General features: G+C 38.4%; 3 protein-coding genes and 1 long non-coding RNA gene across 4 annotated transcripts; 1 reads left to right on the top strand and 3 right to left on the bottom strand.

Annotated features, from left to right (window-relative positions):
• Positions 1 to 895: 895 nt before the first annotated feature.
• Positions 896 to 21,826, bottom strand: ppfibp2a (PPFIA binding protein 2a). Its single transcript, XM_040011643.1, is given in 25 exon segments — positions 896 to 2,421; positions 2,509 to 2,697; positions 2,810 to 2,935; positions 3,390 to 3,512; positions 3,694 to 3,782; positions 4,050 to 4,161; positions 4,350 to 4,500; positions 4,777 to 4,883; positions 4,885 to 4,906; positions 5,992 to 6,115; positions 7,038 to 7,176; positions 7,402 to 7,462; positions 7,545 to 7,612; positions 7,738 to 7,862; positions 8,014 to 8,092; positions 8,721 to 8,782; positions 10,125 to 10,157; positions 10,351 to 10,462; positions 11,658 to 11,750; positions 12,044 to 12,340; positions 13,928 to 14,059; positions 15,740 to 15,853; positions 16,891 to 16,977; positions 20,529 to 20,776; positions 21,713 to 21,826. Coding segments are annotated over 25 exon segments (2,979 nt in total). The 5' UTR covers positions 21,777 to 21,826; the 3' UTR covers positions 896 to 2,199.
• A 7,856-nt stretch (positions 21,827 to 29,682) lies between these two features.
• syt9a (synaptotagmin IXa) lies at positions 29,683 to 50,862 on the bottom strand. The gene is made up of 7 exons (XM_040011888.1): positions 49,917 to 50,862; positions 41,471 to 41,966; positions 40,261 to 40,816; positions 35,325 to 35,445; positions 35,058 to 35,229; positions 34,672 to 34,801; positions 29,683 to 30,637 (listed from the first exon to the last, which is right to left on the bottom strand). Exons 1-7 carry the CDS (start codon positions 50,062 to 50,064, stop codon positions 30,569 to 30,571), a joined length of 1,692 nt encoding a protein of 563 aa, XP_039867822.1. The 5' UTR covers positions 50,065 to 50,862; the 3' UTR covers positions 29,683 to 30,568.
• A 16,668-nt stretch (positions 50,863 to 67,530) lies between these two features.
• Positions 67,531 to 68,831, top strand: LOC120721206. Its single transcript, XR_005693130.1, has 3 exons — positions 67,531 to 67,784; positions 68,331 to 68,333; positions 68,819 to 68,831. It is a non-coding gene; the product is annotated as an uncharacterized LOC120721206 (long non-coding RNA).
• A 3,639-nt stretch (positions 68,832 to 72,470) lies between these two features.
• spon1a (spondin 1a) lies at positions 72,471 to 131,996 on the bottom strand. Its single transcript, XM_040011662.1, has 16 exons — positions 131,328 to 131,996; positions 130,268 to 130,374; positions 125,826 to 125,959; positions 116,363 to 116,436; positions 115,861 to 115,983; positions 112,068 to 112,216; positions 88,194 to 88,258; positions 80,916 to 81,117; positions 78,726 to 78,866; positions 77,719 to 77,794; positions 77,453 to 77,635; positions 75,875 to 76,045; positions 75,596 to 75,763; positions 74,077 to 74,241; positions 73,182 to 73,448; positions 72,471 to 73,097 (listed from the first exon to the last, which is right to left on the bottom strand). The coding sequence occupies exons 1-16, from the start codon at positions 131,557 to 131,559 to the stop codon at positions 72,934 to 72,936; spliced, it is 2,421 nt and encodes an 806-aa protein (XP_039867596.1). The 5' UTR covers positions 131,560 to 131,996; the 3' UTR covers positions 72,471 to 72,933.
• Positions 131,997 to 144,179: the final 12,183 nt, after the last annotated feature.

Here is a 144,179-nt window from a genome sequence, read left to right as displayed (position 1 = left end):
TAGCATAAAATGACTGACGTAAGCATTGGACAAAAACTCAGAGATTCTAACCTTCCGCAGGACACCAGGTCCGGTATTTGATTGATGATGTGATATCCTCTCATGTTATTTGGATAGGTATAACAACAGTGTTCCAATTCATACAACTTTACATGCCATTCCCAGTGTAGGGAAGTACAGACATACTATAGCTCATATAGTAAACTATCAGCTGAGGCAGTGTCACTGAATTAATAAAAACAATATCAACTTTGAGAAATCCCTATAGCTCAAAATGTGAAAACTGAATACAATTCTTTTTTTTCTATCTGAATCCTCTGTGCTGCACCTCACTGAGTCAACGTGAAGTTTCAGCGCTGCCAAGTTTGCCACTATGCAGCATGCACAGGCAACACTGACATCTGCTGGTTTAAAAAAAAAGCTCAAATAAAAACAAAAAACCCCTTTATTTCAACATTTTCTAAGCATGAATGCTAAAAAGCTTTATGTCATAAACATTAGATACCTAATATGCATCATTATGAAAAAAGGTTTCTTTATCACTTTAACTTTAAATCTGTAATACCTGCTTTCTGAGTCCTTACTCCTGCATCCCTCTAATTTCCATTTAACATGGATCAATTGAGTGGTGTTACACTCTTGTCAGCAGGATTAATTTATTTATGAACCTGTCATTTATAATCATTGATCAGGGTGTTCTCTGTTAGAGAACTAATGATATGCAAAGGTAAAAGATTCACTAATTATTGTGTTTGGTCTAATTGAGGCTGTGTGCTTCTGCAGGAAGGTTAAGAGGGAAACTGACTGCTGCCCTGACTGCCAGCTCCAGAAATGCTGGCAGAATCCTAGTGAATTCCCTAGCTCTGCAACCATGTGCAAACACACCAACACTGAGTCAGTTATTAAGACTTTATTTGGAACTCTGACCAGCACTGTCACTTTCTAGGTCTCATTTAGAAAAAAGACAGAATTAGATGAATTTAGGCAGTTACTCATCACCTGTGAGCTGCTATATCACCACAGCCTTAGTTTGGTTGAACCTACAGATGAAGGCATAAATGTTGTTTAGTCGTATAGCCATAGATGCATTCAATTCAATTTTATTGCATCAAAGTCAAACATTGTTAGCATCTTGATCTTCACGATTAATAGACAATGGATTTCCCTTTTCCTAAGGTATTATTACAATAGTTCTGGGATGGGTGGTTCGTGAATCGGGGCGGGTCAGAAATAGTTGCCATGGAAACTTTACAGAGTTTCCATTTTATTTTATTCTGACTTTACAATAAAGCCACACAACATTTATCTGCAGATAACAGTTACTTCACAATGACTGCATATATTTACCCCTATATATGCTTTAGAGGATGCTTTAGAAAAAATATTTTAACTGTGTGAAAACTATACAACTACTCCAATATAGAGAACATTAGTTCTTTGATGAATTTATTAAATCGTCAACAAAATCAAAACATGCACTATTGCACCATTATCAGCTCCATTAAAACAAATATTCAGACTTTCTCCTGATATCAATTCTTTGTTTCTTATTAAAGTTTGACTGTTACTGGGCAGTCTTTAGTCTCTTTAAGTCTTTAAGTATCAGATGGCATCACAAATTATTGGAAACTAGTGTTATGGATCATTTTTTTAAATTAAATATAATACAAGTTTTAATTACTGCAAATGAGGACAAAATTGAGGTTCTAGGTTCCCATAAACCAACAAGCCTTATTTGAAGCTGCAAAAAAATGTTTAATCAGATTTATACAGAGGCCTTAAAGGTAACTTTAAACATTTTGATCTGTTATTACACTGTACAAAAATCCACATGTGCAACAAGAAAAGGTCATCATTATTCTTACTAAGTCTAAAGAAGTCTACATACAAAATAGTTGATAAAATGCTTAAAAGCAAAATTGTAAGCCTTGGAATTCCACTGTATAAGGAATGCAGAGTAGCTTTATTAAAACAATTCAAACACTGTCATTAATCATCACCTTCTTAAGATGAATATTATCTAATTAGATAAACATTAACAACAATTAACAATTGCTAAATACTGCATCACAGCCCTTTCAGCAAATCACAACGCAGATGCATCATGGGTAAATGTCTGCATTAGAATTTCCGCTGGATTTATGAAGTCACTTAGATATATGTGGGGTGGACAGCATGGCGTTCCGTGCTTTATTTTAATTATTGTTTGGGGCCATTAGTTTGAGCTTTGATCCCCACTTGTTCCTCCCTCTCAGCCTGTCTGTCCAACCTGGGGCTGAGGCCCCTTTGTGCTGAAGATGGCAGGCGAGAAACTCCGTTTACTGTTAGTGCTCCACTGTCTATCGGGCAGATATAGTCCGCAGATTCATCAGGCTTCCTCTTTCTGAGGTGACTGAATTGAGTGAAGCCCAGCTTCTTCGGCTAAAAACACACAAAAGGCCAATGTATTAAGAAATAATGTTGATTATAGGCTGCATAGTATTTCACTGATTTAAATAGTGCTCTTACCTTTACTTTTGCGGTTGTAGTGAGGGGCACATGACCCGTAGCATTGCCATATTCTCGTTTCTCCTGCATGGCCTGAAGCCCGACCAGAGCAGAAAATGCAGTTGCGAGATGACGACGGAGCAAAGTCTTTTGCGGAGGAATATTTAAAAGCAGGGCCAAAGTCTCTGAGCTGAAGCGAGGCTCCAGAATCTATGTTTGCCAAAGATAAAGGCAACATAATGAACTCTCTGCTCCCATCTAGTATAAGCACATACAACTGGTACGATCGCAAAGAAACGAATCACAAATTTACATGACTTACAATCAGTCCACCGTGAACACCGCTGCCCCGTAGATTAGGAGCATACTCAGCTAGGTCAACTGCTCTCAGCCACTCCATCACACAATGGTTAGACCACTGCACTACTTCTGAAGGAGGAGGATGTTTCTAAAAGCAAAATTAAAAAAGAAATTAAAAAAAAAAAAACCCACCTTCTATTATACATGTACGTGTGTAAAACTCATTCTAAGCACATTAAAGAAATACATAAACAAATAGTCTTGAAGGCTTTTGAAAGCAGATATAAAATTAGATGCTTTATCTTGACAAATATTTGACAACTATTTGTCGCCATCTTGTGGGAAATGGATGCGATTACATCAGCCAGCGCATCACCTCCTAAATGTCTATAAAAGCTTGTTATATCTGAGCTTCAGCTGTTAAGGTTTCAATTGTTTTTTTGCAAAGAATACTGGATAACATGAAAAAGTAGAGTAATTGTTACATAAACTCAGGTGACAAAGGAAAGTGAAAAGAAAACAAAAAAACAAAACAACATAATGTGTTGATTCTACAGCGCTCGGAAACTCTATTTGAGGGACACAGCTTTCAAAAGTCCTACCTCCTCCTCTGGCCTACGTCGAAGACAGTTTGGGTTGAATTTATTGGCATGAAGCACATGAATTGCACACTTAATACTAAGATGGTGGAGTTGGCTGGTAACCTTTAGAGTCAAGAGATCATTCTGTCCGAACAGGAAAAGAAAAAACAAAAAAGAAATATCAGCATGAGCACAGTAGAAAATCTGTCAATTCATTATAATGCACTTTTTAGGGTTTTAAGTTATATTTTAAAGCCAGATGAATGCATTTGCAGGCCACAAATTACCGAAAATCTAAAGCAGTATGTGTAAGATTAATCCTTACCACTGTGAGATATTGTATCATCCGACCATCTATTCGAGCTTCATGGAACTGGTCTTTATACTGTGGCAATCCAATATCATCCAGCCAGCCTGAATTGGTGTGTAAAATTCAAAAAAAAGAATCCGTCAACTTCATTCGTTCACTTTAATGTTTCTTCACATGTTTAAAGCATGTCCACTGGAACTGCTTAGTTAGAAGACATTTAAGAGTTTAGAGGGCAGGTTAAAATTGCATTTACAGTTGTTTTCTTGTTTTCTTTGGTTTAATATTCTTGTTGGTATGGTATTTGTAGATCTGATTTACATGTGAACACATAAGCCTGAGAATTTGAAATAATTCCACACAAATAGGCTTACGGGTGACCCAGATGTGGTCCAGCTCTGAGGACTTCTCTATAACTTTAGTGGTGAATGCGCGCAGAGCGAGCTGCAACTTCTTCCTGTGCAGTGGATTCTTCATACCCATCTCCTGAGGTTACAAAGAACAGCTTGTCTTATCACACAAATACTGAGGTATTTTCATTTTCTCTACACGTGCAATTCTGATGAAGTCTAATATTTAGACATAAAAATAAATTTTAATTTTGTGTAACTTATTTCAAAATTTGAGATTTGGTTTGGTTATGTAAATAGCTTGTAAGGGGTTTATATTCCGACCTTCTCAAAATCCTGAGGTGTGGCAGACAGAAGTGTTTGTCCATTTTCAACCCACTGTCTGGAGAGACTAACGTACTGGCCCAATCCATAGTCCTCTAGCCAGCCACACACCTGCTCCTTGGTCCACTGGCTGAATGGAATATTCATATCACTGATAGGAAAGAAGTTTTAAAAATGAACGTTAAAAATTGTTATTTTATTAGGAGAAGGTTTTTTTAATTGCCATATTTTCAAGTATTTATGGTAATTTTATTAAACAACGAATTAGCCAATAGTCGTGTTTCATTGTAGCCATTTGGGAAATGGTGATGAAGAGGATGTGGCATGAAAACCACAGCAGAATATTTTAAAACAGCAAATTACAAGGGTCAATTCAGAGATACATAACCCTTAAAATATTGTATTACAAGATCAGATAGCGTTTTACCGTGCTGAGTCAAATGATTCAGGGGTTCGGGTCAGTCTGGGACCAGCAGTCGCACGCAGTCCCCCTCTTCTAAATTGCCCAGAATCTGGATCTGTAGCGGGAAGGGCCTCCAGACTGTGTTCTTCTAAGTCTGTGTGGAGAAGAGAAAATTATGTGACTGGAAACACTGCCAGTTATTAATTCTCAAAGTAATGTTTTTAAAATATACAGTTATGTTGAAAAGAAAGCTTTCAAGGTACTCTATGCAGTCCTATGAAAGAGTAAGTACACCTCAACTGCTTCCATAGAAACCAGTAACAGTAACCAGAGGGCCAGTAACAGCCAGATGCTGTTTATCAAATGGACTGGACTAGCTGCTCATAATAAAGTGTGAGCACATCTGTAAAAGGGAAAAGTTTAGGTAGTTTGCTGGTCTACAGCAGTCAAGTGCATTGATCACAAAATTATTTAACTCCTCTGTACTGTAGGTATTCTACAGACAAATGTAATGGCATCTGTCTGAGACCTAAAGCTAAACCAAAAGTGAGTCATGCAACAGGACAATGACCCAACCACAGCAGCAAATTTCCAACAAAATGGCTGGAAAAAGAACAATAAATCAAGTTGCTGCAGTGGCCCAGCCAAAGTGCAGACCTTAACCTGACTAAAATACTGTGGTAAGACCTTTAGAGAGCTGTGCCCACAGGACTCAATGAACTAAAGCAACATTGTAAAGAAGAATGTGCCAAAATTCCTCAACAACAATGTGAAGTTATTGTTTCTTGTTTCAAATAATATACCAAATCACAGGGTGTACTTAGTTTCACAGGACTGCGAGAGTTTGATAAATCTTTTTTATGTGACTGGAAACAGTTATCATGTATTTTTTTTAATCCAAAAAAGAAAACAGAATAGCAAAAACAGAATATATTGTAAATTTAATTTATCAATTCAGTAACATCTTTTTTCCAGTAACAGCTAAAAAAGTCTAAGTTTAAAAGTAAAGAAATAAGGCAGAGTGCATACAAGTATTTTTTATAAATATATGTACATTTAAGACATGCATCCTATAAACCATTGGGTACATGCCATGTTCACATAATTTAATGTGTTAATCAATCAATCAATCAAACTTATTTTGCATTTCTTAGTTGTTGGTTTTTTTCCAGCTATCTGGCAGTCATTTAGGTTAATGCACTGTGTATTTGATGTATTTATGTATGCTCCCAAACTCACTTTCCCCAGAGTCTCTTGAAGCTCCTGTTATTCTTCATGTATTCTGGTGAGCCCACAGCTCGCTGGCCAGAATGAACAGGGGAAGTGTCACTTGAGGTGCTGTCATCACCTTTCTCTGGCTTTCCTTTGGGAGGATACAAAAACCACAGTAAATGTTACTGTAAATTACAAAGTAAAAATATGATCCAAAGTGTCTTCTACATGGCCAGTTAAACGATAAAAAAAATTAAAGATACATTTGAAAATTTGAGTTTATTCCGATAATATAAGCAGACAAAGCTCCACTGTAGTCCTGCCAAATAAATCACGTTTGATTGATTGCCTCTATGGATGATTAAGCTGTTTCCTGTAATTTTGGCACGATCAGCGTTGAACTCCTGATGATGATGGTGGTGACTGAGTAAAAACCCATAAAAAGCTTTTTGTTTTTTTCCTACATTTTCATAGCAAAGAGGACATTAAGAGCAAAGTGGTGCATGCAGGGTGGCCGGCTGCTACACAGTGCTCTATTCAGTAGAGAGACTCAGGATACAGGCCATTGAGTTCAGCAAATAATTCATCAGTTAATGCCCCATGAAAAAGAAAGGGATTAGAGGCTAAATTTTACAAGGTCTGATCTTTATGGTAGAGGTAGAGGCTACAGACAGTCATCTCACTCCTGCAGACTGCAGCAAAGAGAAATCAGGGTGGGGCTCAAGTTAAAATTGGTCAGTCGTGCTGTGGATGGGTGGAGCTGGGACGAATGTGGTCAATCAGAGCAAGAGAGAGGGCGTGCTCAGTATGAAAGTCTATACCATGATCCATCTGCTCTGTCAGGAGGCTCTGCAATTAGCTATGATCAAAAGTAGCCTGGTCGACATAAAGTGGTTTCCACCAAATATGAATACCGCCTTTACTCATGGGAATTACAAGGCTATCGCCTTCTCCATAGAAATGGAGAACGGATTCTGCAGTACACCAAGGTTCATTACAGAACACTAGCCATTATATAATAAATAACCATAAGCAGCAGTCAGGAAAACTTGATTTAATATGCTGGGATTTACTTTGGCTTGAGTCTCCGTCTTCACTCCCAGCTGGAGACCTTTGACTCTGTATTTCACTGCTGCTGTCTCCGATCCCATTTTGTTCTGACAGAGAGGAATTCACAGGCAGCGTGTGACTTCTCATTTCACTCGGGCCAGTCTGGATGAACAGAGTAGATACAAACAGAAAAGACAGTGACTTTTCTAAATGATAAAAGAAATCTGTAAATATAAATACATCTGTAAATGTATAATTAATTGTGATTCTCTTATGCGTTCATCAGAAACAGTATAGCAGATCTTAAACTATAAAAGAACTAAGCAGGGAAGCATTGTGAGCTAAAACATTGTTCATATGAATTGTATCACATTTGAAGAAATATACCTTTTGCGCACTTCCATTTGTTATGTCATCCATGCTGCTTGATAAAGTCTGTACTTCTGATCTGTGAAGACAATCACAATCGATAAATTCAGTCCTCCTAAGAAATATTGAAATGACCCTTTAACGAAAAGCTGCTGCACTACCTGGAATCGCTGTCTTTCTGGACTGATGAAATCGATGTCTGCTGGGATGCAGAACTGTTTGTCGAAGCCTGTGGTTAATAAACATTTTAATATACAATTAAAATAATTAGGCTGTGCTTATATTGAAATATTTAAGGAACTAATCGATCAGCTCTTTTGAGACCAGCAGATTAATTTATTTTTTTGCACCCACTTCAGACTTCACATCCTCCGATTTTGCACTCGAGGTGTCACCATTCTTCATCAGACCCTGCTCTTCTTCCTCACTGCTGCTTGACAGGCTCCTGCCATTCGACAATGTGTGGACAGCAGATGGTGCTACAGTAACAAAGAGAAGGATCTTGTATTCCACTCAAGCAGTAGAATCCATTTCTCTTTAAAACAATAACGCATGATGGGCTTCATCACACTGAAACGTCATAATATAAGCACTGCAAGGGAATGATAAAGCACTGAGTAAACTGATTACCTTGCCTTGCGTTACTAGAGACCTCTCTGAACTGTCTGCACTGGTTCAGGAGCAGAGTGAGCTCTTCAATACGTCGGTCCTGCAGAAAACAAGGTAACAAGTGTCCAAAGTCCATAAAACACAATTAAGATGTTTATTTAAGGTTAGGAAACACCCATATGGACTACCTGCTTCATCCAGTTACTGACCGATATACTGCACAAATGTTTTTCCTCCACCATATGGCCTTTAGATCAAAGTAATGGATAGAGATTGTGGTAACCAGCTGCATGGAGTGTGTGTTTTTTTTGAAGTAGTGCCCATGCCCGGTTTTGCTATGGTTCTCTTAATGTAGCTCACTCCAAAATTAGGCTTGGCAGAATGAGGCCTGCTTAAGTGTGGCTTTTCCTGAAATGGCCTGCCTTAGGGTGTGGGTACGTGTGTGTCTTCGCTGGTGTGCCACATGTAAGTCAATGTCTGTGGGTCTTTAAAGTCGAAAATACACTTGGAGGGAGAATACAAAAGCCCCTCTGTGCTATAAATGGTTGAAGGGGGTGTTGCCTCTTCAAATGACACAGCCCAAAAACTGTTACACAGTTTTTATCACAGCTTCGAAGAAGCAGTGATACAGGCCAGTAGGACAGTAAACTGATGACAATACAGATGGTAGCTTTTACTCTATAACCACAGCTGGGAAAGGACAGGTTTACAGGTCACCAGTAACGTACCTTTTCATCATTGGCAGCTGCCAGTGATTTCATACCACTCCTAAGCTTCTGCAGTTCTTGATCTATAAGGAGAAACCCCAACACTGATTATAAATCTGTATAGGCTTCTGCTCGTGTCATATAAATTTTGATATGAATAGATCTTTTTAGTAGCATATAGTTATTTAGAAAACGAGGAAAGGCGCAAACACATAAATCAATGATTTATTCATCACGAGAGTTCTCCCAACCATTTATTTTTAAATTCATCGAAGACTTTTTTTAGCCATCAATCATAGTTTGAGTCTGTGACCACCTATTGTGAGAATATGATTAATACTGAGTTTTAGTGACATTCAGACTATCATTCATGTTTTTATTTCCTCTTGGATCTTTTTACTGTATTGGTCTTTTAACAGGTTTCAGTCAGAAAGCATTAAATAGACTTCAGATAGTGCAAAATGCAGCAGCCACACCTCTTGCAAGAACCCAGAAAACTGAACACATTGCATAAGTCTTAATGACTCCACACTACTGCCCAGTATTGATTTTAAGATTTTACTTATTAGCTTTAAAGCCCTTCATGGCCTGACCCCAGAATCTATACTCAAATTGCTCTTCCCATGCCGACCGGTGCGCAGCCTCAGATCCTCAGGCAGAACCTGTTTCCACCACACGCTCAAAGACAAAAAGCTATCAAGCGTGTCTTCTTTTAAATCACTTCTAAAGACTCATTTATAGCGTAAGGCTTTTTCATAAATTTTATCCCTTTCGGGTCCCGTTCAAGAAAGGCATCAAGTGTAAAAACTCTGCCAAATTAAAAACTGCAGAGCCCCCCATTGTGTCACCCACTTGTGAATAATGGAGAAATAAAGTAGCTTCTTCTTAGTATAGAGTTTATATTTTTTTGATAATCAGTGGTCAGCTGCATCTTATTCTTTCAACTTCTGTTTTTTTATGTTGCATTTGAAGTTATTTTTTTTTACACTGGAATCACACCATTTCCTATTCTTATTTTTGATGTTGCACATTAATAAGTAAATTGTTATTGATATATTTATTGTTGCTGTTGTTGTTATTATTAGTCACAGACACATCTGGGCACGCAAACACAGGCACTTTTGCTGCAGCGTTTGCAATCATATGGACCAAGCAAGTAGCCCAGAGAAGCAGTTATCTATGACAGACAAAAATATTATTTCTTCAGGAATCGATAAAGACAACAAAGAAGTGAAAGGGAGGAGAGATGCATCAAGTTATTGAGGAAACAAGCTGGTGATTGTCAAAACTGCCCCTCAGAGCAGAAGGAAATGAAAGATAATGAAACAGAGAAGCATGTCTGAAGAAGGGAAATAAATGAGAGATCAAAAGTAGACATGGCCAGTGGGTTTAGAACAATTTTCATTATGTACTGCTCAGGCTTACATTTGGTGTTTAGTCTCTTCCTGTACAACTCCTCTGAGAGAGAGAGAGACAGAAACTCATAAGACAGTTTACTTAGGGCTGAGACTGGCTTTTTCCATAGTTGTTACTTTAACTGAAAGTGCAAACAAGAGTCATTAACTGTGTCACCTATCAAGTTGGGTAACTTTGAGTGAGACGCTGTTGTTGGCAGGTCGGATGAGGGCTTGAGGCTGGCAGCTTTGCTTACCTCTCTCTGTGCTCTCTGTGGTTAAAGAGGGTCTGGCCAGCAGCTGAGAGTGCAAGCTCTCAATCTCAGCGTTCTTACTGTGCAGGAGCTGCTGAAGACTGCTGATCTCTGCCTGTGGGTAACACACAGCGAGAAATAAATGCCAGCAGATGACGTGTACTGTATGTGCTCTTTAAAGATTAACACCTAAAAACATTTCCACATTCATAAAAATAAGATGTATGTATGCATTTCAAGTTTAAGTGTCAGCACATGTCCTCGAGTGAAGCCCACAACTTTTTTCCACCATTGCTTATATATGAAAACCCACAAGAAGGCACGTAAATATCACTTCTCTGATGTTTAGAGTACCAAATGTTAGGTCATTGCTATCTGGAGTTTATAGGTTGTTTTGAAGCAAGTTACAGAAGGAACACACAGATGGCAATGAAATTGACTCAAGCTGATCTGTTTGCCTGTGTTTTCTATCAGCATGCGTGTGGAAGCAAATGAGCAGTGGAAAATAAACTTCATATCTCAAATACTGATCAGGACATTTGGCCCTGATGCTAGTAACCAAAGATTCCACCTGAGAACTGCAAGGAAAAATGTTTCTATAAAATGTAGCATTTATTCATTATGCTATTCGGCAGGTTGCAATATGTTTTTGAATAAGAGTATATTAAATTATAGAAAATTATTGTCAGCCTCCCTTGAGAAATAAATACCCTAAAGCCAGTCAAGGTGTAACTATACAGCTTGCCAATTACCATTTGCAGCAGCTTGTCTGTTGTGAACGAATAGATCTATAAGGGAATTAGCAGACGTGCCCTTTGAAACCAGATTTGTAAGGAGAGCAAACAAGTTGATACCATAACAAGGCATATTTAGCATTTAGACGTGTATAGTTATTGTACCACAAACATAGCAAAAAAAAAAACACAGGGACAGATGTAAAAATAATGGGAGTGGTAGAGATTTTATCATAATAGAGGACAAATGGTGAGAGCAAGTAAAAATGGGAAAAGTCTAAAAAGTTAACATCATTAAATCACTCCAAATTACAACAATAATGATTAAAGAGCTATTATTAGGTATATTTCTATCATGCTTTAACTTAGAAAGTAAAATAGCTTGCAGAGTTCCCAAATAAACATAGGTGTCTGAGAATGGGAGAACATGTGCAAAAAGGAATGACTCACTTAACTGGCAGGAACATCAGATTGGACAGCTTTTAGGAAAGCTGAGTGGACAGTTAGTGGTGGAATTTGGGCAGTGATGGTGTAGTGCAACGTCCACACAGCACATAAACCTGAACTTTCTTTTACCTTTGTTGCTTTGAGTTTCTTCTCGTACTGTAACTTCTGATCCTCCAGGTGTTCGACTTTGTCCTTGAGAATCCTGAGTTCCTTAAGCAAGCCCTGTAACAGAATGTGTGAGAAAATGAAAAAAAAAAATATTTTACTTTTAAAAAAGGATTTATTTATTTTTTGTTTGTTTGTTTTTTTCACACAAGACACAGCACACTAAATGCAGCTCTTAACCGTGTCAGGCACTTATTAGTTTTGCTGGTTTTTCTATAGCGACATAAATGCTGTTGAGGATGTTTGGTGAGCGGTTTCATTTGCATCTAAACCTAAGGATCCCACACACCAGAGTAAGACAACGCATGCTGTACGCAACAACAGAAGTCATGCAAGTAAGCTATGCCTACACTTTCTCCTCCACAGTAGTACTTTTGCTCTGCATCTGAACTGCCCTCTTCCAGGGTAGTTGTGTTTCCATCGGCCCCGTTTGGAGTGTCCTCCAGTTTGTTCATTATCCCCGAGGTTTTGTCACATGGCACCCCCAGGTTTGAATCCTGGCTTTCAGAAGACTCAGCGGGGCACTCCACAGGAAGCCTGCTGTCATTTGGGATCTCCAGGGCCTTTTTCTCCTGGATCTTGCTATTGATTTCCTTCTGAAACTGATATATTTGCTCCTGCAGCTCACTAATGAAATTCACTACAGTCTGCCAGATGCAGTGGGAGAGAAAAAGATTGAGAGAAATGTTTAGAAAGAAAGAAAAGATGAAACATTGTGGGGCAGGTATCTGTCTGTCTGAGTGTGAATATATATTAGTAGAAATTAACCTTTTCAACATTTTTTGATGTATTTCAGGTACATATGTAGTCTTCAATAAATACATGTTTAAACCTTTGAAAAACATACGTCATTGGTTGGTTTCCCAGTGTCAGTCTCTTTTCAAACGGGCATTGCTAAGCAGCTATTTATGTTGATCATAACTATATCGCCATTTTCAAAAACAAAATTGTTATTTGCAATGATACATTTCAGTAGGGGTGAATAATTCAGAGGTGATGCCTGTCAGTGTTCCTTCAGAAAGCAGCCAAGCAGCCGAGTTATGCTAGGACTGTGGACAGAGGAAGTCTCATTTGAGGTCCAGTACAGCGGATATGACAGATGATCCAGAGCGCCTTGATGGCTAAATTTAACTGTGAGCTTGCTGGCTCTACAGCAAGGAGGCATGTGTAGAAGCATGAATATGTGTGGGCATGTTTGTGTAGTAGAGGCAGCACGTGGGAGACCATTAAAGTACATTTATTTCTACTCTATTTATTCTAAGCAGCTGGGAAAGTTGGATTTAGAAAAGCAAGTGAGAATTAAAAACGTAACTGTAAATTAGTTAAAAACTGCAATCTGCTAAAACACATAGTGCTTTACTGTGGGGTTTTTTTTTCCTGCTTAGAAATAACAAACTTTACAAAATTCAAAAGTCTTCAAATGATCTTTTTTCCAATATGGGGAGAATGACCTACTCAACCAGTAGACACCACTAAGAATAAAATTCTCTGGGCCGAAGCCTACACACACTCATATTTGGCCTGTCATCCACCATGCCTGAAGTCTTCTAACCTGAGGACACAAAGAGTCTTTGACCAGGAGTGTTTTGACAGTAACTACATACATTACAGTATCCTGTCTAGTAACAGTCCTGCTTTCCCTGCTTTCTCTTTCTAAAGTCGACACTGAATGCTCAGAGGTCTATTGGTAACCTAACACAGTAGCCTTAAGCAAATACAGGATTCAGTTGAGACTGACAAAAAAAACATTAAACTCCTTGGATACTTTTTTTTTTCCTGTAGACCTTTCCCAGGAACAACAGAGCTGGGCTTTGGTTAAATGTTTCCTTTCATCTGTCCAGAATGTGTTTACGGTCTTCCATAAAATCAGCAGCAGACTTCAAGGCTAGATCCATCAGAACACAAAGCAGATTTTTGTGTTTACCTCGTCATACCAGGAAGAGTTCAAATTTCCAGGGACTGAAGTAAAGTAGAAGCTGATGAAGATTTTAGATAATCTAATTACTCCTGTCCCCACCATTTACAAGGTGAAATGATTGATAGCCTACCAATTAAATTGAACAAGTGAATCAACTTTTGGTCGTGCTTAATATGGCTGCTTTTTGCTTTTGGGTATATATTATCCAAGAGAAAATGACAAAGTTTTACATTGCTGACTTAAAAAAGTACATTTAATTGGAGTGTAAATATCTGGTGATAGGAATTGTCCTGTTTAATTTAGTGAGAAGCCATACCTCTGCTTTGTGCTGCCTTTCACCCCCATGGCCCTGTTTTCCTTCCATGTCTGCCAGCTTTAGTTTCAGGTAGGACACCTCCCCCATAAGACTCAGCTTCTGGTTCTCCAGTGACGCCCTATGCAGGAGTTCCTGTCATCAACAACATTCAGCAAGAGCATGAAGCAACACAAACAGACATACACAAATACATTATCCCCTTAATACTTACTGAACAAAGCCAACATTAAGCATGAGACACAGCGAACTACCAGCTCTGTAATGACAGTCCCTTCTGGTTTTAGAAGCTGTTTGAGAGGCTAAATATACACAACCCATGACCACTATTTATAATGCCCATTTCACAGCTCACTCAAAACACACAGCACTGGTGGAGAGAGTGTGTGAGAGAGAGAGGTGGCAAAAGCATGCCAAACATCCTTGAACAACATCAAAATAACTTAATATCTTCAACAGGTGCTTTTGTCCTGTAAACAGCTGCCTATCAAACCCAGTGCTAAGAGAGGCTGCCACTAAATGGTTCTGCGAAAGTCTGTGCTGAATGGCTGACAGGCTTGAGAGTCAAGCCAGACTATGCGGGCAGATGTATAACTAATTTGGTTGATGTCAAGCAGGTGCTAAATCACTTAAAGCCTAGAAATAATCATCGGAGGCAGGCAAACTGTACATATGGATACATCCATTTAAAAGGCTGACTTTGGAAAGTATCTGAAATTCTTCCAGAGTGCACATGGAAAATATTAGAGCTTTGTCACCAGAAAGAGATTTGCGGCTCAGGTCCAAAGCCTCATAATGACCATGTCTCCAAGAAACCATTCCCGGCTGCCCTTTGATACTCTGCACACTCGGGCAGCATGGCACAGACAAGTAGACATTGCAAATCAAATTCACAGCTAATCAGGTAGCTAACAAACACTTCTGGCACTCTTGAAATTTGTCAGAACTGACTGAAACAGTAGAATGGAGTTTGCACTGCATTAAAAGAATAAAACATACTACCTGGTTCATTTTCCAGTGACTGCATGAAGTAAAGGAAACCAAAGTGTATTTCTTTCATGGATGCTGTGGTTTCAGTAAATTTTCATACGTCTATTCCATTCAGCGTTCTCGCCACTGTTTAACAAAGTCCTTGAAAGTATACACACTTGTACACTTGTAACTCTTAAAGGAGCACCACCTCATTTTCTTTTTTCTCCAGCCCATCTCTCCACCTTTTTCAGCTGTTCCTCCTTCCTCATTTGTTCCTTTCTTCGTCCCTTCCACCCTCCCTCTGTTGTTGTTTTCTCTCTCTCTCTCTCTCTCTCTCTCTCTCTCTCTCTCTCTCTCTCTCTCTCTCTCTCTCTCTCGTCTCCTCTCCCTTTGTTTCTTTCTCTTTTAATGCCTGTTTGCAAGCAGTTCTGGTGGTTATAGATTAGGGGTGTGGCTACTCATGCTATGATCACCTGCCCAGCCAGACTAGTCTGGCCCTGCATGAAACAGACAGACATTCTGAGACGCTGTCCTGGAATGAGTCTGAGCGTCCTAAATATTTTGGTTGCTGGGGTAATCTGCAGCCAGATGCACTGGAATCTGAGCAAGGAATTTCTTTCCATGATACTGAACTCATCCCAAATAACATTCTGAAGTTTATGAGAAAAAATTAATTAAATGATAGAGGGACAGTCTGAGGCCCTGTCCCAGTTAATTATATAGGGGTAACAGTATTGAAATAATAACTTTTCATACCTTATTTTGTTCCAGCAATAAAAGTCAAGTATTTAGTACAGAGAAGGATTTGACAAAAATGAGCATGATTTAAGGTCAGTTGAATACCTGCTGTAACATTTCCTCTGTGGAGTTGAGTTTGTGCCGATGCTCCATCAAAGAACTCTCTAAATCGCTGATCTTCACCCCCTGCGCTTCCACCTGGTCTGTCAGTACACTCACCTGTGTGTTTTTGTGAAGGTGGATGGAAAGATATTAGACATGAGGATGTGTTTTCTAAGCAAAGGCTGGAGAATAAAATGGTTTTAACATCGCTTAGATGCGAACTTTATCACACAAATACAGCCTGGGCCTAGCATTCTTCAGGATTCAGATTTTCTCTTTTACTACAAAGTTTCTCACAGTGCACTATTTATTAATATCAGCTTTTCTCAGTTAATGACTGCTGCTCATTTTTGTTGACATTTCCACATCTGTGCCAGATCAAACTGTGTAAACATTTCCTTTTCAAAGAAATGAAGGTTTTTTTTGTGCCGGGGTAGGTGCTTGCCACACTTCAGTGACTCCAGCAATTTCAGCAGAAACCAGGTTAAATTTAAATCTGCAGAGAAACTATTAAGGCCACATAATAGCTAATCATATGCCAAAAAGCTGGCCCAACCAGCCAACTAGAACGGATTTTCCAAAGAAATGTTTCATGCGCGGGCTGAAGAAACAAACAGGGCATCTGACTTCTCTCACACACAGCTACAGCACACGAAGGTGCTAGCCTCAACCTGTCTAAGACACACTTGCCGAGCAGTCTTGAGTGCTAAACACACCTACACCTACACATACACTGACAAACAGATCACACAGAACAAGACATTCAAGTGTTGTAACAGCACCAAACCCACTTTGAAACTGTTACTTCACCCACAAGTTGAACAAAAACACAATTACGCAACATTTCCAACACAATACTGAGACCTACCTTTGTCCTTTCACCTTCCTTCTCTCACCTCTCTTCTCTAACACTGCTATCTGATACCGGCACTGATTAGATTTACTTCCTACTGAATGTGCGGTATCATGCGCCCATTTTCTTTTCTTTTTTTATGCAGAATCATACAGTGTGGAAGTGATTCAACTTTATTGTTAAATATGTTGCCAGTGCAACAACCTTTTCATAGGTCATATACATTTTATAAACAGAACCCAATGGAGATGTGTTCAAGATGCATGAAACAAGTGAAAAGCATCCAGAGAAATTTCTGTACCTGTAGAATTAGTGATTCTTTGTCTCCTTCCAGACGGGACAAACGCTCCTGGTAAGACTCACTGTTAGCGTTTGAATGGAGGTTTACCTTCAGAATACAGGGCAGCAGTTAGGCTCACTGGTTACACTGCTAAGTGAGAGTAGCAGCACAGTGGGTCAAATCTGTCTTCCAGCACACAACACACACACACACACACACTTTGTATTGTGTCTAATGTGTGTAATGTGTGCAAAGACTGTAATAGGTTTAAAAGTTCTTATCTAGCATTAACATTTGTGTAGAACATTTTTTACCAGCTGATTACTGGGGGGAAGTGTTGGCTGACGTCTGAGTTCTGTTTAGTCAGGGATAATTCAGAACCTTTAGTGTACAAGGGCGGTAAAAGAGCAAACAAATGAACTCAAATTTCTCAAAGATCAAGCCTTTCAACAATACTCATAGGGACATTATATACTCCAGTTTAAAAAGTCTGTACAAATAAACTCAAGCAGTTTGTGATAATTTATTTTTAAAAAAAAGTATAGTCTTTCAAATAGTCCACGCATCATATTTTTAGCAGTATAATATTCGAATGTATTTAAATGTATTTACAGACTTCTTTTTTCTTTACCTGCAAGGATAATATATCAAAATAACATGTTGCTTACAGTCTTCCTGCTTCCTGGCCTGATTAATTGTGTTAAGTTAAAACAATACAACCCTGACATTCAGGTCATTCTCCTAAAATATGTGTTGGGACAGGAACAAATTGTTAGGGTGCCTGGGTCGTCAACCCAGTGTTTTGTGTTTTTGGTTCTTTGATTTTTTTTTATTTCATTATAGTCTAGCTTTGTCTTATGGGTTATAGGATTATTTTTAGTTTAGGTTCTCTGTGTGGGTATTGTTAGAGTTTTAGTATTCTGGTTTTCTCTCTGTGATCCATAGTTGCTGTCTCCCCTTCTGCTGTATCCCGGTGTCAAGTCTGCATCTCTGTGTTATTTTTCCTGTTTTATTTTGAAAGTCTGCGTCTCGTGTTATTGTATCAGGTTTTGCTTCCTTGGTCTCGTTAGCCCTGATTTGCCCCAGCTGTGTTTCCCTCCTGTTTCCCATTCCCTGATTGCTCCCTCTGTGTATTTAAGCCTTGTGTTTCTCTGTGTCAGTGTTGTGATCTACCCACATTTCATGCTGTTTGTTCTAGTCATCTGTCTGCCAGTTCAGGTTATTGTTATTTTCAGTTTAGTATTTGTATTCTCAGTTTTGGCAGTTCTCTGTTTACCATCTAGCAATAAATCTGAGTTTGAGTTTGCTTTCTTCCTCCGAGTGTCTGCACATTGGATCCTCCTTGCCATAACTACTGCCTGCACACAGCCTCAACATGACACAAATAATGCCATGATAATGATATGAATGGTCTCCATGTTGTTTAGATCTATACACAGCGTTGAAACTTATCTCCAGGTGTTAAAAGTCCATATATGTTCTTTAAAAAATAGCATTACTGAAGCTATCTGAAGCTTCAAATCAGGATTATAGTTGATACATTCAGAAAAAAAAGACTTTTTGAGGCTATCTTGGGAGTAACTGGAAGAATAATAATTTCTTTTAACAGTGTTCAAAAGTGAGCAGTCATTTCTAGTTTTTGAATCTTTGTGTTTTCATAGTTTTGATACAAATGTTATGTTATGTTGTTTTTTATGCAAAAACAAGCTGAAAGTAACATTGCATTTTCACACAGTATTATGAACGTTAGTAATATCTATACAAACATTTTAAGATCACCAATTTTCCCCTTGCAGATTCTTAAAAAATACCAAACATATGATTAGCTTGTAGGATTGGCATGAAAAGGATTCCTATAAGAATTCAGTAAGAATTCACCAAATGGGGGCAGTGATAAGTAATGATTTTAATGGAAGCAAGATGGTATGTGCTATCTAAAGACTCTATAGGTTAAAGAGTCAGGAAACGATCTCACCCTGTTTGTCCATTTATTATTCTCAAACAGTTTAACATATGACGCAGAAGTAAGCTCACTAGTCAACCTCAGTTTGCTTCACTGTTAAAGATTCTGTAAAAGTGTTTTTTACCTTCTTAAAAACACTTTTTGCCACCAACTTTTTTTAAACGGAACATTGAAAAATTGGAAGATTTTCTAACTGTCACACTTAAACTAAATGGAAAACATTTTTCTAATCACATACCAGATAAAGACATTTGGTATTTTTAATGCTTCATAGTCATTGCCCCCTTGTCTGCTCCACAAGGGACCTGTATGTTTAAGACGGCATGTGTTCTGCAGCACACCTCCTTAGTTCAAAAACTAAACACATCTTCCCTCAAATTATCTACCATGGCAACGACAATTATACTGTAAAAGCAACAACACTGCAAGAAAATAAACAAACAAGACCCTGCAATTTTGGTTCAGTATGAAAGTAAGAAGAGTGGACATGCAAGTGGAAAACATCTTACCTTTCTGAGCCAGGCAAAATGTTTGTAGAAATCAATATCATACTCCATTCTGCAGGCCCATTACACTGCAGGTCTGACTTTTAATGTTAAAAACTGAAAGAATTCAGCCCCTGGTAGAAACCAGAACACAAAATCCATAGCGTTTTGAAAGAATGGCTCTTTACTGTGCTGCACTCTCTATCTCCTACTTTTATAGAGCCTCCACTTTGCAGTTGCAGAGTGTGCAGAGAGGATCTAGGTCCGTGTGGTTTGGAGTCTGGGCTGCCTGAGACTTTTAGAGCTGAGCTGAATAAGTCAAACTATGCCAGTTGGCTGTACTCCCTTTCTTTCTTCTTTTCCCTTTTTGTACTTCTTTTTAACTGCCCCTCTTTCTTTCTCCTGTTTCTCTAACACATGTACTCAAACTGCTACAGTGTTTACCACAACTCAGCATTTCTTCTGCATCTCATGTATGATCATTCATCTTTTTCTGCCCTGACTTCCTTTCTCTGGACTTCTCTCTGCTTGTCCCCAGTATTCTCTTGCACTGTCTTAAGTACCTTCCAGCCTAGCTAATTTTGTGGGGCTTCCTAAAGGGGAACAGGGGAGAGGAAACTTTTTGCCACACATGCTTGTCAGATGTGGTGGAGAGAAAGAAGTCAGTACAGGCAAAGCAGAAGGGGAGGGGGGCACTATAGGACACTGAAGGGGAACAAGAGCATAAAGTTTACAATATCGAACTTGAGCAGAAGCATAGTAAAAGAGGGCAAAAACTGTTGAAGGACAACTCAGACAACTACTGCAGAAAAGGAAATGAAGGAGATAAGGGAGAATTAAAAAAGAAAACAACAACCAAAAAACAGTGAGCAGCTGCTTGTGCTTTAACCAGTAGCTCTGGATCTCATTAACAGTGCCATTTGCTAAAGATCCTGCTTCCAGCTCACTACTTCTTCACAGACAGGAAAAAGCCCTCCAGGTACTGATGGCCAGGATCAAAGACAGCCAAATCATGCAGCTAATAAAATCCATGTTCTTTGTAGCGCTAGTCCATGTCAAAATATTAGTATATTTATCAATTCAGTTCTCTTGTTGTACTAGAATTAGACATTAGCTTGTAAATATTTCATACAGAGCTATGGATTTGCATGCTAGGTGAGGTGTTATGTAACTGTTATAGATGGGTGACAAACCTGGGAATCAGTACTCACCCCACCTCTTCCCAACCATTTTAATATAATATCTGCAGTATCATCAGATACTTGTTTCCTGAGAGCATCCTGTCCTTCCTCATTCCCCTGCCCCTCCAGCACTGCCCTGAGGGCCTCAGTCAGCTGAAGAGCCTTGAGGGCAGGATCCAAGGGTGGGGGAAGGGTCAACCGTTGACTGCATTCTGGAGACTGATAATCTTTGACATCTAACTGCATACGAGCACTGAACAGGCCTTCCCCCATTTTCCCTAGGGACACATGAAATCAATACTGTAACATTCACACACCTTAATTATTTAATCATCCTACTAACTTCTTGGGTATTTGTCTTAGTACACAACTGATTAAGTCAAAGTTTCTAGGAAGTGCAAGTAAGAATAGTTCCAGAAATGACCTCTTGAGGGCACTAATATGCTCTCATGCAGCTTGCTGAATGTAAATAGCATCATACTTTGACTGTGGCTTCTTAAGTCCACAAATTAGAGGTTCAGCATGTAGTAGCAGTTAGTGTAATCACCATGTCTAAACTGCAGAAAGTTGCTTTCCACATATAATATCTGAAGTTAAATTAAAGGGCAATAATACACTCAGGACATATGGCGGACGTGGCCAGATGTATACTTTGTAAATATTGGTTTCTGCTGACAGAGTGTGATTATTAGTTATTGCACGTGAAATGGTTTTTCGCTGAAGCATGATAATGATCGAGCCGCTACCTCTATTAATAGAGCCTTGTTTTTTGACCCTTTGCAACAGCACCACTATGGCTCTGACAAAGAGCAGCGACTCAAATGTATCACCTCTGCTAGAAAACACAGTTGGGAAGAAGCCAAAATGTAAGTCGTGGTGTTTGAATTTAGTATGCTGTGAGATTTTCAAACCGATGAGAAATATTAAAATTGCATAAGTATGAGAAAGAATTAGGAAGACAATTGCAAAAAGAGGCAAAGCTGTTATCTCATAAAAACTAAAACTGTTTTCACTTTCTCTAGACTTGTCTCTCATGCTCTACAAATGCTTTAAAACTCTTTTATCTTTATCTTTAACTTGTTTTTCTACTTACTATGCAGAGATGTGAAGAACTCACACTCAAATCATGTGAATATATCTGGTTTTACGCAAGCCTGCAATTACAAACTGGGCAGTCTTTTGAATTTCAGATAACATGAGCAGGGACCTCTTACCAGCAATAATGTCATCCATTTGCTCCAGGGCAGCCTCCAACATATGGCTGGCATTCGATGCCATGGCAACACGCCGTCTTATAAAGAAGCAGGAGATCCTCACTCACTGGTATGACTGGAATGACTGAGGGTGAGAGATGATCAGCAGTATGGCAGAATGCTGCAGACTACTCCTCTTCCTTGTTGCACTTAGATCTTTTTACAGCAAACAGCTGAGTGACTTCCAAGTAAATAACCTCCTGAATGTGGCTTTTGGGTTTAAACTTTCCTCTCATTTTGTGACCAGAGCCTTACCCATTGTCAGTTCTGTTATCCAGAAAAAGGCAGAGCTCATATTTAGAATAGTTTGTTGCTCTGTTTTCAGTGTTTGTTTGTGTATATTTTTGCTCTACAAAAGATATCTGTGAATTATTTAAATCGTGCTATAAAAAGTATAAAATCACCAATATTTGAATAAGTTCAAATTCAAACAGGTTTTTTTTTTTTTTTTTTTTTTTAGCCACAGCTGAGCACATCAGCAATTTGGATCATAGTGACTAGTTTTGATTGACATTAATAACAGACGATATGATTCAGAATTACACACATGGCCCAATGAAGCCAGTGAATCTGGAAAAAGCAGCAGCTGAGTGAGCAATTGCACCATTTGGAGTTTCAGTTTTGGTTATATTTCATTTAACTATTTGATGTCAGAGAGTTTTGACAGTCCCATGGGATATCTGACATTTAATATTATGATTTATTGCCGCTCTCATCTAGCAAACCAGCATCAACAGCACAAGCCTGTTAAAAATATGTGCTCATAAGCACATATATTATGATGAAGTGACAGGTTTTACTGGGGAAATGACCATCTCACACCCAAAGAAAACATGACTTTGTGCAGGAATGCTATTACATGCATGTGACCCGATTTCATATTTTAAAATAATGTTCCTTTGTTTCAGTTTTACTAAACTCCATGAATAACAATGTTAAAGTTAAGTGCGCTAAGTTATTTATGAGCCTCTTACAGCTGAATTACATTGATTACATATATTGCAGCGTTTATTTTATTATATTTTATTTGATATTGCCACAAATCATGTTGTTCTTCCTTAGCTTTTTTTCGTCTATGGTCGGTAACTACATCATTACCACCATAATTATATCTGATATAATCTAGCTTATTCAGATACTACGATTTACTCACTACCTGCCTTTCATATTTTATTTCTGTTTTTAAACTGTGCAATGTTATATACAAAATGGCCAACAGGGTGCATCACTAGGCAAGGAAAATATCTTTATATGGAGACATTCAGCACTTAAAAATGAAAAGAAAACGCTGAGATAACAAATCAAATTGAATTGGTTGAATTGAAGAGTTGTTGCACTGAATGTAACACAAATCCAGTCTCCTGTGGAACCAGCTCCCAGTCTGGGTTCAGGAGACAGACACTTTCTATACTTTTGAGAATATTTTCAAAGCTTACCCTGTGATGAAGCTTATTGTGATGTCTGGATTAGTTGACCCTGTTATGCTGCTATAGGCTTCTTGGGGAGTTTCTATAATGCACTGAGCATTTGTTTGCCACTCTTGTCTTTTCACTCTTGGTGCTTTTATATACCATAATTGCATGTCTTTGACTTTTGTGTCACTCCTGCAGTCTGTAGTCTGTTGTCCATGGTCTGTGTATGCTCGCTTCTTTTTCCATTCTCTCTCCAACAAAGCAGATGGCTACCCCTCCCTGAGCCTGGTTCTGCTGGAGTTCTTCTTTCCCACCATTGCAAAGTCTTTGCTCATGGGATCATTGGATCACTGGATTTCTTTCTTAAATATTGTTGGAGGTTTACTTTAAAATATAAAACAGATAGCTATTGTTGTGAACTGGTGCTGTATAAATAAAATTAAACTGATTGCAAGTATTCTGAAATTTGTGTATTTTATCATTTGCAATACAAAAATGCCCAATTCAGCTCACAGACAAACCTCTATTCGTCTTACCACCTAATTAATCTCTTCATCTATCTTGAGAAAACACATGCCCACTAAACAGTTGTTTTATCTCTTTTATTCACAGTGTAGGACTACATAGTTTCTAAGTTCCCAGACCTCAGGTAGATATTAGATGCTTGGAGATTTGAAAAACTTGCCTTAGGTTGCAAAACCTAACAAACCATGTTAATGCCCCTGGTCAAAAACACCATCCAAGTCCACAAAGAAATAAAGAAATAAGGAACAAATTGAAATTTAAGTTATTTTATTTTTTCACACAGATCTTAATGATTTCTACAATCACACTGTTATTTCTTATGAATCTGTTATGAAGGCAAAGACCTAAAAGTAATTTGTTTCATGATTTCGAATGGGCATCAAGACCTTGCCAAATAATAGAAAGCTTTCTTTTGGAGGACAAAGTAATCACTTGCTGAGCTTTGAAGTATTATCATGTAATTTCACAGCAAATTAAGTGAAAACTTCTCATTTCTAAACCTTCTAGTTTTCTGCATCTTAACTTTTTTTTGTAGGGTATGCAAACAGAATGTAAAGCTATAGCTAAGGTATGAAATTTTGTCCATTTTCTACAATGCATTTCTACAAATGATAGATCATTTTGTATTTTCTGTGTAGATTTAAAAACAATTAATTTCAGATTTCATTGATGATAAACGATTATTGGTTTCTATGTGCCTTAACAGGTCAGTTGTATAAGAAACCCTGGAATATACCGATTGTTTATTCCCAGCTTTGGTAACAAGAACACTGGAATGGGTTTTCAATAATTGCTTCACAGAAATTTGACTTGAGTCCAAATTTTATACTTAATTTGCCAGTTATTAGACAATAACAAAGAGATGCAGAGGAGCGGCAGTACTGAATTTGTGCTGTGGACTCACTTAACCAAGTGAAAAACACCAGTCAGGTTTCAGTTTCTCTTTCACAGCGCAGAGAATTGATTGCCTTAAAGATCAACTACAAAGCTGTAGTCAGCTTGTGGGGTTTCATTGAGCAGGTTTTAACCCAGGAGATGAGCACAATTATTGCACTGAGGAAGATGGGAAATTCACAGAATAAAAGCTTGTACTAGAGCTTTGTTTATACGTATCTATCCCAGTCTTAAAACACAAACAGAACACAAAACTAAAAATGTTTCCTGAGGGCGAGATCACGACATTTTCTCTCAGTAACCCAAACTTCTATCTTTCAGGTTTATTGTTTTATCATCTCTCTGTTCAGTTGTTCCATATTTCTCCCTTTATGTTAATTACTTACCAGCAATGCAGTTGTGATCAAAAAGGATTAAGGAGCAGAAACTATGATAACTTACTAGATGTAGGTTGCATATATGGCTGTGCTATTTTATAATGTTTTACCCCACTTTTGTTATCAATCCCAATATTTCTGCAGTATTTTGTCTGTCCTGTCTCTTTCTTATTTTTTCTCAGTGATTTAAAAATACAAATTATGTACATGTGATTTCAAATTAAAATGAAGTTTTAATCCTACAATCAATCCTGGACTCCAAGCATCCAGAATCAGGACAGACCTACTACTACTACTACTACTACTACTTTGGACCTACTGCTCCAAATCAGCTGTGGTGTGACTCTGAGGAAGAGGTTTCCAAACCTGGTGACAAATCTGTGCAAATTCAGCAGTGTGTAAGAAAGAGGGGAGGAAAGATGAGTCAGGAAGCACCAGATAAGAAATGTCAAGGAGAACAGCTGGAGAATAGATGGACTGTTCTGTCTTCTTAAGGGACTGGTAGGTTTAAAAGTTTCAAATAACTAGTTATCTATCCATAATCCATTTTTTAGTTATTTTTAAAGTAATGTCATGAAACTGATATTGTATCAGTTGCAGTGGTAGAATAAGCACTCGGGTCCTATTTAAAAGCTTCAAGTATAAAGGGCACTGAAAAGTTGTACATTTAAACTGGTGGAAAAGTGTGTAAATGTCATTAACAACATGCACTTGAAAAAAAAGTTGTCAAAAAAGTTATCATTCTGATCTTGTTAGTTGTTAAGTTTTTCTTGTCTTCCTATATTCACCATGCTTAGTCTGTGTTTCTGTGATGTCTCCTGCATTTAGTTAGTTTTGTCTTTGTGTTTACTTTGGCCTACCAAGCTCATGTATCGTAGCCTCTGTCTCAGTGCTAGTTTCCTGTCTTATTTTGATAGTCTCTTGTTCTGTGTGTGTTGTGTGTGCCTGTGCCTAAGTGTTTATCTTGTGTATTACCTGCTTAGATTACTTTTGAACCCTGCTTTTTTCAGTCAACTGAATTTGTGGCCTTATATAATATAGGTTTGTTCAAGTCTATTAAATCCTGTCCTGGAGTCTGAATTTTGGGTCCAGATTTCCCACAACTATGACAATACACTTAAAATTTCTTAATATGTGACAAAAGGCTGGTAATTTAAAGTTTTGTAAATTATATAATTTGACTTCGAATCTCTTTTTTCCTATCGTATGTTATTTCCTATGTATAAAAAAATCATAACCTTTTCATATATTTTAAAGTAAAATTTCTAAAAAAAAAACCTGCAACAATTAGAAACTAAAAAATATGTAATAACTTTGTTGCCTTTTATAAAACATGGGTTTTTATTTATGCCTTATCTTTGCCTCAAAGCTTTAGATCCCTTACCCATACTGTCAGTGATGTGAAACATCCGCTTGCCTCCTCTAAACTATTACCATATGCACAGCATTGTTATTCAACTATGTTCACAAAACAAGTTCAAATGACCTTTTATTCCACAAGCCATCAAATTTCTGAACGTGAGTGACACATACGTTGCCAAATTGGTGAAAATCCTCCCTAAGATCCAAGGAGAGTGAAAGTCTCTGCACATTGTGTGCCTGTCTTTTTATGTTGATGTGCTTGTTTTTATGTGGTTGTATGAATGTCAGGTGACTTCTCTTGCAAGCCAAATTCCCTACTGGGGACAAATAAATGTATCTGTCTTTCTGTACTCAAAAATACAGTGTATCCATATTCTGAATGCATTTCTATCTTCACCTTGAGATCTTATGGTAACACAGGTTTTTATTAAAGGGTTAATGTGTTTCCTTTGTCCTCAAACAAAATACACAGTTTAAATGTTTGAATTTACTTTTGTTCTTGGAAATTCACATAAAATCAGGAGTTTCTCAAGATTTTGATGTCTGAGTAGCAGTTTAGGGAGCCAGAATACGATTCAGGGTCACACAAGAAAAGTGCACACACTCAAGGCTTCCATTTAGCTCTTAATAAATTCTGTTCAGAAAGTGTCTGTATTTGTTGTCATTTTTGTGTTTAGAGTGTTTTAATCACTTGAGAGATCAGCTGTTACTTTTCTGTGGCTGTATTTTTTTTGTGTTAAAAATTTTTAGTCATTTGTGATTGCTTCATTCTATATCACCGATTCTCTACCATAGCATGACATGAACTGTGGATGAATGAGCTGCACAGTACTACATTCTTTCCCTTTCATGCTCAGAGACTGCATAAAATGTTATCAAAGGCTGCCACTGGACACAAGCGGTACTGAGCTAAGCTGCCTAGCTATAGAATAAAGATGGGAAAAAAGGCTGTGATTGTATGTAACAATCTTTTGAATATTTGTGGATTAGAATATGAAGGCTTTGAAGAGTCGAACCGCAGTAATTTAAATGTATATTTAAAAAGGCCAAAAATAAGCTGAAGTTTATTTTTGAATTTTGTTTTTAATTTGCTGTCCTCGCATCTTGAAAAAGAAACAATAACAATATATGTCTAATATGACAGCTTCAGTTGACCAGGTGCAGCCAGAACCTTTGGATTAACATTTATGAAAAATATCTTGTTGAAATATTTTGAATCTGCCCTGTTGATATGGTTATTGACAGTTTACCATGCCACACGCAAGTCTGTGATGTATGACTGTCTTTTTTTGTTTTTGAGATACTGTTCTCAGGGGCGCTACAAACCATCCATTTAATCCGGATGGGAAACATTATTATTATTAATACTCGATGCACAATTTTCCATGAATACAGTTTTGCATGTTTTGTAGTATTTTATTACTGCTTCTCCTAAGGGAATAGTTTGAGAAACTCTTTTCAAAAAACCACTCATGATTGTCAGCTAATAGTAAATACACAAAAACACTGTCATCTTCACCTCCTTCAGGTGACACACAATTTCAAAGATGGCCTTAAAGAGGAATTTCATTAAAGGAGAAAAAAGAAAAACATGCTCACTCTCTCACTCTCACATCTACCTACCAACCTACTTACCAAAAAATCCCCCCCCCCCCCCCCTTTTTTTTTTTTTTCTTTCTCATGTGGCTGTAATATTTTGATAAAATATTAATGTCCTTTCCTTCTGGCTGTTTTGAAATTAAAAATGCTTTGAGGATTATGCCTACCACTTTGATTTCTCTATTAAAACTGTGTTTTGCTCTATACAGCCTGAAGAATATATTCAGTGCATGTAATAATAAGGATACATAATAATAAAAGACAATAAAAGATTGTTTATTTGCTCTTAGAAATATTTCTTGTAATTTCTGTTGACTGGCAGAGCTAACCTTTTACCAGTGCGTGAAGTAAAGAAAATAACTGAAGCACTTTGGATACAGTGCCAGTCATAAGCCATTTAAGCAAATGAAATGAGAAAGGAGCTTAAGGGGACTGTCTGGAAACTGGTAATTATGTTTCATTTGATTTTCACGTTCCAGCTCACCGAGTGAGTCAGGCAACTTCCTGGATGCAGTTTACTGTTGTTTACTTCTCACCGATAAGTTATGGTACTAAATTGTGACAACACATCCGGTGAATATTGTAAAATTAAATCAGCTTTTCACTACAAAGGGAACAACATCAGATGTGCTTTGTGAAAAACATATTTTCAGTAGATTTCAGTAGATTCATAGTAGCTAGAAATCTGGCAAAGATTAACTACGAAACATGTCATTATTTATTTAATAAGAAATAAGACAAAATGCAGAAGCAGTGTGTGAAAAACTAAATACATGCTTTGTGCTTCCATAGGAATTAAGAAAAAAGTAGAAGTCAGGTGCACCTCTATATAGTTTTGACAGCTTTCTAGTCATCATCATGGGTGAAATCAGTGATCTTAAGAGCTACATCACTCCATTAGCATGGTAGCTTTTACATAGAGGAAAGCTATCTACAAAGAACATAGCATGGCTTAAGCTGCATCTGAACAAACTACAAGCGCTTTGGAACAATGTTCTTTGGACAGATGAGACCAAATTGGAGACAGCATATCAGCGCAAACACTGCATACCAGCTGTCAATAGGAAAAAACAGATTTCCAAAAGTACGAGGGAAGTGTTTCTGGGGAGACAATAAGCCGACGGACCAGTTGCAGGAACCAATATGCTAAGAATTGCGCTGGGAGACACTTAAAAGAAGTGGAGGATCTATCGGTTTTGTGAGGAAAGACAATATGAGAGGTAAGTGTGTTAGCCTAGCTACTAATAGATAAACACTGTAAAATTCAAGTTTTTTGTATATGTTTATGTACATGTATATGTATGTATGTTTAATGCCAACATTTTATGTTTAATGCCAACATTAAAACATTAATTAAGCCGAACATAAAAAATCAGAAAATATAGAAAATGATTACTTACTACAAGTTATTGCTGTTAAAGGTGGTTCCATATGCTTCTAATTCATGGAGTGAACTATGTTTTTTATGTGCTGCATCTTCATTTTGGCTTCATTTTTTTTATAAATGATGAATGATAATAAACAATCTAATTGATTGTTGGTTGCCTTTATCTACTATTAAGACCCGATCAGGACTAGATAATTGTTTATTATGTCCTGACATGTAAAACCTTAGAAATAAAATAATATGCAAAACTTTAATGTGTTTGCATTAGCTTTTTGTCTTATATTTAGTGCTCTAAAACACTAATTTTAAACAGTAATAAAAAAGATATTCTACAGATAATATATTTTACTGTATACTGTTTAACACAGTTTTGCTCTTAATTTCATCATTTTGTTGTTTAACATATTAACCAGATGTTTTTTTGTTTTGGTTTTTTAACCTTTTGTACTGTTTATATTGTCTATTTTGGTACTTAACGTTCTGTTTATTTTAACCTTCGTGTACAGCACTTTGTGACTGCCTGTCTCCGAAAAGCACTTAATAAATAAACTTTACTTACTTACTTACTTTATCTTGAAGAGCTAGTGTTGTGTACTATAGTTGCTAAAGTGATAGAAATCTAGCATATTATGAAATTCTAATTCACATTCAAATTAACTGAATTGAAACTGATAAACATTTTTCTATGGAATAATTTTTATTCGTAACATTTAACATACTTTTACTTACAGGTATTTTGCCTAAAAATGAACTGTCACTGCACATCAACTGACAGAACAATACATCCTATTCAAAAAATAGAAACAAAAACCAACAAACAAGTAGAAGATATCCCATCAAAACATGACCTCATGCACCAATTCACAACCAAAAAAAAGAGAACAGTATGGCAGTTCAACTGGTTGTAAGTACATTGTGCAATTACAGAGACTCATCTCATTAAAACAAGTAACAAGACTATTAAAAAAAGAGCAATGAGTTTATAAACTCAGGAACAGCTCAGACCTAAAATATCTGCCTGTGCTGGGTCTTTTTCTTATGGAACATCATAGAAAAAAAACATCCATCTTTGCAGTCATTCAACATGCAACTGATCCAAAAGAGCAGAGCTCAAGACAGTTTGTGTCTTTCTTTTCCATAGGTATTAATGCATGTGTTTATTTTTTTTATGCTAGGACCATATATGAGCAAAATTCTGTATCACATCTGCCCAAAGGTACATATAGCACAGCCTTCGGCTTATTTGAATTGTTGCTCATGGCTACGGAGAAGGAGGTGTCTTCAGAGAATTACAGGATCCTCCCTGGCTACTACCTGTGGTCCCCTGGTACTGCAAGAGAATAAAGCAGAAAGATTGCAATGATAGTTAGTGTAAAAGAAACAAACAAACAAAAAAAACCTCCATCTCTATTAGTCATATAAACAGATGTACGATGATATCAAATAAATCTAGAACCAATCCTACCTTTTTATCTTGGAACAAATGTACTCACCACCTACAGAGCGATGAATTGGGCAGTGAAACAAACACTGTATGTCTGCCATTTAATTTTTTGATTTTTGGGAGGTCAGTTTATTTATGCATTCACTAAATTTTATTAGCATAGACGTTTTTTCTATGGCACCTTTTTCTTGCCAAGTCCAAGTGAAAGGATAAAAGCTTTTATAGATAAAGTGGTTCATTTGGCATAGAAACACATAAACAGACCTGCATTTGAAACCTCACAGCATAAAAGTACAGTACTGTTTTGTGAGTAGCATGAGAATAAACTGACTCAAAATTTGGCAGGATAACTATGCTTTCTTTAGCATTCAGTGAATTTGGCATAGATACTTATTAGGTTGACCATCATTGTAAATGAACAAACTGAAGACCGATCATTAACTAAGAGCAATAAATTTTACATTGAAAGCAAAAAATAGAATTTTTGCCAGACACCATATTTCAGAAATCTGCTTATTGGCACTTGGGGAGATTCATCCATTGGGAAAACCAATCGTACTCCCCTTGCTGTTACCAACTAAGGGAATGCTGCAAATCAGACATTTAAATGCTGTTTATTAACTTTTTATAACCCTTTGATCTCAGCTACAATGTCTATCTCCTGTGGAGAGGGCACAGAGTGTCATTTGCATGGAGGTTGGCCAAAGATTCTCAGTTCAGGTATGTATTTGTAACCTGTAAAACACTGTTTTGTCAAAGCAGTATTACTATCTGAGAAAATATTGTCAGATAACCTCAACAACTACATCATATTCAGTTTATGAAAGGTAAACAGGTCTTACCACTGGGCTATTCAAGAAATAATGTGTATCCATAGAGAGAAGGTTCAGTGTGCAGAAAGTGATGGGTACATGAATACTTACCTTTGCTGCAGAAGAGGCAAAAGTGAAACGAAGAAGGAAAAATATAAAGCCTGGAGATATTTTTGTCAAAATTGAACCTACTGCCCCACAATGGCTCCTGCACATTTTCAAGAGGCTTGGAGACTTTCCAAGTAAAGGACTTGTATGTTGAGTGCATCCACAGATGATGACTAATGTCACTGAAAAGCCTGTGACTAAACTTAGGCTGCTATTGGAACTTGAAAATTCATAGGTCATCCCAATCATTCTGTAGATGTAGAGGAATACCTAAAATGTATAGTAAATTCTAGTCACTATTACACTGTGTAAATACTCTTAACTTCCATGGGTTAAAATGGTCACGTCTGTTAATTATTATGACTCGAACAAGGGTTCAGTAGGTGTTTTGATATTGCTGGATAGAGGAGCACTGAACTTGCAGTGTGAATGTATGTATGAATGTAGTGAACTATCTTGGTTTATGGATAAGTTCACATATAAGAAACTGAACACCCTTACCATTCACTCAATAGAAGTAGCTTAGACATTTCAAACTCACAGTAGTTTCACTCCACACTAGAATAAAGTACGGCAATTAGTGCATGAGTTTTATCAGTGGCTTTAACCTGAAGAATATCTATTTTGCCATTCACAAAACATGCTGTATTGTGTCAGTGCTTTGTCCACTATGTCTACCTTCCCTCTTCAACAGCTAAAAAAAAGATTTGGGATAAATATTAGGAATATCATAATCTCAGAGACAATGGTATAAGGCCAAGTCATACTGGTAAATTACAAAGATGACTACAAGTTCTAAACTAGCTTGTATTTGTAGAAAAATAAACAATTTTACAGAAGGCGCTACATTGCTATGGAAACTTTGGCAGCCAATTTGATCTCTGGTGGAGCAGGTTATATTTTAGCCATCACACACAGATATGCAATTTCACATAAAATAGCATCACCATCTGTGGACTTTTTGGAGAGAGCTGCTTTCTTTTTCACTGAAAATGATTAAATCAGATATATAATGTTTTTGAGCTTTCTAGGCTTCTTGTCAATTCTGGCAATAAAGTGATTTCCATGAAATGGCAGACATCCTCTCTTTTTTTTGCTTTGTTATAGCTTACAACCATATTCCCTTTACCACTGACCAAAAATCTTTTCACAGCCGCATTGTAACAACACACTTCAGTATCAGTGAATAGTAATGAGCTCAGTGTGCCTTAATAACTGGACAGTGATAAGCTTCCTACCCACTTACACTTTCTTTTTCTTTCATCTGTCAACTCTAACCTCAATTAATGATAAATGTTTTTTTATCATTATGTTTATGTTATAAATATTTTATACTGCTTAAACTTCAGGAAGATGGCCCAACCGACCTGAATACCTCAAGCACCAGAAACCCAAGAAAGAGGAGGAAGAGGAGGAACCATCAATGAAGGACAGGCCCCTGAATGGTATGTACCACTGGCACATAGATGAAGTGGCTGACATCCAGAAATCCTACCAATGGCTAGACAAAGCTGGACTGAAAGACAGCACAGAGGCAGTAATCATGGCAGCACAGGAACAGTCTTTAAGCACAAGATCCATAGAGGCTGGGGTCTACCACACCAGGCAAGACCCCAGGTGCAGGCTGTGTAAAGATGCCCCTCAAACAATCCAGCACATAACAGCAGGGTGCAAGATGGAGAAGTATCAAGGGCTCAGAGAAGAGGGTGAAGGTAACAGTGGTCCCAGTGGTAATCGGAGCACTAGGTGCAGTGAGTCCCAAGTAGGATCTCTGTCCAGAAGAAGGCAGTCCTAGGAACAGCTAAGATACTGCGCAGGACCCTCAAGCTCCCAGGCTTCTGGTACAGGACCCGAGCGTGAAGCATAGACCCCCCTCAGGGGCGAGAGGGGAAATCTACCTATCTATCTATCCATCCATCCATCCATCCATTAGGGGGGAAACAATACATGTATCCACATTGAACCGTTCGATACAGTGCTTTCGGTACGCATATGTATCGAACAATACAAAAATGTTTATCTATTTTATCAACTTTCCTTCTGACGATGCTGTCTGTGTTGAGCGCTCAGTGAATCTGCGTTCGACTTCTCCGCCTATGGCTGCACTGTCGAGCGCAGATCCACTGAGTGCAGCGCAAGCTAGCAAGACAGAAGCTAAGCTCATTGCAACATGGCAACTGCCTCAACGCTACCCGAAATTGAACCTCCCCCACCCTCATTCAGATCTGGCGTTTGGAACTATCTTGGTTTTCATGTGAAGCATGACCCTGACGGTAAGCGCGTCATGGACAAAAGTAAAACAGTGTGTCGGATGTGCCACACAATGCTCAATTGGTGGGAACTAGTGTGTTAGCGCAGTTAGCTCATTAACACGGGGTGATCCGCGGTAACTTGTTAACGGAGATTTGCCGCGTTATGGCGTTACTGTCATTTTAACGAGATTAACGCTGACAGCACTAGTGGGAACACAACGAATATGACTGCACGTTTACGCCGACATCATCCTAGTGCAAAGACAAGTGGAAGCAGACAAAAACAACAAGCATCCATGCTACAAACTTTACCCGAGTCATTTAGACAGCCGTTAGCACATGATTCTCCTTATGGGGACCTGATATGTTTAATATGCTGCTGAGAATATAGCCCAGAAGAAGCGTATAGTATAGCTTTTATTTTGGAAAGAGCCATTTCTCTGTAATAAACTCTCTTTTCCAAAGATGAGTGATTTCTCCATCAGATAGATTTATTTGTTTTTATTATTTTGTTGTTTCAGCAACATTAAATTTAAAAACTGTACTTTTGAGTTAAAATATATATTTATAATTTTAATAAATGAAAAATTAAAAAGGCATGAACATTTTTTTGTATCGATAAAATATCGAACCGAGACACCAAAGTATCGAACTGAACTGAACCGTAAATTTTGTGTATCGTTGCACCTCTAATATATGTGTGTGTGTGTGTGTGTGTGTGTGTGTGTGTCAACACATGCCATCTCACCTCAACGAGAGGATGCCAGTGGGCGACAGGTTTTCGGGGATATGTAAGCATTTCACTCCAGTGATCTCGACCGAGGCTGTCAGCATCATTGCCGACTCGACACACACCAATGACCTCATTATGGCCTACTCTGTAGACCCAGGAGGATAAGGGAGAAAGAAAAAATATTATAAGTCCTCCCATGCTTTCCAAAAATAATAATGTCTTACATATTGTGTGTGAAAAGCAAACCACCCAAGACAATATTTTACAGAGACAAAGAGTTTGAGGAAATATTTGCAAATGTTCTTTGAATATATTTTATCCGCTTTTGCCATGCAGCAAGTATAAATTAAACATTGACCCATGCAAAAGATGTAGAAACTACTCTATAGAAACTCTCGAACCGGTCATAATCCATCACAGCAATCAAAAGGCTGATCTGCTCTATGTTTTCTGGAGGGACATCAAACACAATGGCCTCATTATAGACTGGATTCAGAGTGTTCCTCTTTGTTGATGTCTTCCTCTTCTTCAATCTGCGACCGTCACACATCAGTGAAACTTTCACATATGGATCTATAAAAAATGACACAAACAAAAAAATTAACTTGATTTACATTTGGGATACCAGTGGGGTGCTGCAGTTACAGTCAGTATCAGATTTTAATTACCAGATGCACCAGTGATATCCATGGCCTTGAGGTTGCGAGCCTTTATCATGGTAATGGTCAGTCTGCCCGCAGTAGGCAAGTAACAAAGTGACAACATCAGATCCCCAAGGTCCACATTATCCTAAAAGACACAGAAATATTTACTCTAAAATGAGTTTGATTGTGTATTATTCTGGTCATTTATTTACAGTGTACAACTTTTCCACAAATACTATTTTCTGTCATATTGCTCCAATTAAAGCCTCCCATATTTCACCCGGCACAGAGGCTTCAGTTCAGCTGCTGCTCACTTATCACTAGTGCTTAAAATAACTCCACAAAAGAAGTGCGAACCAGGAAAGCACACAAATATGTGTGGTAAAGACACCTACAGTAGAATCTCTTGCTGATCTGCTGCTATGTTGGTGAGATTGTGCTGGTATTTCAAAGCACGTGTCATCAACTCATCATCATCATCTGATCATTTACAAAGGTAAGCTCAGTAAATTCAACTGAAGTGCAAAAACAACAACACTGAAAACTTAGGATCAACTGACTTTGCTGCTCCAGTAATACTCTCATACTAAAAGTAACAAAGACCAAGTAGGAATGTTTTTTGCAGCAGCAGGGCAATGAAAAAAACAACTCAAAACAACTCTTATGTATGCTAAGATGCCTTTTAAATTAAGATATTCAAAATAACTAATTTGGTATCCAAAGTATAATGTATGTTAAGTGCTAGTTTTAGAAGTATCTGTGAAAAGGGAGATGCAGAAATCTATCAAGAGGGACATCCATACAATTGGCAACAATTTCTATAGCATGTCTTAGGAATGTCACACACACTTGGACACTATTGAGTTATTATTATTATTTTTGGTTAAACTAGAGAAACTCTGTGATTTGGCATTTTGTGAGTGTGTATTTCTGTGTTGTTTTTTGTTTTTTTCTGAGAGAGAGAGATCACCCATGAATTGCACTTGTATATTTTGCTGCAATCATGATCAAGTACTCATCAAGGCTTTTAAATGTGAAGGATGAATTAACTCAAAAAACCCTCCAGAAAATGCATCCCACATCCCAGAACTATCTGTTTTACATGCTTCATGGTCTAATAATTGTGATACAGGTGGGAAACAGATTAGCACTGTGTTTTACGTGCTCCGCAAAACCTCTTAGGCATCAAATAGCGTGTAACATCTGCAGGTTGAATGTCATGCTCAGCGTTTCTGATAATCAGGCTGGTATGCCACAAGTATATTCTGTATTTAAAAGCTCAAACCATCAAATGTATTATACAGCTTTTGTTCATACTGAGACTGTCATTCCTAAATCCAGTAAAAATAACGCATGTTCTTCATTAATCTACAATCTGCTTCTATTGCAGAGCTAAACAAGCTAAAATCTGGCAATGATACATCAATATGGCCAGTCCCACTGGAAATCAAGACTTAATGATAATTCTTTATTTTCTATCAAATAAGCTCTGTGCACTGGTTACAGAATATCATGTCTATGTACTGGTGTCCAAAGATAATTAGCTCATTTATGAGGATATATGTGTGGGGCATCTGTGTCAATCTCTGAGAAGAAGCATTTGTACAAGTGTAAGAGTCTGTGTGTATCTGTGTTTTGTTTTGTTTTTTCTGTTTGTGTGCATTAGCTGAGTGCTGTGAAACTGACAAAAACTGAACAGTGTGAAAATGTGAGAATTCCAGATTCTGTTAATCACTGGTTCCCATCAACCAGACGTCACATACCATTCTGTTCCAACCAGGCAACATTGATTAGCAATCAGTTAAACAGGGCACAGGTGCACTGATCCAGTAAACATCCATATGTTGATGGATCAAAACAATCCCAATACTTTTTGTGAGCATTTTCCCCGAAGGCTCTATCTGGCATGCTCGTGTATCGTCATGCTGTTTTCTCGGCATGTCCTCCCCCCTCTTCATTTCTCACTTTTATGTTTTCCAGTATCTTCTGCCTCAAAAGCTGTTATTTTACTGTCTGTGAATATCTCAGCCATTCTGAGCACTCTATAGAACCCATTAGCACTACATTCAGAATGCGTATAATATGCATTCACATCTAATTACTTTTTCTGAGTAAGCTACTTCTTTTTTGTTTTACTTTAAACAATTTGTTTGCGTACTAAAAGTTGGACACAGCTGATGACTTCGTCACAGCTGGGTTAAAACAGGTGTGTCCGTGTCTGTTTATGCATTTGTGCATGTGATGAAGAAAGACCGAGACATGTTGAGGGAAAAAAAAGGCAGGCAGAGATAGATAAAGAGAGAGAGAGACAGAGTAAAGACAGAAAGAAGAGACAGATTCTGTCAGTATTTTTAGAGGCCATGAGTAGGAAGCCGTTAATGGTCTTTGGCACACTGTATGTGAGACTTTATGCACTAAAACCTTAGCTGCTATCAGTAGCCTGCAAATTAGACAGGCGTGGACTATGCCACAAATTTGAGCTCTGCGTTGTCATAATTTAAACTGACGCAGCAATAAAAAGCACAAAATAACACCACATATCTAAATTTCGATGAGGTGAAACAGATGAGATCAAAAAGGCAAAAGAAAACTGATTACTGTGCCTTTACCATAGACAATAAAATGCATGGATAAATGTGGCAGCTTTGATGAGAAGAATATAAAAGCATGCTAGCCATACAGAAAAGTGAACATTATAAAATACATTTAATCACTTTTTTGAAATAATACCATGGATTATAAGTATATATGCAGTAATACTCACTTAATTACATATTGCTGTTGTGAATAAACAATAAATATGTGTGATAATGCAATCTTAAGTTGCATGTAATGAAGTTCTAACAAAGAATGAGCATTAAAAAACAAACAAATAAAAACAACCACAACAAGTGCGTGGTGTTCGATTTAATATTTAGTTGATTCTCTCCCATCTGTATTACTGTTCTTAATCTGAATGAAAGTATAATTGTGAAATGAAAATCTAAATTCAGTGATGGAGCTCCTTATACTAGAGATGAAAGCATAACAATTTGTTTTACATTACTAATGGCCAGTGCATCAGGCACACAAACTCTGCTAACTAATGTGCTCTCCTTATTAAAAATGATATGGCTGCAGTGCAGACATTTGCAAAAGATGTAGCGATGTAGCAGACAAGCCTGGACGCCAACAGAGGCAGATGATGATTCGCTTATTAGATAAACAAGAGACAGACATATGCACAACATAGACATACAGCTGCTCAGTCAAATACTCCCATGCTTTTTTTTTTGTCTGCTGTTGAACTGGCTTCATGTTTTGCTCAAAAGTCAGTTCTTAAGATGAGAAGAATTAACTGAGATGAGATGAGTCTGTAAAACAGTTCATTCTTAAAGGTCGGCAGTGGTCAAAATATTGTTTTAACGAAAAGCGCAGTACATTCAGTTATAGCAACACTGTGCTTTCTGAAAGATTTCAGAAAGCTGCAGCACTGCTAAAGTAAGCCCAGTTGCAAAGACACTCCACATCTTATTAAAATCTTTTTGCTGAGAAGGTTAACTATGTTCCACAGTAAACATTTATTACAGTTTCCAGACTGACTCACCACGGCTGTTCCTGTTGGACTGTCTTATTGCTTATTAAGCAATGTTGCAATGTTTTAACTAAGATTTATGCCCTTACACAAGTAAAATCATAACTAACATAGTGACTGGGAATTGATCTCATCTAAATTCAACCAATAGTTTTCCTTTACACAGCTGTGCTTTACTGATCTTGTTTTATTGAGTTCTGTTGCCTAAACTGTTTCCTGCAATCAACTGCAAACAGAATATAGGGATCAGTTGCATGTTACAGCTGTTCAAGCTCAATAAATGAAATGCCTGTAAATAAAACAGGCCAACACATAAATACCAATGCTGTATTGTAGTGTCTGAGATCTTTCACCTCTAAAGGAGATGAGCAGGAACAGTGAAAAACATTATAAAGATCTTAAATAGCTAATAATCTAAGAAAGAAAGAAAGAAAGAAAGAAAGAAAGAAAAATGGTGCGTATGTCTTGTTCCCAAACCAGTTTTCTCAGTTTTTTTTTTTAAATATTTTTTTCTCCTGTTCTCCGTTTCTTTCTCTCTCACACACATTTGGTCTTATAAGGACCCGCATACACTGACAGACACTCTCTGTGCAACTGTATGCTCACTTTATAGGTCTAACAGAAACTGGTCCTAACAAAATGAGATTTACTAGCACGCAGTCAGTAAGGTAACATGGCAAGAGGCCTGTAATCCTGTTGACCTTAAAAAGTCTCAAAGGATTTAATTTACTCATGGTAAACAGGTCGTTCCAGCAGAGCAAACTGAATTTAGATAGGTGGGAGCAGATGCAGTAAAAGTAATTGCTAATAAAATGCCTCAGTCCTTCACTTGTGTCATCTATTTGGAATATGTGCAGCATTAAGGATTGTTAAAGAAAAAGGAAGGTATAGTATTAAACACTATTCTAAAAGCATATTTTTTAAATTAGTATTCCTTCCAAAAACCATATTTAATGAAAAATCTATTGCTAATCATTCTCCGGGCATGTAAAGGCAATTTTAAAAAGCATATAATATCTATACAGATGCCATAGATGTCTTGTGTAGTAAAATTTTGCGCTCGGGGTCACTACATCTGTTATTAAACAGATGCTTTTTTAAAGTCTTTTCATCTCGACAGCAGAGAGAGACAGCAAAGTAAAAGAAAACATCAGTTTTCAAACACAGGCCTGATCACCTTAACTAATTTTTGTCCTGTTTTTTCAGACCTGACAAGTGATAAAAGGAAAAAAAATTCAGTACTTTGTACTGCCAGTGGGAGACAGAGGGACAAATTTCGAACTCTCCACACAGCTGTCACACACAGCCTTTGTGGGGGAAAAGTTAAATATAACCTGGCAGCTCTAAGTAAATATGACATAGTTTTGAGTGAACGTTCAAACTCACCGAGGAGACATACTGGATGTCTCGACAGAGTTTTGTCTCCCTGGGGAAATCTGCCAGATCCAGGAAGTTGTCCACCACCACTTGACCAATAATGTCATGCCGTGAAAAGCGGTCGAAGTCATAGACACTGAAGTGTAGCTTTCGTGTAGGAAGCTCAGAGTATGCCACAGGAAACAGGAAGACCTCATCAAACACAGGGTTGAGTGTCTTGCGGTGCACCTTTGTCTGGTGCTTGGTCTTTCGATCGGGCAACAGGTAGATCTTAACATAAGGGTCAGAGGTACCGGAGAAGTCCTTGGCCGGGAGGTCCTCTGCTTTGTGGATCTTAACTATTAACTGTTCTATATCACAGTCATATTTGAGGATAAAATGGAGGCGCCCACAACCTCCGTCTCTTCGACTTCCTTCGTCCCCCTCAAGGGAGCGCTGTTTGTAGAGCTCGGGTTTGAGGCGGCCCAGGCCCAGGCCCATTCCGGTGAGGGAGTCCTGCCTTTGGAACTGGGCCACGTTGAAGTCTGGGTTAGAGAGGTTCATGTGTCTACGAATGGACCCTTGACTGTGCACAGAGGAAATCAACAGAAAACAAAATCATACAACATTAACACAATGAAAAGAAGGAATGTTAAAACATCAGCTGCATGTTTTTTGAAGCAACCTGCATAATGAATTGTTCTGCATATCATAATTTATATCTAGTGCCAATGCTGCTTTTCACTTCAAGAACATAGTGTACACGTAGTGTGCTGTATTATACATTTTATAGTCTAGCAGACAGAAATTGTTGTTTTGGTTTCATTATTGCCTTATAATGTGTCTGTTTTTTATACTCACATCTGCACATGACATTTAGTCATGTTTCAGACACCTACACTTAACAAAATCCTCATTTCAACCAAGCCTCTGAACTACCTAACCCTAATCATAAATAAGGTGTAAGTTGTTTTCCTTTACCAAAATCCTTAAATGTATTATAGTTGATGCACAAATAGAAAGTAAAAATGTGAAACATGTTGGCAGGAGTCATAACTAAAGTCAAGTCCAAGTCATTTTGTCTTTCATCTCTCTTGTCCTATTGGGAAAAGTAGCAGAAACAATTAATAGTTTGAATGTTAGCGTTTTTAACAGAGATCATAATTGTTAGGGGATTTTTAGAAAATAAGGCCAGCATGTCTTATGGGCGCACATAAATCAACAAATACCTCATACTGACCCTATTTCAGACATTGAGCATCCAGAAGGTGGGGGTTCAGTGGTCTGTCTCTGCATTCGGGGGTTAGTGTGAACTCCATTTTCCCTGCTTTTACTCTGGGCATCCAGTGGTATATCTGGAGATGTGTGGCTGATCTTCATAGCTGCCTCTGGTGTGGCCATGACCACAGGTGGTGGTGATACAGGAGTCACCGGAGCCTCCACTGAAACAACAGATGCCACGGGAGTAGGCTCTCTGGCCATGGAACAATGTGATGATTCACGGCGGTTGTGCATCGGGGGATCCACAGCTGTGTAAACTGGCTGCCTGGGTGCAGACTGTGATGGCAGAGGGCTCATAGTCGGGTTGAGGTGCCCATGGGCTTCCTTGGTGGTGGGGGAAAGCCCACGCTCCCTCCATGGTATCCAGCAGAGCTTCCATGAAACAAAGAGGGAGACCCCAAAGAGGGCCAAGCCACAGGCAGTCACTACCAATGACAGCAGACTCACAGATATGTCTGGAAAGAGAGAACAATATCTGACAGTGAATAAGTCTTCTTTTTGCTTTATTGCACTCTGATTTTTGATATCACCATCATATATAACCATTTCATGATTAAGTTACACAGTAAATGTTTTAAAAATACTGCATGATGGACATGTCAGGTACACAGCTATAGGTCCTGTTGGATTTATTTTTTTCTTTTCTAACAGATTCTCATAAAGAATGCTCAATAAAATCAAAATTATGTACAGTAGTAGTAGCAGTATTTAACTATCCAATGGAGGCTCATAACTGCACTCTAAGGGTAGTGCCCCCCCCCCATGTTTCGATTTCATTTCCTTTGCTGATAATTATGGTGAAAAAATGAAACTTTAAAAATGATTTTTCCACAAAAGAGGTGCAAATACAACAAAACCAAATATAGAAATGCAGCATTACAACCACAGATGACCACAGTTCTTGGTTTGTTGTTGTTTTCAGAAAATAAGTTAAAATATTTTTGTTTTAACATGACAATTCAGAAATTCTTTTCAAGCATGCACGTGGCATTTGACTTTTGCTTTGTGGTTTTTCTTGTGTGTATTTGCAAAGCAGCTATTGTCATACAGATGAAGATTATTTTTTTGAACTTGCTTGGATTTGTCTGTTTGTAGATGTTTATTTGAGTCTGGTGAGCTCTCCTGGCTTCCGTAGGAATAACCAATGAAGAACTTTGAAAAGAAATGGTAAATGGCCTGCATTTGTATAGCGCTTTACTCAGTCCCTAAGGACCCCAAAGCGCTTTACACTACATTCAGTCATTCACCCATTTACAATGGCAAGCTACATTGTAGCCACAGCTGCCCTGGGGCGCACTGGCAGAGGCGAGGCTGCCGGGCCCTCTGACCACCACCAGTAGGCAAACATGGGGTTAGTATCTTGCCCAAGGATATTTGGCCTGGGATCGAACCACCGACCTTCTGATTAGTGGCTGACCTGCTCTGCCACCTGAGCTACAGCCACAAGAAAGCAGAATTAGCTCTCTTCCTTGAGTATAATTTATAGTGTGAAACTGTCAGTGAGGTACATTAATTACAAGAATTTAAAATGTTCCCAGTAGTTTGATAAAGTGCTAAACCCGCGGCGCTTCATGCTGCCTGTGTGGTTAATGTATATTATCATGTAAATAAATGAGAGGGTATAAAAAACAGCTTGCAAGAAAAACATTTACAGGCTGTTATATATGGTCTGTGGTAAAAAACAATTTGACAAATGGGGAGGGAAGGCGTGAAAATCACAATTTATACAAAACAGAAAATAAAAACATTCTGAAAACAGATGAGTTTATAAGAGAAATACTATCAAATCCCAAAATTCAAGGACAAGATCACTCATGAAGCTGCTCTACACTGGTACATGTAGGAGTTTAAAGGGCTCCTAACAGCTACTCTATCTCTCCTGTTAAATCTGTGGATCCACAAAACACGTATAAACAAACTGAAGATGTCACTCTAAAGATAACAGCTTTGCAAAATTAAAGTTACTACTCGGTTGCTGTTCACACATGTGCATCATTAACTGTGTGATTATATATAAGCAGTACTTGTGGGCAACACCAGGAGTAATGGCCGTGGGAGTATAAAAAGTTTTACCAGCATATCAATCCAGGTCTTCATCTATCAAGTTCATAGTTTCAAAGCATGACACTGAATAATTCTTCAGTGCATTGCATTTGTTTACACCAGCCCAGGGTGTGCAAGTCACCATGGAAAGGGAGATGAGGTGTGAAGCAACAGAGTCATCAAGGGCATCTGAATCATCTCTGCTCTCAAGAAGCAAAAGCACTAAAAAAAAATAGAAACTGCTGCAATGACTCTGAAATAATTACATGAACTTTGCAACTTTATTGCAAGTAAAAGGAGTTTTCATCCAAACAGTGATAATATACTAAGTTACATTACTATTACCAGTCTTTTCTTAAATGATCTTTACTTTTCTGTTTTCACTGTTCTGCTTTCCCTCTTTCCAGAAGCTGCAAATGTCCCCAAGCCTCTTTCTGGCTGTTAAAGGGAGGTTCTTCCTCTCCACCTTCACCAAGTGCTTGCTTGTTTCCTTCTCTCTAATATTGTTAAGGTTTTCTACCCCATACAATATAAAGCACCATAAGACAACTGTTGTTATAAGCAAATAAAATTAACCTGAAGTCTTGTTTTGGATCATAAGGACCCCATGGAGTATTAACCATTTGCCTCAAATTGAGGTAAGGGTATGTATGTATTCACATATATTAGATGTATTAACTCCAGAAATTTGTTAATTCTACTGATATTTAAAAACATGTAATAATGTGCCTTTTTAAAAAGTGCTGTTAATGTCAATCAAGACCATGGAAGATATGAAAAAAGGTTGCATTTAACCATGTTTTACAGCTGGAGTCTCTGAGATACCAAACTGAAGAAATGTGGCTCTGTAGGGAACTTTAAATGTCACAAGTTCAAACACAGCATGTGTAATTTTCATAAAAATTTATTGAGGCTTTAATTAAAGTTTAAAGTTGTTAAAACAGGCTTGAGATGGTTTGCATCCTAATTGGTGTTACAGATATGCACACAATTTTGCTTTGAAAATCCCATGTCATGTTTTTGAGATACTGTTTGATATCTGAATTTGAACAGTGTGTTTTTATGCACCGTTATTTGATGATGTAATGTCACTGAAGCAGACCAGAACAATCTTATAAACTCCTTATGTCGGCTAATGTCTTAGTAGTAGATATTAAGTTGGGATGGGTCTCTCATGAAGGAAGCGGTGACGAGGATCCAGATGCTGGACTGGCTGAGAATTAGACACAAATTTTAAAAAAAGACAAACAAAAAAACCCAAATTAAAACAACCAATGAAAACTATCAAAGTAAAACAGGAAACAATCCAGAACACCTACACAACATGGACACAAGAAAACAGTGAGGAAACAAAAATGATAATCAGCTCCAGACAGAAACTAAAAAGGCAATAATATCTCATAACTGAAATAAATCACAAGTATATTAAACCCAAAGTAGGAACCAAAAACACAAACATTTAAAAACGGCAGCAGTGAAAGCAGAAAAGAAACCAGCATTATATAATATTTAACAAGAATCCAAACCTTCAAAACTAACCAATCCCAGGGGCAATGACAAGGTCAAAATAAAATAAGGATGGAGTACGCATCTGGGATTGTGTAGATTTTAAAGCTGTTATGCATGTGTAATTATGGAAATATCAAAGGCTTACACTTTCTATATGCTGAATTCCCTCATTCCCTAAGCTCTTATCCATCCTTGAGCTTTTGTGAGGCAAAAAATGATTAAGTGGTAATTACTTTAATTGTTCATCATCAAGATAACAGAAGAAATAAATGCTGTTCATAACGTGGCCAAGTGTACTGACTGTTAAAAAAATACTACACATACTGACATGGTGCTTTACCACTGCATTGTTAACAACCGTCTCCAGTGCATCATTAATGGTCATCAGTCTTTTTTTTTCCCTTTTACTCTTATATTTTGTATTATCAGGGCTACCAAGACTCATCATTCAGTTATTTCTTCATCTCTTGTATGTGATGATTTTGACCAGCTATGCACCCCTGTCACCATAGTTTCAAAAATCACATTAAATAAGAATTAGAAAATCTTGATCACAACCATTCAGGTTATGCATGCCTTACAAGACATAGTTTTGAAGTCCCTTTTTTCCCTATTAGTTGCAGAAAACCTGCTATTAATGCTGTATCTCATACTATTATCGACTAATTTAAGTGTCTGCTTTCACAACCATCTCATGGCCTGTGATTATAAGAATTACATAAGAATTGGCAAAACATTATATCATATGTTAAAAATGGAAGTGGCCACTTATATAAGTATATCACGTCCTTATACACATGACCTTATAAAATATGTGCTGTATGTTTATTTAACCAATAGAGATAATGGGTAATTAGATGCAGTTTTCGTATTTTTATTCCATATGGTTTTCTACACTGCCACGCTTCAGTGAGCTCCCAGCACCGCAGTCACCTGTCTTGCACCCCTTTCCAAATGCCATCCTCTCATTGGCCAGGACTAAGGATTCTTCTGGTTTCCCTTAACTAAAGATGACTCTGGTTTCCAGCAACCATCCTGTCTAGCACCTTAGCCGACAGCCAGAACCATCTGAACTCTTCTGCAACGTCACTCTCCATTGCTCAGTCCATCTGCCTGACCTCTTCTGTTCTGGCCCACCAGCAGAGGTCTCTTGTTTCTACCCTTTAAGTCCCCAGGGTGTCCACCTGAGCTTTCCTGCTCTGCCACTGTCTGCTGCTTCCTCTAAGCTTTGATACCAGCTAAACTGACTCCCAAATCCCTCTTCTAACCAGTTCCCCATCGTCTCTCTTTAACACATGACTTCTATTTATTTAATGTAACAGTCTTTCATCTTTGAGGTAATTTTGCTTATTGAAAAGCCCAAGCTCTTGCACAGTGTTTTGAATAGAACCAGTCTGCTGTATCCACCTGACTGTATCTATTTTTGGCTATGCGAGGGCAGCGATACAGATTATTCCCAGTTTATGTGCTGACTATGCAACAGGCTATTATTTGCCCATAGTATTATAGCAGACATATCCTTTGTCCCTTCATGTATGCGAAGACAAATCAGGCTTGTGAAGTCTGGAATAAAATTTTCAAAAGAAAAAAACTCAAAAGTGTAATATTGGTGTAATCTGTATTAAGTACATTAGTCATAACAATGAGTGAAGTTTTTAGAAAAAGCACTGATTGTTTTCCTGATTAATCTATTACTGTTAAGCAGAGCATGTTATTTTATTAGCCTATAAAACCTCCAGGAAATCAAGTGATTGGTATGTTGATACATTTAACAAAAGGGTAATAATCATGATGTGTATCACATCAAGGAGACTTTCTCCTCATGAATACCTGAACAGAGAATCTGCTTAGACACTAGCAACAAATGTACAACTAATGCACAATTAAATGAAACAGAGAGTGGATTAATGAGATACAGGATTATCATTATAATTTATTTATCATTAATGGCTCTACAATGAGTTTAAATTTCATTGCAACACAAGGCATTTGATTAGATGTAGCATTTGAAATCGACTTGTTGGATACGTTTGCTGTTACACAGTTGGACTGAATGCATTATTTTATTTTGGATGAAAGTAGCTTATATTAGAAATGTTAAAGCTGTACACTAATCCGAATTGTAGCTGACAGATATCATGTTACGTTTAGTAGAAGCAAACTATTTCCTGAACTCATCACATTCAATCCTCTCATTTTGTTTCTTTTTAATTGCACGCTATAGCAACAGAACACCGTGCCTGCCAAGATCCACTTTGTTTCTTCTTTTGTTTTTAATGAGTGAGATTAATAATCATGAACTTTAGAATTTTTGCATATAAACTTCTGCTCCCACTTACAGAGCTGGGCACAGATTTAGAGCTGATTTCAGTCTGTCTTGAGTGTTTGGTCTGACTGATACTACAAAGAAGAGCTGCTTTTAAAAATATGAGAGGACTCGTGATGAGCTTAATCACACCTGACACATCTAATGTAAAGATCACACTTGTAATTAAGAGTCTGAGGCTGACTTTTTGTCATGGTAAGAGTATTAGATAAAAGTTAATGAGACTACACATCAACTGCATGACTGTTTTAGTCCAAACAGCCAAAAGTGTACTTATTTGGCAATAAAGGTTTTTGCACTTTTCACTATATGCTGTTGGTAAGGTAACCCATCCTCCAAATCCCACAGTCCTGCAATTAGGACTGGGTCTGTGTGTGGGAGCTGTCATAAGACCTTGCACAGGAACACAGACCAACTGTCCTTTCTGCACTGTGAAATTCTGTGAATACCAGAGTATGTGTGATTTGAGAGAATAATGTGGAGAAATTGAGGGACTTGCCATCTGAGGACGCTGAGCCCACAGTCGGTTTGGCAGGCCGCCCAAATGCTGCCTGGTGGAGAAGAAGCTATAGACATCTGGAGGGATTTAAAGACTACATTGGAACAAAGAGGGTGGACCAATTTTAGTGCACAGGACCTTCAAAGGTGCAAAAGTGTAGGAGGCAAGCAAGTGCTGAAAAGGCAATATATGTAATGTTTACTTCTGGGATGTTATTTTCCCTAAGAATACCTCTCTGTAAGTAAAAACTATTGGAAATGTAATATGTTACACATGTACAGTAGGTGGTTCCAACTTGTTGTCCCCAATGTTGTAAAGGATGAAGCATTCGATTGCATTTGCATTTCTGCAAATATTTTTTTGTTTTTTTTACTTGCTTATTGACAGATGAAAAGACTAAATCCACTCGTATACATATCTGTTAAATATAAAGCTGCACTCATAAACTCTGAAACCTGACTCTGTTCCAAGGTAACTTAATCCTCCTACCGTATCTCTAAAGCTGATTAATTGCCACAGTCTGTTAAATAATCATGCTAGTTTTAAAGTGTAAAAATTAGAAGCTGTGATATGTGCTTTGAACAGTGGAAGACACATTTTTCTGTTCCTGCTAAAGCTAAGCTAATTGGCATTTGGCTTCAGCAGGACAGGCATTGATTGATTGACCACAGTCATTGGGATTGATATTAAACTTCTCAACATACTCTCTGTAAGAGTGTCAAGGAAGGTATCTTTCCAAGTGGGTGACTAATCCATTAAAAGACATGTAACACATGTTACACATCTTTATTTTTCTTTCATGTTCCAGTTCTTATTTTATTGATCCTTGATATTTTATGATCTTTCGAGAAAATAGTTGTAAATATGTTTACGTAATTGATTTAAATCAAATCTGAAGTCAAAATGATGTTTTATGTTTAGCATATTTGTAATATATATATATATATATATATATATATATATATATATATATATATATATATATATATATATATGACCGGTATACCCGCAGCTTCAACTCTAGCTGAAAGAGTATCTGTCCTCTGCCTTGTACTTATTTCCTTTGTTATTCTCTTATGGCTTTCTTCCATCACGCTGAGTGATATATGCCAGCTGGAACAGAAATTAAACCCATAAGCCCTCTTGATAGCTAGCCCCACGGGCTACCCACATAATTTCACTTTTGAAAGTGTCAGTGTAAAAGACAAGAGAAGATCGGCCTATATGATGAATGAGGAAGCAAGAAGAGAGCTGGGACTTTGGGGGATAGTTGAAGTAAAGTGGAAAGGAACAGAAGGGAGAGCTTGGGGGTTGGAGGAGACTGACAATTCACAAAGTCCTGTCACGTGATGAATAATCATTGATGCAAACTATGGAAGCAGAATGAATGCAGTGGAAATGTGCAGGAATTACGCTTTCTCGCGCCTCCAAATAACGCTTTCTCGCTCGCTCCTTCTCTCCTCCGCACACATGCACACAGACACTAATTTATGCATGCCATTTAGGCGAATGTGTTTACCCTAAGTGTTGATAATTATGTAGCGAGAGTGGCTAATTCTAAATCTAATTATAAAAAGCAAATGCTTTTAGGTAAGAATTAAAAAAAAAAAAGAGAGACAAAGTTTCAAAGTAGTATGACTCAATGTTTGTGACATGTCAGTAAATACACGATGCAGGGCAACTCATCCAGTGAAACATATCTGATGAGTGTTCACAGACTAGCCTACACGATGTCACGCCAACCTCGTGTGATAGAAATGGGGGGAAAAAATGGAAGAAAAAATGGACTTCCTCAAAAAATGCATAGTTTAACCGGATCGGTGAGCTAACTAATGTGAAAAAATAATGTACAAGTCTAATTTTTCTTTGATATTATAGACTAATCTTCGTCGTGAAGTAGTCGAGCCAAGCTTGGACCACCTATAGTGTGCTTTATGCGTGCGATGTTCAGTGAAAGAAGTCATATGCGACTTCACTTACACTGAATTTAGTGCAACCATTGAATCAAGCTTGCAAATGATGCCTCACCTGAATCCGTGTAGCGTGGTCTGGCGAGATCTCGGAAATAGTAGATAAAATCCCGACAGTTTTCATTCTGCACTTCCCCCTTAGAACAAAGATCTGACAGGAGTTCGAGCGCCTTTTGACAAATCTCGTCATCTCTGTCTCCAGGCATTTCCCACCAGCATCCTTATAAAGGGAAGGTTTCTTAGGCACCACAACACCACTCCTCCCGCCTGACAGTCACCTATTCCACGCTACTCAGCACACAGCTTCAAGAGTCAACCACTCTCGGCACGCCTTCCCACACGATGGAATCGACAAAGACACCGTGTATTAGGAAGAACGAGAAAAACACTAGTCCAAGTGCAGAAAGCAGAAAAATCCTATCAGACATGTGACGTAAAAAGAGTTTTTGTACAGCATTTAGTCAAACGGTCCACTCTGGTCCTCACTCTGCTCGTTGAAAGCCACCGGTTGAATCCGCGCACCGCCTCTGCGGCGCCGTGCGCTGTCCAACGTGCTGAAAATGTGTGCACGGAGTGTCTTTGCACAAAGCGGGCTGGCCGTAATCCGTTATCTTTAAGGTTTCGAACAGTATCGATCGCCGGGAAAGTTGAGCAGCACTTCACTACAGTGAGAAATAGCTGGATTCGCCAGCACTAATACCGATAGCATGCCTCTATTCTTTGCTCCGATGAGGCTGGTGTGGTTTTACGTGCCCGCACATGGCCAATCAGAGGATGACATGTTTTTTTTTTCTTTTTTCCCCTCCACTTTGTGAAATCACTTTACCCTTTTACATTTTAAATGTTTTAAAAAGCCTACAAGTTTGGTAAATTAACTCAAGAAACGCACCATTCACTTGGAGTTCCTGCTGCAGGTAATTTAAAATACCTTTTCCCCCCGGTGCCATCTTATCTTTGTCAAGATAACTGCTACAATGACATCTACGATTTGTTTTGTCAAAGACTGGACGTAGAATTAGGAAATACAGGGGACCAAGCAGTTTAGTTGCCATGCCAACTTGAATGACCACTTTAAAAGCTGGGTTATTGGCCCTCATTTTTACGACTAGTTATTGCAACCTCTGAATAACGTGAAACAGCTGTTAATGTAAGTTCGAATTACCCGATTTATGGATTTCATGGCGATTTCAGTTGGCTGCGACAGATTCTGTAAAATAAATAAATAAAGGTTTTTCCACCTTATATCTATTGCCCATTTCTGCACTCGTCGAACTCCCCGATCCGGTCTAGGCATTTTCTGAAGTTTCTCACACGTCGCTCAGTAGATTCTCCTGGTCAGGTGTAAGTACTGGAAACACATAGTGCGGTTTTGTTCAGTGGTCGAGCAGCATGCAGGAGGCAGGATGCATTATGCTCACTCATTCCTGCGAATTCTCTGGACAGCTGCCTGAGCTATTAACACATGGGATGGATCTTATAGTACAATGATTAGGGAGCTGGGGTAAAAACCGTTTAATGTCCGTTCCAGCTGTTTGATCCTCACATACAACTCTTTGGGGTACTGCTCAGGCTAGAAGCAAGATTTTTTTTTTTCTTTTTGCACGTAACAGTGATTTGAACGGAAGCTGTGTTGTTGTGACCGTTGGGGATTTGTCAAGAGCCCAAGCACTACATAAAGTTTTAGAAAAAAAATGTTTGAAACTCCAAAGTGAAAACTACGTACTTCTCGTATTCAGAAAACAAAACAAAACAAAAAAAACAAATAGTGGAAAAGAAACTCTGAAACCCATTACCACAGAGAGGCTACCACAGACTATAAGACAGAAACAGTATGGGTGCCCACACATTCAAGTAGGATGTGTTTATGTATCGCCCTGTCTTTGTTTGATATTATTTTTAATCCTTTCCGTGTTGCTTAATTTTAAATTACAATCAACAGCAAAACATAATATATTTCTCAAGGGACAGCTAATGTCAATATTGATTATCCACAAACCAAAAAAGAACATCTGTTTCACAACAGTGTTTCTCTCCTAGCTGTCAACTTGCATAGGATAAGCAAAATGTAAAAAAAAATAAATATATTAAACAACTGACACTTTTATAACTTTGGAGTGTAGTTCTCTTTGGATAAGCTGTAATGTGCTGTCACTCATGTATTTCATTAACTATACTCTTTTGTGATATGGTGTTAGTTTCACCTTTGCTGAGTTTATTTCTACAAAAGACAAGCTGACTTATTATGGAATATAATCCTTGTGGTTATCCAATTCACATCATTACACTTGAGTAGATAAAGTAATGAACCGGACACAAAGCCACAGAAGACATATATGCTAATGACATTTAATGAAAAGTAATCTCCTCTATGATATGAAATGATGTATGGGGAGAACTCGTAAATGGGAATGTGGAGGTGGGGGGGATAGTAGTTAGGAAATAGTGTTTTCTTATATACATAGTTTTTTATTTATATATTACAGCTTCGAGATCTCAAACACGCTGATAGCTATAATTTTAAAAGGGAAAAAGGGAAAAGAAATTCTGAAGGAAAAGGATGACAGGGTGAGAGAAATGACAGATAAATGGGCTTGCTGTGTTGATGATTTTCTTGCTTGTTCCACCAAGAATAAAGAGCCCAGCAGTCAGCTCTCATCAAAGATAAACACAACTTTTTAACGAGTGCATTTATCCTGTTGCACTGCTGTCTTGCAAATGATGTGCTGCGCTCATCCCTTTTTTCCCTCTCAGTGATTTTTTTGTGGTGTTTGTGTTGTTAGTTTTACCTCATTTGAATTGAGGACCCAACTCAGCAGATGTATGCTGAGTCCACTTGACCTGCCCCAAATGCCTTGTGATAACAGGCATTTATGTGAAATCCTTTCTTTTTCTTCTTTAACTCAAGAAGGTGGGAGTTTTAGGAGTGGAGAGACATAGGTGATGACAATTATGATGGCATTTTATTGTGCATATGTGTTTTTCATTGTAAAAGGTTTACACAGCAGTAACTCAGCTTTCTTGGTGTCCATGGCAACTGTAAAAGAAAGAAGGCACACTTCACCCATTTCTTCTCTCAGCTTATTTCGTTTGTCTCTCCCCTCCATGCCATCCATTAATTCTCTGTTTTTCTCAGACCTCCCCCAATGTTGTTTTCTGCTTGTCTACTTGCTCTTTTCTTTTGTTGTAAACTAGTTCACCTTTGCAAGCACCACATTTCTTATTTTGCCATGGTAAATCCCTGTAGTTGGCTCAACCAGTACAACTGCAAAATTGCTCTTTATCAGCAAGAAGAGGATGATGGTTCCAAGAAGGTATAAAATAGTCTTTTCTGAATTACCATTATGACTCAATCCAATGATTGAGTCATAGTGTTCACATAATAGTGTACACAATTAATCACAACTTGCCTCGTGATTTGAATCACACACGAGTTTTCTAAATATTATTTTTATGTACAGACTTAAGAGGGAGAACAGGAAGCATCCGCATAAGAGGCAGCAGAACATCATATACTATGTGACTAGAACACTGTGGAAGAGATTCATTACTTGTCATTTTCCACAAAATCTCACATCTGCTGCCCAAGCTTCTCAGCATCCTTTGAAACAAACAAAGTGTTTTCTTAGAGGAGCTGTACAGAGAGAAGGAGGAGGATGGGCTGGAATTTTTTCTCATCTCAATTGCTCCATCTCTATTTTTCTGTACAGCTAACAGTGAGGCCTTAAGGGTTTGAGCAACTGGTCTCAAGAAGGAAAAAAAAAGAAAAGGCAAAGGCTCAAAGGCAAAGCCAATTCAAGATATTTTGGTATGTGTGTGAGAGAGACAGCGTGGTTAAGAGTTAAATCATGCTGTGTATTTGAATAACAGAATAATGCTGGGTGTGAGTGTGTGAGGGAAGAAATGAGAAGGAAAAGCTGTTAAGGAGAGAAAAAAAATACACAAAGGCAAATCAGGAATACATACATAGGTTTGTGAGAATGTGATTTGTGTGCCGTGCATGTGTAATAACGTTGCTGTTCAAAGGGTTTAAAACTTAAACTTTCCAGTTGGGTTTTATTTAAATAATCTGAAATATTACAAACTGATTTACAAATACAATCGACAGAAAAGATGAAATCTAGTTGGAAAGTTGACGCTTCTGAAAACCCTATAATAATATATCACTTTCTCTGTTATTGGTTGGATTATATGAAAATGTATTCTTTGCATTGCTGCATATTTCCTTTACATTTTGCTATGTAAATGAGAATAGGTTCTGTGATTAATTGAAACGTGCAAACATGGAAATTCAGTGTACAAGGCTTAAATATAACAAGGTTTAAATTCGATATTTTGTATCACATATAATCTTCAACACAGCCTTCAGCACACTTCAGCCTTTTCTCTCTGCTTCCCTTACTTATGAATGGTTTCCTGACAGCTAACCTTCCACTGAGACCATGTCAGGTGAGGCATCAGCAAAGACAAAAATGCTAAAAAAAAAAATAATGAGATATGTCTTTTTTTTTGACAATATGTGTTATTTCTCTTCCTTATAATGTCTTGGGTAGTATCAGCTACACATCACTCAACTGTATCTGTAGTTAAATGGACAGCATGCAATCATATAAGCCGGATGAAACATGAAAGCTAATTAGAAAGGCCAGAACACTCAAGCACGTCCCTCTGAAGAGAGGTACATGCAGTTACAGGAAACATAATGAGGCTTTGAGGGACTCGATGCAGGTAAGTAAAAGGTCACAGGGGAGAGAATACATGTGGGCAGGTAAGATACAGTCAACAACACAGATTTGCAGATGACACAAGAAAAAGAAAACATATTCAGTCTATGTGGAATAGCATATTTTGGATTTTTAAATTCTAACAAATTGTAAAAGCAGTCTTAAAATTGGATGGGAATCTCAATTTTCAAAACTTAGAACTTTATCATAGAAATAAGCAACAAAACTGGCTTTTAAGTGACAGACAAGAAAGCACACACGAAGAAGTAAACATGGTTGTCCAGAGGGAATAGAAGAACACACTGAGTCAGTTGTGAACAGAGAACAGAATTTGAAAAGAACTAGCTAAAGTGATATTGTAACTAGCTTTAATTATACTGTAGAGAGTTTATCAGCATCTATTGTGGAGGTATATCCTCATCTTTTGTAATTATCCTTTGTGCAATTTGATGGACAATAGCTTTTCCATCAAACAAGGTAAAACTGGACCATTATAACCTCACAAGGATTTTTGTTACATATTACTGTTGGTGTGTCTGCAGTTAAGCCTTGTTCCGTAAAAAGTGGAACATTAATTCAGCTCAGCTCATATTAATGCTTCAAGCCATTCTCTTTGTTAGTGAACCGGCGACTTCATCACTGATGAAATCACTGATTACTGATTTTCAATTACTGCAATGAGAACTTCAAGAATTAAAAAGAAGACTGTTTGATATAAAGTACTTTCCGTGTGGGTTAACAGTTGCTGTTGATCAGGAGGTGTATAAACCAAGAAGTTGTTACCTCAGAAAAGGAGGTTTTGTTTTTGGTAGCTTTTGCGTGAATGCGTGTGGGCATGTGTGTCACATCTCATTATGTGTGTAAACATGATAGCTTGAAAAATGTTGAATAAATTCTGAGAAAACTTTGTAGAGGTGTAGAATGGGGTCGTGTTAACAATTCATTAAAATCTGGCTTACATCCACCAAGGTCAACTTAATAATTTATTGATTAAAAATTGCCAAAAGGTCTTATAACTTAGGAACTATGATTCTTTCAAGTGTGTTGTATATATTCAATATAAATCATGTGACATCTGACTTCTGACCTCTCCTTTAAGGTCAATAGCTAAAGGTCAAAGGGATAATAACACTATGGAAAGTTATTTAAAACTAGTTTTCTTACTGCCATTGTTTTTTACTCAAAACATAAAGGCATATATCATTACTTAGGATCTCTCCTGGAGACCTCATACGAACATTGTGATCAGAAAGTCTCATCAGCGTCATTTCCTAAGGAGGCTTAGGAGGTTTGGCATGCACGCCAACATCTCCTTAACCTTCAACAGGAGCACAAATGAGAGCCTGCTGATGGGCTGCATCAGAGTTTGGTATGAGAGTTGCTCTGCCAACAACCAGAAATCACTACAGAGACTGATGGAGGTAGCAGAGAACATTACTGGCAACAGCCTTCCTGCCATTAAGGACTTCTACCTCCAGCAGTTCCTGCAAGGCCCAAAATACTATGACTGATCACAGCCATCCACCACACCAGCTATCTCCTTTTTACGGCAGATGGCACAGGGATGTGGCTGCACAGATCGCGAGATTATAGAGCAGTTTTTAGTCAAGCCTTCAGATTACCCAAATGCAACACCTGACACTTGACTGCTACTTGCAGCTGTCATACCATACCCATCCCCATGTTTTTTATTACTTATGTACTTACATTATGTTATATATTACTTATTATTTATCTCTTTTTTCATTCTTGTTGACCCCGTGTTAATTGAAACGTGATTTTGAATTTTTTGACATTTTTTACTAAACATTGAAACAACACTATCTCTATCCATTTAAATTAGAAGAAAAGAGTGAGCTTCTTTGATGGGGGTTTGCACTCTTGGAGCACTATACCTTTACTTATACTTCTCTATAGTGACTGTAATAAATCTGTTTGACAGCTTTTGACCTAATTAACAAACACACAAAAACGTTTCCATAATGTAAAGCAAGAATTAAACTGTTAAATTCCTTCTCAGCATAAAAATGTACAGCATGACCAATAAGCTTGGAGGTTTGTAAAAGGGTGTGAAAATGTTGGAGATCAGGGCTTTATATGACTGGCTGTTTTACTATGATACTGTAACAATAATAGTTTTACTGCATCCTTAACAACATAACCACTCACTGTCTGCTATTATTCAATATGATCACTCTTGCACTTAGCCCCAGGTATCAGCTTACTATCCCTTTGTTGCTGAGCTAAGACTAAAAGTCTCTGTTCCTCTCTTACTGTAGTTTAGGGCTTTGCTCTCCTGCAGAGAAAGAAAAAAGAAACATGAAGCTGAGCTCAGCTTCTTCCAGTGAGTAAGCTACCGTTAGCTGTGAATTATCCCACTTACTTGCATATTCAAAGGCACAAAACCATAAAGTTCTCTCTTGGAATTAAGTGGGAAAACCATGCCAAAGGCAGAACACACTGTGAGGTGCCACATCATGCCAGTGAAAACATCAAAAGTAAGGGATTCCTGGGGGACGAAGCCACCTGGGGTAAATAAATTGAGGCATTTGTACACATATATTTCCAAGTTACAATGTGTTTAATTAACAAATAATAATGGATTTAGTAATATATATATAAAGATCACTTTAAATTTGAAATGTACACCAAAGCCAATGGTCTATTTTATTTTAATTTTTATATCATATTCCCTCATTATGATTTACATATGTACACTTATAATGCAGCCAGAACAGTGTGACAATAGTAATGTATACAGGTACAGTTATCATAGCTGATAGTACACCACACAGCTGAATCAGTTTGCACTAATCCCATGCCTATTTGCTATTATGGATAAAACTGTCAGATCTATGGGCTCTCGAGCATGAAATAAATTGCCTTTTTACAGGAGGCACAGCTGAAGGTGGCAGAGTTGAAGATGCTAAGATCTGGAGTCATGTGGATGGACAGGATTAAAAATGAGTGTATTAGTAGGACAGTTCAGGTTGAGTGGTGAAGAGAACAAGTTAAGAGTCCAGACTGAGATGCTCTGGAAAAAGGTATATTGAATACAGAGTTGACAGGCTGGAGGAGAACAGGAAGACCACACAGAAGATTCATGAATGTAGTGAACAGCAGATGATCTATAGTGGTGACCCTAAAGAAGTTTTTTTCCCCCTACTCAACTGATCTGTGGATAAGAGGTTGTATAGGTTTAGAAAAAGTAGTGGAAAACATTTGTTAATTAGACAGTTATGTTCAACCATGAAAGCACTAGCTTTGAAAAGTTCAGCTTTAATGCCACAAATCTCTCTGCATGCTTGAATGCAAAACAGTGTGTGAATGAAGCTAAAAATAGCCACAGCGGCACATGCTATTCTCTGTTACCCGAGAGAAATGGATTAGATAGAATATGAAATTAGATATTCTCTCTCTCTATCTTCTCTATCTTGATTTTTGAATTCCATTAACTGATAGTAATGTACAAAGTCTATGAACTCTTAGATTTGTATCTTGCAATGTAACTGTGGGCTGACAGGCATTAGTTAAAACTATATATGTTTACATTATAAACCTCAATAAGGTGGTCTACTACGTTTTGTTTGAATAAAATTTACATGCTTCTCTATATCAGTCTGTGTGTTTTATTGACAGTTGTGTCTTCAGGAGAAAACAGAGCTGCTATTTTAGACATATAAATGCCTAACTGTATCAACACACAACACATAAAGAAAGAAAAAGTCCCAGGAACAGTGTAACATCCCTTGGTTTAAGTCTGACCTTTTCTCTAACATCCAGCGTGACCATAATTATAGGCCTCACCGATTCACCACAGCTGCATTGTGGTATGTGTTTTATTGCACTAAAGTAACACAAGAGTGCCACGAGATGTGCTTAAAATGTGACATGCATGGCATTTCTAAACACATCAGACAATAGCATATGACAATGGATCAACTTTTAAACTACTTGCTGAAAATTGAAAAGCGGGTGTCCAACAATCCCACAACAGTGGTTATATGTATAATTCTGGTCTTATGAAAGCTCACTACCCCAGGCCCAATAATACACGCACATTACACATACAATGTGTAGCATTTAATTATCTTTATTATTTAACCTGGGGTTAGATCTTTTCTCACATAACCAGTGTCATGACACAAGATAAATGTGCTCTAACTTTAGTATCATAAAAGTGTACAATGTACAGTGTACAGTGTACAATATATATTAAATACATCAATAAATTATTATTATTTAACAGTAACATTTAACAGTTATTTAACAGTAAAACGAAAAGAGAGAGAAGAAGAGAATGAGAGAACATGAGCACAAATCAACCCTTTACCTGAAAAAAGGTCGAGCTCAGAGCCTTGGTAGATGTTTGATTTGGTGACCCAGAAAATGATCACAAATCTGGGGTCAATCTTCTATAGAAGTCGCCATATAAGAACCAAAATCAGAAATCTTGGGACTTGAAATGAACAACCTACCACGTGAACTTTAATAAAGTTAACATGTTATTTTCTCCACAGGGAGCAGGGAGCATTATATTATTTTGAAGCTGATGGAGAGTCATCTGCCTGTCCATCATCTCTGCCCGCATGACTGGCAGACTGCAGGCTACTCTGGGAATGAGATGTGTTGCTCTGCTAGATGGTGTGTTGCCTCAAGAGGGAGCCTCCCAGAGAGAGGTTAACACCTGCTAAACCTGCTGAGGCCCGTGGGAGGATGCTCCTATAAAAAGAATTTAGTTGAGGGAGAGAAAGATAAACAGAGAAGCACTCATGGACACATGCACACAAGCATGCACACACATGTGCTTTCTGGGTAAATGCATATTAAACAGGTATTAGCAGCTAGAAACCAGCACACATGCAGACCTGTTTGGGCAAGTGTTTTTTCAATGTCTATGTGATTTTTAGAAATAAAAAACAAACAAACAAACAAACATGGACTTGATGCCTGTCAGCGTGCATTTTTTTTTTTAGATTGTCCTAAGTCTGAAATTCATTACTGCTATTGCAACCACTGTATGCTGCACGCCAATGCATTATAAAATCGGCACCTGAGAACCTGTTAAGTGCATGATTACATCAAATATCCATCTTCTTTTGCATTTATGTTAGCACTTTATGTAACAAATAAATTATTTATATGGATTATTCTTCACAGTCATAAAAAGTCTGTTATTTGCACACAATAAATTTAAATTTACATATGAAAGCGATGGCACCGTTTTTGAATGTTTAGATGCTTTGCATTACATTTTGCCATGGGCACTAGGAAACATTACAGTCTGAATTACTTAGAAAATGTAAAATTGCTAGTAGTCAGAAAATATTTAGTGAACTCCAGTATACTACATGAACAAAAGTATTGAGCCACACTAAGGCAGCATGCTTCTATTGCCAGTCCCAAGCCCCGATAAATGAGAAGAGTTGAATCAAGAAGGTCATGGGCCAACAGATTGGAAACTTTGCCACTCTTTCCCAAAGGAAAAGGAAGAGGAGAGGGGTAAGGTGTGTTAGGAAGCAGCATGACAGTGAGGATTTTAAATGTAGGGAATATTATGAAAGTGAAGAGAGAGTCAGATAGGGTCACGTGTTTGTCGCTAAAACTGAAGAGGTGGTGTTGAATATTGCCAGGGCTTATTCCCCACAAGTTGGATGTCAATTAGAACAGAAAGAGGAATTCTAGGGTACCCTGGATGAAGTGGTATATATGAGGGACAGCTCAGGTTGAGCAGTTTGGAGACAAAGTTAGAAAGGCAAGACTGAGATGGTTTGGACATGTGCAGAGGATGGATAGTGGATATATATAGGTCAAGGGAAGCTGAATATCAAGCTGCCAGGCAGCAGATAAAAATGAAGACCACAGAAATTTTCATGGAGGTAGTGAAGCAGGACATGCAGAGGGTTGATGTGATAGAAGAAGACGCTAGGGATAGTGTGAAATCAAAGAAGATAATCTGTTGTGGTGACCTCTAAACGGACCTGCCAAAAGAAAAAGAAGACGACTGAGCCACACCACTTAGTCTTAGAATCCAGGTGTTTTCACAACCACTAGCTGAGGTGCATAGAGTTTTTAAAGATTTGTGAAAGAATGGGTCACTCTAAAGAGCTCACTGAATTTGAGTGTGGCATTGTAACCACTGCAACAAGTCAATTTGTGCAATTTGTTTAAATAAATATTCCACGGTCAACTGTAAGCGGTATTATTGTAAAATGGAAGCATTTAGGAACCACAGCAGTTCTGCTATGAAGTGACAGACCGCATAAAGTTCCAGAGCAGGGTTGCTGAGTGCTGACGCACACAGTGTGCAAAAGTCACCAACGCTCTGCTGACTCAGTAACTGCAGAGCTCTAAAATCTCCTAGGCATTAAAATCAGCACAAAAACCGTGTGCCAGGAACTTCATGTCACGAGTTTCCATGGCTGAGCAGCTCCTATAGGTAAAATGTGTTGGCTGCCCAGTTGATTTGGCTGTAGTGCATCTTAGCAAGAGAGGGGAAAAAGAGAAAGAAAATGATATAGTTGAGAAGCTGACACAGTTTGTTGAAAAAAAAAGATAAAAAGCCTTTTGAGTTGTTGTTTCTTGAGGAACCAGATTTTGTATTGTTTAGAGTTGTCTTTTTGTCCAAAATGCACAATAAAACATCTATTATATGTGAAGAAGCCAACATATAAAATTAGTGCAAAGGAATTGAGGCTTTACAAACAGTCAGAGGATGCCTGGACCTTCTCATTAGTGAGCATGAAACCACACGTGTGACTCACATATAATAACGCTGATGAGTTTTATTTGTTGCAGGCTACTATTGATTTTGTTTGAGAGATATCCTTACCCTGAGGGCAGTCTGAGCAATGTAGTAACTATCTCTTCTGTTATTCTGACACTTTCCCAGAGCATCAACAGTCTTACTGCATTGCTGGGAAAGAGCTTTGTAAGTAGACCCAGGGGAGCAAGACAACACGAAGGTTCACAGTGTTGTGTGTGTGTGTGTGTGTGTGGAAGCATTCATGTGTTTGCGTTAGTGCGTGCATATGGTGTATATTGCATGTTTTAGTGGACTATATGATACTGAACATACAATATTCCATTAGGGAATTCACTTGTTTTGGTGACAGTGTTACCATGTCAGTAATAATTCATCAGCTAGGTTTTGTGATGTGTATACTGCATGTCTGTCTGTGAGTTGTAGGAACAACTATCATAGTTTACAGAATTACAGAAGTGTAATTTTTGTATGATAAAGGAAAATTTACTTCAAGCACAATATATAAAGTTTATATTATTTTTTCTTTTATTTATAAAGTTCTAATGAATGTATTTATGCCTAATTTGTATTTGAGACTGAATGGTGAGAAACATGTGACCATATGTGATTCACACACACACACACGAGTGCACTCACACACAGATGCACAGACAAAGGATGCTTCCTTAATGGTAAAGTCTGACATGGCTTTTACGTAACTGAATCATGAATTATTCTTTTCATGTTTCATGTGATTAGGCTTTAATGTGTCAATTATACAGCCTTTCCCATTTGCCCATTAGGAATTTGCTGATTGTCCACCAGATCAAGGTAGAATGAACCACTATCCATGCCAGTCAGAGGGCAGAACAACCAACTGAGCTGAACCATTGCACCATAGCACCAACAGCCAATCTCAGAGAGCTGATGATGATGCCCACCCCCCCCCCCCCCCCCCAGTGTTGCCATGGTAACAGAGCAACGAGTACCTCTATAGCTCTTATATCTGTGGTTATGGTTGTCCGTTTCCATTTTTAGGTGCAGGGATTGATCACTATTCTGCTCACCAATCATCGAATCAGGGTGGCACTGGGGCAGAACATCTGAGGATGGCCCCAGCTGAGACTGACTACCTGCTTCTTAAATGAGAAATCACATAAGAGGGAAAATCTGATGGAACCTAGGAGAGATGAAATTTGTTCCATCCACCACAGGTGGAAACAGCCAACCTAATGTATTTGTGACCATTATCACTACAAACTTGTAAAACCCTCATTAACTTGCAATCTAAATATTTAAACACATTTTACATTAATACGCAGAAAATAGTTGCAACCTATTGACATCACACGTTGATGATGTAGAAAAACTGGTGTCTCTCTGAACCTAACCTGAGCATGATGGAGTAAGTGTTGATTAAAACGGTTTCTTTCTGGCTCCTGTATCTGCTGGTACAGTTGAAATTGCTTAGCAACACTGAAGAAACTAATTAAGAAATTATGTGTTTGGGGTATGGCTGTGAACCACAATGTTATCACATGATAACAGTGTTAGTCACAAGGGTGGTGGAACCTGTTAAGATGCAAATAACCATGACAATACTCACAACTTTGTCTCTTAACAAAACCTGCAACAACATATTATTTTGACATGTGGCAGCATATCAGAACTGCTCAGCTGTATTAATTCACAATTAACTACATCAGCTACAGTATTGTTTTACTCTATTCTTTCTCTTTTATTACTGTAGACTTTAACATGGAATGTTTCTGTCTGCAATTTTTGATTTATGCAGGTATTTTTGTTGTGGAGAAAGCACTTACGATTTGTTTAATCTACAAAACAAACAAACAAACAAACAAACAAACAAACAAATCACCAAAGATTTTCTCATAAGACAACAGAAAGAAACTCCTACACAGTTACTTCTAGCATGCTCAGGAGATGCTCTGTATCTAAATAATTTATTTCTCTAAGTCTGATGAAATCTTCTGGATGTGACATCATCATCTGAAGTTCCATTAGGTTCCTCTTATGCTTCATTTACATCTGCTATCTTTTATTTTCATCATGAAATATTTTCAGAGAACATAAAATTAAAAAAAAAATGTTTGTGTGCTAATAGGCCTGAAACACCTGGTTGGTTTTCTTTGACTATGGTTATCCTATAGACACCAATAACATTATGTATGATTTTGTTGTAATTTCATAAACTTATTATATATCACAGCGAGCATTTTGCACTCAAAGAATATCTGCAACAATAACATGTGGTACCCCTTATCCGATTTAGGGCTTCGGTGGTGCTGGTGCCTATCCCTCTGTCACTGAGTGAGAGGCAGATTACTCCCTGAGCAGGTCACCTGTCCATCACATAATTGCAGTTACTGTCCTCTACAAAGTATTGTAATTTTCGAGAAACTTAAGATAAATGCACTTCTTCAAGGATTGACTTCTGGAACATTTAACACATATTATTAAATTATTACTCCCTGAAACCGATTAATATTCTAACATCATTTTAGGAGTGACAGTAAGGTCTAATCAAGCTTCCTTTTTTCTTTCAGACCTATCTTCTGTGGAACCAGCTCCCAGTTTACATTTGGGAAACAAATACCCTCTGCATTTAAGATTAGGCTTAAAACTATCCTTCTCGACAAAGCATATAGTCAGGGCTGGATCAGGTGACTAAATCCTCGCTTAGTTATCCTGCCTCGCTTAGGCCTAGACTGCTGTGGGATTCCCGCGAGTGTTTCTTTTCACTCACTCACTTTTTTCACACACTATGTGTTTATACACAACTCTTAATCATCAGTTATTATTAATCTCTGGCTCTCTTCCATAGTGTGTCTTTCTCATGTCTTTCTCCTTTCGCTCCCTACCGGTTGTGGCAGATGGCTCCCTGAGCCTGGTTCTGCCAGAGGTCTCTTCCTGTTAAAAGGAAATTTTTCCTTCCCACTGTCACCAAGTGCTTCGGGGACTTTTGATTTTTATGGGGTTTTCTCTTTATTATTGTAGAGTCTTTACCTTACAATATAACGCTCATTGAGGTAACTGTTGTTGTGATTTCATGCTATGTGAATAAAATATAATTTCCTTTAACTTAATTTTAAATTTTTCTTATTTGACTTCTGTGTTAAAACAGGAAAAAAATGTCTATTTTTATCATATTTCTGTAAAGACCTAGGCTAATACTGAATATATACATTTCCTGTAGATTGTCTATGCTAGTATACATATTAATACATATTAGGTCATCATGCTGGCCTATAATGTCAAAGTAAAGTTGTCTGAAGCGACTGAAGAAGCCAGAGTTATATTGCCTGTGATAAAGATTTCCTTTGGGAGAGGTGGAAGAAGAGAGAGAGAGAAATTAAATGGTATAAGGAAGACATTACTGGGACCTATTACATGCACTGACACTGCTCTGGGAGCCATTAGCTTGCATAAACAGGTCATTCCTTTACTGAGCTGTACTCATTGATCTACCTTTGCTCCTCCTTTAACTAAATGAGCACAGCCAGTTCAGCACAAATGTTGTGGCAACCAAAGATTTTGAGGCTGACCTACAAGGTCTATCAGATGATTTAGTGGCTTCAATTAAGGTAGATATTGTGGTGTGTTTAAATTTATGCATGCTGTACCATCTGTACTAGTAGTATGTATATCTGTTTCATGTTTTTTTTTTTTTTTAAAAAAGGTTCTTTGATAAACTACTCCATGCCATAAACAACTACTAGGTGTACAATCTCTTTTTGCAATCATCCACATGACAATGTGCCAGAAGCCACGTTTTTAACTGCCAGTCTCACATGAATCCACAGAGACTTAAAGAACAGTTCATATAAGCTTGTTGGAGCCTTTATGTTTACACTGAGGCATTTGTTCTAAGGCCATGTCCCTTTACACCCTCTAGGCAGAAATGCACTCTGGGTGATGAGTTGATGTTGTAAAGCAGCATAATACAAGACACAGAGTGTATGCTGAAAGACTTCTAGTTGTAAAGTGGTCTCCATCTCATCTCTACATACACATTTTTTTCTCCATTTTGACGTGTTGCTGAGCAAAACTGTTGATGTGTTTTGTTTCGGGGGGGGGGGGGGTTGTTGTATAAATTGGAAGCGCAAGAGGCCTTTGCATTTTTAGATATATTTTTTAATATAACAGAAATCCTTCAGCAACATTTATGTAGAGTTCTTTTAAAATTAATAACATTTAAGCAAGGTTAAAAAAAAAAACACAATGTCAACAAGTGTTAACATTGTGTTTTCACAGTCCATCAAAGATTTGATGGACCATCAAATGTTTTAAATGTTAAACTAGGAAATGTTTTTAGTTGTTTTTTTAAACTTGATGCCAGTAACACAAGCCAATTGACTTGAAATAGTTATGCAACTATGTTGGCATATTGGTACATATGCATTGGTGCACATCTCATATGTAGATTGCACACCAGGCACTACTAATGCTTAACAATATAGACCGATTTTTCAGTAGCTTTACTAAACAAAAAACTAGGCATGCTAAACCCAGACAGATTTAAACAGTCTAATGGGTGCTGACCCACTAAAAACTGCTTCAGATCATCAGCACTAACAATTAGAGTGGTAATAATAAATATTACATGGAAAGAAATATTACATGCAGAAAGAAACAGATGAATTTCATACTGTGGTTTTTCCAGGGTGTGGTGGATACAGGTCACAATAGTTTTTCACTCATCACCATCGCTATGCTAAGTAGGACAATTTGCCACATGCTTACAGAGATTATCTAAGCACAATATATGTATCAAAAAGTACACATAACATTTATATACAAGAGTCTGAAGAATGATTTGATAGCAATGAAAAATAATCCATGTCCACTGTGAGAAAAATAGAAAATATTTGATTTTTCGTTGTTATTTTTGTTATATGCATATACAACTACTATAAAGCCTCATTCACATAGCCCTCTAGGCTTTTCCTCCATAGATAAAGGGGAAACCCTGAATTTTAACATTTTAGCATTTGGTTATTTTGGAGGTGTCCCGAGGGTCACCTATTGTGATCAATAAATCAGCAAAAAGTTGTTCCCATTGGAATGTTAAGTGCCTTACTCAATGAAAATGACAGAGTTGTTTGGGGAAGAAACATTTGTCGCCACACAAAATAACCTTTGTGTTACCTTTAAAAAATCTGTCATATTTAACACACTTTCTATTTATGCAGTCCTTATGGGAATATTGCCAAACTATAGAGTGGAGAAACTAGGCTTTATATAACAACATCAATATCTCAAAGCTTTTGCCAAGTCTTGTTAACAACACTGAGTGAGAACTGCCAGAGATAGTTGACTAAATTTGCCTACAGTCAACCTTACAGCTTCACAAAATCCTTTTATATCCATAACAAGCACCCACTAAAATAATTAACTCTGCAGAAGGGGGTCATTTATTGTGTCTGATAGTCTGCAATGCTACTAAAAAAGAAAAAAAAACGTACAGATTTCCATGAAATTCGTTAGACAGACAATCCTCAGGCGGTTGAATAATTGATTCACTTTTAGTGGCGATCTAGATTTGGGATTTCTTTCCTGAGACAATTACCCCATTTAGCCATGACTATCAAAACTGTTTTCAGCCATCAAACTAACCAAGATACAGACAAATCCAAATCCTAAGGGTATGTTTCCAATAGGAGCAAACTGTTAAGCCCAGTTAATTAAAAATAGGAATGCTATCTTTTGATTTAACCTCAAGAACTGTCTTGCATTTGCAGCACTTTTTGCTCACTTTTTTTCTTCCGTTTTATCCATTTACCTGCTGTTCTAATAAGTTGTCTGACAACGATAAGCAAAGACGTGAGAACAGATGGATGTGTGATTCTGGCTTTCTCTCTGTTGTCTTCTGATTCACTGTGACCCAGGCCAATCGGTTTGGAGTGAAGGAATCAACAGCCATGCTGAGAGAAGGAGGTTTAAGCTCTCTCAGGATGTAGCCAAAGAAACATATTGTGTACACACCCACATATAGACACATCGACAAATAACAACGTATTTTCTATTCAAAAGCAGTTGTGAGGGTAAAACACGAGGGGTGTTTAATTATAAACTATTGCGGATTAAAGAACTAACTCACAAACAACAAAGGAAAAAGGGTAGCACTTTCTATTTCAGCCAAGTATTAATGTGCTGTTAGTGGGGGTAGGGTGGAAACGAGAAGGTAATAGCAAGTTATTAAAGCTTAATTTCCAAAATAATATCCAAAGCTCAGTGATATTATATTAAAATTTATGTAACTGGTTAATAACAGATCAGAACCCGGGGTAATAATGTAGTAACAAGCATGTTGTTTGTTTGGTTAATGTTTCGTTTAAGGTTTAACCCTGGAGAACCCATGGGTTCAAATTTGACCCCATGGTTTCCCTAGAAAACCAATGGGGTCGGCTCTGACCCCATGGGTTCTCCAGGGTTAAATGTTTGATACTTTTATTTTGAAAGACAAAAGTGGCAGTAATAAAAACGATGGCAGAACGATGGCAGTCTTGTATTTCCAGCCTAAATTCGGCATTCCTATTATAATAATGCAAACTCTTTGGTCAAGTAAATAAATTTAAAACCTTAAAAATGAGTTTGGGAGTAAGGTCCAAATGCTTGAAAGTAAAATTCTCAAGCATTATCCAAAAACATGCCATATCAGCAATGAATCCAAATTTAACATTTCTGGTGTCTGCAGTCATCTGTAAAACATGATGAAAGATCTCTCATGGTTTGGAGGAGCATTTCGGCTGGAGGTTTGGGGGATCTTGTCAAGTCTGATGAAATTGTGAATACAGAAAAGGGCCTTGAAGTTTTTATGCACCATTCATCTGGAAATGTTCAGTCTGTCTGAAATGTGCAAAAGTGCTTTTGCACATTTCAACAAATCACTCCACATATTTACCATCTTCTTGGCAAAATAGAAAGAAGTGATGGATCAGAATCAGTATCAGAATCAGAAAGGGTTTTATTGCCAAATGTTGAGCAGGTTTACAACATTAGGAAATTGCTGCGGATGCGTAGTACTGTAAATGTTAAACTATTTACTAAACAGCTACCCATTTCCAGTCAACATGCTGAACTTATATAAATTCTTTAGTGACAGATAGAATTTTGCTTATAGTTTGCGGTTGTCTTTCTCATTGCTGGTGAAATATTACTTTAATGGCATGAAAAGTGTTAAGAAATGAGTAACTTGTCCCTTTAAAGAACATATGATAATTTAAGTGTTCCTCCTACACTCCAAGATTCTGAATTCTAGCAGTCCAATGCTTTTGGGTTGTTTTACTCACATATCTAATTTAAGGTCATAGGGTTGAATTTCTTAAAAATATTTTTAAAAAGGCCAACTTGCCCACACTTTTTATTCATCAACACAAAAACAAGCTTTGTAGTTTCAGCTCATTATATGTATACACATAGCGATTTGTAATGGGCAATACTCACTAAGTACAGGATTCCTAATAATCCAAGAAAAAGGGAAGTCATGCAGTTCACCTCAGGCTAACAGAGATTATGTCAAGCAAAATAAAATTTTTCAAAAAAGGCCTACTATTACTATGTAATAGGCATTATAATACCTATTTAGTATGTGCAACGTTATTTTACTGCCCTGGTATTCATGTGTTATCACTCTTCAAAGCTAAAAATAAAACAAAAAGATTCTGAGACAATTTGAAGCTTTTATAGTCTTGTTTTGGGGTGCCACTAAATTTCAGGTTGTGAAGCCCAGAAAAACATGTTTCCCCAGCAACAGGAAATTAACATGACAGTGAAATCAAATTTTGATATTAGTGTAAAAGGCCCTTCTAGTTGCTACCAACATTACAAAGGTGTGACTGCAAATTATAGCGGGAGAAAAGCAGAACAATAAGCAGAACTGCCATTTATGCTTTGAAATAAATATGCATTCATACCCTTGAGGAAATAGCTGCAGCCTGAGGCTTCAGACTTCACAAAGCTCTGCCTCACTGCCTCACTCACTCACTATAACTGTTGATTTAATTAAATATGCTAAACATTTTCTAATATAAACTGAGCTTTCGCAGCGCAGGACACTGATTGTTGTCCTAGTCTATAAATTTGAGGAAACCATCCTTTGCAGGGCTCACAACCTTATTGATTTTCCCTCTGAGGCTTATTAGTTTATGAAATCCTGTATTTCCTCTGTCTTCCTCTCCAGACTGAGGAATTGCTTAAGAGGACAATATAAAAGGAACTCAAACCTTGTACCTTTTTTAGAAGAATTTAATAGCCAAGAGCTTTTTTTCTATACCAACAAAAATGTTCAGAAACCAGTCAGAAATATTAGAAGATCATATTATACTGGTTTCTAACTAGCTGCTTAATGTAATGTGGGGTTCTCTAAACTAGGATGGGCCATTATTTCAGAAGCCTGGATAAATGTCTATAAATATTATATAGATATATAGCTGTCAGACTCCTGAACTCTGCCTCCTGACATCTGACCCACGTTAAACTCATGGACTGAACATACACACACCCACAATGGACAACTGTACCCTCAAACACACAATAATAACATGGACTGAACCACCACTCACAACCACTAGCACTTTATATAGCCTCTGTAGAAACTATCTACACCCTCACTTATCTTAACTGCACTACTGTATAGCTCTGTGTAAATAATCATTCTGTACATTCGATAATCTTTAATCCTACAACTGTTTACAACTTGCATAGTTCCCATTTCTGTATAGCTGTATATCTCAGATTCTGTAAAGTTATTTATTTCATATTCTGTATAGTTTTTCATATTTATATCCTGTTCATATCCTGTACATAGCTTGTACTCACTACAGCCTGTACATACTTATAGTTATAGAATATTCACAACATACTTCATACCGTGTACATTATAACATACCATAGAGACCCATTCTGTAATATACTCACATATCTATATTATTGCTAATATATATTGTAATATATCTATATCACTAAAGCACTTCTGGATGGATGCAAACTGCATTTCGTTGCCCTGTACCTGTGCATGTGCAATGACAATAAAGTTGAATTCTATTCTATTCTATTCTATAATTATGACTTTGGTAATCCTCAACAGTTCTTCTCACTACAGTTCCAATACCATTTTTATGAGGAAATAAATGCTTCCAGAAGCCTCAGCAGTAGATCCTGCTTAGTGTTAACAGATAATGTCCTGCCAACATGCTGTGTGTGCTAAATACAACATGTTACACAGACGTTAGCCTGGGCTTTACATTAACATGTTACAGTTAGCACTCACCTCAAAGAAATAACCTTGCCTAAGAACGGTTTCACAGCGCATTAACATGGCTGTAGAAGCGTTTCAGTTCTATGACCAGATGTATATTCACATCCAAAACTGAATTATTTCTTTATCAATGTACCTGTGCTTCTTACAGGTATCTTAAGAATTTATGGAAGATTTGTAGGGAACACCATTTTTAAAAATGGAGAAACTGATGTTTAGTGGTAAAAAGAGTGCTTTTCTGGGTGATTTATGACACCAAAACTTAAATAACTTAACTACAATGGAATTTATACCGTATCATTTTTGCACGCCATGCAAAAAATTCCATGCCATTCCATGCATGCAGAACTTCTAAAAGTAGGACTGTTTTTGCAGCAGGCTAACATACATGAATATTTGAGGCTAAAAAAGCTTGTATCACTTAAGATGATGTCAGCCTAACCCGCATGGCAGATATGTGTGTCTATCCCAACAACAGCTGGACCTAATTTCTTTTCTCAGTTGGAGTCAGAAGCATACAAAATGAGGAAGAGGGCTGAGAGTTAAGATATTATTTTAGTAGTGGGCACTGTCCCGTGAATATAAATATTTATAAATTTGTCCATAGACAGAGGACGCTCATTACAATATCAGAGACGTGTAAAGTTCACTTGCATCTTTGAGATAATTTTCAGTCTGTTATAAGAGTTTAATGTGGGCTAAAAAAAAATCAGCAGCTGGCTCTCCACTAGAACTAGAAAGTAGATAATGTCTACAAGGGTTTCTAGGGGTTCAGATTACAAACAAATATAAACACACATTCCTTGCAAATGCATCTTTTTAAAATCCCATGCACTTCTCATTATAGCTTCCACAGCATTTATTGTTTTAACATCTCAGTCACGCCTGTAATAATTCCCCCACCATGTTTCCATCGCCTGTGCAGTGTGTAGGCTTCCCCCATGTGTGGTTGTGTTGGCATGGAAACAGGAATGACATTATGATGTGTGTGTATTGAATTTTTCACCCTTGTCCCCAGAGTTCCACACAGTGAGGAAGGCCTAACACCATCCCCTCCCCCCACCTATTACATGATAGGGGGGCAGATTCTTTTAAGATCTCAGCAAGCACGTCCATAAAAACTCAGCACTCTCCAACTGCTATGATCCTTTAAAGTGAGAGCAGACCCTCTGTGTAGCTAACAAATGCTCCTGAATGCTCCCCAGTTTCTGTCTACCAGAACACTCCTGTAAAACGATTTTGTTGATAGGAGGCTTTTGAATAGAGGTCGTACTGTTTGCTGCTGTATGAATGATAATAAGCAGCAAATTATCCCAATCAGTTTCAGGAAATTTCAAGTATTATTTGCAAACCAAATCAACATTCAGAAATGAATAAAATATCCTTCTCTTAGTATGAAATTATCTTCATTACATTGCCCCCTTGTGGCTATTCTATAGAGCGAGCGAGGCACAACAGGCAGATAAAGCACCAGCCTCAGAAATGACCTAAAGGTTTTAGGCTTGTTGTCCCCATCTAGTGGTAGCACAAGGGTATATAACCGTCCATGTTACTGTGCCTGTTAATCCCCAGAATAAAAACACAGATCAATTTGACAAGCTGTCACATTTACTTTTATTGTAAAGGTGATATTATTCCAAAATATTAATATGTTAGAGGAACAGAGATAAACAAAATGAGGGAAATACATCTAGAAAACATCTACACAAGACTTTGGTAAGAATCTTGGGACACATTCTTATCAAAAAATTCCACTGCAAAAAAATAATACATTTTCTAATAATGCTCCAAACCATATAGATGTCAGCTGTGGTGCATCTACATGTACAACGACATAGCCGGGTATAAAGTCAACTGGGCTTTTTGTTCCCTAGAAACAACTGAACAACTGAAGGCATATAAAACACTGGAATGGCTGGGCACCTGTGCTTTAAAGTCTGGAATATACTGTACTACTTAAGGATACCACAAGATATAACAGTTCTTCTTTTTATGAAAACAATTTATAGTTCATAATTATATTTTTCAAGATATAATATACCACAACAAGTTTACAGTAATGTTGCAAAAGAGTCATGTCAGAGCTAGTTTGAAAGCACAAAAGAATCAGCTTTAAAGTTTAAATCCAGACTTACAGAGAAATGTTTGACTTTTTTTCTTCTGTTAACGACAGCTGACCTGATGTCTGGATTTAACCTATACGGATTCAAGAATGTGTCATTTCAGCCCTAAACAGAGTGCATTGGATCATTGTGCAACAGTGTGCCCTGTACTCTTCCCAGTCCACTCATCCTCCCATCCCCACCACCCACTGCTCCCCTACTCCTTCCTAGCAGGGGTGAACATTACAAGCTCTGATCTCCTTCCTGTCCTTGCAGCTGGACAGCTGGGCAGTCTTAAACTTCTGCTTTACTGTCATGAGGCGTTCTTGAATTCCTCCACCGCAAATCTTTGTACATTCTGTCCAACTTGACCATGGTCTCATTCTACACCCTAAGAGTAAGAAAAATGAGAAAAAAAGAGGTACATTGTAAGTGTTGTAGTCCTGAATCAGCAAAAAGGATGGTGGATACCAACCTGGATGCTCGGAGTTGCCTTCAGCTCTGCCCTGTTTGCTCCTCCTCTTTTCACGCTGTTCCTTGCGACGTTTCTTCTCATCACTGTTGCCTTGTCCTCGGTTGCACTTCCTGATTTTGCACTTTTTCCGCTGGATCGCTTCGGGACAAGGATCTCCGCCAAACTGAGGCTCAAGCATCACCATGCGTGTTCGGATTGTATGACCTTTCCCACAGGACTTATTACACTCTGACCACTCGCTCCACTCTGACATGACACAGTCTATGGCTAAGAAGAAATATGAAAAAAAAAAGCCTTAATAATGAGTAACCGTACAATAAATCACACGATGACACAAAAGTAATGAAGGACATTAGTTTTAATTTCTGTATCAAATTTTAGTTAACATTTGGATCACTGTCTTGGAGAAAACATTCTATCCCTGTGAAGATTCAAGATATGCCTTGACAGAATCCAATACTCTGAGTCATTATGTAAGAGAATCCATGATAATTACCATATAACAAGACAGACATTTCAGTGGTCCATTCATGCAGGAAGTTCAGTCTAATCTTATTTCATTTGTTGAAATAGATCTCAAGAACTCTCAAAAGCGTGACAAGCAGACTTTTTGCTTTTTTCATGTTCAGACAGGTTCAGGAAGGGTTAGGCATGTTGCTACTCACATCTATATCAATATACATCAACGCAATGAGAATAAACAAGAAACTTAGAATACACAAGATAAAGACCAACTCTGTTTATCTGCCCTTTCTTACTGTGAGAGAAGTCCCCTTATGAATGTAAATGTTCACATGAAGACGCAAGTTTTCATAACAAGCATTAGATGATAAATGACATAAATTAATAAATTAGAGATGAACATGTTCAGTGCTTGGTTAATTTCATTACTTACGACACTCTGGTAGCATGCACTTCTCAACCTGTTCTAATTCTTCTGTACACTCTCCCAGTTCCACAGGCGACTTGAGCATACGCTGCCGTGTCCTCAAACCCTTCCCACAAGTTACACTGCAATCACTCCAGTCAGACCACGGAGTCAGTAAGCAGGGAATTGTATCTAAGCCAAAGAAAAACACATACTTTTTCTCATTTGCTTAGATGAATGCAATATCAAACATATTCTACAACCTGGTTTCCAAATGAATTGGTGCATTGTGTAAAGTGTAAATCAAAAAATAATAATAATAAAGCAATGCAGAATAGTACAAAGTGAAATAATACCAAGTCAACTTATGTAATGTTAAGACTGAGAAATTTGTCTTATTCAAACATATATATATATATATATATATATGTTTGAATTTTATTCCAGCACTGTGTTGTATTACCACTTCTTTTAATAACACTGTATTAAATTTGGGAAGTAAGGAAACTCATAGCTGTTATCCCGTTCTGTTCTTCCTCACTCTCTCTCTATCTGCCATAGGCTATTTTTTTTTTTTTTGTAAAAGTGGATGGCCTGGACTGTAGACAGCCCAGTTTAGCACCATTTTTTATGGGTTTTGACCTTATCTGTAATGAACTAAACCAGCATCTTGGCAAGTATACTTGACTCCATGCTGTGATATAGTGATTTGTACTACAGAATTGTCTTTTAAATGTCGTGCTGCCAAAGTTCTTAATGTCATAGCTGTTTTCATTTTTAGCCGTGTACATTTTATTCTGATATCTCGTTGGATCCTCTGAATGATTTAATTATATTATTCAACACAGGTGATGATATGCTCAAACTGATATCCTCAAAGGTTACAAAAAATATAATAATGTTTTACTATTTTTTTCTGCTTTATTTCTGCTTTATTTTTATTAAATACTTTGTAGTTAAACACCTGGTGGAGTAGCTATTACAGAGACATAAAAAGTACGAATACTGTTAATTTAGCACAGCTATGGCATAAACCATTGGATGATGGTCTAATGAACTTGTTACGCACTGTATAATCTATGTATTTTTTTTTACAAAAAATGTTCAAATTTCTTAGTTTTAACATTTGACACTTAAAAATATTGCAGCAAGTAAATACAGTGTATTAATTATTTTATCATTATTGTATTCAGATGTTATTTACATTTTTATACAGCATCCTGACTTTTTTGGAAAGTTGTAACAAATGTTTTATTTTAAATGCAATCAAAACGTATAATTGAAACTTGGAATGAAGGCACTAGAAAGTTTGTCATGGGGGAACAAGGGAAAAAAATTAATTTCAAATGACAGAAGTTCAGGCAATAACTACAGGAAATCCATTTGGTTATATCAAAAAATAGTTTTAACACTTTACATAATGTGAAAACACTGACTGCTGAAATATATTGTGATTGGTGTAGATAGTGTTAATGGGGCAATTTTCACCAGATTTTCACCGTAGGAGGTTTTAGGATAGTTGTGGACTGAAAATGATGCTACTCACGACATTCTGGCATCATACACTTCTCCACTTCTAGAACCTCTGCCCCACAAATGGAGCCATCTGCAGGCGGCATCTTCACCATTCGCTCTCTCCTCTTCATGCCAAGACCACAAGTGGCACTGCAGACATCCCATTCACCCCATTCTGTAACTAGGCAACTACTGGGAGCTAAGACCAAGAGGAAAGTGCACAGTACAGAAAATTCAGTGTTACTTACAGTTGAGAAGTAATGTGTTGATATGAAAGTTTGATAAACGGAAAATGAAATCAAAAACTCACAGCATTCCTCATTTACCACACAGTTTTCAGTCTCCTCTGTGGGCAAAGTGCAGATTGAGCCATCATCGGGGAACTGTTTAACATAACGCTCCCTGGAACGTGTCCCTGCACCGCAGGACACACTGCATGGAGACCAAGTTATCCACTCTGACATCATACAAGTGGAAGCATCTTGAGAGTCAAAGGAGAAAGATGAAGCAGCCAATGAGTCCAACAAAGGCCGGATGATTTTGGCAACAGAAAGAATTATGAATTTTGAAAATGTTAATTATAAAATGTTAATTGTGTTAAATATTCTTGGACAGTATAAGTGTGGTGCCCTTGCAAATTATTTACACAGAATGATTTGGCTTACAATCGAATCTCCCTGAATGACGCAGTTGTGATTTGCTTTTCTGTATTTCTGTTTTCATATATAATTCCTATGTTAACTATAATATTGTTTGTTGTTCCATACTGTTAATCTTTTATCTCTCTGCTGTCTGTTGAGGCAGATGGCCTGTATCCCTGAGTCTGGTTCTCCTGGAGGTCTGTTATAGTTAAAAGGGATTTTTTTTCTCCCCCCTGTTGCCAAGTGGTTGCTCATAAGGGAATAGCTGAGTTTCTTTATATAATATCTACAGATCTTGATCTCATTAGCAACTTTGACAAAGCCAATATGACTATGGAAAAAAGTTGCTTTCAAATTTATGGTAATTATTAAAAATAAATTTCCAAGTGGAATAACACTATTGTATCGTCCACGATGTTAAGTGATATTACTATTATTATTAATACGAATGCTCTAATCATTCTTACTTTCTTTTTATCATCATAAGTTTGATTGTACCAGAAACACAAATACAAAAAAGTAAGAATGATGTTAGTGCAGACTCACTGATATTGCCCGTGCCACATATAAATAAAAAATTGGCCTTTTTACCGTTTTTTTTTTGTTCGTAGTCATTTGTTGTTAAAAGTGAAGGCTTTAACAGAGAACAGGAAAATAAAAATGGCTTGAATGTAGGCATCATGCCTGTTTTAAATGTGGGCGCAGTCTTAATGGACAGCTGAATTCCTCACATTATTTATTCATACGTGTCATGAGTCATCTCAAAATACAGAGCACCAACACATTTTCTCCAAGTGTAATAAATGACAAACTAATGGCTAGGTGAAGTCTGAAAACATAAAACAAGTCTAACCCAGCCCTGAGGCAGTGCAAGTACCTCCGGAACACAGAGTACAATTTACAGCCAAATGTCTCTTATAAATAAATATGCTTAATGGCCTCTTCGAAACAAAGTGTTCTCTTCGCCTGTCTTTCTACTCTCACGTTCCTGCTGCTGTAGAGTGCTACCTCGGGTATTTTATGAATAACAAACAAAAGAAGCATTTCAAAACATGCCATAACTTTTTCAAGACATTAATGGGTACGATAATTATCACAGATATTAAAAATGCTCGTAAAGGTGCTCAGTGGATGGGGAATCTGTGGAGGAATCTTAATTAATTACACTGTTTCTCCATCTTCAAAGCAGTCTTCTACTTTTTTCTGGCCAACCCAGTGCGATTAGTTTTTTTTAGATAAATACCCACCCTCATCACTACATCCAGGCCCCATGCAAGGCTCAAAATCCTGAGTGTGTGGGCAGGGAACACTGAGGTCCAACTGTGCCTTCAGCATCCTCTGCCTCATTCGTTTGCCCTTTTCACAAGTGGCCGAGCTGCAGGCAGACCATGGAGACCAGTTTGAGTAGATACATGTCTCAGGAGTATCATCTGCAGGATAGAAAGGGGAATAGGCGTAAGTGTGCTTTTAATCTTGTGTGTGTGAAAAAGAGAAAATGGAACAGGATGCAGACCTTCCTCTTTCTCCTCCTGGGCAATATCTGCTACAATGTCATCCACGTTGTCTGGGACAATGTTGCACTGTTCACCCTGTGAACACAAGACAGACATTTATATTGCTACAATAGTCCTCCGCTGTGGAAGTGGTTTGTTGCTCTGGGTTTCTGTTTATTCTTGTTCAGTCCTTCTATTCACCTCCTAGGGCTAGCAGAAGCACACAGGTAAGCAAAAGGTCACCATACATTTAAAATGATCCTAGTTGTGGTAGGCACACAATATAGATAATGACTATAGAGTACAGGAATGGATTACATAATTTGTGGATGTCAACACAGAATCATGCATAAAAAATACCCACAGCTGCCTCTAGATGCCACTGAAGGACTGCTAACCTTTGAGCCCTCTTGCAGCGATAATGTTTCATCACTCCTCATAATTGAAAAAGCTTAATATCTTGTAGAAAACTAATTTAAATACCTGCATTAAATTGTTTAATTAACTAAATGTTTATGCTGCACTTCCTTCACAAGCTGTACTGAACATCACAATACTACTGCTGCACATATTGCTACTACTGATATCATTATATGAGAAAATAATTTAAATTTTTTAAATAAACCACTAATTTGTTCGTAAGTGGTTTAAATATGCACATTTTTTTCACCGTACTGCCCTAACAGAATACAGGAAGTGAATAAAAAATGCTCCCTAAGCTTTTTTCTTCATGTTTGGGGAGGAAACCCCTATCTCCCCCTTCATAAAGGAATCACTGGATTGATGAGTTTTATTGTGCTGTGATGGAGCTTTCTTCAGATCACCAAACTGATTGCACTGAAACACTTTTCACAACTAAAATACAAAGTGTGGTAAAAAACAGAATGATCAACTGTAAACACTGTATAATGACTAAATGTTTACCTTTAGAGGTCGGTGTATGCCTGTCATAATGAAATTGGGTGCATTATATCACTATTCCATCAAAGACACAACCAAGACTTGACTGTTAGGAAAACAGACAAACCTTTCTGGCAATGCGTTCCACCATCACCCTCGCCACAGGGGTAATAGCACCCCCCTCAGGATCATAAAAAGGGCTTTGTGGATGATCCAGACTGGTTAAGGGACGGATTTTTTCCTGGGGCACACTAGGCTTGTTAGGAGACTAAAAGAAGCACAGACAAAGAAGGAAAAAGGGGGAACAAATACATGAGCCACAAGAAAGTGGAGCTTTAGGGTTTTAAAAATAACACTCTGACAAGACTTCTTTGAAAAATACATTTTCACGTTAAGGACAGTGAGCGCAAAGTCACAAAAGTTACACAAAATGCAAGTTGAACAAAGGACAAGTTTCAAAGTCAGAGCGCAGCTGTGGACGAGCAGTGTAGTTTATATGGGAGCTGCTCTCAGTCAACAGTAAAGGTCTGCCAGCAGGGGGCTGATAGAAGCACCACCGCCAGAGGCAGTCTGGAGGCAGAAGACCAGCTCATCCTTCAACCCCCACTGAGGCCACCCAAAAGAAAAATAGAGAAAGAGCAGAGCTGTTTTTGTTTGTCAGAGAGGGAAGGATAAGCAAAAAGGTGAAGAGTGGTCATTAATCAACCGTTACTGTAAAAGCACAATGGTTGAGACTTGATACTCTGTTACAGACCTGTGCGTTTAACAACTTTGTAACAAAGATGCAACGTCTCATCCTCCCAGAATAGCAACAACAGACTTCTTAAAAAGCTTTAGCACTACTGATATGGTCATTCCTTATTCTCAACAACACATAGTTTTATATCTCAATACTTATTTTATTTTATTTTGGCAATATTTAAATAATGGAGATTAGAACAGTGGAGCCTTTTCATTGGGCTGAAAATGATGCATTTGGATAGAGTAAACTTAAGAGTGCACTGCATTACTTAGATCCTAAAGACAAAATGAACATTTGTGTTTAACATTGCTCCAATACATACAGTTCCAAGAAGGAACTTTTTTGTGTGTTATTCACATGCAGATTTACTGACATTTATTTGAGGCAGAGATCTGCAGTCATTACATTATGTTAAAATGCATGTCAAACAAAAGCCAAAAACTGTGGATTCAGACTTCCTTCAACCAGCATTAAAGAAGAACAATTGTTGAGGCTCATTGCCACAATTGCCTTTTATATTTCTTAGCCTACATACTTCTTTCAGTTCTTCTAGGTCCACTTGTGAGAGGAACAAGGTGTTCCTCTCACAAGTGGTAATTTCACATATTTTAAAATCCACTGCTGAATACAATTTGGTATATTTGTACAGTAAAAAACAGAGGAAGAGAAAAGGTCAAATTAACTGATAGGCTGGCCAAAATAAACAAGAGGCTACAGTTCAGTGGGTGAACTGTATGAGCTCTAATACATCAGCCAAAAGTTTCATACATGTTTAGTCACAAAATTTGGTCAAACTGTAAGCCTAATCTCTTGGTTCTGACAGGAGATATTGAGCATGCAGCACCTGAGAGTGAGGGCTGAAGGAGGGACATTGCTCAAGGCTTTTAGAGGAGAATTGGATGGGCGATGACACTTGAATTGTTGCAGCCTGGCGGTTTGATGTGAGAGAGGGAGTGATTGTGAATGTGGGCAGACAGGCAGATGAAGAGGTTGGTATAATGACAAGGTCAAAATGTGAGTGTGAAGGGAAGTCTCAGCTGGTGATGAGAGCGAGGAAGGTTATCCAGGGGGTAAAAGGCAGAGCGAACAACAGCTTGCAAAAGGCTGCGATTGCCCAGGGAATGTGGGGTTGTAACCTTATTTGAGTGAGGGACACTAATGTTTTTGTTGCATCATTTTCAGAAGGTTTTAGTTAAAATTAGTTAAGTCAAACCTTAACTGCTTATTGAGCATGCATTAAGACAACTTAACTAATTAAATTAATAAGCTATTATGTTAACAAGTTTTGATATTCACATACAATATTTAGTAACATTTGAGTAGTAAATTGTACAATCTTACATTTTAACAAACATAGAAACACTGGTATAAGTGCTTTCCTCACCATATATTAGATTAATGGTAGTTCCTCATGTTTCACTTTAGGAACCCGCTGATGTCACAACAAATTTAAAAACATTTTACATAGCACAAGCATGCTTAGAGCAAAAACAGAAAAAAAAACACTTTACTGTGCCATTGTTTGAGGGTAAATTAATAACATATTACATTTAATTTTATAAAATTTGTACCCACCTCATATGACACCCCACTATCAGTGCCTGCATCCCAGGGGATTAGGTCCTGGACCACCTTTTGGACCCAACCACACTCCTTTGTACACAAGTCCTCAGCAGACAGACCTACATTCCAGTCTGGACTGGGCCCCAACATCGTCAGGAAGGACATGAGGTGACGTGTCCGGTCTACTGAAAATTCTGCTGAGGGGGCAGCCCGCCTGAGGAAGAGCGTGAGTATGAGTTCTGAGTGCATCAAACCAGTTTGTGAGTAAGGGAGAGCCCAACTGACAAGTGGGAATCTCCAAAGGCTGTGGCACACAATGGATGTGTCCTTCATAACACCTTAGGGTAAGCTGCACCTGTTCTGGACAAAACGTAATCCAGTAATGCATTTGCTGTATCCTCATATGTTTGTAGGGCCATGCATTTTCAATTTTGCCCTCAAGTGTCCCAGAAATGAATGAAACAGTTTGCAGGTTACTGAGATTTCTGAGGTTGTGGAATGTTTAATCAGTCCATCAATCACAAAAGAGATATCCAGAGTTAGCTGAACCGAATCAGGTGTCTTTAATGTTGTGTGCACATTCAAGCTGTGATGTGAAAATAAATATTTTGTACTTCTGGTTCCTGGCACATTGGATTTTGCCATGCAACTTGGTCCAAGATTATTATATTTTCACAAAGGTTAATATAAATTGAAGCAGAAATAAGAAAAACAACACTCTCAATATTATGCTCAGCTAGAAGGAAAGCTTATCTAATATTGGAATATTGTGGAATTTTACAGGCAGCATATAAGAAGATAAATATACAGCTTAAAAGTCATAGTAACTGATAAAAATTTCTTTGACATTTTTTATAGATTCAGATTGTCAGACCACATCTATCTCCACACTACATTTGCTCTGTTCTAACACTGGAGACTCACACACTTGCACCATCTTACTTGACCAATGATTGACAGCTAAACTAATTGCAAGAATTTTTCCAGATAACAGAAGAATAATTAGGAGCGAGGCGCTTCTTCTAAGAGATACAATTAGCCAGTGATTCCTCTTCACCTGTCATCATGGCTACATAAATCTATGACTTCAGCCAACTCTGTCCTGCACTTGCACATTCTGCTAATGATGCCTCTGAGGAGCTGAAATAACTGTTATCCCCTGAGAACACACAACTTGACTCAACTCCCCCGGGTCTCCGTTCAGAGAGTACTGCAAGTCTCCGCTTTATCTCAGAGTGCCACCTGGGTTCCACAAAAAAGTCAGGTGTAATTGACAGAAAAGAAGAGACAGAACACGGCTGGTTGCAAATAAGGCAGGGGATTAATCACCCTAGATAACCCCAGTGAAATGTTTTACTAATTCCAAAATGTTTTGGTTTATAAATATGCGCAGGCGTGTTTTTGGAGAAGAGAGTTGATATAAATTTTAGTAGGTGTCAAAATGTTGCTACATGGATATATTCAGTCATTGCCTTGAATATGACAGTTTCAAAAATGACTTGTGTGGGCGGTTAATCGGTGCGTTCGTTATGCTTGGTAAAGGAGACATAGACTACTTACTTAAGGTAAAGGAAATGTTTCCTGCATGCAAATCAAACAAATGAAAAACAAAGTTTTTTCTTGACAAAGTTACTTTTGATCGATTTCCACTGCTTCTTATTGCATTGCTAGCAATTGTTTTATATTCTATTATACGACGTAAAGCTATTGTTTCATATCACGTGCACGTTTTGTGCACGCAACATAAAATGGGCTGGTGCTCTCACATTGCTTCCATAACGTTTAGGCTCAAACTCTAAAGAGGCCAATCCATTACCGATGATTTTTTTTTTTTTTTTATCCATGGTGAATTAAAATTTGATCATATTTTTCTGGGTTTATAAAATTTTGACAAGATCCCCAACACCACTGGCTGAAATGCAGCCTAAAACAATGACAGAGCCTCACCTGTGTTATCCAGATTGCTGTACTGTTGTACTTCTTTCCTGACCCCCTCGGTACATATTGATGAAAGGAAATTTTAGAATTTTTATCACTTCACGAGACTTGTTGCTACTGATTTTCAGTTTTTTCTCTCCGTTTCCCTTCCTTACGAATGATTTCTTAACAGTCACTATTTCAATGTGATCATTTATAGTTCAGCTGAAGGGTGAGCTCCATCTCTCAGGTCTTGTTGGGTTTTTTCCTGTTTTCTTAGGGACATGACTTTCAGATGCTGTTTTGTTGCAAATTGTTTTTTATGTTATTATTATTTTATTTTATGCCTCCCACTTTTTTTTTTTTCCATCCTCCACTTGTTTGGTTTCCTAATTTTTTTAAGGACACACTGTACACCATACTGAGATATGCCAAGGTTTCTGGCTATAAGCTCTTTGGTATAATACTATTTTATGCCTGTCAAATTGTTTTATCACTGGCATTTATTGTCGATCCAGCTCAAGAAATGGGAACAAATGATGTGTTTTTGTGACAGGCTGCTCGGAATAAAGTGCCTAAAGTGCCAATTTAAAATGGGCTCTTTGACAGCTTGTCTGTTGTGAGACACAACACTGGTTCATCGCTTGAGTTATGTCCCCTTTCGTATGCATGACCTAAAAATCCTTTTAAAATGGGCAGGTAATGGAATGAATATGAGCGAAAAAGCAGCCAGTGTCCAAAGTAAAATTCTGAAAGACCTTCAGAAAGCCTGGAAAACTATTGCTCAAGAACACTTTAAAAATTAGAAGCAAGTCACTGCACAGGACTGTATAATAAAGTACTTAAAGCTTTTAGCTGCTATTCACATAAAACTCACAGAATAACACCATAGTCCTGGTTAGCGGGAGTGGGGAGGCAATAAGAAGCCAGTGTGAGTGTCATGGAGCTGTCAAGCTGCCATTTATTTATTTATCTTTTACAGACCAAAGATAGAAACAGCGAAACTAATAAAAAGATGTTTAGTTAGAAACTGAAAGCGCAACATTGTAGTGAAAAATGTGATTTAGGAGTGAGTCAGAGAATAAAGCGTAGACTCATCAGAATCTGTGTGAAGCCTTCAGGAATATCTATTATGTTAACGCCCACAACAAAATCTACTGGAAAACTGGTGTTGAAATGTTTTACTGACATCTATTTGGGACTGAAAATGTGTGTGTTTCAGTTGTGTTTATAAGCAAACGCTGTCAATGAAGTTATGTTTGAGAAGTGGTCTTTAGTAGTTTGTGAAAATAAAGTTGTAACCTTCTTCTAACCTTTAGAAAAGGCTCAAACTGAGATTGTAAGAAGCAACACTTTGTGCACTAAAACTGATTTATTGCATTTTCGAAGAAAAATGATCTGTTTGTTTTAGCGCATCTTAACACAAAACCTCTATCCATACTGATGCTGTTGCTACAGTAGGCTTTGCAATATTTTGGAAAATAAGAGTTTTCTTCTTCAGTGGAAAACAATATTGACATGATAGTTCTTTTAATTACATGTTACATTTCTTATTACTGAAATCAACAGCGCTATTTCTGTAATATTTTATAGAGAGACAGTAACTAAGACTGCCTCAGACGCTTACAGTCAGGAAGCTGAGATAGATCATGACATTTACCTGGACTATTTCAGGATCAGTTACTTTTAATACAATCGCCAGCGTTATTTGTACTAGGTGAGAGTTCAGGTTTAAAATATTGCCTTTTAAACAAGAAAAGTACCAGTCTGTATTGACTGCAAAATGATATGACAGTGGAAGGACTATGGAGATAAGAATGAGAAACCTAAGAAACATAATTTTTCAGATGTTTGTAAACAGAGTGTTGACTCGAAGAAACACCTGCAGCATACTGAGGCACAGAGCTGCTTCTTCACTTTGAGTGAAGTTTGTTGGTTTATTTATTTATTTACTCAGCAAGAGTTGAACATTTTGAGCTTTGGGTAAAAAACAGTGCTTCTTGTGGTTGTCATGTTTCATCCAAAACGTCCAATCAAAGTGAAGAGGTGTTGAGAAACACTACATCAACACCTCATCAACCACACCACACTACATCAACCAAATGTTGCATCTCATTTGTGCATCCCAATGGAGATGGGATGCACAAATATTGGTCTCTGAGTATTCATGTCTGTACTACAACAATATTGCTATCAAAGTAATGCAACACATTACTTCCAAATATTGCAGACAAAGCATCTCAGTCAAAAAAATCCTGCACCTCCTTTCAAATACTCTTAGCTGGGTATTTTCAGAAGAGGATCTGGCGTATCCAGCTGGCAAAATAGCTTTGTTAGACATGGCAACTTTGGGGAATACTCAGAGAACTCAACTTTCATCATGCTAGCTAGTCAAAAGAGCAAACTGAACATCTGGGGAAGCGATTCTTAGACAATCTGTTTAGCATTTCTTAGATTGAAAAGAGGTGTTTCAGTAATGCGCAGTTTAAGACAATTTGTTTTTTAGCATTAAAGCACATAAACCTATTTTGGCAGGAATCTATAATATAAGCATATTATTATGGACACTTTAACTTCGGGATAAAGGCCCATCTCTATTCTGTGTTTAGTCTAGGGGTTGTACTTAGACTTTGCACAGAAAAGTCATTCATACACCTAAAGAAGCACAAACATTGAGACACACCACCTTAGACATTTGCTCTGGTTTGCTGGTACCTTTAACACACAATTGCACACAAGTACACGGATCCAATTTTGCTGCCATAAATATCCATACACTGTATGTAATTTCATATGCGAACCTAATAAGACTCTTTTAAAAACTACATGGTGCATTTTCTAATTTCATGACTGAAATGTGTACTTAACTCTTTTGACGCACAGTGACCATGGTGAGGGCAATTCTTTGTAATTATTTACATAAAATGTCCTTTCCTTTTTCCTCCTCCAACCAACATAATTGATCCAACACACTCTCGCATGTGCTGTTCATAATCACTGTGTGAAACAGTTAATTGGTTGCATATACAGAGCAGGGTAGGCTAATTAGCCCTTGTGGATATCATTGCTTCTATTCCTGGCTGTGTTCTTCCATTCAGATATTAATCCCATTGCCCTTATTCTAGCTCTGTGGTTGAAGAAACAACACACACACAACAACACACAGGACATTTTTCTATAGTAACGGATTAAAACAGGTTCTTGTTGTTGACATGAATGAGAAAGTAAATGACTCATATGAATATAGGGGTAAATAAATGTGCAAACAGTAAGTTAGTGTCGCTGGTGGTTTTCCCTGATCAGCGAGCTCTGATGATCTACTTTACAATGATAACTTCATCTTTAAAACTTCACATGATGATTTAGTCATGCAAAATCTTTCAAAAACTCACTGTATCATTCAAGCCAGATGATAAAGCAAAAGCAGTTGTAACCCCTGATAATAATATAGCCTCTTTTTCTTGCCTCCCATCTTTTTACTTCAAAATAATCCCATTTCTTTATGTCTTAATGCAGTTAAAAATATTTGTAAGATTAAAATAAAATATATATATATAAACGTGACTTTTTACTTTAAAGTTCAAATATAGACTCAATTTGCACATTCCACAATGCCTTACAAAACAGCTCCACTGCCTCCAGTGCACTACCAATTAGTGTTAGTGAACTTGGGTGAAAAACTGAGTCATTTTTTCACAGTACTGAACAAACTCTACTGATAAGGCTTCTTGCTTGAAATGGCTCAACAAATCCCTGAAATATTGGTAGGAAATCAGAACTGCACTGCAATCAATGATGCATTTAAAGAACCTAAGATGATTAAGATTTTGAAATTTCATCAATTAGAGATAGTGAGTATGTGTTTGTTCCTTAACCTCAGGTCCACGCCTGGGAGGTTGAGAGTTCTGTTCAATATGTTAGCTGTTTCTAAGACTGCACTCTTCTGGACAGAGACCTCTGATGTTCTATTTAGAAGCTTCTGGACCTACTCTTTCAGCTTGGGGGTTGTAGCGCATAACGCTCCTATTACCACTGGGACCACTTTGGACTTCACCATTCCACATCTGTTCAAGTTATCCCTTCAGCCTTCAGTACTTCTCCGTTTTTTTCTGTGCTCTTTCTTTCTGATGTTGCTGTCCCAGGGGATTGCCACATCAATCATAACTGTGGTCTTCTGCTCCTTGTCAACCATCTGAATGTCTGATTTGTTGGCCAGCAGCTGTTTGCCTGTCTGGACCTTGAAGTCCCACAGGAACTTAGCTCTGGGGTTCTTAACCACCTTTGGCAGTATCTCCCATCAGGAGCTGGGAACTTCCATGTGGCATGAATGTTCCTCTATGATATCCCAGTAACTTGGTTGTGCCTCTCACTGTATGGTGTCCCATATTGAATTTTTTATATTACAGCTATGTGCTCGAGAGTCTCTGGGGCATGTTTGCACAGCCTGCAACTTGGGTCCAGCCTGGTTGTTGCCTTACAAAAAAGTCTTTCTCCTTGGAAGCAAAATATGAAGAAATGAGGCTCAAGACTACGATAAAGCACTCTGCCAGCCAGTCCTTTTTCAGTAATGACCGTCTGTAGCTCCTTGCGGAGGGTGTTGATGACTGTGTGTACTAGACTAGACTGAGTAGACCATATTCATAATGTTTGAAAAATAATTCACTGTAACTTAAAATTAAAAATTTTAATAATCTGAAATACTGCATTTCTATTTTTCATGACCTATAAGCCATAATCATCAAAACTAATATTTTTTTTTGAGATACACTAGTATATATCTGAGATATATTGATTTCAAACAAAAATCATCGAATTCCAGAAGTGATCCTAGTCAATTTAGATTAAACTTGTTCCTGTGTAGCAGCTCTGACACATTATAGCCCCATATCACATTATCACATTGCCACGATTGGGTTTGATAAATTTATGATTTATTTGTTTTTGGTCTGTCATTGATACACTGCAGATCTAAGATACAAATGAGTATCGCGGGCCTTGACAGTTTATTTTTGCTCACAAGCCTTTATGCATCTTTACACATCTAAGTCCTAAACAGTATTAAAAAGCAAGTTTAACTATTTGTATTATTCATTTTATACAATCAATTAGGGTTTTCAGGCAATTTATGAATTTTGTTTATCGATTTATAAGTGAAAAATGTTTTGAGTTTTATGTATTATTGTCTAAAAGAGTTTTATTTCACAACCTCATGAATATTTGAATGCATGACATGATAAATACCTAATTTATTTATTTATATTATGAGAACTGAAACGTCCTGGTATAAAGCATAAAATAATGTGCTGTTACATTTCTTATAAACCTTCCAAAACCACAAATAGGCATCATCATAATTAAAGACATATCACTTACACGTTAAGCGGCTGCCAGGCGGGCCACTGTGCTTTCATTTTGATGACGGTCAGGACTTCATCACCCTACAGGAGAAAGATAAATGCACACAGATTTAGTGGTAGTCTGCTGAAATTATCTAACATCTCACTTCAAAGAGACCAGTGAAAGACTTTCCACACTCTATGACTTGGATACATGTGATATGTGTGGTTAAATAGCTGAAAGCAACTTATCCATAGATAGAATCTATCCTATATAAAACTATATAAAATGTAATGAAATTATTAGTAATTGAATTTTATGGAAATTGTAAAAGCATCGTATTTGATAAGACAGTTTGTAGAGCTTTTAATCTGGCAGTTACAAGAACAAGAATTGGCTCTGTTCCAGTTGGAACTCTCCACTCTCAATGACAACAACAAGAAATTACACATAAATGCATTTTGTTGTCATCTCTTTGTGTTCGGTTTTCTTCTAAAATATATTCTCTATGTCATAAATACTGTAGATCCAATCTTAATTCCATCTGTGATGCTGTATCATATTAAGAAGGTTTATAACCTTTGCGTAAAATCCTCAGTCAGTCAGTTTTAAAACACAAGTTAACGCCACACTTGCAAATTTAAAGCGAAGTGTGAATATGAATATGAAGTCGAGTTATCACTTTTTTATCACTCAGGTGTTTTTGTATTTAAAAGAAATGTCAGATAATAATGCAGCATCTCACATTACTACAACTTTGGTGTATTTGTTTTTATCTCGACCTGCAAAGGTGACTGAGGAGAAATGTTTTGGCCATCTAACTTTCCTGGCAGTAGGTTAGAACAAGAGTTTACCAGTTTGTAAACTAATGAGAAAAGAGCTAGCAAATATTGCTCTACGACCAATTGAAAAGCCAATAACACAACAAGCAATATTCAAGACTACCACAGTAACAAGGATCACAACTGCACAAGGCAAAAATGAACCCTTTTCTGACATTCTAGCCTTTTTGGAAGCTGGAAGGATACGTTTCAGCTTCTTTACCTGCAAACCCAGAAACAATAGAACCATATATTTTTACAATAACTACACTTGAATGGTCACATGTACTCAGAGGGCATGATTCTTGGGAAAAGTGTCTTTGAACCACCTTAGTCAACTTAGCCTTCCACTTACAGGGAGTGCAGAATTATTAGGCAAATGAGTATTTTGTCCACATCATCCTCTTCATGCATGTTGTCTTACTCCAAGCTGTATAGGCTCGAAAGCCTACTACCAATTAAGCATATTAGGTTATGTGCATCTCTGTAATGAGAAGGGGTGTGGTCTAATGACATCAACACCCTATATCAGGTGTGCATAATTATTAGGCAACGTCCTTTCCTTTGGCAAAATGGGTCAAAAGAAGGACTTGACAGGCTCAGAAAAGTCAAAAATAGTGAGATATCTTGCAGAGGGATGCAGCAGTCTCAAAATTGCAAAGCTTCTGAAGCGTGATCATCGAACAATCAAGCGTTTTATTCAAAATAGTCAACAGGGTCGCAAGAAGCGTGTGGAAAAACCAAGGCGCAAAATAACTGCCCATGAACTGAGAAAAGTCAAGCGTGCAGCTGCCAAGATGCCACTTGCCACCAGTTTGGCCATATTTCAGAGCTGCAACATCACTGGAGTGCCCAAAAGCACAAGGTGTGCAATACTCAGAGACATGGCCAAGGTAAGAAAGGCTGAAAGACGACCACCACTGAACAAGACACACAAGCTGAAACGTCAAGACTGGGCCAAGAAATATCTCAAGACTGATTTTTCTAAGGTTTTATGGACTGATGAAATGAGAGTGAGTCTTGATGGGCCAGATGGATGGGCCCGTGGCTGGATTGGTAAAGGGCAGAGAGCTCCAGTCCGACTCAGACGCCAGCAAGGTGGAGGTGGAGTACTGGTTTGGGCTGGTATCATCAAAGATGAGCTTGTGGGGCCTTTTCGGGTTGAGGATGGAGTCAAGCTCAACTCCCAGTCCTACTGCCAGTTTCTGGAAGACACCTTTCTTCAAGCAGTGGTACAGGAAGAAGTCTGCATCCTTCAAGAAAAACATGATTTTCATGCAGGACAATGCTCCATCACACGTGTCCAAGTACTCCACAGCATGGCTGGCAAGAAAGGGTATAAAAGAAGAAAAACTAATGACATGGCCACCTTGTTCACCTGATCTGAACCCCATTGAGAACCTGTGGTCCATCATTAAATGTGAGATTTACAAGGAGGGAAAACAGTACACCTCTCTGAACAGTGTCTGGGAGGCTATGGTTGCTGCTGCACGCAATGTTGATGGTGAACAGATCAAAACACTGACAGAATCCATGGATGGCAGGCTTTTGAGTGTCCTTGCAAAGAAAGGTGGCTATATTGGTCGCTGATTGGCTTTTGTTTTGTTTTTGAATGTCAGAAATGTATATTTGTGAATGTGGAGATGTTATATTGGTTTCACTGGTAAAAATAAATAATTGAAATGGGTATATATTTGTTTTTTGTTAAGTTGCCTAATAATTATGCACAGTAATAATCACCTGCACACACAGATATCCCCCTAAAATAGCTAAAACTAAAAACAAACTAAAAACTACTTCCAAAAACATTCAGCTTTGATATTAATGAGTTTTTTGGGTTCATTGAGAACATGGTTGTTGTTCAATAATAAAATTATTCCTCAAAAATACAACTTGCCTAATAATTCTGCACTCCCTGTATTTGTTTGTAATTGAGACATATACTGCACTGAATAAAAAAAAGTGAAAAGGGATGTTTTTTTTTTCATATCAAAGTGTTAATGAAATGTCACAGTGGAGAGCTGCATGTAAAAGGTAACATGCTGCACCTTTTCGAATATGAGCATCTTTTTTTCTTTTATTGTGAAAGGACCTTCTTTAAAAGAGAATGACATGATATGATTAGATGTAATTGATGCCAAAATCTAAACCATTAGACTTTAAATGGGCACAATGTGTGCCTGTGTTCGGGAAAATATAAGAGCACTTGAAAATAAACTAGTAAATATAAAGTATCAGAGTTAATAAATTTCTGCAAAGAGTAAAAAAAAGGACAGAGTAGAATCTCAGTGGTATTCCCCCGGCCGCATCTTAGATAGTGGCCGTCTGTTGAAAGTCTTTTCAGGAGCAGTAAAGAGGATGTCATCTAATATTTCCCATCATTACTCAGTAATTGCCAGATACCCATCACTTAGTAGCTCTCTAGACATTTTAATGGAATGGATAAGTGTCATAATTAATAGGAGACATGTCAGTATCTTGTCCGCAAGCTATGAAGCAGCCTCAGGCACATCTGCCCCTGCCCTCGGTACTATTAATTTTTAATTTGCCTATAATTGACATCACCGCTGACCTTATCTTCTAGTGAATTTTATTTTATGCTAAAATGTTCCAGTTTTCTCACTCAGAAGTTACACAACAGAGTTCCAGTTGTTAATACACACATAGACAAACACAGACAGTTTCTTACAGTTTCTAAGTTGGCAATAAGTGAAAGTTCACAATATCCACAATATACAGTTTCTTTGCAACTGTTAAAAAAATACATGAATAATGTTTGAGTTTTAATGTTAGTCACATGAAAAATATGTCAAGCAAGAGCATCACACAAGCAAATAGTCTAAAGCACCTAAAGCACAACTCCTAGCAAAACAACCTTAGACCCTTATTGACTATGTTTGACATTGATATGAATTGCTCTTTTTGTAAAAAGAAAAAAAAGGAAAAACAATGTTTTTATTCCCGTTCAAGAAGAAAGGAACCATCTGTCAATGCAAAATCCGAAAGGAAAGAAAAAAAAAGAAAGGTAAAGGAGAACTGCTAACATCTGAGCCAATCTACTGTAGCTTAAAGAACTGTTTGACTACCAAAGAGGTTTATGTGTCTATATTTTACTCTAAAAAAGGAAATAAAAATGTTTTATTTTGTAATTGCAAAATTATTACTTCTGAATTACAGAGAGATCATCCATCTTCTGTTGTGTCTATCCAAGGGACAAATATTTTAATGTATTAGAAGCACCCATGAAAACAAACACTCCATACAACTTTGTTGCTAGCTTTATTGAGCAGAACAGAGAACACACATTTATTGGCCTAATGGAAAAAAAATCTGCAACAGATCATTATCTTGGCACAAAATTCCAAGAGTCTGAATTAATTTTTTAATTAACATGTATAACGTTGCACAGATATTTTTTTTTCTGTGTTTTCTTATCGAGTGCATCTACCATAGATTGTTGTGCTGCTGTAAGAAAATCTTTATCGCCTAAGCAACTGGTTACTGCAGCATCACTTTATGGCAGTGTCTCGAAAGACATAGAATATCATGCCATCATGTTTCTGCTTCCCAGATGGCTCTTCATAGAATTTATTAAGAGATGCTTCGATTTCATTACTGACATCTTTTTTCTGTTACTTTGTTTGTTTCTTTATAATATATAAATATAAGTTGTTTTAATGTTTTATGTTGCAGTTTTCCTGCTTAGAATACTGAATGTTATTGGTCAGCCTACACCACTAATTAAAGGGTTCTCACTGGAAGAATTATTTCAAATTTTTTGCTTTTCCTCATGTGTATGTCAGAGGCAGCCATAGAGGGATAGAATTTCAAAGATTCGGTGTAAGTAGACCTCCTACTGCCTAAATTGACTATAAATCCAGTAATGACAGGGAAGTCTAAAGCTGAGCCCTATTACCAATGTAACTTGTCCCTTGCTTCCCCTGCAAACACATACAGTAGTTAGCTTTTCAGAGAACCTGTCATTTCCCTCAACTAATTAAATACTGAGCAAAAGCAAACCTATAAATCTTTTGCATTTCACAGGGTGGCAGCTGAGGAACAACTTCTCAGGAAGTCATTAGAATGGACTCAGAAAGTGTCTTTTCAATTTATATGCTTTAGAACAGAAAAAAAAGCAGTTACTAATAAATCCACAGCTCTTTCCTGCTCTCACATGTCACATGTCCAATTCGAGTGTTTCAAGTTATAAAAATGTCTATCCTGACAAACATGCAGAATTTCATTTTTCATCAATCTTTGCTATTGAGTAAGTAAAATGTATTTATACAGCACCTTTCACAGATAAAAATCACAAAGTGCTTCACAATGAAACCAGAAATTAAAAAAACATAATGTAACACAATAAAACGACAACATAAAACAACAAATTAATTAAAGGCTTGTTTGTATAGAAATGTCTTCAGCTGTTCATTTAGGAAATATGATTTTTTTTCTTATTAGAATCAGAATCAGTGAAATCTATATAAATTAACCCCATTACACTAACACATCATGTCATACAATATAGTTAATTCCATTAATGACTCATCATGTTGCGATAGCAGTCAGATGCTTCTGTCCAACAGGACAAACAAATCCAAGTACAAAGTGACATTAAAAATTAAAATATTCTATACAATAACCAAACATTTCAATATGAAACAAGGGCACATTTGTCAATGTAGAGCTAGTAATTACTGTCAGTAACCATTTAATTAATTTTATCTTTAGTTCTTTTTATTAAATTAAATATTAATTTAATAAATATTGATTATATCATATATAATTAATACAAATAATTACCTAATCATGTGACTTTGTCAAATGGGATTTGGAAATATGAATAAGGAAAAAGAAGTGTTTTATATTTCTTATATAAATGTAAACATTTCTTTCATGGTCTTAAGCATTTGAAAATAGTTCAGATAATGTTTTTTTGCTCATGTTTATCAAGTCTAGAGTGTCTTTTTTTCTAATTATGTTACGGTTACGCATGCTCACAGGAGTGTAGCAGATTGACTTATTACTGCTGATGATCAGACTCTTCTGATATAAAAACAGTTTTTTTTCTGACAGAAAAGTGACAGAATGTGAGAGTAGGCTTGAAAATGTAATATTTTGGTATTTTGTTTATTGTTTCACAACCTACTAACAAAAATTCAGTCAAATTAAAAACAACTGTATTCAAAATCTCATGAATTATTCCTCGATTAAACCCGGATGGAGGTCATACTTGAGGTGAACGTGTAGTCTTTTGATCAAAAACATTGTAATTATTTTGGGAAATCAACATATGGGCCTCAAAAATGTGCAATGGCAAGGACATGCATGAATAAATAATAAATCTTTCATTTGCATTGGATTTTTCTCTTGACCCTGTTAAAAAGAATCATCACTGGAATGGATCCCATTGACAGAGTCGTCGAAAGCCACTGGGTCAAGCCTTTCCTGCTGGGATAGAACTGACCTGTCGCACTCCCTCACACTGAGGAGATCAGCCATGAAATTGGCTCACAGCGAGCTGAGGGTATAGTCTTTAAGTGCTGCCTCAGCGAGGTAATATCCAAGTTGTGCATGGTTCCCTATTGGACAAAAGGGCAACCATCAGATCTTTTCCTTTAACTTCATTACCAAGACAACTGTGCAGGGTGGCTTTTCTTCAGCTGTTCTTCAGGTTAGGCAATGTTTTTATTCACAAAGATGAATTAGATGAATTTTCTAGTTGTGTACAATCTTTGATTCTCTGATCTGACTCTCAGTAATTTTCTCCTGTAAAATTTTTCACCTTTAAGGTCACACTGCTCCTTCTCCAACAGTCACACAAGGCAGCAGACACAGGGCAGTTCTTCACATGGTTTTATATGGGTAATACAAATTATTAAGTGCCTTACAAATTGGCACCATACACAAATTTGAGTGGCCTAATTTTAAAGCTTAAATATGGTTTATTGCCCCTCAAAAAGCAATAAAAGTTCTAATTAGAAATAAGAGCTCATAAAGAAGTATGTCATTCAGGCACCATGAACATGAAAACATGGAGGGTTTCAGATGAAGATGCTAAAAGAGTCATTATGGTGAGTCGGGAAAAGAGAAAGCATCTGCTAACACACCATCAACACCAACAGATTATTTATAGTATTGTCATATTTGTTTTGTTTACTGATATAATAATATTTCAAATATATAACATTGGCACACAGAGAAAGGAAGAGAAAGAGAAGGAGAAAGACACTCAAACAGACCTGCAGCTGCTGCATATACGCTAGCATAAACATGTTATTTTAAATATTGTTTGCATTCAAATACTGTAATACTGTAAAAAAAAAAAAAAACCTCTGAAGAGTCATTTTCATAACGGAGTAGTATTTGTATCCATTAGAGAAGACACATCATGCAGTGCAGATGACATACTCTCTCATCTTGGAGGGAAAAGATTCATATTGCATGAATAATTTCCATCCAGTCCTGACAAGCGCAGTGAACATTCATTTGTGCTGCTTGATTTAGCATTTGTAATTCCCTGTTAGGCAAGAAACGGCATTTAAACTGGCATCATTGCAAATAAGAAATGGTTAGCAACAGAGTCACAGTGTTAATATGGTTTAATATTAGCTGCATGCCCTACTGACATTTGTAATGGTTTCATATGAATGTGGCTGGAATGGCAACCATACATTTGTTTACACGCTTTACTGCAGCAAAATGAACAATCGTAAACCTGTCCTAAATCTGCATCGCTTTTTCAGTCATGCTAGTGATGATAATGTAACTCAAACACTCAACATTTACAGAGAGTAACAAAAACACATAAAAGACTAAATCTGAGAAAAAAAGCTACGCAACTTTGGGATATTATGATGTTGTTATTGTTTGTTTTGGGGTTTTTTGTTTGTTCCTTTTTTACTGAATATACAACACAAAAATATGCTCAGGTTAATTTCAAAATGACTTCACATTTGTTTCACATTAAGTTAACCTTCACACACTGCTGTGTTGTACATGGATGGTAAAACAGAAATAGTTATTTAATGTTCGATATATAAGGCAAGGCAAGTTTATTTGTATAGCACAATTCAACAACAAGGTGATTCAAAGTGCTTTACAGAGACATTAGAAACAAAAACAAATAAAAAGCATGATTTAAAATTGATTAAAACAAGCAAACAAACTAACTAACTAATTAACAAACAAACAAACAAACAAAACAGTATATAAAATCAAAACAGATAAAATCAGAACAGTAGATAAAATCAGAAGTTAAATGTAAGTTTTGAAATTTAAGCTTAAAAGTGTGGATTTGGTGCTTTATTCAAATGCAGCTGAGAACAGGTGAGTCTTCAACCTGGATTTAAATAAACTGAGTGTTTCAGCTGATCTGAGGCTTTCTGGGAGTTTGTTCCAGATATATGGAGCATGAAAGCTGAATGCAGCTTCTCTGTGTCTGGTTCTGACTCTGGGAACTGATAAAAGACCGGATCCAGATGACCTGAGGGATCTGGAAGGTTCATACTGGGTCAGGAGGTCACTGATGTATTTTGGTCCTAAACCATTCAGAGCTTTATAGACCAGCATCAGAACTTTAAAGTCTATCCTCTGACGGACAGGCAGCCAGTGTAAGGACCTCAGAGCTGGACTGATGTGGTCCACTTTTTTGGTCTTAGTGAGGACTCGAGCAGCAGAGTTCTGAATGAGCTGTAGTTGTCTGACTGATTTTTTAGGTAGACCTGCAAAGATGCTGTTACAGTAATCAAGCCTACTAAAGATGAATGCATGGACTAGTTTTTCCAGGTCCTGTTGAGACATCAGATCTTTTATCCTTGAACGGAATGACAACTTAATATGTGGATTATGGTGAAGGGACCAAATCAGAAAACATTTCCAACAACTGGAAACACATAAGGCAATGTACATATTTGTATTTGGTTTAGTTACGTATACAAGAATGTATTTGTCACAGTTAGAGAAAGACTGTTTACTTCATTTAGGTTTAGAAGGCTACACAAATAAACACCTACTATAGAGAACATTCATTCATTCTACTAAGTTTACTACTAAGTCTACTCAGCTACCATACTAAGTTTGGATAGTTAATAGTGCGTAGTTAATTAAAGCATTTATAAATAGCTTTAGAATTTGAGTTGTGTTTGGGGTCTTCAAATACACTCACATAACTGATTTTTTTTTTTATCTGAACACCTGATAAAGCAACTTATTGGCAGAATTCTTTCAGTCCTCAAGTTTTCACATTTTAGGGAAATAGTCTGTAATGAAAACTTGATTTCCCTGTCACTGATGCAGATTCACATAAATTAACAGAACACTCAAATGCCAGGGATAAGGCATAAACATTGTAATACATCACATAGCTTTCATGGTGAAAGCAAATCATTGATTTGCTGATTATCTAACAGAAATACACCGTTCAACCCTGAAGCTGCCACTACCAGCTTTTAAGAGCTGTCACATAATTTATTCCTACAAGTATCCACCTGCTGAAAGGTCAATAATCAGTGACAGAATAAACTATTCAGACTGTTCTTTTGTGTACACTTATTGCCTAACTGCTTTATACTACAAATCTTTTAACTGCACTGTGACATTTTTATTTGTATGCCATATATCCCATTTCTTCTGCTTATAAAAAGTCAGTGTTAGCTGCAGGCTAAGCAGAGTATTCCACATCTCCCTGCCTACAGCAATGTTCTCCATTTCCTCCCAGGGTAGCCAAAGGCATTGCCAGGCTAGCTGAGATATGTAATTCCTCCACTGAGTTCTGGATCTTTTTGGGGGATTTCTGTTTAGCTGCAAGTAAACCTTCAAAGAAAGGTGGATTATATGGTATTGTATGATGACCGGTGCCCCTAGGACATACTGATTCACTATTTTTTTTTCATGATCTGGTCACAAAAATGAAATGAAATAGTCCATTGTGTTGGCAAAATCTGCACCAGAAACAAGACCAGAGCAATTGTTCTGTTACTTTCTCTGCATGTTTTTGTATGTCTGTACCATAAGATACAAAATTTCTTGGACAATAACACCACTTTTGTAATTTTGCCTCTGTACATATCCATAGATTTTAAATCACGCAATCAAGACGGGAACACAGTTCACCGTGCCATCGGCAATTGCAGGTTAAAGCTGTATCATGCAAACAAGTGAACACGGGAACATGATCCAGAAACAGTGAACATTTAAAGTGGACTAAGGCAATGTTTGAAACTGTTCTTTGGTCAGACAAACAAAATTTGAAATTCTTTTAGAAAACATGGCCACTGTGTAACAGGTGGATCAAAGAGGTGAGGAACACTCAGTTCAGAGATAGCCTTCACCTCTGATAGTATGGGGCTACATTAGTGCCTATTGAATTGGCAGGTTGCACATCTGTAAAAGCACTATCGGTGGTGGAAGGTATATATAGGTTTTAAAACACATGCTCTCACCTTCCATATTTCAGGGAGACTATGCTCAACCTTATACTTCCTCTGTTTCAACAGCAAGACTGTCTGGGTGCTGAACTGCCTGTTATTGAGACCTTTGACCAGCTGAAAACATTTGGTACATCATCAAATGAAAAATATGACAAGGACGACAGAGGACTGTTGAGCAGCTGGAATCCTGTTTGAGACAAGAATGGAACAACACTGATGCAATCAAATTCATCAAATTCTTTTTAATTTTTTTTTAACTGTCACATTTTCTCATCTTAAGCATTTGATATTTTTTATATGCTTAATTATGAATAAAACATGGTTTTATGAGATCTGCAAATCATTTTACTCACATTTTACACAGCATTCCTACTTTTTTGGAGTTGGTGTTGTACTAATGGCTAATGCCACTTCCTAATGGCTATGCTAACACGAGGGAGGGAACCAATTTCTCACTCAATGCAATAGCAGGAAGACAAAGCTGTGACAATAAAGCTTCTTTTCAGATCCCTCAGGAAGCTCAGCCTCAGCAGACGCTCATATAATCACCATGCTAAAAACATCATTAGTGCTAATTACCATGCAAATACCTCAGTTATTTTGTCACCTCAATATTATTACCATAAGAAAAAAACATATTTCCTGTGTGTGCAGAATTATGCAGATTAGTCATTCATATGCTTTGCCACCGCTAACCTGACCTGACATTGAAGACTCTAAATAACTATTGTGTTAACTTATAATTTGTCTATACACCTGCAATTTCAGATGTACTTCAATATACTTTCAATGAATTATTATTATTATTATTATTATTATTATTATTATACAGAACTTCCAACATTGTTTGATTATTGCATAATGCTGTTGGTAATAAGATGTGGGTCAGAAGGATTATTCTTAATGAAGAGATGCCAGAATATCCCTTCTGTATTTAAAATGGTCAAACTATTCCCTAGGACAGTACAATTATGTAGAATTAGGAGCTGTTTTCTGCCTCTGAGCCAAAGCCCCATTTGGTATAAAGCAGTCTTTTCCCCGGGTGAGATACGAGCACGTCTGATGTTGTAATCAAAGTTCTGCTCAGGAATCTCTGATCTGTCTGTCCCAGCACGTACTCCAAACTATTAATAGACATAAAAAAATTGCTTCGAAATTCCAATGGGATGCAAGCTGGCTGTTATCAGCGCATAGCGTAAAGGCTTACACAGCCTTTAGGTGTTAATTAAATCTCCACTGACATTCCCATATCCTGCCCTGCAGAATAGGCTGCAGCTCAGATATTGCATAGGTGAAGTCACTTCAGTCACACCAATCTTGCTCAAAACAGGACAGGAGAACATCCCACAGGCTATGGGGAAAATGTGGTGACAAGTGAATCATCCATGCTAAAGGCAGATGGGTTTGCAAGCACTCACTACTTCTCTAGAGAGCTATGAATTGATTTGCTGACCATGGTTGTCCTCAGTGGCAATCTCTGAGCCTTGCAGCACAGTCTGGAAGGCTATAGTGCTGCCTGGCACACTCATTCATCAAGCAACCTGAGCCATCATACAGGCAACTCCAGCAAACCTGGGCCCAGGGCTAGGGTATATTATTAGAGATGAATTGAGGTAACTGCCTTTGATGACCCAGTTTAGGGTGTCTCTGCTCTCTATGCTTTTTCTTCCATTTTACTAACTTTCATTCTTACTTTCAGAATTGTGCTCTCTAAGGAGGTCAGTGGCCACTGTGGTTAGATGTACTGCACTGCACAGTATGTGATGATCATAAAACTGCCAAATGTTACTAATATTAAAACCAGATATAATCCAGCCATGCATCGCCATCCATACAAAATTAGATACCTTTAAATCATTACTGACTCTAGTATTACAAACAGCTATGAATCAGAATGCATAATTCAGTCTGGAACTCACAAGAGACATTAACTAAGCAAGGGGGACACACATGCTAAAGGCAAAACATAACTTAGCATAAATACACAGTATGCAAAACAACAAAAACTGTCAGAGCTATATCTCTGTGCTGCATATATTGTATAACAGTGCATAGCTATTTTACAACATGTGCGGCAACTGAGCTCAGCTGCAGTGCACAAACAAAGAACACAACTATCTATGTGGACACCACTGTCCCCGTTAATCTTTACATGCAAGAAAGTTATTATAAGGCAGCTTTAACACACATACATGAAATTAAACATTGACCAGTTCTGCTACAAGGACCAGACAGTTTTACTGCCTCTAAAATCTTCAATGCAAGAAGAAGCTGACCCAAGCAGATAAAATTAATATCATGTGTTTGTTAGTTCTCTCTAAAGGCAGTGAAGAATCATAACAGTGTTTTGTTTGTGTGAAACACAGACACACACACACACACAGACACACACACACACCCACAGAGAGTAATGAGCTTTTTAATGCATTTGAGGAAATAATACATTATAAATGAAAGACACTGCATTAAAAGTAAATGAATAAACAATAAACCCAGGATTTAAAAAAAAAAAAAAAAGCTCTAGTGGTACAAAAACAGTGTTTCTAGACAATAAATCATGGCTGTCTCCCTGACTTTCATAGGAAGCAACTGTAGACTAATGATAGTGATGATGAAAGATAAAGCTATCTATTCCTCTTTTCCCTCTCACACGGTTCGATTTTTATCTCGAAACCTGGTACTAAACCATTATAAATACACTCACACAGTGTGCTCTATTATTACCGAACGCAGCTTCTATCACTGAATGTTGCAGGACAGAAGCATCCGTTGGAGGTGTAATTTGTAAACGTCCCACATTTTTAGTGGGTTTTTTTTTAAGATTTTAAAACAAATAATGCAGCTTACAGGTTCATTTGTTGCCTAAAAATGCATGGATTTATCTCATGTGTTCTGAAAGTAGCTGATAGCAGCTGAATGGCTGCTGCCACACATCAGCTAGAATGTAACTGTGACTCTCTGTGCCTCTTCATGTTTAGACACAGTTTTTCCTTTCATTATATTTCACTAATGCCCACAGCAGCTGTTTGTTTTACCAGCAATGTAATAATGCAATAACCTTGCCAGCTAAATCTTTCTATGGATGAATTTAGTGGCGTACAATCACAACGTACTCTGCAACAGAGGCTTCGTGGTAGTGTCTTAATGGTTTGCTAGGTCCTTAGCTGTCAGTCAGTATTTCTTGTATTATTATTTTTTTTATTTGATCTGTTTAACCCATGCCTGTGAAGACATACCCTTAGCCCCCAATCTGCCAAATGATATGGAGATTGAGGTGAATAGTGGGCCTCAGACCCATGGTGTCATTTTTACGGGGACAACATAACAGGTAAGAGCTATTACTGAAAACAGATTTATCGAGGCGCCTCATGAATAAACGATTACAAAAATTTATAAAGATGATTTATTTATTTAGTTGGCCTTCATCTCATGACCATCTTTAAAAAAATTAGAGACGCTTCCATTCTATAATTCAAAGGTAAGTTCAGACTTTGTAATGCAAAATACTGCATGCAGGTTGTACTGTAACTTCACAATATGTTACCATGATTAACCAGCAAAAAAAAATTATTTTTACCAGTATTTTTTGTTTAATTTGTTACATCAAATGTTAACCATGTACAGTAAATTAGAATACCTTCAGTTCCCAACAGATGGGAAGGAAAACTACACTGAGTAATACAGCCTTTTGCAGGTGAGTAAGCATGTGTGTGAGCATGTGAAAGGCATACAGTCCCATGCATATGTCTCATTAACCATGTACACTATTCTGCTACTGAGTGCATGCTTAATGTAAACATACTTTCTCAAACCATTTCCCAATCCCTCTATGCCGCTTTGCCAATTCCTTATACTTTGTTCTAGATCTGCAAGATGTAGCAGTCTGGACACTTAACAGCAGAATACTCACACACAGGCAGTGCCACGTCAACTAGGAAATCTGAAGTTGACTTCACAAACAAACAAGCTCAAAAGCACACATGCATATAAACAGATAAACACATGAAACACAAGGGAGGTATTAATAGCTTTGATTATGTTTCTCCCTGATAAAAGGGAGAAAGCTAACCCTTAGAGACAACAAACTGAGTACTAAGTCAAAGCATCTCAATGTTTAGCATAAATTTTAATTTTAACTTCCCTAAACTGTGTCATCTCGCACTCTGAGGAACTGACAAACATTCACAGGAAAGTTCTGGCACATCCAAACAAGACACACAGGGAAAATAAGCAGTCTTTGAATGCCTTGAAACATTCACATGAGGGACTACAGCACTGCCTAGTCCTCTCTATGGGACTTGGTATTGGGATGGCTTTATCAAAGCTGCCTCTGGCCAAGATGTGTGAGATTCCAGAATAATCCACCTCTTATCCTTATGACTGTGTAGGCAGCCCTGAAATGTGAGTCAGCCAGTTACACCCAATGCCAGTTAACTCAACATTAGGGCCACACACACACACACACACACACACACACACACACACACACACACACACACACACACGCACGCACACACACACAAATGGAGGACATATAAAAACATATCTGTATGAATATGTCTCGCTGTTATAACCTGTTAATATAAAAATGCATTTCTGTGTGCAGTCAAATGCACACTGAGAGACACATACACAAAGCACACACTGGCTTACTTTTACCCCACCAAATTTTAAAATGTGCCTGCCTCTGGCTGTACTGTTCGATTGTGGGAATCATAATAACAGTTCTGGGAGCCAAAGCCCGCATTAAGGTTTTTGAGAGCTTTGTTTTCTCAAACAGGAATATCTCTGCTGGGCTCATAAAGCTGACTTGACAGGCCAAGAAAAAAATGCCAGCTGAAATTAAAGAATAATTCATTCCTAAAGTCGAGGCTTTTTTTATTCGTTTGTTTGTTTTTGTTCATATATATATATATATATACATACATATATATATTCTACTACCCAGAAGACAAAATGTGAAGAAAAAGCCAAGGAGGTTGGTACTGTGGTAGTGGGTAGTGAAGTGTTAGGAATTTCTGCATGCTCTTTCACCCACTGAGGTTTGGCACCGTCGAACACGGCTTGGCAAGGCTGGATACAGAGTTAGGGTCAAGACTTCACTCTGTGGGAGGCCCCTTTAGAGCTAATTGCTATCCCGTTGTGGCAAACCTGAACTCATGCACCAGCATGCAAGCACAGACACACAAGAAGTACAAAAAAGGTATACTAGAGTTTAGTACAATCATGAAAGCCACAAAACGGGAGGGGGAAAAACAAGCATGCAACTTATGTGGCAATTGTAGTGTACTAATATATCAATACAACTACTATTTAGACATGTATGAAATTGTTTATCCAACCAAAAAATTGGAAGATCCTCATCTGGCAACAGTCTAGGACATGGCCTCCTTTAAGACAGTGAGTTTCCCCTTTCAGTGCTTCATTATATTATAACATGGTTGAGAAAGATTTAGCTCAGATGCACTCGAGTGTAAAAATCTGAACCACCGTGAATTCAAACAGAATTTAAAACCTCCAGCACCTGCACAACTTGACCCCTTTTAGTAAGCCACTTGTCTTTCTGTGTCATTGACTTCATAAAATATACAAGGAGAGTGCCTACTGTATGAAGCTCATAAACACATTTCCACACATGCAATCATGTCAACAGTCATTAAAACAAAGAGTGTGTGTTTTCAGCAATTGCGAAGTACACTATGTCATGGAACACACAATAAAAATAAATAAATTTTCATTGATGCATCTATACAGGTGGTCAAATATTTTTTTAAGTAATGTAAGTGTTTGCAGGTTTTTCCTTTTACACCCAGTAAAACACTAATACTCAATTACATGACTCTTTAATTACATCAGAAAACCTTCAGTAAAAGAAAATAAGTAAAAAAAATAATAAATGCATCCACTCATGATGAAAATGTGAATACAAATTTGAACCCACTTTGAAATTTGTATGCTTTTGTAATTCTGGTTTCATGATGTGCTCCTGATATGTATTTCACGCTCAGCTGTGCACACATTTGTCCAGATACTTTTGAGGTTTCTGTAGCTGTTCTTGTGCAAATTATTGCATTAGTGGAGTTGTTGGTTAAAGAAAACAAAATCCAGCTATATAAAACGAAAAATGAAAACAACAAAACAGCATCGATTCCTCATAAAGAAAAAACACTAATACAAATCGAAGATAACAGAACATTACTTTATTCTTCTCATCAAAGACTAGATGAAAAGTAGGAATGTCACCAGAACCAATTCTTATGATACCTTTCATTAATAAATTCTAAAAATGGTACTTCAAATCAGTGCTTGCTTTTGTTTTTTTGTTTGGTTTTTATTTTCGGTCGTTCTTCTTTTTTTTGGTTTTGTTTTGCTTTGTTTTTTTTTTTTTTTAACCAGTGGGGTTTGTGTTTGGTCAGTACTACCAAGACAGATAATTAAAGTATAGCAAAAACCACAGGGAATAAAGATTTCAATGCACCGAAGAGTGGTTTTGAGGTAATTCTCTGTATACAAGCAGAAACACACATACACACCTGCTCATTCAGACTGAGTCAAGGACCCAAAGGAACCTGCATATCTATTATTCTCTTCCCACGCTCCTAACTACAGGCCTCCCACTTACAGATGGCAGACCTTACTGTTCTGACAACAACTTAACTGAAGAATTATCATTTGAATTCTTGTTAGGAGCACACAAAGGGGGATCAGAAGGAGGAAAACATTAAAAACAAGCTAACATTTTTTTCCCATAATACCTGTTGTTCTCCTAGTCAGCTCTAATCCTACTTTTAGCTTCCATCAGCAAGACAATTTGACAGTAATAAAATGCAAGCAGCAATCAGGGTAACAGCTTTACCAACTGAATGAATCCAGCTGAGAAATCTCCTACATTAAGCTCTGACATTCAAAATGGAATTTAGAGGGGATCTCAGTCACTTTTACAAACAAAATTAAAAAAATAAAAGTGCAAAAAAAAAAAAAAAGGCAATATTTTAAGGGCAACAGGTGCATCTGTTTATACAGATCTGCATTTCCTGTCATCAATCTGTAATGTCTCTTTCTGGCTCTAGCCCGAGTGGTGTTATCGCCACTCTTTGACACAGCTGCAGAGCTCACGATAATAGAGAATTCCGTAAGCGTCTGTACTGTGCAATAATGAAAAACACCCCATGCTGTGAAAGGAAATAGGAGATTTCATAATCCGTCTAAGGCCTTGGCCCTGGCCGCTTGTCCTGGAGAGAGTCTCATTAAACTTCTCATTAGTGACACACTGCGCGTCTATAATGATTGAATGCATATACAAATCACCTCAAACATGAAAGGAGGGACAACAACAATGAACTCTGGCTGCATCCCGGTACTGCCAAGTCCTCTGATAACCGCATTAGTATATGACATATGGAACAGTATGCACATCTGTTTACTGTCCGAAAGCCATTTTTTATAAAAGAAAAAAAGTGTTCGGTCCTGCTTTACATTCTGCATCTCACCTACTAAAGCTACTTTACATATGTCTTAAGACATGTGTCCTTTTATTTGACATTGGACCAAAAGACCTTTTAAACCACTGAAAAATGTAAGTTTATGGCAATTATTTCAATATATGAATCCTTAAATGAGTAATTACAGTAACATTTGTCATTTTAGTTTAATTAGTTTAGTTGTATGGCACAGGCTACATAGATGATACGAGGCTGAAGGGTTAATTTAAAAAGTCTCTGGCAGACTTTTTAAAGACAGTTTTATATGGAACTGCTTGTTAATTATGCAAGACAAGCAGAAAGCTAGTGGAGATGGATAAAGTAAATATAGCCACCTGTGCATGTCACATTAATATATTTTATCATTCTTCTTCTAAAAAGAAAATCCAATACTAAACATTGGTGCTGTTATCAGTAGAGGTGTACTATACTGAAATTCCAATTTTAAAGATGTAGCTAATCCCAGAGGATATGAGATGTCAAATATTTTTCGCCACCTATCTGAGGAGCAGGAGCAGCAAGACACATTGTAGAGCCAACCCTTGTTGTAGGTCTGAAAGGGTGGCAAAGTTGAATATAAAATAAAGTCATCATAGTCTGAACTGACAGAGGCAAGATAAAAAAGACTGTCTGTAGAAATGTTTTTTGGGGGGGGTTTCTGTGTGTGTGTGTGTGTGTGTGTGTGTGTGTGTGTGTGTGTGTGTGTGTGTGTGTGTGTGTGTGTGTGTGTGTGTGTGTGTGTGTGTTTGTGTTCGCGTGGTCTGCATAACTGCTTGGCTCTGCAAATGAAACTTTCTATGAACACTCAGATCAGTGCATCCCTTGGCTGGAGTGAAGCCTGACTATGAATATCAATTTTGCATTCATCGCTAGCTGCTCCCCCTTGACGCCTCACCTGACTCAAAAGCGAATCAGCTTTCTGTTTGCGTCAGCGTTTACCAAGCCGCGTTACACTGCTCAAAAGAGGGAGTCTCCTTCACCGAGCCTCCGTACTTAAAAGGCATCGACTGACTTTCTGTGTTTTATTATTTGTAGAAAACTGGATACGGTGGACATGTGAGGTGATTGCACAAAACATGTTTTTTAGTTTCTGTTCATCAGACTAAACCCGTTTTCAACAAACGGGGATAACGCATGAGCCTCGTGAGGGAAAATGACCTATTTACAGAACCATCATACCTAATGTCTACCTACACAATTCTGTAAATGATGCTAATTAAGCCATGTACAGATGACTGAAAAAGGTTTATTATTCACTACTTTTCCATCATGTCGGGCAATGAATAACAGCATGCATCTCACTAGTATGAGACCAATCAGGTTTATACTGATTGCCAGTGTAACCATCATCCTGCAATCATGTGCCAATTCCACTTTACTACTGAGTCATTATGCAGCTGTTAGGCAACATAATTGTAAACAAGGGGTAGCTCTCAATACCTTCTTGAGATAAAATAAACTGCACAAGCCAAGCCACACTCGGTGATGATATGATTGTTATTGGTGAGAAAAAGTACCTCATTTACTACAGTACAATCATTCGCTGCAGTCCTGGGTGCTCACAAAAACAACCAAGCAAGACACCATCAAGAACAACTAGACTTTGCAATATTCCCAGTGTTTGTTATCTTAACTTCACTGTTTGCAAAATCTCTCAAAACTGTGTCCCAAAAATGTAGCTTGCTGTATAAAATGCAAAAAAACTTCTCGGCTGCGAGTGGGGAACCCAGGGTCAGACAGCCAAACTGCTAGGGGAGGGTTGACCAGGCAAGGCACCAGAGAAAGTCTCCCCCTTTAGTGATGTTGGCAACTGTTCCATGTATAGCCATTGGCAATAATGCAGCGTGGATTGTGATTTATCACTGGATTCTTCTAAGTCTGTTGGAGGGGGGCTTTTTTGCTTTGTTTTGTTTTTTTAAATCAGAAGTTTAATCATTTACATTTGCAAATGTTAATCTTTAAGTTTCAAAACCTAAAGAAACATTACAAAGCAAAAAAAAATATTAAAATGTTGTTCGCCAGGTTTTTGCGTGCTCTGCCACATATTATTGTTTGCTGAAAAAAATATAGCGTCCAGTCCAGCAATGTAAATCATCTAAAGAAAAGGGGGGGTTCTCTTTCACAGTTTGATTACATTTGTGAAGAATTTCTGTTTCATGTTCTCCAGACAGGAAAGCCAGTTTAAATTAAATCAAATTTGTGTTTTCTAGAAAACGTTTTCTATTTGTCAGTCAAATCCAAACCCAATTTCACTTTCACCTCTAACCTTGGAAGAAACTTGTCTAATGATCCAGGCAGAGAGAAAAGAATAATAGAGTGTGTTGCAATAGCTGTGGGAAGGTAGAAATGACATGGAGACCCCCTTACTCAAACTATGCCCTCATTATCTGCTGCAACACCAGGTCTTCAAAATTAGCTAGCAGGAAGCGCTCAACGGGACCATATGCCTGGTGAGACGCCTGCATGGGTAATTTTGAGACAGAGAGACAGCAACGCGGAGGAAGGAAAAAAATAAAGATATAACATGCTATTTGTGGAAGTACCAGAGATTATAGTCCAAGGAAGCAGAAAGAACATGACAAGTACAAAGACTGTATAAAAAGTTCAGACTTCATTGGAAAGAAAACCAGATGCTGTAAAAGACAGTGGCTGCACTTTTTAGAGGTATAATTGGTCCAAATTTCATGAAACACCTGGGAAAATATCTTCTAATCTTCTAACGTCTAAACCGGTTCCCAGCAGCGGTACTGCTCCTGATGCTGTGTACTGGTTAAATGTGGTAGTAGAGGCAGGCTAAGAATAGCAAAGATGCCTGAAAGCACTAAATGATCTGGACAACAATGTCAAAGCAATTCATCGTATACCGCACTCAGGTGTGCATTCCCTGGAACATCCACTAAGGTTCCTGTGGTGTTGCACAATTCATTTTTCCTTTTTCCCCCCCTTTTTTTTTTTTTACCAGTTTTCGTCAAGGAAAAACATTCTTAGAAATAAGTTCATTTACTTATAATAATAATAATAATAATAATAATAATAATGGATTGCATTTATATAGCGCGCGGAAGGCAACGGCGGCCACTCAGGCAAAGGCGGTCCGGGGGCCGGCCGCGCGGAAGGCAACGGCGGCGGCGAAGGAGACGACGGAGCAGTTCAGGGGGCCGGCCGCGCGGAAGGCAACGGCAGCGGCGAAGGAGACGACGGAGCAGTTCAGGGGGCCGGCCGCGCGGAAGGCAACGGCGGCGGCGGAGGAGACGACGGAGCAGTTCAGGGGGCCGGCCGCGCGGAAGGCAGCGGCGGCTCTCCGGTGTTAGGCGTGCCGGCCATGGCCCGGTGGGCGCACGACCAGACGAGGCAGGACCAGACGAGGCAGGACCAGACGATGGCGATGCGGGGGCCGGACCAGGCGTCGCTGCAGAGGCTCTGAGGCTGGGCCAGACGAGGACGAAGGCTCTGAGGCTGGGCCAGACGAGGACGAAGGCTCTGAGGCAGAGTCTGAGGCCGGACCAGGCGAGGCAGAGGCAGAGCTAGGTGACAGCGAGGCAGCCGCAGGTGGTGGCTGGACGGGCTCCTCGGGCCCTCCTGCTGATGACGAAGGTTGCCGGACGGGCTCCTCGGGCCCTCCAGCTGCCGAGGCATGAGGCTGGTGCGGTTCTCCTGAACCCCCAGCTGACGAGGAAGGTTGCCGGACGGGCTCCTCGGGCCCTCCAGCTGACGAGGCATGAGGCTGGTGCGGTTCTCCTGAACCCCCAGCTGACGAGGAAGGTTGCCGGACGGGCTCCTCGGGCCCTCCAGCTGACGAGGCATGAGGCTGGTGCGGTTCTCCTGAACCCCCAGCTGACGAGGAAGGTTGCCGGACGGGCTCCTCGGGCCCTCCAGCGAAAACGGTCTCAGAACCAGTGGGCACTGGAGCCCCTGGCACACACAGGACAGGGCCAGCGGATGCAGAAACCCCTGGCTGAGGAGCGGCCGGGCCAGCGGGTGCGGAAACCCCTGGCTGGGCAGCAGGGTAGCTCACAGCAGGCTCTGGGTACTGAACAGGTTGGTGGACAGGAGGCGACTGGACTACTGACTGGACAGGAGGCGACTGGACTACTGACCGGACAGGGGGGCGACTGGACTACTGACCGGACAGGGGGGCGACTGGACTACTGACCGGACAGGAGGCCGAGCTACGGGAGACCGGACAGGAGGCCGAGCTACGGGAGACCGGACAGGAGGCCGAGCTACGGGAGACTGGACAGGAGCGGACTGGAGAGCAGGTGAGGGAACTGACAGGAGTGGAAGCTGAACAGCAGGTGAGGCTGACAACGGAGCTGAGGTTGGTGTGGCTAATGGCTGAGCTAAAGAGTGAGCTAGTGAAGGGGACAACAGTGCAGCCTGGGCTAATAAAGCTGGTGCCTGAGCAGGGGACACCTCAGCTAGCCTAACCAGTGATACTGCGAGGGCGTGAAAAGCTGGATCAGGAGGTGGATGAAGGGGTGAAGTAGTAGGTGGACCGGTTAGCTCTTTCGTGCCTCCAGAGCGTGAGGGCACTGGCTGGAGAGCCTCAGCTGAGACTCTAGGGGGGTCAGGCTGGATCCTGGCCGTCCTCAGCCTAGGCGCTGGGACAGGCACAGGAGGTGGCTGGACACCAGTCACCCCCACTCGAGAAACCGAAGCGGGTGTGGCGGTAGACTGGGTCGCAGCTGCCCTCCTCCTGGGAGCTGGCACTGGTGTGGGGGTAGACTGACTGACGGGAGTGGAGATAATGACTGGGTGTGTGATGTTAGCAGGTTTATTGGGGATTGTTCTGGTTTTCCTGCCACCACTGTTTACAGTCTTTGGGAGAGCAGAGCAGAACAAATCTTCCCAGTCCACAGAATCCTCCAGGAGGGAAACATCCCACGAATCAGAGATGGGGTTATGGTGCGTTTTGAGTGGATAATCAGATGGTGAGTGCGAAAAACAGTCACTGGAACTCACCATCGGGAGTGGCTGAAAGTAGTCCGTTTTATGGCGGCGTGTGCGCCGATTTCTCCGGGAGGAGGAAGCGGGCGGGGTACACGTCCGAGCCTCTGGCACGGGAGCCTCTGTTGAGCCGAGGTGGAAAACGGAGCCGCTGTGCCGTGGCGAGGTTGACGGTCCGGTGAATGAGGCAGGTGATGCGTGAGCGTGGAGCGGAGTGGCGGGAGAGGGAGCGGCCGAAGCGCGGCGTGAAACGTCCACTCTCCGCGGCAGATGCTCCGGTGCAGGTGAGGCAGCAGGTGGGGGAACGCGGCGTCTCCGAGGCCCGCCCAGAGCCAAGCGAGTGCCCTCGAAGACGTGCTCTCGCTCCGCGAAGAGCCGCTGTCTCTCCTTGAGTTTTTCCGCCCACAAGGAGAGCGCTACCTCCTGCCGCTCATAGAGGTCCGAGTCCGCTGGGTTCCTAGCGTGTCTTCGTGGCACGGGTCGGGTCATTCTGTCAGGCGTTGTGTGGAGGCGAGGAGGAAGGAACCCAAACGCAGGACTCGCAGGTAGGTGAAGACTGGTGAAGGTTTATTATAAGGAGTGGATGAACAGAACAGAGGTAGACGCTCGCTGGCTGGCTGGCTGGCTGGCTGGCTGGACGACTGAATGGCTGGCTGACTTAACTGAACTGAACGACATCATCAATGACCCGACACCGAATGGGTAGAACCGAGGGCTTAAATACACAGACTGGTGATAATGATGATAATGAGAGACCGGTGAGTACACAGCTGAACATAATGAACTAATGATACTGGGAAGAGGACTGAACATAATACACACAGACCAAGGCTAACACAATAAAACAGGAAGTGGAACAGGCAGTAGGTAAACAGTGAATGTGAACTGAAAACACTGGGTCACCGACCAGGGAACCCTGACAGCTACAGTTGTAGCCACAGCTGCCCTGGGGCAGACTGACAGAAGCGAGGCTGCCATATTGCGCCATCGGCCCCTCTGGCCATCACCAGTAGGCGGTAGGTGAAGTGTCTTGCCCAAGGACACAACGACCGAGACTGTCTGAGCCGGGGCTCAAACCGGCAACCTTCCGATTACAAGACGAACACCCAACTCTTGAGCCACAATCGACCCATTTACTTGGTAAATATCCCGACTGCATATCTTATTAATACAAATTTAAATGCTTTTTATCACATGTATAATACAGTCATCTCAACTGGAGTATCTTACCTTCTGCCTGATCTCCTCCTCCATTTTAACTGGTGAACCCAGCTCAGCCACTTGTTTGACACCTTCACTGGCAAAGCCCCCATATTCCCACAGGACATAGTTCTTAGAGTGGGAGGCACCAATTATTGCTGACCAATGATTGGCACGACCTGTAAAGCCAAACAATAAAACGTATTTTAATTGGCCATCTCACCCTTTTTCCTAAAATGCCCTCTGCATCATTCCATTACTGATCCCACACCGGCAATCAAACCAAGAATGCAGCAGTAGACATCACACCTCAACCTCCACTATTATGTAAAGCATAACAATATATAGAATACTGTAGTTTATCTAGGATCGATAGGCTCCTTGTGACTACAGGTCATTTTTTGTCCTTACTATCTTACTGTGGGATCACAATAATCTAACTCAAGCTCTTGGTGTTTCATGTTTTCACATTCTTATATTATCCCCCCATCCCATCTTATTATCACCTTGCCTACTAGGATCTTATTATGAACCAGTATTGAAAGGACACTCTGCTCTACCAATCAGAAAGTATAATAATGTTTGTATACCCCTGGTCAAACCTATAAAGTACTATGACCTTGTGACTAAAAGCCTTATATATATATATATATATATATATATATATATATATATATATATATATATATATATATATATATATATATATATATATAATTTTTTTTTTTTTTTTTTCAAAGTTAAATTGCAAATGAAAATACAATGCTGCAAAAAAAATGAGTTAATGCCAGAGGTTTTTGTAAAGTTTTTGTTCATTTTAAACATGATATTCTCACCCACATATGATGGAAAATAGTTCAATAGCAGTCAAGTGGCAAGTCGTATATTTATCTGGGACATACTATAAGGCAGTTAAATTAGTCTGGATGTTTGGATTCATAGAAGATGAATTTAGGACAGTGCAGTTGTGGTGTTGAAAAACTTTGATAGAGCTTAGAGTTTAAACTTTACTTTATCTAATGTAAAAAGAAACAATTTTTGTCGCTGTGAATGCACAGGCTTGTGAAATCTTACAAAGCAAATTAATATTTAGTCCAAGGGAAAAGAAGACAAACAAGATAAAAAATGAAAGACATAATTGTTTAATATATTTTGTTTAAGTTTGATGGAGGAATGCTGTTCTTTTTTATTCTTTTATCTTAATATCTTATATATTAATTCTATCAATCTTTCTAGGGCAGGTGTCTACGCTCTGTGTCCAAGGGAACTGCCATCACTTGAACTAAATAGCCGCACTTGTCTGTATGACATATAATGGGGACAAAGGGGGAAAAAGAAAATAGAACTGTCAAGGTTATCATGTCATGTAGTTAAAAAAATCTCCTGTTGGCCTGTTTTACACTGAAATTCAGTCAGAACAGCAGTGTATGGCTTCTGCAGTTAAAGGAAACATAGTTAAGAATAGGAGAGTGAAATGTGGCTCAAAAGCAGATCTCGAGTAGCAAAAAATTTATTTGTACTACAGAAGAGCAAAATCATACTATATGCTTTCTGTGGTGTAGTCAGTGAATAATATTGTGTAGTACAATATGTGCAGAGATATTTTAACTACTTACCAAGGAAATAACTTCGTGCAAGGACGAATCAATCTGTAGCAAGGGAAAGAAATAGAAGCCACACAGCTTGCCCTATCCTTTTAACAACTGATCTATCTGTGAGGTGTGTGCATGTATGTGTGTGTGTTTGTGTGTGTCTTCATAAATTTGTGTGACAGTGACTCTCATATAGCTACTCCTTCTATAAAACAGTGAATTAGCTCGCTTTTCGATCTCAGGGTTTATCTTATTCCACTCTAATCGGCATATTGATCTGAATGGCAAGAGCCTGATTTAGACAGGAGAGCCAGTGTAATCTTAAAGTCCATTCACATCCTGATTGTGAGTCTCAAGGTTATATGCAGTGCACCCAACCACAGTAAAATAGCTCAATACTCACATCATTACTCAGGCCTATAACCAGCGCCTAAACCACAGAGCTAAATCATCCACACTGTAGAGTTGCTGTTTTGGTAAAATGAGAGTGACTTAGCTATTCTTTATAAGTTTAGGGTGTTTATTTGGGCTAGATATTTAAGTTTTATCTTAAATGCTTCATTATCTTACACAAACCATTCCTGAACATTTTTTGTAGTGTGTTTGTTATACAGCCAAATGACCAGGGAATGGTGTTGCCATTAAGGGGTATGCAGTGGTTTTCACATCGTTTTTGGCATGTCCTACATTAAAAGCTAGAAAGCATTTAAATCAAGTTGGCAACTGTTTACAGGCAATGTGCATTTTCTATGCAAATTTTGGAAGCAACCACTTGCAACCACTCACTAACTGGTCAGGGAAACACATTTTTCCCAATAAGAGTATCAACAAATTCTTGTTTATCCTTTTCCCATACACAACTCCTATTCAACTTAGGCTACGTCCACACGTACACGGGTATTTTTGAAAACTGAGATTTTCCGTTTTCGTTTTAAAAAATAATCCCATCCACACGTAAAGGCAGAAATGAAGGAAAACGCTGCTAGGAACATGCCAAAGCAACAGGTGGCGATATATTCCTAACCGTGCAGAAATGTTGGCCAATCAGAAGTCTAGAAGCCTCGGTGGGAAAAAGTAAACAAAGCTGGGGCATAGAAGCAGAACGGAGTCGTATGTGTGGAGGGACAGTAACTGTGTGTGTATATGTAAGCATTTAAGCACTGCAGAGAGTACAATTAACAGTAACAGTATTGTAGAAATTCATTTCACCGAAACAATAACGTGGCGCACAGTGTGACGTCAAAAAAGGCGCACACCTTTGATGCTGCGTTTTCTCCGTTTTTCTCGTCCACACGTAAATGCAAAAACGGAGTTTTCAAAAATATCCACACTCACCGGATTTTTTAAAAATCTCCGTTTTCAGTGACCAAAAACGCCGTTTACGTGTGGACGAAAGGTGCAAACGCATAGAAAAATCGACGTTTTCAAAAATACCCGGGTACGTGTGGACGTAGCCTTAGATTCATTCCATATTTTTTTACCCTGGTCATCTGGTTGCTCCACAGTTAAACAACCACTGTCACAGTGAATCATGCAGCCATCTTTTCCCCGGGTAAACCACAACAAGCACTAAATTGTGTATATTTTGGTGGTTTGCAGAAGTACCAAAAACTGCCTACTGAGGCAGGCACCAAAAAGAAGTCAATCCCTACTCCAGTGTTACAATTCTCAAACTTCCAGAATGCTTTCTGCATGTTGTTCAATCCTCCATAACAATTTCTTTCTTACTTCACTTTTGTTTAATTAAATCCTAGTAGTTTATTAGCAATTCGGATAAATTCTGTTTAATTTATTTGGCATCAAATCCCAATGACAGTTGCCTTCATGGTGCTCAAGGTAGTAGATAGCCAGAACTGGCTATGTCTTATGTCCCTACATAATTTTTTCATACAGTCTATTTTCCCACTGATATCCAACCTTTTATGTGACTCTTAGTTCCAATCCATTATTTTAGAACAGTCTTTCAACAAATCAGAAGACAAACACCTGTTTTGTAAGAAGGCACTGTGGTTTTACAATTGATGTTATCAAAGCAGAATTAAATGTTCATAGTAAGAATTTATAACCACAGAAGAATCAATGCTAATTTAAATTAAAATTATGGCTATGCCCACAATGCGTGTTAGCAAAATCACTTTACTACAGGTTTAGTTTCTTTAGTGACAATTCCTTAATTCATGCAGTATGTATAAGACATGAGATGACATGAAGAACTGAAAAATTGTGCTTACGGGGATAGTCTTTGGGGTGAATCTTCTCTGACCAGTTCCCATAGAAGGTGACTCTGTACTTTGCCGTTCCACAGGCACAACAGTCAAGCAATGGTTTATCAGTAGTATCTCCATACAGGGATTCTGTACAGAAGTGATGGGAGAAAAAAACAAAAGATCACACAGAGTAAGATTACTGATTAGTATAAGGAGCAGAAGAGATGGGTGCCTGTCATATAAAAGAGTGATGGTTAAGAAAGCGGTGAGCCAACAGGAAGAACACGGAGAAAAGGTGTGCAGCACTGTTCTTTTGATTCGCCACTCAGTGTGGCATCCATCGCCATGCAACCCCCGGGGCGTCGTACTCACAATCATTCGCATCAGTGCATGACAAAGTGAAATGTAAAAATTGCGAATGAAAAAATTGAATAAAAGGATAGAAAAAAATAAAAGGTTGTCAATGGGGAGCAAAAATAAAGCATCATTTTGATACTTTTTATCCAAAACGTTATAAGGAACCTACCTTTCTCACACAGTTTCTTGGTGAGTAAGCCTTCATCCTGGAAATAGATTATCCTTTTCTGCACAATGCTAGCCCTAAATAGATTAACAAGAAAAGAGGGGAACTGTGAGAAGCAAAGTTTGTTGAGGGGAACACAACGTGCAAGTGTAAAGTGAGGAAAAAGTAAGAGTGCAAATTACAAAAAGAAAATACCAAGACAGGAAAAAATGAGGAAATTTTATTTATTTATGTATTTTTTAATAACAATACTAGTCTGAGCTGTTTGTCATGGCAGAGCAAATAGCTGTAGAGTTATTCATAGACCTATTTCTGTTTTTCAGTATCTTCCTGAAAGCAGATATTAGAACTCAGGAAATTAAAAGAATGTTTTTCAAGTTATTTAATGCATTAAACTACAATAAACAAACAAGTGTGCCTCAGTAATAAAGGTTAAAGTTCGACAAAAGTTCCTAAGGTAGTTCACCAAAATGCCTGGTACAGTACAGCTGGCTATGCACTATGTCAGTAAAGAATGAATGACAGGCCAAAAGTAATGCCCACCAAATGTGAGGTCTGCAATGGGGAGGTTTTTCTAGATTGAGCTGTTTCAGAGGCTTATTTCATTCAGTAGTGAAGAAGGATATGTCTATGAGGGGCCTTGACATGTAAATTAGCCACAAAGAGACCTTTTCAGATGCCAACAGACTTGAGAAGCAACAACAGAAAACAAGCCACCGGGGACCTAACTTCCTCACAAACACCAGCCATTTACACCAGCCATGGTTGCAGGAAGGTTTCCACGGGGATAAACCCCAACAATGAGATACTGGATGCAAGTCCAGGGGTAACATCTGATCCAGGTGGGCCCCTTCCAGCTGGACAGTTTGGACGCTATGCTACGCTGAGCAGCAGCATCCTCTATTGAGCTGAGCTAATCCCAAAAACAACAGGAAATGTGCATTAGCCTACAGGGTGTGAAATCTTATATATTTATTGTGTTTTTACACAGAGCTGCACATCTCACTGCTGATATGTCCACATGCACCTCTCACATAAATTAAAAAAAGCATGAATGACCACTTCAATGGCAAATGCAAAGTCTATATCAGTGGATAACAGCAATATACAATAAATTCCAAAATCCATATTTATATTGTTAAATAGCCAAATATTAGTTTTCTACAAAACTGGAAAAACAAAGAGATGATCACTGTGAATATCCATTTAAAACCAAGATGTTCAATGCAGGTAATCCTGCAGATTAGGTGGAAGATCAAGAATTTGATAAATGCTGGGACTTTAACACATCCAGTTATCTCTGTGTGTACAATAATGACACTCTGTAAGTGACTGAGAATACTGTATAGTTTGAAGGATAAGACCGTTTGCAAGTAACAAAAAATACCTTTCCACCAATTCCACCCATTTTAACTACCTGCCAAAAAAAACCAAACAAACAAAAAACCCACTTCAGTGTCTGGAAGGCTTACAGCTGTTATTGATTAAAAAAAAAGTGTATCTGCTCCTTAATGTTAACAAAACATGGTGAATTTTGGGATCCCCCCCCCCCCATTTAGCTTTTCAACATATTATGAACAGTGCCACTGAGCAGATCCAGTCTTTTATTTCAAGAGGTGGTGAGCCATAGAAGCCTGACTGTAGTTGAAATACTTTTGAATTAAGGCTTCCAACAGGCTACCATTCTCCACCACGTGAAATGTCAATTAGGCAGAAAATTCTCATTTTTCACATCACGCAATTAGATGATTCCACATGCTGTATGCCATCTAATCTCGCTGACATAAAGCCTATTGTGGCAGGGTGTGGTTTGTGGCTCAGCTGCACGGGAGGGGTGAAGCAGTGGGTTCAGGGTGTGGTGTGAGGGGTAGGCTGACCCCCACAGCTGTTCTTCATTACCTGGTTATGCCTTTCCAGTAGATTGCCAGGACCTGAATGGAGCTGTGTGGTGTGTGAAGCTGGAGAAGGCAGCTGAAAAGCTGCAGCAAAGTGTGTCAGGATCAGTTAGACATAAAACACCTGACAACGTGTAAGGCTGTGTGTGTGGGTCCTTTATTTCTGTCACAGTGGTGCTGAAACCTGAGCCATGGCACGGCAGAACCACGACCAGCCCTGCCAGTTGAGTCGCTAGCCTGGATAGTGGCCCAGCTGGAAGCCACAGCTGCAGGAACAGTCTGAGCGCCGGACAAGGTGTTCGACAGTGAAGTCAAGTAGCTCTGGTCCTTGTGGACACTGCCGCTGCTCGCAACGGTGCCCCTCTACAGAATGGGGGGGGAGACGTTATATGGGATATAATAAAACTCTGGAGTGTAAATGGGTAGATTTAGTCACCTGTTCATCCTGGTGGACATCCTGCCCGGAGTGTCAGCTGGTTAACCAGCCGGGCATTCTGCCTCGGCGCCTGTAACCTTTAATTGAGGCCCCAATTATAGCGCATTGGCATGGACCTCAGTGGCACATTTCCCCCGAGTGCACATGGATATTGCTTTGCATTAGTCCTGTTAGACTATGCAACGCGGTATCCCAAAGCAGTGCCTCTGTGCATCATTTCTGCAAAGACTGTGGGTGCAGGCTCTGTTTCAGGTCATCTCTCAAGTCTGCATCCCAAAAGAGATACTGACTGACGAGGGCACATCGTTTATGCATGCTGAAATAACTGTATGAATTACTGGGTATTAAATCTGTTCTGACCCACATCTACCACCTTCAGACTGACAATTTGGTGGAGTGGCTGAATAAGACTTATCCATGATTCATAAGTTCATTCACAAGGATGAACGCAATTGGGATCGCTGGTTAGACACTCTGTTGTTTGCAGTGTGTGAGGTGCCTCAGACCTTCTCTCCCTTTGAGATACTGTTCGGCAGGAAGCCACGGGTGGTGTTGGACCTAAAGAAAGAAAACTGGGAGGAAGGTCCCAGTGTGGAAGGCCCGACCGTACTTGACTCATAGAGCACCATTTTGAAATGTGGGGGTGAAGCGCCCCGGAGCCTCCTCCTTGGAGTCGGTGTTTGTGGCTGCCCAGCTGCCTCCCTCGGCCACGCAGAGAGGAACTCCTCGGCCAGGGCTAGGCTAGGCCGGATGGGTCCCAAGCCTAAGTTGGGCAGTTGGGTGTGGTTTGTGTCTCAGCTGCAGGGGAGGGGTGGAGCAGTTGGTTCAGGGTGTGGTGTCAGGAGAGGATGACCCATACAGCTGTTCTTCATCACCTGGTCATGCCTTCCCTATTTCAGTAGGTTACAGGGACCTGACTGGAGCTGTGCGATGTGAGAAGCCGGAGAAGGCAGCTGGAAAGCTGCGCAAGCAAAGCATGTCAGGAACAGTTGGAACTAAAACACCTGTCAATGTGTAAGGCTGTGTGCGTGGGTCCTTTATTCCTGTCACACCCACACTTCTGCCTGCCACTGTATACAATATGCAACTGACATTACTGTATGCTTCTATCGTCTAAATGCCAAATGTTTCGATATTATACAGTAATTACATTATTGCAAGTTTTACAGTAAGCTACTTACACTTGTATAAATGAAAACAGTTTAGATCCACTATATCAAAATCACAGCCGCCATTGTTTTCTTTGATGGAGCAAAATGGGGCAAAATTCATTCCTCTGCAGTTTGTGGAAATTGGTCTCTTGGAGAGTGAGAGGATGCCTGAAAAACTGAAAGGACTTTGCTCGTTTTCAAGAACAAGGGTGATGTGTGGAGCTATTTTAACTACAGAGGAATAAAGCTGATGAGCCATACCATGAAGATACGGGAAAGAGTTATTGGAGCTTGATTAAAAAGAGAGGTGATGATCAGTGAGCAAGAGTATGGGTTTATGTCAAAAATAGCAGAGTGTTGATGGAGAAGAATAGAGAAGGTAAGAAAGACCTACATGGTGCTTTTGTGGATCTAGAGAAAGCATATAATAGGGTGTCAAGAGAGGAACTCTATATAGTACTGAATGAGGAAGTCAGGATCAGCAAGCAAGTATACAAGGGTGGTGCCAGACATATATGAAAACAGCAAGGTAGGAGTGGTTGGAGCGTCAGATAAATTAAAGATGGGGATAGATTACATCAGGGATCTGCTCTAGGCCCCTTCTTGTTTGCAGTGGTAATGGACAAGCTGACAGGTGAGGTCAAGCAGCAACGAACTATGGCAGCGGTCCCCAACCTTTTTTGCGCCACGGACCGGTTTATGCCCGACAATATTTTCACGGACCGGCCTTTAAGGTGTCGCGGATAAATACAACAAAATAAAACTAGTACCGGTACCGAAAAAAGAAGATTTATTCATAACACACGTGAAAAGACCCAGGAAAACAGAGTAAACGATAAAAAACGATAACAAAATAACACTGAAAACCGATAAAAACCCTGAAAACCATACATTTCACACCTGAGCCTCAACTCTCGTGGCCCGGTACCAAACGACTCACGGACCGGTACCGGTCCGAGGCCCGGGGGTTGCGGACCGCTGAACTATGGTATTCTTAGATGACACTGTGATCTATAGTTAGAGTAAAGAGCAGGAGGCATCTAGAGCGCCTGGAGTTGGGTACATGTTCTGGAAAGAAGTGGGATGAAAGTCAGTAGATGCAAGACAGAATTTGTGTGAATGAGAGGGAGAAAGGTATAACCATGAAGCTGCAAGGAGTAGAGGTACTGAAGGTAGATGGGATCAACCATCCTAAGCAACAGACAGTGGACAAGAGATGTGAACTAAAGCATTGCAGGCAGGGTGGAGTAGGTGGGAATGAGTATCAGGGGTAATTTGTGACCAAAGGATAGCAGCAAGAGTGAAAGTGAAGATTTACGTGATTATACTGACACCTGCGATGATGTGATGATGTTTGGAGATGGTGGTAGTAACAGAAAGCCATGAAGCAGAACTGGAGGTGGCAGGGAAATCAGAAATTGAAATCAGAGGAACAGCTCAGGTTGAAATGTTTGGAGAAAAAGTTAGAGGCAAGGCTGAGACGGTTTGGTAGAGATATGTGTAAGGATAGTGAATATACTGGCAAAGATTGTTGAAGATGAAGCTTCTAGGCAGAAGAAAAAAACGAAGACCAAAGAAAATATCCATGGATGTAGTGAAGGAGGACATGAAGTGTGTTTGTGTGACAGAAGGGATAGGGGGAGATGGAGGCAGGCAACCAGCTGTGGCAACCCCTAAAGGAAGCAGCCAAAAGAATAAGAAGAAGCTTCATATTGTTATCATGCTGGGATATTCCTCTTTTGCCAGGCTTCTAGGGGCTGGGAGGCATCTTGTCAGCCAGTGTTTTGTTATATCCACAGACATGCATTGTGCTCTCTATAAATGTTGTGTCCTCAACACTCTTGCATCCACAAACCCACACTGGCTTAGCGCTTTCATCCAGCCATCAGGGCTATGCATTCACAGTAGTAATCCTGACCAAATTCCACCAATCTTTCAGTGCTGTGCTGAAGAGAACAAGAGAAGAGAAAAAGGATTTTTTTTTCTTGGACATAATCCACAGGGGCTGACTGGATGCAGTCTCCTTCACATTGTCCAGGTTGTCACAGAAACCTAAATTTCCACTGATTACCTTCTTACTAACTCTGAAGCACGTCTTTGAGGACATCCTGCAGCTTCAAATAATGTTACAGTGGTTCAATCTATATCTCCAGATTATTGCTGGAAATGTTTTCCAAAACCTTTATTTAGTTAGCCATCGATCTTTCCCCCTGTCCTTTCTCGTTTCCAGTAGTTAGGTTCATTAGAAATCATGTCTGTGATTCTGTTCCGATGATCAAAGGTCTTCTAGCTTGCGTCAGCGATCACAGGTCCCTTAACTCTTGTTGCACTGAGTTTGTACTTTCTTTTTTTATTTCTAATCAAAATATTCTGTTTGCTAACTTAAAAATTTGGGAAATACTGAAAAGTTAGACAATTTGGGAACCTCTGACAATAAGATCATATTACACATGAGAGTACTCACTTCCCTCACATCCCTGCTTGATGTAAGATTAAAATGGTATTTGAAAGAAGGTATGATTTTACTGCCAAAATAGCCTCTCATATAACGCAGATGAACTGATTCAAGGTAAGTGACACCACCAGCACTTCTCTAATTGTTCACACTTTAATTCAATCTCACCCCAATTCCACATATCTCCAAGAGACAGACGAGCAAACTCTGCCTCACTGCTCACCCACTTTCCTGGACTGGCTAGACAATCAGGCCGAGTAATGCTTATTTAACATCCAATTTAAATTCTATCTTACTTTGCTGGATCCACACCACCGCCGATCCCAATCACCACAAAAGTGCACTGATTTGAATGTGTGTGTGTGTGTACGAGTGTCTGTCTCTGGGTAGTGTAAGTCTGAGAGATTAACAAAAAGAAAAAGGAAAGACAGTGAGAAAGAGAGAAGCAAAGGTAAAAAAAAAAAAAGGGGGGGGGGGAAGCAGCAGAAACTACTGTTTTAGGGCTACAACCAGCTCCTGCTACAACAAAAAGATGAAATTAATGAAGATCCATATTCTCAGTTGCAAGAAGAACTCAAAAGATGCCTAAACATAAATCCACTCCAAGACAAATGTATTTACATTTAATTTCTGTAGGACTGCTTCCAGTGCTCTCAAAGCATCCTTTATCTGTTGCGTCATCTAACTGATGGAGCTAAACACACTCTGACAGCTGCATGTGGTTGTGACATTCACCAGATCACTGATATACTCAGACAGCTCATCAAAACATACCACACTACTATCCATATAGCATGCCAGAGGGAAATTACAAATAAAACGCACCAACAAATGGAAAGAGACAAGATAGTAGCAGATTCAGTGGTGACAGCAACATATGGACTGAATTTAGTTATAGCTTCCGTGGAACCCAATCAGGTTGTGTGGAACTACAGTCTGATAATACCACTGTGACTAGAGTACTTTGTGTCACTAGATACTTATGGGTTTTTACAGTTTTATATTTATCGAGCCCTTTGTAGTCTCTTATGTTCTATTTCCAATCAAGGAATAATAATACACCAAAGTAATAATAGAGGACTAAGAAGAAAATCAAAACTTTCTCAGATTCTGACATTTTTTTAAACCTTTTTGGTGTCTAACTAGGTTTGAATTACGATGGCTAGTAGCAATTATTCCCTTAAGCTCAAGGGAATAAATAAATAAAAAACGTATTAAATGATTATTTCTCTCTTGAACACTGTAACACGTATATAGCAGCTTCTTATTTTAAGCAGCCACTTTCATTAATAACGGTCATTGTATTTGCTAATAGGCTCATAGCACTCTGCAAGGCCTATATATCTTTGCATCGCTTCTGTATACTATCATTTTTAGTTAAACAAGAGTGAGACACCAACAGAAACCCAGCAAAGGAAAGTTTGGTTTTGATTTGAGCTTATGAGAAGGCTAAAAATAAATGGTAAGATTTTTAAAATGAATGCTCTGAGTTCAGGAGGTAAATGAGCATCCTTGCCTAACCCTATCATCACGGATCAACCTTTGAGAAACCCAAACCACCAAGCTCAGACTTTCCATCTAAAAGACAGCAACTGCCCATCAATTATACTGTAGCAAACCACTCACGAGGAGCAGGATTTCCTGGTACATGTGAGTCAGTTTCTATGAGACAGACTTGTGCACACACTTGTAGGTTCATGACCAGATGTTTTTTATTTGTCTGCTTGTTTGTTTGTTTTTTTAAAGATGACATTTTACCAACAGCATTATTGAAAGGCAGCTACCTTCCCTGATATGGAGAAAATGAAAAGCAAATATTTACCCTATACCTGCATTGGTAATGAAACTTGTCTACTCTAAGCTAATCTAAGATAGGAAGGTATCTCACATTGTTATGTTGTTTTCTGCTGTTCAGTGATTATGCCGTATGTGCCTGTTTATGCACAAAAGTTTTACTGGAAGTTGTGCAATATAATAACCACCAGTGAACAGCAATGTATCTCCCTCTAAGAAGTTTTTTGTGCAGGGACTTTCACATAAAATTTTTACAGAGTTTCACTTTTTATATCAATAAGCCTGTACTAGGACAGTCGCTTCATTCGAGCAGAGTGGCATATGCAAAAACCTTGTCATCATTACTGCAGTCAGGGTGAAGAGCAGAGACAAATACCCACTGCCAGCCTGTAATTATGATTTTCACAGACATGTGTTCTGAACAGTAAGCTTCTTACTCTCTCCTTTCCGCATTGTCTATGTGCTGATAGTGCAGCGACATCTCTGCACTTTTAAGTATCTCTTTCAAGGCTGTGCACTCTGTCACACTTTAAACTGTTTCCTTTATCTATTAAGTACCAAATACAATTCAACCATTATCTCCCTGGCCTCTACTGGGAGAGCATACATATCGTTGAACGTGACCAGCCTTTTGAAAATTGGGATGACAACGTATAGCGAGGATGAAAACAAAAACAAAAGCAATTTTTAATGACTCCTTTGTAAATAAACAATGATAGATGTAGATCACACACCAGAGAAAGAACATACAAACAGTTAAATAATGCATTTATCAGAAGCCTTCGTGAACCGCACAGACCCTCAGTGCCTTTCCACTTCATGCACTCTCATTATTTCCCCGCAGTGAAGTACAGGATTAATAAATGGATTTCTGTCATGATGTGTCCTCAGCTTAACATGACTAGTCTTCTGTGTTCAAGTAAGCCCAGAGCACTTACAACAGCAAGAAATGAGTGGTGCATATCAGGTATAAAACTACTGAAGGTAATATTTAGTTTATCAAGCCAAATGAAAGGATTTAGTTAAAAAATTAAACTAAAGTCATTGCACTAAATCAATCTCTTTTAAAAATCCTAGTTCTAAATAATCTATATAAAATCGAAAAGCTACTTACTTGAGACTTGAGGCTAAATTTCACTTAGTATACTTGTATAAATATTAATTCATTAGATGTGGACTTGAAATTAAGAGAAAGCAAGACAGTTGGTAAAAAAATATCTTATTTAAATATCTGAAGATATTTATAAAGCTATATTAAATCAGGCAAAACACAGTAAGTACAGACAGTTACAGAGTGTCAGATTTGGATTCTGTTTGCGATGGTTGCGGTGTTGTGGGGGTGTGAGTGTAAGTGTGTACACACAGGAGAGAAAGCACACACTGTGCTGTTTATAAAGGTGCTCCTCTGCATTTTTTTAATTATTGCAAAGTTCCTTGTGACAATACAATAACCAAGCATTATGTCTGCCGGCCTCAACGGTGAGTTTCTTGTTCCGGGTACATATTTAAACTGCAGTTGGGACCAATTCTGCTTTGCAGCCTAAACGTGATCAGCCTAGCTTCAGCTTACATGAATCAGTTTCACATGAGTAATACATCTGGAGGATAACCTGCAATTACCCGTATTTTTGACAGAAGGCTGGATATGTAGACTAAATTTGACTATTGTTTTCATTGTTTGAGCTGAGGGCTTGACTCTGCTAAGCAGGCTGCCCAGCCGTTGCTGTATACATACTTGAGAAAAACACAACCGGAGCCACTAGGGGGTGCAGTCCAAAACACCTGGATACTGGTCCTTCTGCGAGGAGTGCTCTCTGTCACTGCAGGGGGGCAGTTGGTCATAAACTGTGTTTCCTCTTCATCAATTATCTGTAAAGCATCGACACACAAACACACAAAGAGATCAGTAATGAGTATAAATGCATAGACAAGATGTGACCGAAAAAAAACTGGAAACACTTGCAGGTAATTTTCTTCTCTTGATGCTGGATCGCACAGATACATTTTGTCGTATCATGATCTCACAAACATAATTAACAGCTGAACTGAGATTAAACACACTTTTTTTGTAAACATCAGTCAACTCAGTGAATCGTGTTAGTCTTACACCATCAGTTATCTGGTCTTTAAACACGCTTTAGTTATTAGAGAACACATTCCCAGCTTTAATAGTTACTGTAATGAGTTTAACAGCATGTTGGCTGAGTGGTTACTGTTGTTGAGGGTCCGTGGTTTAAACCTGTGCTAGATGTTGGCCCAAGACTCTCTTAAAAATAGGTTTTTAATCTTGGGGACTTTGCATTTTTAGATAAATACATAGATAGCCTTTGTGGGTTCCATGATAGCGTCAAAACACAAAAAAGGAGCAAAACCTTCTTCCACAGAGGAGATATTAAAAGATATTTAAGGACAAGCTACAGATATCATGGAAAAATGCTCTAAGGCTGACGTGTTTGGATTAAAGAGAAAAGGAACACTTAAAAAACATAGACATGCTCAAAGCTATCCCCCAAGGGTGGTAATGTGGGAGCTTAACGGCTTGATATACATGTCTGATGTGCCTAAACAATTTTTGTTCTCTTACAACAGGACAAATCGTGGCTACAAACTATGCAAGAGCTATTTATAGAAGATGTTGTGAGCAGGTATGCTGTTTATAATAAAGTGGCATCAGGATGCCAAACCTACCGACTGTGCTGCATATTTATATATTTTCTGGTAAACAGAAGCAGTAGAACAATCTATTTTACTGAGCGGAGAGATGCTTGTGGCAGTTGAAACGAATCAGCAGTTTTGGTTAAAGTAATAAGCTATTGAAGGCTCCACCACCGGGGGGGCTTCTCCTCCCTGAATAGAGGGGGTCACTATCTATCATGTCAGCCAAGCTCATGTTGGCTCGCCTGGCTGTACGACTAGCAGGCAAATGTTGGCCACTGCAAGTCTCAACCTTGATTCTAGAATTTTTTCTGGCATCAAAGCACAGTGTGAACATCCCTGTGGGTAAGCCAACCGAGCTCATAAAAGCTATGCACACCAGGTGAGGTTTCTTGGCCGAAGCAGAGGCACTGCATGACGTGGGGCACAGGCAGGATGCAGTCACTTTAGCTTTCGCTTCTGATGTCTTCAGGTCATTAAAAAAAGTCCCCAAACTTGAATTAGGCTGAAGAGTCCAAATCCGTGCTCCCCTCTTTACTCAGCTCCACACCTGAGATATTAAGCACCTGAATGATTTTAACTGTGGGACAGAAAATTAGTTGAGTTGGCTGCATGAGAGAGCACAACCGCTGAGACCAAGGATCTGTTTGATAGGAAGTGACATCCGGGCAGTAAAGGCAAGGAACTTTCTCACTCCATAAAGCTGTCAGCAGAGAATTTCCTTTGTCATGCCACGTTATGAATGAGTTCCCTTTGAAATTGTGTGTGAGAGAGTGTGTTAAGAGTTAGACGGAGAGTGAGAAGGGGAGCTTTGTGTGTGTGCATGCCATCCATGTGTATGCAGCCGATCGTGATCTGAAAGATTACACACCCCCTCCCCTCCATGTTCCCATGGTTTCTAACAGGCATTCTGGGCTTCCCTGAATGGACTACACCACATGTTAAAAGCAGAGAAGTCACATGGGACTGCATTGAACACCATCTGCAAAAAGAAGCGACTAATTTGCAGCAAGACAACCTATGATCCTGTTTTTTTACTCCCTCGTTTTCAGATCTTCTGACAATGGCTTGACAATGGCTGTTAGGAAAACTAACAAAACGGGACATTCCACTGGAAGACTCGAGTTGCGTTTTCTGAGTTTATGCAAGAGTTTTGTGTCAAAGAAAGTGCTTGGTTCTATGCTATGCCCTGGTCAGAGCCAAACATCATTCAGCAACAATCTAAAATAACATAGGGGCTGCAGAAAAGTAGCTGCAAATGGCACAATGCGCCACAGAAATTTCAAAACACATCCTGACAATTCCAGCCCACATATAGCCACACAGCCACATGACAATTTGCCTTTTCTTGTCCTATTATCTCACCCTGCTGAGAAGTAATGTCTCATCAGACATCGCCAGCGTTCCCTGCTGGTTTACACTCTTGCCAAAAAAACACACATAGACACACAGTGGCAGCTGACCTCCCCAGAGAGCTCAATAAAAGTGCTTTTCATCAAGTCGGGAGCTGTCCTAAGACGGCTGAGATGGGGCACACCAGCAGATTTCAAATGAGCTGTATGTTAAATAAAGCCTAAAGCCTCTGTTGCAGCTTCCTTTTTTTCTTTCTTTTCCTTCAATTCCTTGGGGCTGGTCCACCCAGAGCTCTTTCACAAAGGAGCAATAGTGTGTCTGTGCGCGCGTATGTGTATATAGGTTTCTGACATAAGAGACGTAAAGTATGAAAGACTGACTGAGCAGGTGATGATAGAGACATATCTCTTTAGACAGCAGTTTATTTTTACTGCTCTGTCACAGACTACTTGGAAAGACAGGTGATCATCTGCAGCCGTGAAAGAGACCTTAAACTTCTAAAAAACCCGGCAGGAGTCCAATCAAAAGCAGCAGGTCACAGTACTGACACATCTGCTCTTTTTACTTCTAAAGCGAACATCTAAAAGGCAATGATCAAACATCTATCCATTTTATCTATTATTCTCTGTCCACTCAGCACCCATTCATGTGTTGAGCGATGTAAGTGTCATTTAAATGATGCAGTCTCTCCTATATTAACTCCTGACTTTTAGCGCCCCGTCACTCCAAGCCACACTCCGCCATATGGCTGAGGGACGCACTCGAGGCTGGCATTAAAGAAAAACGTCATGAAATCAACTGCAACAACAAATACGAGAGAAAAAAAACCTTGGTGGTGTTGATGCTGGGTAATGAGTTGTGAGGTGCAGACAGGACAAAAACAACGTGTTCCTGTCTTTATGTCCTGTCATAATCAAGGCTTAGGTTCACAAAGAGTGCCACAGCATTGCAGTAACTGTGATCAGAGCAGCCTGTGCACTGCTGTGTGAACCTCTCTTTGAACCGTAAAGGTTTAGTAAAATAGCGGGTTTTTATGTAAGAAACAGTTAGAATGAACACGTTTGCAGGAGGCTAAACAGGAGAAAGCCAGACATGCTGTTAAAAGTTCTCAGCAGGAATATGGATTTGGCTATGACTAAGACTGAAATGGGTTTTTCTTTATTATTATAGTATATTAATGTGATATAATGGCTTTATTATACGCCTTATTAACTATAATCTAGGATTTTTATGAAATATTTATGAAGCTAAAATCAGTTATTTTCTTGCTGAGTTCTTTCCAAATCCTTTGTGTCATCTTATGCAACCTTTAAATCCTAGACATTTTTTAAACTGCCATCCTAACTGTACACACACGCGCACACACACACACACACACACACACACAAACCTGATAAGGATAAGCAGAATAGAATGGATGGATGGATAAATTTTATCACCTTATAGTGTAGTTCCTTTGTATAGTATGAAGTAACACAGACTGCATACAAATTATTAGAAATACACATGAAATTTCATTAACTATTGTGTCTTTTCCCTACCACTTGTCTGATCACGCTGCATTACAATTACACAGTCCTCACATATTTGGCCATTATCACATGTGCATAGCAGCACCAGTTGCCTTCTCTTTTTGTCTTTCACACTCTTGGCCCCTCTCTGTTCTCTTCCTCCTCCCTACAGTACTCCAGCTGGACCTTCTTGTATAAAAGGTTAATTACCCTCTCATCTACTTTGTTGTACAGTACCTACATACATGCCTACTTTTTGAATAGATGGCTTCTCAAACTCCACACACACCTTCCAGCAGCCAAAGCAAAGCATAGCTCAAGGGAAGATGTGCTGAGAGTAGGCTCCTTTCACATGCTATATCAAGCCTTTTAGAGGAGGTGAGGTGAGAATAATCACACTTTGACACATGTGAAGACAGGAGGGCTGTCTAAGGAAAATATCTGTCTCTCCACTCATGTCATGCACAGTTGTTATGCTAGATGAAGGATGGTATGAAGAGTGCAGGCGTGGCGAAATATACTGGCTAGTATTAATTTAAAATTTGCTGTGTCCCAATTTAAAAAATAAACATGTTAGACAAAAAAGGGGATGGGTTATTAATCAGTAAGAAATTTCTAATCCATAACACACAGCCATATGTGTTGGCTGTTACCATACCTGAAAATTCCCAGCATAGTCCTCGTCTTTGTCACCTTCTGCACCATCCTTCATGGCAATAAGGGTGAACCCTCTGAAGTAGGAGGGGCTGGCTGCAGTCACAGTCACTACATGGAAACAAAAAAATATTAGAAGACAACATCACCTGACAGGGAGCAGCTTAACTACAGTCCTTCTTCCAAATACCTGATTAAAGTGGGTTAAAATACCTGCTTGAGTAGTGTTGTATGTATAAATAATACTATATATTTTAAGCTCAAATATATAAAGGACAAGCTAAAGTTAATGTAATTTGCACATTGCCTTTCTCAGATTGTCAAATTACCCAGATTATGTTTAGGATGGAATTTCTGCCCATTTTTACAATCAGTCACAACATCAAAGAACGTTGAGTTACTGCAGAAAACTGTAGTTGCTGTACTCGGCAACTTAATTGGTGTCTTTAGATATTAACAAATACTGATTTAAACTGAAGCTAAATCATTCAAACATTTAAAATAATTCAGTTGTCATTTTGATTGCTAAACAAAAAGTAGTTGGAATTAAAGCAGGCAGCAATGATCCAACTGCAGCGCAACACATTGTCGGAACCAGAAGGGCAGGAGACTAGAAATCACAGAGCAGATGGCACATGCCCATTTACTGCACCCAAAAACTTTCCTTTTAGAAAAAGAGAGAGAGAGAGAAATCCGGGGCTGGCTTTCAAGAAACTTGTTAAGTATGGAACACAACACCAAAAGCACGCAAGAGTTCATAGAGGGATTTATCTTTCTCAGAAAAAGCCTTCTTAAAATTTTGATCATACAAAACTATTTGAGGCACTCTATTTGCTCACAGATGTTCAAATCAGATTTAAAATGATCTCTCGTTAATCTTTTAGTAGTTAAAATACACGTCTGCTTATTGCGATTGTGCGTAATCATCTTAGCGCTCGCCCCGCACCAAAAGTAGATTGTGCAGAAACTTATCTTAAGTTTGCATAGTCTGCTGACTGTGGCTTAGAGGCAATGCACAGGCACAATGGAAAGCAGCGTACTACGCGTATATCGCTAACACCAACCTCTGTATGTGCTCCCTGGGTGATAGCTCTCCGGGTCTCCTTCTACCCGGAGCCGAAACTCGCTGTTGCCCTCTTTCCTATTGCTCTGAGCCCGTAATACCCGACTACAATACCCGTCCGCCTTCCCGCCTCTGTCAGAAGGCTCCTCGGTGAATGCAAACGTATTGCACGCCGCGGTGGAGATGAAGCAAAGCAGGAGCACAAAGCGTGGATGTAGTCCGGTTGCTGTCATTTTGCAGATTTGCGACAGCCAAGTTAATGCGCGGAGCTGAAAGAAATCTTGTCAGAAGAAGAACTGACGTTTGCTTCAGCTTCTCCTTAACGTCAAACCAAGTTGCCAACTGCTGAAGTACACTTCTGCTGTGCTAGGAGGACAGCTCCATCCCGGAGTGAACCGGAGAGAGGAGAAGTGAAGACTGACTGGGATGTGCTCTGCGCTCGCTCTACAAGAACGGCACACCGCGTGAAGCTGGTTAAAGTGAACAGGGTAGCAGGGGTCCGGGGGGAAAGCCAAGCGCAGAATGAGCGCTGTGTAGCTGTCTCCAGGGGCACAGCTATTTACAAACCGAGTGAGTGATGAACGCAAAACAAGAGAAAAAAAAACAAATTCTTGCCAATGAACGTTTACGCAGAGGAAACGCATTTAACATAGTTGGACTGAACTCTCGTGCGACGACTGCGTGTGTGCGTGTGGCATCACTTAAGTGTCTTAAGAAAGACATGTGCACCGTGACACAGACAAAGGAAATAACAAAGCATGCTTCATGGTTGTCAAGGTGACTAATTTGGAAAGAAAGAAAGAAAAACTTTAGTCACAAATAGCTTCTCTGTAATTGCATTGCTCTCTATTTTCTTGCAACACAAAAGTTAAATGATAAAAATTATAATGTTTGTACGTTTGCCTTTTTTAATGCTTGGGACAAAATCCCACACTGTCATTATAAGCAAAACAAGAATAGATATAGATCTTTTCAGCACTTCTCTATTGATCCCCCAGTAACATCTGAAAAACATTCACCAAGCAGAAGCAAACCAGCTGTAGTGCCGTAACCTGTTAGCTCCACATACAGACAAGTGGACAACGATTAATTTTTGATAGCAGGACAGAGTGGCCCTACATACTTACTACATAGATACATAAATATGTAAAACCCATGGAGCTGTCTGTTGAGATGGCAGTTGGTCATTTGGTTTGGCCACCATTTGGTACAGACTAGTCATTTAGTGTTTTGCTCAAACCCACCACGACAATATTTTTAATTAATTACACAACAGCAAAATGTTCCTACACAAAATTGTAGTGCTTTACATATCCAGTTTTCTTGCAATTCTTAGGATAAAGTACATTGGACTACAGGTTTGTATTGAATACCAGACTGATTTGTTAATTTTGATTGAAACTCAGCTGTTTCTTTTGTCTGTATTCTTTTATTTTTATTTGCTATATCCATACTCCTTCTCACTTTTTACACTTTTAGTTCAAATTTATAAGCTTAAAGTCAGTGCAGAACTGCTATCATAATCATGAGTGTGCCCAGATGCTCTCCTTCAGGGAAATTGTGTTTTTCACTAACATTTATTTTAAAATATTTATGAAGCATTGATCTGCTAGTTTCATTTACAGGTATTGTTCTATTGATTTATTGGTTAAGCATTTAATACCTCCGAAAACAAATCCTCAACCTCAGTAGCAGAAGCGCTTTAGTGCTTTAGTTCTGGGTTTTCTCTGCCATTTCCTGAAGAAAAACAGAAAGAAAGAAACACTGAAATGAGTGCTAGTCTGAAAAACATAGACACATAGCTTATATTTTTTTAATCCATCTTGTGGGTTGTTGTATTTTGACCTCATGTGTCTCAATAACAGGCTGAGAAATAAAATATTTTCTTCTGATCACTTACTGCCTCCGTCTCTTGTTATCTTCTTCACCTTCTTTTCTGCCCTTTTTGCTCCTGTGCCTTTTTTTCATCCAAAGCATATCTGTTTCAGGCAGTTGTCTCACTACAGTTCTCAGGCTTTGAAATAAAAACATGACAATGACACCACTGGATGATAAAAAGTGAAGACTTGATGTAATCCCTCTGTTTCTTTGCTTCTTAATCTTTCTCGGGTGGTATAGGCTATATTTTATCATTTGTGACATTTTTCTTGCAACACCCCAGAGTTTATTTTAGACTTCAGAGGGGTCAGCAGGCATGTAATGGGCATGCAACCGTTTCTGATAGGCACTGACAAATGGAGAGTGGCTATGCTCTGTGCATTTACTGCTGTGTTGATGGATGGATGATGGGGAAGGAAAGGAACAGAGTTTAGATAGCAGAACAGTAAACCAGCAGGTGTGATGAAAGCATTTTGTCTCGTTGCCCTGCTGAGCAGAATGTCTTCCTTACTTTCAGAGCCAAGGTTATTCACTGCCTTTTACAAAATATAATGTGGATGAGAACACGATTTGCACAATCATTACATCCCATCTGTTCATGCAATTCAAATCTTTGCACTTGGCACACAAATGTACAGTAGTTTGCAAAGGTCTTGAGTCGCCCCTAATTTCTTTATATTTTGCTAAGAATATTGAAAATAGGTAAACATCTGCAAACATACATAAAAATATAGTATATAAGGCAAAGACATTGTTTTTTACAATTCCAGTGAGCTTGAAAAACAATATTTTGTATGACCACCTTTGTTCTTCAACATATCTTGAACTCTCTTAGGCAAGGGTTCTTTTATTATATTTAAGTAGTCTTCAGGAATAGTTTGTCGGAATTCTTGAAGGACATTCAAAGCTCTTCTTTGGATGTTGGCTGGCTTTTATTCTGCTCTCTGTCAAGATAATCCTATCCTATATGATCCTATGATGCTTCAGTAATATTTAGATGCGGGCTTTGGGGAGACCAGCCCATGAATGACAGTGTTCTATTGTGTGTTTTTCTGTTCAGATATACTTTTGCTGCAGTATGTTTGGGATCACTGTCATGCTGAAAAATAAAGCAGTTACCAATCAGATGCTTTATAGATGGTATTGCATGATATCACATGAGATACTTTACTAATGTTTATGATTCTATCAATTTTGACAAGATCCCCAAAGGCACGGTGAATCACCCCAAGCCATGACTAAGCCTCTACTGTGTTTTACAGATGGCTGTAAACACAATTTTTTGGATTCATTACTCTGTATAACCCCTTTTCACAGGTACTTCTTGTGTAATATCTCTGCCTTTTCTCCCTGCTTGCTTTCCTTAAGAATGGGGTATTGACAGGCACTCTTCCACTGAGATCATTTCCAATGTGGCTTCAATGGACAATAGATGGATCAACTGAAGGGCCAGACATCGGCGTAACTTTGTGCTGAACATTGGGGGGGGGGGGGTCAAGATCTCTGTCTGAATAAATAAATACATCTGGGTAAATTCCCAGATGATTAAACATGCAACTATTTTGCTGGTAATACCTGAAATGAGTAAAGAAAACCAACAGCGTATTTATGCAAGATAATTTATCATTTTATTGGGGGGGGGTTGTATTGGTCGGTCTGATTATTGGGGGGGGGGGGGGGGGTCATAACCCCCCTAACCCCCCTGGATATTACTCCCCTGGGGCCAGATGCATCTCTCAGGTCTTTGCTGGATTTGTTGTCCTATTCCTTAAAAATAAAAATTTCAGATACTATTTATTTGCTATAGATAGTTTCTTTTAGACTTTTAGTCTTTTTTAGTTTCCTCTACTAGCTATGAGAATCACCTTGTTGGGGAAAAATACTATTTCATACCTGCTAAATTGTGTTATCATTCTATAGATTCTGTAGAAATTGGAACAAATAATGTGCTTTTGTGACAGACTGATAGTAACAAAGTATACTGTATTGTGAATGCAAAATGCAAAAAGAAAAAAAAAACACAATCAATTGTGAGTCAACAAAGAGTCTGGACTTGTTGAATATGGATTTCTATATAGGTGACTTTTTTTTTTGATTTGCAGTCTGGCTTTTCTAGTCTCTGAAGCAAATCTCTTTGTATTTTTGTTTTATAAAGTACATGTAGCTTTTAACCAGACCAGGGATGTTATGCCTTAAATAACCACACGAGTTAATAGAAGCCGAGTGATGAAATTGAATGAGTAATGAACTGTCAGCCCTTCAGCAGTTATTCTTTAGTTGCCCTTGAGTGGGACACTTAGCCACAAAAAGCTTCAAGGGAGCCAGTCATTCAAAAGCAACAGCAGGAAACCATGAATGTGCTACTAGCAAGTTACTAACAGGTATGTCGGTGTGCAACTAGTGATGCAAAATATAGAAATGTTGAAAACGGCCTTTGTTTTTGGTAGCAATTTTTGGACAAGAACAGATGTCATTACTTTTTCTTGTATTACTAAATTTGTGTTCAGTTGGATGGCACAAAAGTAAATGAAATAACACAACATTTGTCTAGTCTACATGTTGGATGGACAGAACTATGTGAAGAGAAATGTAAAAAAACAAATAATTTTGACTGAGCACAGTTGTGTACATGATTTATTGGAAAGGCCTAATATGGGCAAAAAAGAAAGGGGATAGTTTTTAAGGATTCATGACTTCAAGTTAAAATCATTCGATCTGTTGAACAGAACACATGTGGCGTGTGGATGTGGTGTTATCAGCACACAAGAGTGTTGCTGTTGGTCTAGACACCCACTGCGTGGTTTCCTCTAAAGTGACGCCATGGTCTGCTGGTTGCTTGTGAAGTGGTTTCATCAACTGCCACATCTAAGGCATCAAATCTTAGGACAGTTTTCTAACAGCTGGTCTGAAAAAAACAGATCCTATCTTTTCTGGCTGTCATTTAAAGCTGCCATTTTGGTTTATCTATTTTTTTTCCCTTTTTTTTTGACATACAAGAATTTTTTTTACTTGGGCAATATGTAAGGTATTTGTCATTTTTCAAGTCCATAGGAAAACAAGCCTACCACTCATTTCCACTATGGCATCAGTAAACACTTTCATCGGTTTATAGTCTTAAACACCCTTTAATTCAATTTAATTCAATAGTTTCTAGTTATTGCAATAAGGTAAGTCCACTAGCTGCTTGTAATAGCTTTACTTTTCACATTTCCCCAAAAATTATCAAATATTCTTCTGTGCCCCTTTGAGTTTCTTTTTTTTTTCATTCCATGTCTGCTTGTGTAGGTGAAAAATTCAAGATACTGCTCACGAATTTAAGGAAGAGTGTGGTGATATAAGTGCCGTCTATCATCACGGGCGAAATCTCATTATTATCCTCTTTCTCCACACACCTCTTATTTTCTCTACCGCAGCACAAGCCCTTGAAAAAAAAAATCCCCTGTGCTTTGTTGTTTTCTAAGAGGAATAGAGGTCAAGAGGGAAAATGAAATTAGGCTCTCATTTGAACATGGTGGAGCAGGAGAGTGTGCTCATTAAACAGCCAAACCCCCTGCTGCAAAGTCATTAAGGCCATATTTACCATGCAACAGCAGTATGTGCAGAAAACCTAAGATTTACCATGTTGTTTCCACTTAATTTGAAGGAGAAAAAGAGGTAGCTACAGAATAATGCTAGAAAAGAGAAGGAAAACAAATATGAAAGTCAAAAAATTGTATCATTAAATGTTGATTATAGTAATAGATATACAGTTCAGACATTATTACTGTGTACATCGAGTTGAGAGGCAGAGGCATTCACATAGAAATGACCCCTTGATGTACAGTAGTATGCATAACGACTGCAACTGTAATGTCACTCAGCTCAGTTCAGCAACCTTGGTCTGGAGATAGAGTTAATGTCTTTATTTTCACCATGGCTTCATGCATTCAGACCCCCATCTACAGCTATGGAGGTAATGCATTTTGATGTCCCTCTAAAAGCCTGAGTGAAACATGTGCTGTTGGGAGACCAGCAAGCGTACAGGAGCTATCACAAATGATTACAGTCAGCCAGAGGGTGACGGGGACCGCCAGGTGCTGGGGCTTGTTGAAGCATTACTTATTGAATCCTGTCTTTAACGCTAAGGAGACTCAGGCCATATCTAAAAGGCTTCGAGGAAATCACACAAAATGTCAGAAACTATTACATGTCAGCTTCTGAAACACGAATACCTTGGCCAAAGTTTGCCACAAGTTATATACAGGAGCTGTTGAAGACTTGTTGACTGGGGACCTAGCATAAATGTCTTTGGACAATCCCCAAAAGTTCATTGTGTTCATCTGGACATAGTGTTTTCAGTTTAAGAAATGTTTCGATATTTTTACAGGTGATTTACCAAAGCGGATCTAAAAAAGCTAAACACAGGCACAGTCAGTTAATTTCAAAATCAAGCACAAAAAATAAGACTTTTTTTTTCTACATTAACTATCACTACAATTAGTACTAAACTTCACACTGCAAACCTTAGGAAATTATGTCACATGCTTCCTTTACATATTATTCTTCTTATATTTTGCACCTTCAGAAATGAACTCCCAGAAATACCAGTATATACCTACAAGACTGTCAGTCACAAAAATCTCTGAATTTCCACCTCTTACACACAATCTTGTCACTTTGTTCTCTTTGCACTTTATTAATGCCAAAATCAAGTTTACACTGGTACAATACATTACTAAATCTGGCCCAAACCCTCCTAAACAGAATATGACCAATATGAGGACAGATTTCAATATTATAAACTCAGTCTCAGGCAGCCTGAATCTACAGAGAACCTTTTTCATTTACTCCAAGATGCTCAGAGCAATGTTCAGTAAAAAGCAAAACAAAAACAAAAAAAAAAAACCCACACACACAAATAAAGGTGCTTCATTCAATTCAGTTCACTTCAGTTTAATTAAGTTTTATTTACATAATGTTAAATCACAACATCATTCATCTGCTGCGGTTTTCATTGCTAATCATATCCGGTTATCAGTATGAGAGAAAAGTTGAATCATATCTTTGATGACACCACCCATTCTAACCTTGTGTTACCTGACTGTAAATAAGTTCAAACCAGGATTTACAATTAATCATAGCACAAAAACAACATTAGTAAAAGTAACTAATGATCTTCTCCCGGCCTCTGACAGTGCGCTCATCTTTCTGCTTGTATTGCTAGACCTCATTGAGGCATTTGAGTCAAGACCAGAATACAATGTTGATATCAAAGAAAATGCCCTGCATTAGTTTGAATTGTATCTATCTAAAAGATTACAATTAATATATTTAAATTGGAAATCTTCGTACAAGAATGTTATCCATGGATTTAAAAGAGTTCTGTGCTCAGATCAATACTTATGATGCAGATGATACCCAGTTAAATTTATGTATCAATTTGCTGATATACAGACACATATACATACATACATACATACATACATACATACATATATATATATATATATATATATATATATATGAATGTGCAGGCTGGTAACTGCAAATTCAGGTGGGAAGGTAAGCCTCTGAGAAAGGTCTTCACTCGTTTCCCAATCCCTGGATGTATTCAGCTGGCCTGAGTTCGGAGGTGTAACGTTGGTCTGTTCTTTCCCCCCTTCCCAAATAAAAGATGTTACTGGAAGGTGATCTAGGCATTTAGGGGGATGACATTAACTGACATTCTTTTGTTCTCTAGTATTCAGGTCAAGCACCTTAGTACTTGGTTATGGTGTCAAGTGTATCTTCCTTTGATTAAACTATTCTTAAAACACAGAGGGATGTGTTTGAATGTAGCTGGAGTGGCACAATGGTGATAGGCTTGATCCTCACCACTCGAGCAATCTAAATTTGTTGTAAAGGCCAACACATTATAGGTAGCTCTGACAGTGAAGCAGTCTGTTTTCATATTCCACAGCTTGCTCCATTTGACTTTTTGCCACTCTGTGCCACATCACCTCATCTGGCAGCCTTCTTGGGAGGCTGCCATGGTACATCTGACTGCTTCCCCTAGGCCAATATTTTCCCAATTTTTTTTAGGGGACCCACTTTTTAAAAAGGAAAAATGCAGTCTAACTAAGGGAGGATTCAGGGTCACCTGACCCAACCCTAACTATATGCTTTATCAAAAAGGAAAGTTTTAATCCTAATCTTTAAAGTAGAGAGGCTTTCTGCCTCCCAAATCAATTCAAACTGAAAACTGGTTCCACACAAGAGGGGCCTGAAAGCTGAAGATGCATGCCTCCCATTCTACTTTTAAATACTATAGGAACCACAAGTAATCCTGCAGTCTGAGAGCAAAGTGCTCTAATGGGGTGGTGTGGTACTATAAGGTCATTTAAATAAAATGGGGTGTGATTTTTCAAGACCTTGTATGTGAGGAGCAGGATTTTAAATTCAATTCTGGATTTAACAGTCAAAGAAGAGAAGCCAGTAAAAGCTATGCTCCTGCTGTCTGTCAGTACTTTTACGCCAGCATTTTGAATCAACTGAAGGCTTTTCATGGAGTTTTAGGATATCCTGATAATAACAAATTACAGTAGTCCTGCTTAGAAGTAATAAATGCATGAACTAGTTTTTCAGTGTCACTTGGAGACAGGATGTTTCTAATTTTAGAGATATTGTGCAAATGGAAGAAAGCAGTCCTACATATTTGTTTAATATAAGCATTGAAGGAAATATCCACAAAAATGACTCCATGATTCCTCACAGTGTTACAGAAGGCCAAGGTAACATCGCCCAGAGTAAGCACCTGCTTAGATACCACATTTCTAAGATTTTTAAAGCCAAGTACAATAACCTCAGTTTTATCTGAATTTAGACGCAGAAAATTAGAGGTCGTCCAGGTCTTTATGTCTTTAAGACAGTCCTGCAGTTTAACTAATTGGTGTGTGTTATCTGGATTCATGGATAGATAACGTGGGTGTCATCTGCATAGTAGTGAAATTGTAAGCTATGCCTTCTAATGATACTGCCTAAGGGAGGCATGTAATAGTGTAAAAAATGGTCCTATTACAGAACCCTGTGGAACTCCATATTTAACCTTAGTATGTGACGAGGACTCTCCATTTCCGTGAACAAATTGGAGTCTATTAGATGGATACGATTTAAACCACTGTACCCGTGTTTATTGGAAACTCTACTTCCAATAGACATGGGTTCTACACAGCATGTTTATCTGGATTTAATCATTAGTTATTATTAATCTCTGGCTCTCTTCCACAGCACGTCTTTGTCCTGTTTTCCTCCCCTCCCCAGCCAGTCACGGCAGATGGCTGCCCCTCCCTGAGCCTGGTTCTGCTTGAGATTTCTTCTTCTTAAAAGAGACTGTTTTTTTTTCCTTCCCACTGTCATCAAGAGCTTGCTCGAGGGGGTCATCCAATTGTTGGGGTTTTCCCTGGATTATTGTCTTTACCTTTACCTTGAATTATAAAGCACCTCAAGGCAACTGTTGTTATGATTTGGTTTGATATAAATTAAATTGAGTTGAAGTGAATTAAATCGTGTAGTCTTCTTCTTCTATTCAGATAAATTTTTCAAGGAATTGTGAGTTTATTCACATTTATCATCATCATACTACACTAATGATACTCTCCCTGGGTCTTAATCACCACTCCGAACTCATCCATCTTTCCCAAGGACCTCACATTTCTCATGACGATAGCTGGAACAGATGGTTTAAATCTCTTTCTCTTAGTTCTACGCTTAGTTCCAGTACTCTATCCCCATTGTTGCTTTCATAGGTCCTCAGAGATCTATTCACTATTCAACACTATCAGCTGGTCCTATGTGTAAACAATGCAGCACTCCAATTACAAAAAAAGAAAGTAAGCAAGAAAAAGATGCTTAAAGTAACAAAGTCACAAACCTATTACTAATTGACAATAATTGGGTAAGTGATTTAGAAAACATGTATTAGAAAATACATTTCATGAAGTGAACATGATCCAAAACACTACCATCTTCTTTGGGACAAAACTAAGTTAAGATGGAATGAGATAAATTGGAAAACCTGTGGGGGAACAGATGAATTTAAATTCAAAATTGTTTTTAAAAGAAATGGAAGTTTTGGAAGAAATGTATTCCTCTGGAATAAAGAGGTAAGGAACCACTTCAGATTTCAGATGAGGTGATATGGGGGTGCTTCAGTGCCAATGGAATTGGTGTCCAGGCCAATTGAAAACATTTTGAGCCTCATGAAACCAAAAAATCTCATAAAGAAAACCCATGACTGTTGAGCAGCACTGTTAAAATAAAAGGTGATGCTACACAGTGGTAAACATGGGGCTATCCTAATTTTATAAAAAGCCTGTTGATGCCATCAATTTTTTTCTCAAAATGGCAAATTTTCTCAATGTAAACATTTATTGCCACATAAAATATGGGTTTGTGAGATTTGCACATCGTTGCATCATTATTTTTCTAAATTGGGGTTGTATCTTTCAGTGGCCGTTGGATATATTATACATAAAAATTGAAATACAAGACATCCAACTGTGCGGTCTGCTTTAAATGTCACATTAACATCTACCCTGTCAGTGCTGTGGCATTCTCCAAAGTTCCTTTGTGTAGCAAACTCATCTTTCAAAATATTTTTTGTACAATAGTTTGTCAGAGAATCTCAGTTCATTATCTATCATATTTTCCAATAAAACTATGTAGATTAGTAGATTTCATGAACCTGATATGAATACTTGTTTATGATAATATTTTGTTAGCAGCATTTTCAAAGAGACTTTGACCTTTTCGCAAGCTCAGTCTTCCACTTGTTCCTGACCTTTGGCTGGGAAACCACACGTGTTAGCTGAAGATGCTCATGTTCTCTCTACTCAAATGTCATGCCCAGAAGCACTGCAGGTCTGTATCTCTTATCTAAACACTGCCTATTTTGTTACCACTTAAAAATCATGTTAGGATGCAAACTCATTTAAAAGGGTACCGAACGGTCTTGTACTACATGCTTATAATTGACAAACCATTTATTACTTGATAAGATGAGTATTGCTTCTCAGTGCAAGGGCTGATTTGATCTTTAAAAAAAAGGGGGGGCTACCTACAGTCCAAATGTATTCATACATATAGCAAGACATTCAGAAAAGACTTCAGCAAAATTTCCTCAAGCAGAATATTATATTGTTTTATCTTCTGATTTCTATTTTTACACAAATATAATCAAATAATCTGTGTGTATGGCAAGGACAAAGACATAGCTAATAATATCCAATATTATGCAATATCTAAAAAAAATTTTTGGTGATGTTTAGACAGTTTAAGACAGATTGATTTCTATAAACTCTCTTCTCCAAAACAGGTAATACAGACACCTGTTCAGCACTGGACACATGTAGGGGTGGAACGCTCAGTAGGTAGAGTGGTTGGTCCATGATTGGAAGGCCATGGGGCAAAAAGTTAATCAAAAGTTAAATATATCCATTGCACAAATATCATACATGATCATATTTTTCATATATAACATCTCAATGAACCAGTGTACTCGCGTGGGTAATTTCTAACTAAACCATTTTTGTTATGGCCTTTTTACTCGCATCCACCAGTATCCTAAAACATATACATGTTCGGAAGGCCTTAGAGCTATGGTAGCACCACCTCATTATAGAAAGATCACTACTGAACTAGTACATAACCCATAACAAAAACAAAAACTGAGTTGTAGACCCAGGACCATGACAGAGCAATTACATTATAGCACAAAGAGAATGGTATGGACTGGGTAAGTACAACAATATGTCATCTGCAAATAACACAATTTTTTGTTCTCTTTAATACATCACTCTATGTAAGTTAAGCATTATCAGTAGATCTAGAAGCACTGTGAAAGGATATATATAATATATAAAAAGATCTATAATATATCAAGAAATAGCATTATAAAATTAGGAGACTCTGCTGATAGTTTTTCCTGTGTATCACAGATATATCAGGGTTTGGGAAGAATGGCTAAATGTTGCTGAATCCCTTCAATGACTAGTGTCCAGCTGGACCTTTCTTCTTCTTACCTATATTCTCTGTCTATGTGAACAATACAGATTTAATAGGTCCAATTAAACTTTTTAAAATACATATTCACGTTTTGTAGTATGTAGTATGTTTTAACAATGACAGACATTGAATCTCTCTCATTGAACTGAGTGCTTCAGAGATGAAAGTGTGGAAAAACAGAATGCTAAAAGCCAAATAATTGCACATAAGTGCCTTTGAAATAGGCCTGTTTCTTTTGGGGTCAGAAAACCTTCATTAATAACATCCATATCCAGCATATACATATTCCATTTTATTCATTGCACAGCACTCAAAAAACAGTGTGTGATAGTGAAAAAGAGACAGTAAAAAGAAAAATGACTGAAGTCTGAATAGATCTGCTAAACAACACCAAATAACAGATAATGATTATAATACATTCAGACTGAGTGCAAGACTCAGAGAGTTTGGGCCTGACATCTCACTGCAAACACAACTGTCCTATCAAGTAAGATAAAGCACTTGCATCAGCTTCATTCTTTCATTGTTGCAGAAGCTTAAAATTTTGTATCATGCCAAGAAGTGACTTTTGTTAGACTGAACTATTGTAATGTGATTGAGGCATAAAGGCAATGATTTACAAAAAATGTTGGTGAAAGTTTAATTAAACGGGAATAGAAAAGTACTTCATTCTCTTCTCTTTCCTTACACACTTCTTGACTCATGAGGTTTCCTGCTTCTGTACATTTAAAATTCGAAAGGGAACCACCCAATTCACTCCATTTAATCAATAAGCTTAAAACAAACCTAACCTCTCATTTATGATGAAACCAATCCCAAATGAGCATGCCTGATGTAAACCTAATGTACTCCTGCCAGCTGCTTCTGATACTAAGGTTACATCTAACCACCATGGCCCAAACCCCCATCTTTCCTCAATCCAGATTAATAGTTAGGCTAACCATGCTGATGGCTT

The sequence above is a fragment of the Simochromis diagramma genome, unplaced genomic scaffold (assembly GCF_900408965.1).
Source record: "Simochromis diagramma unplaced genomic scaffold, fSimDia1.1 OVJJ01000603.1, whole genome shotgun sequence".
Classification (NCBI taxonomy): domain Eukaryota; kingdom Metazoa; phylum Chordata; class Actinopteri; order Cichliformes; family Cichlidae; genus Simochromis; species Simochromis diagramma.
Note: the sequence above shows the minus strand (reverse complement) of the source record. Positions and strands in the feature narration are given on the sequence as shown.

What these genes read in the sequence shown, in the direction of transcription:
- syt9a (XM_040011888.1), bottom strand. Translation starts at nt 50,064, where the DNA reads ATGCCTGGAGACAGAGATGACGAGATTTGTCAAAAGGCGCTCGAACTC. An exon ending in ACATCCAGTATGTCTCCTCG is followed by an intron (nt 35,446 to 40,260) that starts GTGAGTTTGAAC and finishes TGTGTCTTTTAG; the next exon opens with GATAATGTGGACCTTGGGGA. An exon ending in ACTGGCATCCTCTCGTTGAG is followed by an intron (nt 30,638 to 34,671) that starts GTGAGATGGCAT and finishes ATTCTCTTGCAG; the next exon opens with TACCAGGGGACCACAGGTAG.
- spon1a (XM_040011662.1), bottom strand. Translation starts at nt 131,559, where the DNA reads ATGACAGCAACCGGACTACATCCACGCTTTGTGCTCCTGCTTTGCTTC. An exon ending in ACTATGCTGGGAATTTTCAG is followed by an intron (nt 125,960 to 130,267) that starts GTATGGTAACAG and finishes GATGCTTTACAG; the next exon opens with ATAATTGATGAAGAGGAAAC. An exon ending in CAAGAAACTGTGTGAGAAAG is followed by an intron (nt 115,984 to 116,362) that starts GTAGGTTCCTTA and finishes ACTTCTGTACAG; the next exon opens with AATCCCTGTATGGAGATACT.